The 144,179-nt window shown below is 45.7% G+C and overlaps 3 protein-coding genes across 3 annotated transcripts; 2 read left to right on the top strand and 1 right to left on the bottom strand.

Annotated features, from left to right (window-relative positions):
- Positions 1-15,867: 15,867 nt before the first annotated feature.
- Positions 15,868-52,454, bottom strand: LOC137524280 (interferon-induced very large GTPase 1-like). Its single transcript, XM_068243959.1, is given in 6 exon segments — positions 15,868-16,629; positions 16,632-19,381; positions 19,383-20,649; positions 28,683-28,999; positions 38,285-38,402; positions 52,418-52,454. Coding segments are annotated over 4 exon segments (4,986 nt in total). The 5' UTR covers positions 28,981-28,999; positions 38,285-38,402; positions 52,418-52,454; the 3' UTR covers positions 15,868-15,958.
- An 18,188-nt stretch (positions 52,455-70,642) lies between these two features.
- On the top strand, positions 70,643-124,983 carry LOC137524279 (uncharacterized). The gene is made up of 4 exons (XM_068243958.1): positions 70,643-71,283; positions 71,694-71,863; positions 90,642-90,916; positions 123,748-124,983. The coding sequence occupies exons 2-4, from the start codon at positions 71,823-71,825 to the stop codon at positions 124,275-124,277; spliced, it is 846 nt and encodes a 281-aa protein (XP_068100059.1). The 5' UTR covers positions 70,643-71,283; positions 71,694-71,822; the 3' UTR covers positions 124,278-124,983.
- A 1,721-nt stretch (positions 124,984-126,704) lies between these two features.
- On the top strand, positions 126,705-128,033 carry LOC137525988 (uncharacterized protein F54H12.2-like). Its single transcript, XM_068247197.1, has one exon. It carries the CDS (start codon positions 126,705-126,707, stop codon positions 128,031-128,033), a length of 1,329 nt encoding a protein of 442 aa, XP_068103298.1.
- The last annotated feature ends 16,146 nt before the right edge of the window (positions 128,034-144,179 follow it).

Below are 144,179 nucleotides of genomic sequence, written 5' to 3'. Positions count from 1 at the left end.
TGTACCGCTAACCTCTTCTGGGGTGATTGGTGCATTTAATTCCATTAAATCAGTGTCAGACAAAGTAGGTAATGAGACCCGGTCTAGCCATGAAGTGTTTGGCTGAGACACATCGTGATATTGTGATTTTGTATATAGTTTTTTATAATAGGCCTGGAATATTGAGTTAATACTCTTAGGGTCGTTTTGAAGCTGACCTGATTCTGAGCGAAGGCTAGTTATTACCGTTGCCATATGTGGTGGTTTAGCCATTCTTGATAATAATGAGCCCATCTTGTTCCCATATTAATAGTAATAGAGATCTCTGTAGGATCGTAGGTATCTCTCTCTCAGTTTGAAGTTAGAGTCAGCTAACTTTTTTGCTGCTAACCATTTCAATCGTGCTTCTGAAGTGGGGTTATTAAGAAAGCTTTTATGGGCATTACGTAGTCCTTCCATTGCAGTCATGTAGGCATCATGTGTTTTTTTCTTTTTGCTCACTATATAGCCAATAATTCTCCCCCGCAAAGTCGGTTTGGCTGCTTCCCAAAACAAGAAAATGTCTTGTATATGATACTTATTGTCATCCTTGTATTCCCACCACCACTGTGTGAGGATTTGTACAAAACCTTCATCTTCGTATAGGTAGGATGGGAAGCGCCAGATTATATCTTGGCCTCTAGGTATTTGCGGAGAGAACATCAGCTGCATAGGAGCATGATCAGAAATGACCAGGTCCAGAATTTCTGCCGAATGTATCTGTGACATAAGCAAGGGTGTTATCATGAAATAGTCGAGACGTGACCAAATATTGTGGGGGGATGAATAGAACGTAAACTCCTCTCCATCTGGATGTAGTGTTCTTCAGCTATCGCATAGAGATGTAGAGAAGATATATTCATTAAAGATTTGTGATTTAGTAAATGTCAAGTTGCTAACTGGTGTTTTATTGGACCTATCTTCATGGATATTACTAATGGCATTAAAATCTCCTCCCTGGCCTGAATTATCTTGGCGCTGCCCATCATTAAAATTTCAGACATCAGTGCTGTGAAAAAAGATTTATCAGCTTCATTTGGTGCATAATCATTAAAAATTATCACTTCCTCACCGGCTAGACGTAACTTGATCCATTGCCAGCGTCCTTCCTTATCAGATTTATTTTCAATAACCTCGCCCTGTAAAGATTTATGTAGTAATATCAACACTCCAGACTTGCGCCCCTGAGATTCTGACCCATAAACCTTACCCACCCAAGATTTACAAATAAATTTGAACTGGTCCTCCATCAGGTGGCTCTCCTGTAGAAGAGCTATATCTGTTTTAATTTTTTTAAGGTGACGCAACACTATTGACCGTTTTCCTGGTGGCCGTAGACCTTTGACATTCCACGAAGTGACTCGTAGAGTCATGTCAGTGCCCGGCTATGGATCAAGTTATATTGTGGTATACTTAACACATGCATTTTGGAGATAACAAATACCCAGAGATGACAGAACCCTCCCAACTCCCTCCCCCTTAACACTAACCCCGGTGTTACAAAGGAACAAAAAGTGGGAGCTAATCTGCCCCCCGCTCATCCTGTTTGATGCCAATTATGCGTAACAACATTGGGGGGAAAAAAACGAATTAATAAAAAATAAACAAAAACACAGTTACTTGACTTCTCCTCTTCCCTGGATGATTTCTTCATCCGTGTGACTCCATAACCGAGTCACCATCCAGTTGTGATAGTTAACTATAACCGTATAGAAATTTCTTTATGTTGGCAGATATAGCTTCAAAAGAAAAAAGCAAAATGTTAAACTTAACTCTCCTCACCAAGTGGCGGGAGAGCATCATAACCTGTTAATCTGCCATTGTGAGTTTCATAAATTGTAATGGCAGCGCCCCCTGCCAGATTATGCCTTTGGATAAAGTGCTTTCATCGATTCAGGCTGGGTCAGTATTGTCAGTGCGAAGAAATGACAGGGCCTCTTTGACTGTATGAAAAGTATGAGTGGTGTCGTTGTCATCAGTGACTCTTAATATTGCTGGATATTGCAGTGCGAACTTCCACTTTTTTTGAATGCAGAATGCGCTGGCTAGGTTAAAAGCTTGGTGCATCTTGGACACCTCCACCGAGTAATCATTAAAGATGCGGATCTGCATGCCTTGGTGTTCTAGGGGATGATCAAGTTCCCTATAGGCTCGTAGTAGTTCATTGTTCTCAGCGAAATCCAGATATCTGGCTAGGACTAGGCGAGGGGGGCGTTTATCTGCTGCATCCCTCGGGGGGCCTACCTTATGTGCTCGCTCCACTTTGCATCCTTGCTTGAAGCCCAGCATTTTGGGGAGAGTGGATGCGCAAAAATCACGCAGGGTCTGTGCAGTCATTGATTCAGGAAGTCCCACCACTCGGAGGTTGTTGCGCCGTGATCGGTTTTCTAAATCCTGCAATTTCTTTCGCATCTGTTTATGCTCTTCTCTGAGCTGTTTATTCCCCTTCTCTTCCCCTGCTCTTTCATCCTCTATTTTTTGTATGCGGGACTCGGCGTGATCCAGGCGCTGACAATGGGCCTGCAGTGTGCCGTGTACAGCTTTAAGGGAGTGATCTATGGCGACTTGTATGGAGGCATTGAGCTCTGGAGCCAGTTTTTCTACTAACGCTGCTGCTAGCTTCTGGTAATTTATGCCCCCGCTTTCCATCTCACCTTGAATCCCCGAATGTGGCTCATCCTCTGAGTCCCATACGGATGGTTGTTGTGTGTCCCGAGCAGGGGATAGCTGTGCGGGCAGCGTGGGTGATGGATCGGCGGCCATCTTGGGAGTGGCTTCCTCCTCCGTGCTCGGCTGCTGTTTGCGGGTTGATCGCGTTAAATAGCGATCCATGGAGTGGATCTCCGTCGGTTGGTGGATCTTGTCTGCCTTCCGAGGTAGCGGCAAGTAGTGCAGGGGCACTTTAGCTGCTGCGAAGGGCACTGGAAGGCGGTTCGGTCAGCGGAGCTCCGCTCTCAGCCTCTTACCATCCAGGCGCCGGAACCGGAAGTCGTTTTTCTGATTTCTAATTTCTATTTGTCATTTTTGGCATCAAAGAAGTTAAAAAAAAAGACAAACAAATTAGGAAATCAGAAAACTGGAGAAACAGAATCTTGTAATTAGTCTAAAACGATCCCGGTAATCCGATTTTTGTGGAAAAATGCAGCATTCTCTGATTGGTCCAATGCTTCCGAGTTCTGTGATTGGGCTAAAATTACTGAGTTGCAGGAAATCGGATTTCTGTGGAATTCTAATTTCCAATCGGAAATGCCGATATCTAACCGGAAATTTCAATCAAGCGGCATACAAATGAGCATGCCTAATCTATAGCAGCAAATAAGAAAACACTTTTTTGTACTTTTTCAATTGCAGAATACTGAAAAGTGGTTTTAACCACCTTATGACTGCCTAATGCCGATTGGCGGTCGCAAGGTGGCAGCCCCAGGACCACCTAATGCCGATAGCCATCAAGTCCTGGAGGTGGTAATTAGCAGAGAATGATCGCGTGCATGCCAAGTCATGGAATTCAGCTTGCTAGCCATGATCTCGGCAGACGAAAGGGGGAGGGGAAACCCTTTGTTTACATTTATACAGCGCTGTGATCTAGAGCAGCACTGTATAGGGGACACTCGATTGTCCCTCAGAGCAGCTCTGCTTGAAAGCCCTCTCGTAGGGTGATGCCTATTGAGAGGCGGGGAAGAGGATGGATCGTCATCCTATGTCAATTTAGTATGGGGAAGGGGGGGGGGGAGAGAGAGGGAAAATGTTTTTTTATTTTTTTATAAAAAAAAAAAAAAACAATTGCAGCAGCGATCAGAGACCTCCAAAAGAATGTCCTGTTAAGGACAAGAACAAGAGGTAAGACTCCTTTGTGTGCTAAGTTGTATGGCTGTGCAGCAATAATTTCAAAGCTGCACAACACTAGTTTGTGAAAAATGGCTTGATTACTAGGGGGGTGTATGCCTGTGGCCCTGAAGTGGTTAAAGAGAACCAGAGATGAAGCACCCTCTTGTATTTTACTATATATATCAATGGAAACATGACAGTAAACACCTACTCTGCTCTTTGTTTCATCCTTCTCTGCTCAGTCTCCTTGTTATCATCTCTGATAAGAATCCCCGACTGAGCACTCAGTCTAGCTTTGCCCTGGAATAATTATAGCTGAGTCAGTCTTCTGTGATGTCTTTTCAAGCCCAAGCCCGCCCCCTCCTGGCTCTGCCATCCTGTTATGAGGATACAAAGCAGGAAAGCAGAGCCACAAAGGGACAGGTTTGCGCTTGAAAAGACATCACAGAAGACTGACTCAGCTATAAACATTCCGGGGCAAAGCTAGACTGAGTGCTCAGTCTGAGATTTTATCAGAGCTATCAGAGCTGATAACAAGAAGAGTGAGCAGAGAAGGATGAAACAAAGAACAGAGTAGGTGTTTACTGTCATGTTCCCATTGATATATTTGGTAAAATACATGAGGGTGCTTCGTCTCTGGTTCTCTTTAAACATAAAATGAAAAATTAACTCCTAGGAGAAAAAAGTGAATTGAATAAGGGCCATTCATTATTTTGATTATTTGTTTGCTTGCTGGTGGTTTAAAAGGCATTTTATTGACTAGTCTAAAAATATCACCTACAGAAAACTCAGGAGAAAAAGTGATTTGCATATAGCCCATTGCCCCATATGCAAATTACTTTTTTGCCTGACTTTTCTCCAAGGAGATAATTTTTCATCCTTTGTTTAAAGGATACCTGAAGTGACATGTGACATGATGAGATAGACATGTGTATGTACAGTGCCTAGCACACAGATAACTACAATGTGTTCCTTTTTTTCTCTCTCTGCCTGAAAGAGTTAAACATCACATATGTAAGTGGCACTTCCTGTCTGAGTCAGGACTGGGCCAGACTACAGTGTGACCCTCACTGATAAGACATTACATCTATTAAACACTTTCCTAGCAGAAAATGGCTTCTGAGAACAGGAACAGGAAAGAGATAAAAATGGTCAATAGTTCATAGACTTTAGCTCTGGCATAGTTTAATGAATGTGTCATTGAGCAAAAACAGTAAAAGCTTAAAAAGTAGATTTCAACATAAAATAAAACTGTGGAATATCTTAAAAAAAAGCAATTTTTAGGAGAAGGAGGATAGATACAATTGTTTATTTCATTAGTTTATTTTCACCTTGGGTGTCCTTTAAAATAACTTTTCAGCTCTCTGCAATGAAAAAGTGCCAATAAATAGGTGAGCAAATACTATCAAAATTATTTTGAGTAGGACCATCTTGCTTGCTGGTGGTTTAAAAGGCATTTCATTGACACGATGAGAAAATATCACCCAGGAGAAAACTCAGGAGAAAAAGTAAATTACATATGGACTATTGTGTCTTGACCTCTTAATTCGAATAATATAAGCTGATACTGTATTATGACTTCTCAATTATAAAAACATTTCACTCAATCTATATTCCATGATAGCTTGCTTATGATAACTGACGTCCTCCAGGCATCAGACGTCCTCCAGGCTGTACTGCGCAGGCGCAGAACTACTGCGCCTGTGCAGTACAGCCTTGAGGACGTCCGATGATGTCAGCGCGCCCGCGTGACACATACGTTGGAGTGCACAAGAGCCCAACCTGGAAGCCGGCCTGGCCAGGTCGGGTGTGCCACCGGAGAAGACCGGGAGCCTCCGGAGCGGCGTTGAGGTCACATCCTTCCTGCCACGGGTTGGAGGAAGCCCAGGTAAGTGGATTTGTATTTTTTGTTTCAATCATTTTTATTGGATTTTAGAAAGCAAGAAGCAAACAGAAACTACATGAACATCGAATATCATTAACAAAATACAATAGAAATTATTGTCGTACATAAAACAAGACAATAATCAAAAGAATGTAGAGGAAGTAATAATTACAAGGATTTTCATGGAGCAGAAGTATCGTAAACAGGTACACTTAGTCTAACAGATAGACTGAAATAATCGAAGACAAAACCAGTGTAGTTTCATAGAGGAGGAAGCTATAGTAGATATAAATACTACAAAATATCTCTCGCCCATTCAACAGACCACATTTTTGGCTGGGCAAGAGCCTACTTCGTTGAGATATAATATGTAGCTAGTAGTACCTATCTCCCAGCGGAGACAGGAGTAGGCTGCGGGATAATCCGCCTTGTGGGCATATAGGGGGAGGGTAATTATAATTAATCAATGCTTGCAAGGCAAAAAATGTAAAGAAAGAATAGAACAGGTAGAGAAAACAGAGAAGAGAGAAAGGAAGAAAAAAGAAAGGTGTAGGGAAAGCAGAAAAGTAAGGGTCGAGGAGGACTGACAGCGTCTAGACCAGCGGATACGGTAGAAGCTTAGACTATACGGGAGAACTAAAGATTACCAACTCTAGTGCTACAGTTAGCGCCCAAAAGATATTCTATAAAAGGAGACCAAATTTTGTTAAATTTAGCCATGCTGTCTTCTAGTCTGGCGCGCAATTTTTCAAAGAAGAGGATGCGACTTAATCTGTTTCTTACTAGATCAAAGGAGAGGATTCTAGAATTCCATGCAGCCGCAATCGTCAGTTTGGTAGAAGAGAAAATATAAGTAACTAGTTTGTTCTGTGCTTTTGTGAGATTAGGATATGGGAGGCCTAATAAGGTATGGACAGGGTTCCTGGGTATTGGTTGGCAGGGCCGGATTACTGACCAGGCAACAAAAGCAGTCGCTTGGGGCCCCATTCAGAGTCAAGGGGGCCCTATCAGCACATAAACCAGCCCTCGCCGTCCTGTCAGTGGTGGCTGGATGATATAATGGTTAAAGGGACTCTGAGCAGTGCAGTAACTATGGAAAGATGCATATCATTTTAAAGCTCTCTTTCTCCTCTTTCCAATGATATATAAACCGCCGCCCTATGCCTTTTCGTTTTCGTTATTTTCGCGATCAAAATCACAGCCACGGCAAGTTCGATCGCGAAAATGGTGAAAACTAAAAGGCGTAGGGTGGCAGTTTATCTATCATTGGAAAGAGGAGAAAGAGAGCTTCAAAATGATATGCATCTTTCCATAGTTATATTGTATTACACAGGACGACTTTTCTCCAAAGTCGGCAGCTCGATTCAGCACAATGCAATGAAATATAAGGAACAAAGGGGGATATAATTACAAACATCATGCTGGTAGGTGTGAGGATGTAATTAATTAGTTGTGGGTATGCTTAAAGGCATACCCACAGGCACTGCTCGGAGTCCCTTTAAGGGTTCTGCCTCTGACACAGCAGACCAGGGTTCGAATCTCGGCTCTGCCTGTTCAGTAAGCCAGCACCTATTCAGTAGAAGACCTTAGGCAAGTCTCTCTAAGGGCTCGTTTCCACTGTTGCGACGCGATTTCGCCGGCATTCCGACGCTTGTAAAAACGCATGCGTTTTTACCCGCGATTTCGCGTGCGATTTCGCATGGCAGGGTGCCATGCGAAATTAACCATGACACTGCCAGGGCAAAATAACATTGAAAAAGGTGCGAAATCGCACGCGAAACGCGGGTAAAAACACATGTAAAAAACGCATGCGTTTTTACTATTAAATACATTAGCGGCGATTCGCACGGATTCCCGACGCAGGCGAATTCGGTGGGTCCCGTCGTGCAGATTTGGCCTGCCGCCAAATCGCTCCCGCACGCCGCACATGTGGAAACAGCCCCGGCCACTTCAGTGTACCAAGCGAATCCGCATCTCGTCGCCGCATGCGGATTCGCTATGGTGGAAACGAGCCCAAACACTGCTACTGCCTATAGGGCGCGTCCTAGTGGCTGCAGCTTTGGCGCTTTGAGTCCGCCAGGAGAAAAGCGCGATATAAATGTTATTTGTCTTGTCTTGTCAAATGATGCCGTGCGCTTCTGATTGTCTTCAGAGCCAGGCTCTCCTCCTAGGTCCCAGGCTCTCCTCCTAGGTCCCCCCACTGTGCGCTCTGCCACTGCCCACTCCTCCCTCCCTTCCCACAGAGAACCACAGCTGCAGCAAGAATGATAGCAGCAGATGGCAAACGCTCACTCACCTATCCATGATCCAAGCGATAGAGATCCCGTCATCTGAAACCCATCTGTCTCTTCTACAGTGCAGCTGCTCGCTCTGAACTACCTGATTCTCAGATCAGACAGGAAAGAGGAAGTAGTAATAGTAGTAGTAACAGAGCGGCAGCACTCTAGAGGAGACAGATGGGCTCCAGATGACGGGACCTCTATTGCTTGGATCGCAATAGGTTAATGTGAGTCATCTGGTGCTGTCATTCTCTCGCGCTGCGCTGCCTTCACTGCTGGACTATCGTATTCAGGGGCGTAGCAATAGGGGGTGCAGAGGTAGCGACCGCATCGGGGCCCTTGAGTCAGAGGGGCCCCGGGGGGCCCACCTCTCAAAAACAGTATTAGCTCTCTATTGGTCCTGAGCTCATAATATTCACTTCTATAGATACTTTGAATAGTGGTACTCATTAACAAACTGTTCCCCATCCCCTTCTTGCACCTCTGACAATGTAGTTGCCATTGGCAGGTTTTGGTGCACCGTATCAATTGTTATGTATAGAGTGCTTGGGGGGCCCCAATGCTAAACTTGCATCGGGGCCCACAGCTCCTTAGCTACGCCACTGATCGTATTCACTGGGATGGAGGCTGCATGGTGACTGTCTAGTTTGGGAGGAAATCGGTTGTTCGGTGGTGGGGGTGGTTATGTAATTCTGTCTGGGGAACCGCTTCCGGTTTGGCGGTGTCCAGAGCTTTCTGCTATTGCCAGGCTGGAGATGCAGGGGGAAAGTGCTGCTGCTGTGATATCTGGCGCCCTCTTCACAGGGGTGCCCCAGCCCCTGAGTGCAAATGTCCCAGCCATTCATCTCTCACTCTGCATTTTGCCGCTGATATTCCCTGCATTGTGCACCCACAGATGAAAGTGGGCTGTTGCCCATAGCAACCAGTAGCTCGGCTGCCCCGGTGTGTGTGGCATGTTGCTGTGCAGCTGCCTCTTCTGATTCTATCACGACATGATGGGGGGGCCCAAATCAGTTACTTTGCTTAGGGACCCATTTAGCCTTAATCTGGCTCTGTTGGTTGGTTAACTAAGGAGGAGGCCCAGGTGCACACTCTTAGCCAGAGTGAACGAACTTTGGTGCGTTTCCACCAGACATGATCATGCGAGACAGGAGAACTACAGCCCCTGAAGCAGTTTGGGGAAATATCAGTATGAAATTTAGCCAAACGGGAGGGGACCATGTACCACCTAAAGAGTAGCTTATAGTTAATTCAACTAATTCAGCATTAATAGAGATTTTGGGAATGTTAGCCCAGATGTCTGATAGATCTTGAGGATCTATAGAGATACCGAGATCCTTCTCCCAATCAGTAATATATTTTGGTTTGTGTTTAGATTGTTCGTGAGATAATGCCTTGTATATAGTTGAGATGGTGCCAGGGGAGTGCGGATCTGAAGCACAAATGTGTTCAAATGGAGTCCTAGTAAGTGGGGATTCTGTATAGGCAAGGTGGGTTTTGACAAAGTGTGAAATTTGTAGATAGCGAAAAGTTTCGGCAGGGGGAGCTTTTTGTGCTCACGTAGGGAGGCTAAAGACTTTATTCCAGTGTCAGTAGATAGATCAAAAACTGTAATGAGATGAGAGCTCACCCACCAGTGGAAACTGATGGGAGACTCCAATGCTGCAGGGAAAGGATTTGTATTTTTATTTTACCGTGAACCCTCCCTTTAAAGTGACTCTGTAACAAAAATTACAACGTTTTTTCTACCATCCTACAAGTTCCTAAACCTATTCTAATGTGTTGTGGCTTACTGCAGCACTTTCTACTATCACTGTCTCTGTAATAAATCAATGTATCTTTCCCCTGTCAGACTTGCCGCCCTGTGTCTGGAAGGCTGCCAACTCTTCCGTGCTGGTCTGTTCCTCTATGCACACTCCAGTGTGTGTGTTATTTACATAAGCCAGCAGCTTCTCTGCTATCTTATCAGTGATAGAAGAGAGCTGGATAAAAATCCTCCTCTATTAGGCTGTGAAAGGAGCTGGGCTGTCACATACTGAGGAATTAATGACATAGGCAGAGCTGTCTGCAGGAAGCCTGTCACTTCAGTGGGTGAGAGCTGAAGGGGTCAGAAGGTAAACACACACAAGTGATCTCTTGAGATTAAAAAGTAAGGCTGTATACAGCCTGCTTGTGTATGGATGTATTTTCTATGTGTGGACATGCTGTACATCAACCTACTTCCTGTATTGGTGGCCATTTTGTTTGTTTATAAACAAACTTTTTAAAACTGTTTTTGACTACTTTTAATGTGGCGGGGAGCGGCGAAATTGTGACAGAGGGTAATAGGAGATGTCCCCTAACACACTGGTATGTTTACTTTTGTGCGATTTTAACAATACAGATTCTCTTTAAGATATGCATGACTCATTCTAAAATGCCATCAACTTTACAGCAATTTAAAACCTATTTAAGCTCAGTAGCTATGCCTATATAACTAAATATAATATGCAAACATAAAATCAATCATTTATAACCATTTTCTAATACATTAATAATTTTTCTATTATAATTTACTGCTTATATTTTACCAACAAAATTGTAGCATGTTAAAAATGTCAGGTGTTGCAGTTGTACTAATCTCTTAAACTCTGTATTGATTTCTCATAATAAGCTGGCAGTCAATGATGTGTGACTTTATCTTGCAAGACTCAACAACTGAACACTCTCACAATAACAAAAAGACATAACAAAACTAGTTCTGGTGGGAATAATTTTTGGTGACAATATTTTCTTTTTCTGGCGAGAACACAACCTTTTACTAAAATAAACAATTTCTTTTCCAGCTTCTCCTTCTAATTTTCATTTCAAATGTATTGTGAAGATTTAACTATTTGTACTTGTTCAAGGAATAACTCTAACTAGCTTTTAAAGTGGAGCTGAACTCTTGCACTGGACAGAAGGAAAACCTAGAGAAATGCACCCTGTATGTATTTAGAGAGTAAAGACGGTCTAATTCCCCCTCCTCTGTGACTAATCACATGGTGTAATTTGATCCCTCAGCTGTTTCAGCTGACTGTCATGGCAAAGAAGCTAATTTGAAGGCACAGGATGTTAACAATATGTCTTTAAAAATGTTTTTCTTTAAAGGTTATTATGCTGTTGCGTATCGTTTAGAGCAGGGAGGAAGTTCAGGTCCACTTTAACTGACACAATGGCCTCAATTCACTAAGCTTATCTCCTGTCTTTAATAACGTTTCTAGAGTTATCACCATGATGATAAAGCATGTAATATTCAGGAAACATTTTACCTCAGGTAAACCTACAGTTAACTCTTCTGTCTTTAAGTTAACTCTTCAATCCTTAAAATAACTCCACAGTTAAAGACAGGGTCCCATATGCAATTCACTTTTTCTCCTGAGTTTTCACCTAGGTGACATTTTCCCAACTTGTCATAAAATGACTTTTCAGCCTTCGACAAGCAAGAAAATACCCAAAATAACATTTATAGTACTTTTCCATCAACCTTTGGGTCCTTTTTCAATTGTAAAATGTTGAAAATGTATTTTAAAGAGTAAATGAAAATTATCTCCTCGGAGATAACTCAGGTGGAAAAATGAATTGCATATGGGCCAGGCTGTTTATTAACTGCGTGTGAAAATAACTACAGAGGAGGTAAATTAACTACAGGGGAGGTAACTTAAAGTGACTCTGTAACAAAAATTACAACGTTTTTTCTACCATGCTACAAGTTCCTAAACCTATTCTAATCTGTTCTGGCTCACTGCAGCACTTTGTACTATCACTGTCTCTGTAATAAATCAATGTATCTTTCCCCTGTCAGACTTGTCGGCCTGTGTCTGGAAGGCTGCCAACTCTTCCGTGCTGGTCTGTTCCTCTATGCACACTCCAGTGTGTGTTTTATTTACATAAGCCAGCAGCTTCTCTGCTATCTTATCAGTGATAGAAGAGAGCTGGATAAAAATCCTCCTCTGTTAGGCTGTGAAAGTAGCTGGCTGACACATACTGAGGAATTACAAACACAGGCACAGGCAGAGCTGTCTGCAGGAAGCCTGTAATGTTCAGTGCATGAGAGAAGAAGGGGACAGAAGGTGAACACACAAATGATCTTTTGAGATTCAAAAGTAAAGCTGTATACAGCCTGCTTGTGTATGGATGTATTTTCTATGTGTGGACATATTGTACATCAATCTACTTCCTGTTTTGGTGGCCATTTTGTTTGTTTATAAACAAACTTTTTAAAACTGTTTTTGACTACTTTTAATGCGGCGGGGAGCGGTGAAATTGTGACAGAGGGTAATAGGAGATGTCCCCTAACACACTGGTATGTTTACTTTTGTGCGATTTTAACAATACAGATTCTCTTTAAGGAATGGAGAAATAAGATAACTCTATTACTGTGTGGAGGTAAGTTTTCTCTTGCCTTATTATCTCCAGCATGATCTTAGTGAATTGAGGCCATTATCTTGAAATGCATATCTTTTGCTAAGCATATTTAAAACAGTATAGTTAACTAAAACGTCTAATTTGTTCTGCACAAATTGAAACACTTTCTTCTATAGACTTTTTAGTTAACTATACTGTTTTAGATACTTTTTCTGACAGTTCAGCTGAGTTGGAAAAGGGCAGCCACCATCTGAGAATCGAGTAAGCTTCTAGGGCACAATGGTTTAGGGATTCAAATAAAATATTTGGCTGTTGTAGACTATTAGCCCTTGTTCACATTGCGTTCCATTTGCGTGGTCGTCCGTGTTCGGTGCTTTTTGAAGCGGTTTTTACGCACTGTTTTTTTTTCGGGGGGAACGACTTTTCTAAGCAGTTTTGCTGATTGATGGCGTTTTTTTCACTTCCTGACGTCCGTCAGGAAGTGATCTCTTTGATTCCGGAAAAAAATAATTACAAGGGGTATCATTCATAAAGCATTACCGCATGCGGTAATCCTGAAAACAGTAGAATTTCCTGAGCTCCTAATAAAGTGTCCATTCATAAAAGCTACCGCATGAAAAGCTACAATTACCGAGCAGGGAGATAAATTACCGTCTTGTGCGGCGAACACCTCCAGCACATGTCATAAAATGTAATTAAATGTCAATTCATAAAGATTAGAGCAGGCGGGTATTGACAAGGAGAATACCGCCTGCTGTGAGTTAAGGCCCATACACACGTCCGTTTTTTACGAACGACAGGTCGTTTGAACGTCCCGTCGTTCACCCGCTAAATCGGGCGTGTGTACAGACTGTCGTTCGCGTGATAAGAGTGAGTTTGAGCGATCCACCGGGCGGATCGCTCAAACTCACTCTTATCACGCGAACGACAGTCTGTACACACGCTCGAATTAGCGGGCGAACGACGGGACGTTCAAACGACCCGTCGTAAAAAACGGACGTGTGTATGGGCCTTAAGCGATAACACTGATAACAGTGCAATAAGAGAGCTGGACTGTGTAAAAAGCCAGCAGCAGAGTAATCTGAACAAACAAGGCTTCCCCTGAATACCCGAAGCTGAGTTTTTAACCTCTTGGGTACCTGTTTCAGATGTAATTTCACATTAGAAAGCCTGCATGTGTAAATTTTCTTAAAGTTCTTCTAAGCTGTAGTAATTAAATATATTGTTTACAAAGACTAATAGATTCATCGCAGATTCAGGGCAAGGAGAGGCAGTATAACCATACATGCACATCTAAAGGGAAATTGGGTTGGGGATACCTCCTTTATTGCTGTCTCTGCAGAACAGGAATGTAACAAATCAGCCAGCCGCTTTAACTCAGACAGCTTACATTCCTCATACCAACAGCTCAGATCGGGAAAATACCGCATTTCTACCGCTGCTTTGAAAATGTTTATGAATTAACACACAGAGGTCTAAAATACCGAATGCTGTATTTTCCCTCCCAGATTTTTTTTATCGCACTACTTTTATGAATGATAGCCAATGTATTTATTCTTAAAAATGCGAACGCAATCGCTGCACAAATCGATTTTGTGAGCATTTGCGTTTTTCCTATACCTTCCATTGAGGCAAAATTGCCTCAAAAATGGCTCATGCAGCAGAAACGAACCTCTCAGATGTGAACTGTCTCATAGAGATTAATGGTGTAAGCGCTTTCAGGGTGACTTTCAAAAAACGCCCATGCTTAAAATTTGCCAAAAACGCCTCTAGTGTGAACGAGCCCTAAAAGAGTCAATAGAGTAGGTTCTAAAGGACTGAAATATTACAGTACATGATTTTGAAGAACCCCTTTAAGTTTATGTTGTTATAGATACTTTTTTCCCTGCTGTAGGTTACAAACTTATGCTGTCAGGAGCTTGATCTTTGGTGATCTTTTTCCTTTATATTGATAATAGTCTAATAGTCAATGGTGTGACACTATTCCTAGAATTGAGATTTGTGTTTTTTATCCCCCTCTTGAAATAAATTATGAAATATGCCTAAATATAGGTTGTAGTATTTGCAGAAGAGCTGTTGGATCATTTTGTCTGATGAAAGCATCATGCATCTTCTGGAACAACTGAGTCGCCTTTTCAAAAATTATGTTTAATATCAAGAGTAAATTCTCTTGAGATGCAAAGATTGGTGGCACTTTCAAGTTGTTTGTTGATCATATGATTTGCATCTGATTTGAATGCGAAGTGTGCAGATACTTTATTAGAGGTGCTGCCATGTGAGCTCTTGGTCATTTCAGATGCAGCCTTTGTGGTATGCGCTGGCCTTCTCCTCACTGTCCATGAAATGTAAGTTACACATTTTTGCCTAGCTGCTCCCAGGTAGTGTTGGGCGAACAGTGTTCGCCACTGTTCGGGTTCTGCAGAACATCACCCTGTTCGGGTGATGTTCGCGTTCGGCCGAACACCTGATGGTGTTCGGCCTTTTAAGTTCGGGTTCGCCCCGAACTTCTAATGGCCGCCGAACAGGGCCGAACAGGGCCCCTGTTCGGCCGAACAGGGCCCTGTTCGGCCGAATACTGCCCCCCTATGGGGTCGCAGGCATAAGGGGGGAGCATGCCCCGATCGCGGGGGGGGGGTCGGAAATTCCCCCCACCCCCTCCGCTAGCGCTCCCCCCTCTGCCCGCTTCTCCATTCAAAAGTTTAAGCAAAGTACCTGTAGTGGATGGCCTGGCAGTGGGCGGCACTGTGGAGTGAGGAGGAGGAGTCCGGAGAGTGACGAGTTGAGGGAGGCCGGGCAGCGGGCGTGAGGTCAGAGAAAGGGCGGAAGTACCACAAGGGTACTTCCGCTGAACCGCCCGCTGCCCGGCCTCCCTCAACTCGTCACTCTCCGGACTCCTCCTCCTCACTCCACAGTGCCTCCCACTGCCAGGCCATCCACTACAGGTACTTTGCTTAAACTTTTGAATGGGGAAGCGGGCAGAGGGGGGAGCGCTAGCGGAGGGGGTGGGGGGAATTTCCGACCCCCCCCCGCGATCGGGGCATGCTCCCCCCTTATGCCTGCGACCCCATATGGCCCCCAAAAGCTGGATGTTCGGAAAGTTCGGGGTTCGGCCCGAACATGCCGAACATCTCGGCCATGTTCGGCGAACTTTCCCGAACCCGAACATCCAGGTGTTCGCCCATCACTACTCCCAGGGTTATACATATGTTGTTTTAACTTGGGCTAGGTCTCTTGCCTGGAGCTTTACCTCTTCGTGGTGCAAGAGTCCAGTATATTATACTTTGTATGAAACTATAGTGAAGCTAAAGTTCATGCCTGAGCAATTAACCAGTCAATTGCAGCATATTTTTAGGGCTGTGCAACGCCCCTTCCTTTTCTTTTTTTTGATCATAAATAGTAGTTCTTGGAAGTAGGTATTATCATAATTGAGACTTTTTGAACAATAAAAGAGTATATAGAATTTAATCTAATGGACTTAAAGATTACATCATTTTGAATAACCAGCTTTAGCATTTATAAAATACAGATCACTTTTCCCTGCTTTCAAAGAACAATTCTAAAAATTCTAGTTCATGTTGAATACTTTCTTTATGCTGTCACGAGCTTGATCTTTGGTGATCTTTTTCCATTCTTCTGGAAGATTAGCTGGTTTTGCATCATATTGTTTTGCAAACTGTTGATTGAACTGTACAAATATGTATTTCCAGTAGTCCGAGGACTCGATGCTGGGGTCGGGCTGAATGGCCCAATCTGGATAATATGTGCGATACTCTTTGTGTGGATGCCACTTTCCTTCTGTATCCACATTTTTGAATCTGCCATTGGAAATAACAAGAGTGGAACATATGTCAATAGTTAAAGTTCCATCACCATCCCATCTATATTCTCCCAAACCTCGGGATCTATGGATAGATGAAAAGTGCTCTTTGTGGTCACCACCTCCAGCTTCACAAGGGACTTTGCAGAATGGACACTGCTTTCCACATCCAACGACCTTCCTGAGCAGTTCATCCTGAGGCTTCAGTGTCACTTTAGAAAGAAAGGAGTCAGTTTTCAAAGATCTCAGATTTGTTATGATTTCTTGTTCAACCTGTGTAAGGAAGTGTTGAATATCAGATGAAAACTGCTCAACTGCAGCTCTATTTTGGAAAGTGATCACTTTCATTTCATTCTGAGAAATCACTAATTTTGTTTGCAACCTTTCACAAACTTTTTCTAAAAATGACTTTTTAAACAGTTTTTATCTTTAAGTACAGCTTGGATTTCCATTTTTATGGAGGAGAGAATATCTTTCCATAATTGTTCTAAAGATGCTGAATTGTCATACTTTTCAGAGATATATCCTAATATCCATGTCTCTGAAAAATCTCTGTGTGAGCCAATATAGTTTAAATAGTCCTGGAATGACATTTTTTCCAGTAACTTTTCTAGCATATGACACTGGAAAAAGCTTCGACTACTGGATATGATACTCTCAGAACCGTTTAAAATGTCATCCATAATCTTCTCGCCAAGATGTTTGAAGATATAATCAGTAATCGCTGGTGTGAGACATTGTTCACAGAATTGTCTGGCTCTGTTCCGACTTTCATCTTTCTTTTGAAACACATTCAGAAATATTGCTAAATATTGAGGTTTTAGTCTTTCCAGACAAGCTGTTGGATCATTATTTTTGATAAAAGCATCATGCATCTTCTCGAACATTTGAGTTGCCTTACCAAGAATAAAAAGTTTAATATCAAGCTCAAATTCTCTTGAAATGTGAAGGTTGGTGGCACTTTTGAGTTGTTTATTAATCATGAATAGTAGTTCTCGGCAATGAGTATTATCATAATCCTCCCCAGAATCAACTTTTTCCTTTATATACTTATCACATTCATTTATTAGTGAACCAGCAAAGTTTTCTATCAGTTCATATGTTTGTTTACGTTGGAATACAGTTTTAAACAATTGTTTCCACCAACTGCAATCAATATATTTGTCATTCACCGTAAAATCAAACTGTCCATGGGTTGCTAGATTGTATATACTTGTAAGTGTTTCATTTACATAAGATCCTCTACTGGTCAGATCATTACTCAATTGGTGTAAAATTGCTTGATTAATATCTCGTCTATCTAGTTTCTTTATCTTGAAATGTTTTAGTGTGTTATCCCACATGATCTCAAATTCCTGCTGTAATTTCTCGTCACTAAGTTTAGATTTCTTCTTTCTATTGGTTTTCAGAAGATCACTAATTTTTCCTTCTATCAGCTCTTGATATTGATTCTGGATGCTCTTGATCTCCATCTTCCCTCTCTGGATGGAAATTGCTTTGCTACATTTGTATAGTGCGTTTCTCTCAAGTTCTTTTCTTAAGAAGTGTACGCTCCTTCTGAAATCTTCTCGATATTTTTCTACAAGATGAACATTATCAGACTTGCTGTCGTAATATTTTTCTAGCAAATCCAACATTTTATTTTCCTCCTCACACATTAGCTGTTGAAGGCCTATGGTGTATTGTTCAGTAGTTTCTGCATCCCGACTCTCGGCTGGCTGATTTTTTATGTTATTTTCTGTGCTGATGACAAAGTTGTAGACTTTTTTTGAAAATTCCCATTCCCACATAGAAAACCGCATTGACAGCTTATTATAAGCATCAGCTACAAGACTGTTTCGGAAGCTGAAAATGAATTTTTCATGTTTCACAGCTCTCCACAAGCTTTCTATCCATTTAATAAAATCAACTATTGGGGATGGATTGCTCTGTGTTTTCAGAAATTCAAATAAATACTGTTTTAGCTTATGGACACTTTCGCTGTAACCAGAGCTTACTGGTGCCATTGGTGGGACTCCCTGCCATAGGCCAGGAATGTACCAACTGTGTTTCTCCACATCGTAATCCATCATGTCATTAAAGGATGTGATTCCACCTTTCTTCTCCATTTCTGCAGCCACTTTAGTCATTTCATCCAGTTGTTCCAGAAGTTTCTTCCTGTCTCTCATATTCTTTTCATGAGCAGAAACATCGCTCACATTCTGATGTACAAACTGACAGTTTGGCTTCTTCCCTATTTCTTTCATCCGAAGAAATGCATGGACCACAATCTGTAGGATATCCTTCATTTCTGTTGTGTTTTCCATGGAAATATTGACTATGGTTATGTCACTCAGCCCAACCACTAGCGTGGCCAGTTCATTGTCATGTTCATAACTGTCTTCCAAGGAAGCCAACTCAGGAGCTTTCAACCCCTCAGTGTCAATCACCAGGATGAATTCACAGCCCATCTCCTCTTGTAAATTATGTTTCACTTTAAGAAGAGTCATAAAAGCACCTCTTGTGCATCTTCCACTGGCCACTGGGAACTGTAAACCAAACATGGTGTTCAGAAGGGTGGATTTCCCTGTACTCTGCACTCCCAGCACTGTTATGACTCTTATTTTGCTTCCTGTTTTACCTCCACATCCAGCCTTCATGTTCAGCTGAGTGAGAACATCTGTTATCCATTTGAGAGGAATGTTGGCAGCATCTCCATCAATTAGCTCAAGAGGAAAACCATCCAGTAGAAGGTCAGCAGCAATCCCTGGGAGTTCTATAAACTGTGCTCTCTCTGATGGGATAATGTTTTCTTTAACCATAGAACATTCAGCCTCGTAAAACTGTCCCAATTCTCGTAGAAAATGTTCAATTCCCAAAGAGCTGTCAGAGATTTTTTGGTCTACCTCCTTGAGTTCCCCAGGATTATTTGAACTGCTTTTATATTTCTCTTTATATTTAATTTGTAAATCAGAAAGATTCCTCCTAGCAGTGACATCAAGTTCTAGTTTCATCCATTTCAGAAAATATTGCTTCTCCACTGGTGACAAATGAGTGATACCATTAATAAACAACATTATAGCCTCTGGCAATTCATGTTCGTGCTGTGCCTTATGTAATGAAATACGCTGTCGCTTTAACTCATCCTGATATTGCTGTGCATCTTTGTCTCCTTGTTTTGTCATTCTACAGTTCTTTTTCTACTTTAGCCAGTTGCTTCCACAGGTCCCCCTGCAGTTTCATCACTCCTTTCTTATATTCTTCCACATCAGTTATTGGGGCAGTAATGTTACAAGCACATGCTCTCGCTTTCTGGCATTCGGGGAAGTTCTCATCTACATCAATCGGGAGCCCATGTGTTTGATTTTTCGCCATTTGCAATGATGATTGTTGAGATTTTTTGCTTATAAAACATTTGAGGATGTCCTGTAACCGTTTCACAAATTCAGCATCATTCAATGTTCCTTTGATCACGATGTGTTTTATATCAATCGTCAGTGTTTCCACTAGCTGCTTTAGAAAGGTCTGTGTCTCTGTGTTAATGTTTTTGCCTGGTTCTAGAGTAACTATGAAATAAAACTGGGTATCAGTGTTACTGCAAGTTAATAGCATTGTGAATTCCTTCTCAGAAATGCTGTCAAGAAATATAAACACGGCTGATGATACTCGAGTCAGAAACATGAACTGCTCCCAGTTGGTCTCCAGGTCTCCACGTAGGTTGGCCACTGTGATGGGTTCTGGGAAAACATCAGAACTACCAGAGGGAAAATACCAGGAAATTTCTACAAGTCCGTCAGATATTTTCCTACTGATGTTTCCTCCCTCCATGTCATGATGAATAAAGAAGTTGTGGTATTGCTGAGCTGGATTAAGAATCTGGTTCAGGATTTTAGATTTGGATAATTTAGTTTTCCCTAATCTGACAAAAGAGAATATTGGCATGGGAATATTTACCACATTATCTTCTCTGAATCCTTTACTGTCCACTAATGACTGAGGTCTCCACTTCTTCACAATGTCCCTCATTGCCCACAGCATGAAGGTGCATTTTGACCTGTCTCCAGCAGGCAGCAGCAGAGGGATGGCAAACTGACACATGGCCATTTTTGTTACAATCTCTTGCTGTAGGAAACTGTCTGAACAATGCAGGAGGACACACAGGACATCCAGGGGGTGAAAGGCAGTTGGTGTGTCTTGTTCAGGTTTGAACATTGCAAGAATATCATCAACATTTGATTCTTGAGTAATGGGAGGTTTCGTGAGTTGAGTATTTAGTGCAGTCCTGTTCAAAGCCATTAAGTTTCTCAAGAAGTGCCAAGGAATATCTTTGAAATTGTTAAGCTCCACATCTTTCATGTTTTCTGACCCGATACATAGGAGGTCACTCAAGGTCACTTTTGAAGCCAAATGATTTTTCATATCCATCTGTTCTAAAAGTTCTTGAAAATTCTTTTCTTTATCTATGAACAGAAAATAAAGATATAGTTAAGTATATATAAAATTACTATTGTTACACAAATTACATAATACAAAGTAGAGATGAGATGGGCAGTCAAGGTCTACAGGATTTAAAAGTTTAAAGCAAACCTGTGAGGTTTGCAAATGCCATATTGAGATGTTCTGCTTCTTAAGGGAACCTGAACTGATGTTAAAATTGTATTTCTGAACCTGTGAGGTCCCTTGGTATCCTCTGGGTTCCCTCCATTCTCCCGCTGGTGGCTCCATTAACTGTGCCACCCACCCAGGAGTCGTGCACGTGTGAGCATGCATGGCCCATCAATGCGCCTGTCTCAAGTACTCGAGTACTGTGCATACATGGTTCACCTGATGGGTTGGCTGTGTCACGTGACATGCGCCAGCCCGTCAGCTGAAATCCCTGCGTTAATAATCCAGCCACGCTAAGCCTGGAGCCGATCTGTTCGGCGTGCGCTGAACCGAGGGACTTTCCTGCACTCTATGCCCGCACTGGGACCCTGTATATGCGCAGCAACTACACAGCCCACACAGCAACCTAGGACGACGCAGTGAGCAGCGAAGCCCAGCGGTGGTGAGAGCCCGCTGGGGCACCTGGTGGTGTTCTAATACAAGCCTTGTATGGTCAAATTACACTTACCTTGAAGCTGAACTGTTGTCCTTAGTAAGCACTGGTGTGGAAACGAATGCAGATAAGACATTATGGTGGCATTGTGAATCTGCGCTATTCGGGGTTGTTAAGACAGCGGATGGTGTATACAGCAGTGTTTTTTGGAGACTGCACAGATCCCTGAATTGATTGAGCACATTCCGGTGTTGTGTCTGATTACGCTGCCTGTTAATTTGCACTGCCCCGCATGCGCAGTAGGAGACTGTGCGGCCACAGTTCCTATTTAATTATGCTGCTGGTGGTAAAATACTAAATATCTCCGCTTCCTCACATCCTACACTCCAGAAATTTTCAGGGTAGGGAGGGAACCCCCAGAACTACCTCTATGCCAAATTGCAGCCCCCGAGCCCCACTGGTTCCCGAGATTGGTTTCTCTAATCTATCTCCTGAACCAGCGGGGCTCGGGGGCTGCAATTTGGCATAGAGGTCGTTTGGGGGGTCCTCTCCCTACCCTGAAAATTTGGGGAGTGTAGGATGTGAGGAAGCAGAGATATTTAGTATTTTACCACCAGCAGCATAATTAACTTCACACTGAGCATGCGTGCTACTCAGTGTGGAAGAGAGCTTCCGGGCAGCGCAATCAGGCATTACACCGGCAACAGTGCAGTGCTGTGACAGTGGTTTCACATGGAAGACAGTCAATAATCCTCTTTGATTCCTGAACTGTGGTGAACTATTTAGCGAACTTAACTCTTCATATAGTTGGAGTGTGGAGATCCACATACAGTAGTTTGCTAAGACATAGTTCTGAGAATGTGTGATCTGACTGCATGTGTGAGTTAGGATGGATGGTCAGCTGACAATATAAGCATACATGGCTGTTTATTTTGGGGGGGGGGGGGATTTTTCTATGCAACTGCAATCTGGTTCCATTCAAAAAAACTTTTTATGATACTGTAAGCAGACGGTTCCCCTAGTCAATCTTTTTCAGACAACGTTGTAAGGGAAACGGCTCCCCTTTACAGGGTTACAGACCATATATCACTTCTAGCGCTCCCCAATCTTCTATTTTTCCAGTGAAAATAGCCAAGCTCAATCAGGTTGGTTCTACTTCACAGGTGCAGACAAAACTTTTTTTCCTAAGAAAGCCAAAGCAGGTCCATGGTACTGTGCTTGCATCAACAAGCTCTCTTTTGGGAGTCCCAGTGCTGGAATGAGCCGAGGAGGACGAGGGAAGCATCTTTAGAATCCAGAGTCTTCCCTCTCCCAAGGTGAGTACCATCTAGGGGCACTTTTTGTCACTTCAGGGCCCCTTTCTACTCAGCATACAGCTTTTCCAAGTTAAAATTAGGAATTTGGAAATAACTTATGAGTTTTAACAATTTTGAGCAGTTCGCATTGAAGATTATGGTGTCAGATTTCTAAAGTGATTGCAAAACTCTCAGTCAGTGAATAGGAGCCTTTCCCAGATGTATACTACTCTGATGGATATACAGTATCTACTCAACAAAACTTATAACTCATGGAAGTTTGATATCCCTAATTTGGAGGAGGAAGGATGTTCTACCAAATTGGAAGATATCAGAGAAATACTGATCCCAGCTAAAGATAGGCTGTTATTGTTAAAGTTTATATTTAGGGTCTGCTATACCTCCCTTAGAGTAAGTTGAATGTTTCCAGACAGGAATGACCACTGTCCTATGTGTCCAGCTATTGTAGGTAACGATATTCCATTTTTGGACATGTCACAAACAGAACTGTAATTGGGCCCAGTTGGGTGAGGTTCTGAGCAAGGCATTTCACTGATCAATTGACTTATCCTTTAAAGACAAACACTTATATCACACTTTTCTCCTGGTGGACTCAAAGCACCAGAGCTGCAGCCACTAGGTCGCGCTGTATAGGCAGTAGCAGTGTTAGGGAGTCTTGCCTAAGGTCTCCTACTGAATGGCTTACTGAACAGGCAGAGCCGAGATTTGAACCCTGGTTGCCTGTGTCAGAGGCAGAGACCTTAACCATTACACTATCCAGCCATTCCCAGGTAATTAACGGTACAATCTGAATAAGCGGTAATCGATTGGAAACAATCTGTTGTACCCATTAATGGCTGAATTCCCACTAAGCAATCCAATTAGATTGATGGGATCAATCTAAAAAATGGATCAATTCCATTAATCTGATTGAACTGGGTTGCACAAATTGTCAGTTAATGGGCACGACAGATCATTTCTGATTGATTACTAAAAACGATTGATCGGCCATGGGATTGTACTCTTAATGGCCACCTTAGGACCAATCTGTTAAGAATTGTTGGTGAAGTTCTTTCTACCACTTGTAAATACTTCTGTGGATATATATTATGTTTCTGTGCAAGGGAAATATTGATTTTACAGTGGATTGATTCACAGCCACCTACTGTGGCACCCTGGAAGAAGTATGTTAATGACTCCTTACAATTGTACAAAGCTTTTTTGGAAAGCTTATTTGGAACTGCCAACAAACTTTGATAAATTGTGGAACCCCTAGTGTACATATTTTGAAGAAAGTGGTATAATGCTTGCCTCTACCTGAGTAGTCAATTGATGTAAGTCATGATATGGGGTTGGGTCTTGTGGGCAGCATGGTGACATAGTGGTTAGCGCTCTTGCCTTGCAACGTTGGGTCCCCGGTTTGAATCCCAGCCAGGTCAACATCTGCAAGGAGTTTGTATGTTCTCCCTGTGTCTGAGTGGGTTTTCTCCGGGCACTCTGGTTTCCTCCCACATCCCCAAAACATACAGATAAGTTAATTGGCTTCTCCTAAGCAGTTGCCATAGACTATGATACATACACTACATGATACAGACATATGACTATGGTAGGGACTAGATTGTGAGCTCCTCTGAGGGACAGTTAGTGACAAAACAATAAACTCTGTACAGCACTGTGTAATATGGCAGTGCTATATAAATACTTGAATAAATAAATAAAGTGGACCAGGTGCAAGAGGGGACGATTGGATGTGTTATGGACAGGATCTGTGTTGGGTTGTTGTTGTTTTTTTCTGTGTACTATATATGTTATCATTATACAAAAGCCAATAAACAGATTCTGTGGAAATTCAAGACTAGGGCCATCAGTGTAGTGTAGTGATACTGGTGGGGGAAGCAGTGGTTAGTTTAACGTGGTGTTACTGGTGGGGAAAGCAAGGGTTAGTGTACTGTGCAGTGTAGTTACTGGTGGGGGCACCAGGGGTTAGTGTAATGTAGCACAATGTTACTGGCGAGGTATTGGGGGTTAGTGTAGGGTACTTAGTCTAGCTAGGGAAGCAGCAGGGGTTAGTATAGCTGGGCAGTGTAGCTTGGACAGAGACAGCTTGGGGGGAAAATGTCTACAAGACGCCCCTGCACTATAGACACACCAGGTTTAGTATATATTTTATTTCCTGGTTTTGTCTTTTAAACCTAGGTATGTCTTATAGTCCAGAGCGTCTTATATTCCGAAAAAAACATATGTGAAAAAGATAGTTTAGTTGCCCATGATTTACATTTTTTAATTGATCACAGGTGCTGGAATCTTTACCCTCTCCCCCAACACACACAATTTAACAGTGATCCAATTCTGAGTTTAGTTAGAAATGAGAGCATTGTCATGGTTATGTAGCAAGCTACTTAATAGACACATGGACACATGGACCAAAACCTGAAGTTCAACTCCCTGCAGTGGCGGCTCCAGCTTCAGATTTTTTGGGGGGGCTCAAAGGGGGCACGAGGGCTGGCAGGCCGGGCTTGGGGGGGGGGGAATTTGCGCGGCAAAAAATTGGGCGTGGTCATGATGTCATGTGGGCGGGGCTAACTGTAATGTAGTTGTACCAGCTAACGTAGTTACATGGAAAAAAAATGAAGTAAACGCACATAATGACAGGTAGCCTTTCACCAGTAAATGCACATAAGAATCAGCTTTTCACCAGTTAATGCACATAATGACAGACTGTTTCTGCAGTAAATGCACATAAGAGCCTGCTTTTCACCAGTTAATGCATGTAATGACAGACAGTTTCCCCATTAAATGCACATAAGAGACAGCTTTTCACCAGTTAATTCACATAATGATAGACTGCGTTTCCGCAGTAAATGCACATAAGGGACAGCTTTTCACCAGTTAATGCACATAATGACAGACAGCATTTCCCCAGTAAATGCACATAAGAGACAGCTTTTCACCAGTTAATGCACATGACAGACAGCCTTTCACCAGTTAATGCCCATAAGAGACAGCTTTTCACCAGTAAATGCACATAAGAGACAGCTTTTCACCAGCTAACGCACGTAATGACAGACAGCTTTTCACCAGTAAATGCACGTAATGACAGACAGCTTTTCACCAGTAAATGCACGTAATGACAGACAGCTTTTCACCAGTAAATGCATGTAATAACAGACAGCGTTTCCCCATTAAATGCACATAAGAGACAGCTTTTCACCAGTAAATGCACGTAATGATAGACAGCGTTTCTGCAGTAAATGCACATAAAGAGACAGCTTTTCGCCAGTTAATGTACGTAATGACAGACAGAGTTTCCCCATTAAATGCACATAAGAGACAGCTTTTCACCAGTTAATGCACATAATGACAGACAGCGTTTCCCCAGTAAATGCATGTAATGAGAGACAGCGTTTCACCAGGTAAAGCACATAATGACAGACAGCCAGTGTCCCCAGTATATGTAGCCAGGCGTATAGCTGTCCCCAGTATATGTAGTCAGGCTAGTGATGGTGGGCTGGGGGCCCCAGGGCACCTCAGGCCTGGCCGGTGGTGGGCTGGAGGCCTGAGACCTGGCTGGTGGTGGTGGGCTGGGGGCCCCAGGGCAGCTAAGGCCTGGCTGGTGGTGGGAGGCTGGGGGCCCCAGGGCAGCTAAGGCCTGGCTGGTGGTGGGAGGCTGGGGGCCCCAGGGCAGCTAAGGCCTGGCTGGTGGTGGGTGGCTGGGGGCCCCAGGGCAGCTAAGGCCTGGCTGGTGGTGGTCAGATGGGGGGCCCCAGGGCAGCTCAGGCCTGGCTGGTGGTGGTGGGATGGAGGGCCCCAGGGCAGCTCAGGCCTGGTGGGAAGGCCTCAGGCCTGGCTGGTGGGATGGGGGGCCCCAGCCCCCAAGGCAGCTCAGGCCTGGCTGGTGGTGGTGGGATGGGGGGCCCCAGGGCAGCTGAGGCCTGGCTGGTGATGGTGGGAGGGGGGGGCCCAAGGGCAGCTCAGGCCTGGCTGGTGGACTGGTAGGTGGGCTGGGGCCCCAGAGTCAGGCCTGGGGCCTGGGGGTTGTTGGTGGTGGTGGTGCTGCTGGTGCTAGGCTAAGTCAGGAGGCCTGGGGGGGCTGCGGCAGAAAGACAATTTTGGCAGTTGACTGGGAGAGGACAGCCACCGCCCACCGCACCCACCTTGTCGCGGAGTTCCGACTTCAAGTCCTGCTCCTGCTGCCTGGCTAGCCTGGCTGTGTCAGTGTGTCAGGTCCAGACGTCCAGCCCTGCCGCTGTCGGTGCCTGGGTGTCTGTGTGACACAGGCAGCGTGACTAGCCCGCCCCGGCCCCGCAGAGAGAGTCTGACGACTGTGACGCAGTCACACTTTTATAACGCTATACGCGGCGCCGGCGAGTCGCCACCACCACGTTACCCCTGGCTGGGGCGGGCCGCTCTGCGTGACTGAGTGACGGAAGCCGAAGCGGACATGTCGGCCGGCCAGCCCAGGGGGTGGGTGGGTCCGTGGGATCGCTGCTGGGGTGGGTGCCAGCCCAAGCCCTTGCCCAGTCGCCCTCCTCCCAGAGTCCCAGTCTCCCAGACTTGAGGCAGCCCTGCCCTCGGCTCCACTCACTGGCAGTGCAGCCAGAGAGTGACGACGAGCCAGGTCGGGTCGTCGGACACAGCCGGCGGCGGCGGGGGGGCTCAGAGGGGGGCTAATGAGTTGCCAGCTGGGGCTTAAGCCTGGGTAAGCCCCAGCGTGGCGCCGCCACTGACTCCCTGGGCCATATGCAATTCACTTCTTCTACTGAGTTTTCTCCCTAGAGATATTTTTTGTGTTGTATTTGAATAGATTTTTCAGCATGTTGCATTTGAAAAAGTACCAAAAGTAGATAAAAAGGTACTATCAAAATTATTTTGAGTATTTTCTTGCTTACTAGGGTTTATAAGGCATTTTATTGTCAAGTCAAGGAGAATCTCAGGAGAAAAAGTTCATTGCTTATGGTCCCTTCATTAAAATGTTGCAAACTGTTGTAATTCCTACACCGTTCACCCGATTTGGATGTAAATACCCTCAAATTAAGCTGACAGTCTACAGTTAAAGCACATTGTGTTTGTTTCATTTCAAATCCATTATGGTTGTGTACAGAGCCAAAAATGTTAGAAGTGTGTTGATGTCCCAATATTTATGGATATGGCTCTTAGGTTGTTATAATATTCACCCCTTCTAGCTGATATCCTTAAAAGAAATCCTTGGTAACTATAATTAAGCCATATCCATATATCCATACCCCACCCCCCCAAGTGTCGTCGGTCCCCACTCCCCACCACCTCCTAGTGCACCAGAGGTGGGGAAGAGCCCCTCGTCCATGGATTGGACAAGGGTTCCAGGGGGGAGGGGAAGGCTTGGCAGCCCCTCTCCCCCAGAGCCCCCCCAATACCATGGACCATGTGGGCTGTTATAGCTCAGGGTGCGAAGCCCCAAGTGGCTGGGGGAGGACTCTGGCTATCCTCAGCCTGCATGGGGGACAAGGGGTTAAAGAGCCTTGGTAGGGGGACCCCACATCATTTTTTTTTATATTTCCCACACTCTGAACATATTTAAAAAAATACATTTATATACATATTAATACATTATCTGTCATTTTACCGCATTTAAATTTCGACTTTTTTCCTTTAAATTTAACATCGTCTGTTTGGAAAAATCCTCTTGTTCCCACTGTCCTCCTTAACATATCCTGCAAATTTGGTGTTTCTGGCATGTACATGGGCTTTGCTATTAACTGCTAAAGTCAGCAGCCATTAAACTTTAAAAATAACCATTAAAAAAGCGTTTGCACAAAATACGTATTTTTTGGCGACTATTTCACAGTTGATCCTCTTTTTCCATGCCACTGTCCAGGTTTTAGCACACTTTTTACACCTTTTTTTTTTAAAGAAATTGTGGCTGCGGAAATGCCTTGAAAGTTTTAATGAAAGCCTGCCCATTACAGTCTATGGAGCCCGACGCAAAAGGCCACTTCGCAAACTTTTGGAGAAAATTCAGGTTCATGTTCGCAAACCGAAAATGTGATATTTGCTACTTCACTACTCAGCAATTGTTTTTGAGGACTAGTCATTCTTCTCTTAACACCCTTTTTGTGTTCTGATTACCTGGGATATCTCTCTTTTATAATATATTTTCCGTAAACAGACTTAGTTTACTCACCATCCAGGACAAGGCAAGGAGGCAATGTGGACAATGCAGGAAACCGAAGAACCATATTCTCCAGATGATCTAGGAACTTCTCTGATGCGGGCTCTCCACTCTGCAGTATTATGTTTATCATGTATTCCACTCTTACAAAGGGATCTTCATCATACTGGAGATAAATGTAGTCATTAAAGGACAGGAGATGGAGGGAGTTCAGCTCATCACACAAACCTTCCACGTCAAGTTCAAATATTTCCACTAATTTCTTTCTCACTCGTCTTACGGTCTGTGATGCTTCTTCAACGGAAGCCATGTTGTCTGGATATCACTCTCTGTAAAGTAAAGCCACAGGAACACATCTATAAAAAGCAATAAATACTTTGTGTACCCCTGATGATCTGACAAAACGCGCAGGGAGGAGCTACATCTCATATGACCGGTGATTGTCACGTCCAGGCGGCTGCTGTTGCACTGCTGCGCGCTCCTGTGCGCGATCACGCACGTGCCTTCATGCTCTCGTGTTGCCCCCCCCCCCTGTTAGCCCGGAGATCAATGAATGTGAACATAGTTCCCATTCATTGATCTAAGTCCCCGGTAGAAAGACCGATGGCTTCTCATCAGAAGCCAGCAAGCAATCGGCAGCGCTCACAGGCTGCAAGTGAAGTGATAGCTCCAGAGATGTGCACAGCCCCTCTAAGGCTAAGTACACACCTTGAATACAAATCAAATGCAAATTATGTGCTGAACACTAATCTAAATTCTAAAATTTTAATGCAAGCTGACGCCCATGGAGGCAGCTAGCCTAAAGTATACTTAAAGGGGAACTGAAGAGAGAGGTATATGGAGGCTGCCATGTTTATTTCCTTTTAAGCAATACCAGTTGAATGGCAGCCCTGCTGATCCTCTGCCTCTAATACTATTAGCCATAGCCCCTGAACAAGCATGCAGCAGATCAGGGCCCATATGCAATTCACATACGCTGCCGATTGTTTGCTGTCTTTTTGAAAAAATGTGTATACCATTTATGGTTAGCTGCACCAGGTAAGGATAATGTTTTTAACTTTATATTAGCTATGGTTCACTGTCGAATATGCTTCACTGTTAGACTAGTTTTTGGTTTTAACCTTTGATTAACTATGGTTCACTGTTTGAACATGCTTCACTATTATATATGCTTCACTGTTAGATTAGTGGTTAGGTCTCTCCCGTGGGGGCCCGTCATCGCCATGGGAGAGTCTATTAGGGATAATTTGTGCACAACTTATGCTGAAGCTAACGTCCTTCTTTTACTGTACCTATTTTGAATGCAAGGTGTGTAATCTGCCTGTTATTCAAGCTCTGCATACTTGTGCAGGTAGTCAATTCAGGTGCAGCGTCTGTTTGGAAGCGCTGCCATTCCCTTCTGCTGTACAAAAATTTCCTATCAAAAAAAAGTTTTCTGTCCTCCTTATGCTATTTGGAAGCGAGAATGCTCGCTTCCAGGACTAAAAAATTTTTGGGACTGTGGCCAAACAGTAAAACTACAACTACATACATTTTTTAATGAAATAAACACACATTATTACATTTAAAATTAACCGTTTACCTCCCTCACACAAAAATTACCCAAATAAAATTTTAAATGAAAAAAATATGACAATTAAAAAAAAAAAACATAGTTACTTAAGGGTCTGAACTTTTTTAATATGCATGTGAAGAGGATATATTGTGAACATTTTTTAAATTATAAGCTTGTAATTAGTGATGGACGCAAAACTGAAAAAATTCACCTTTATTTCCAAATAAAATATTGGTGCCATACATTGTGATAGGGACACAAATTAAATGATTGAACCGGGACAAATGGGCAAATAAAATACATAGCTTTTAATCATGGTAGCATGTATTATTTTAACGCTATAATGGCCAAAAACTGAGAAATAATGAATTTTTTCCATTTTTTTTCTTACTGTTCCTTTTAAAATGCATTTAGAAAAAATAATTCTTAGCAAAATGTACCACCCAAATAAAGCCTAATTGGTGGCGGAAAAAAACAAGATATAGATCAATTCATTGTGATAATTAGTGATAAAGTTATTGGCGAATGAATGGGAGGTGAAAATTGCTCTGATGCATAAGGTGAAAAATACCCGCGGGCTGAAATGGATAACCTTCCTGGTGGTAACCCCGAGTCAGGCTCGGGGTTAAAAATCTGCAGCTGAGAGCGGTAACCCTGAGCTAGACCCGTGGTGACTGCCACAAGGTCTATGCTGAGCAGGGGCGTAACAATAGACCCTGCAAGGGATGCAGTCGCAGGGGGGCCCAGAAGCCACAGTGGGCCCTGTCCTGAGAGACTGACAACTAAGGGCAAGGAGAGAAAAACACTTTCTGCACAGTTGTTATAATAACTGCATCTGCTTAGCCACTGATAAGGAATCGTACAAAGTTTTGCAGACAAAGATTTGTAGACAGTCCCTATTCAGTGTTCAGCAGGGTCTTGTGTACAGCGCTTCTACCCCCAGCCTTGTTACCCCTCCTCAAGTGCTGTGTTCTGTAGCAATGTTTGAGGAGTCTGGGCACGGAGAGAAAAAGCTTTCTATTTTTTGCACATTTGTTCTAATGACTTCATCTGCTCAGCCACTGATAAGGAATCATGCAAAGCTTTGCAGACCCAGATTTGTAGACAGTCCCTATTCAGCGCTCAGCAGGGTCTTGTGTACAATGCCCAGCCCCCAACCTCTCTACCCCTCCCCAAGTGCTGTGAATTGTAGTGATGCTGGAGAAGGCTGCAGAGCCGGTTCTGTGTAATGAGTTGAGGCTGGGAGCACACTCGTCTGCCAGATTTCAGTATGTGTTTTCTGCACACCATGGGCCTGATTCACAAAGCCGTGATAGCTCTTATCACAGTCGCGGTAGCATTTTGCGCGCGCTACAACGCGCGTAACGACAGATGGCAATCTCACTACAGGGTTACAGCGCCACCTGGAGTACGGAGGGAGAACTGCATCGCTACATCCCAGGGAGGCGAGCAGGCGCAGGGGCTGCCGCAGGCTTTCTGATGGCATGATTGTTTTGTGGTTTTAGGGTCTAAAAGCATGCAAAAAATGCACTGCTTTTAGACCCTAAAATCTGGAAATAATCATATCACCAGGGAGGTTAAAAAACGATTTTACACTATTGGAGCTTTTCAGTTTTAGTGTCAGCGCATCACGTGTTCAGTTGCCAGTCCCCCCATATTCCATTTTATCCTACCTCTGGACTGATTGGAGGACTTTAGGGTGAGTGGGGGCACATTGGGGGGGGGGTCCCCGGCACAGATGGTGATCATGGTTGAAAGGTGGGGGGCATCAGTGTTTAGTTTGATTACGCTATGTGATCTTCTCTCCTTTCCTATGACGTGTTGGTCTGAAGGTCGATCTGATCATGGAGCTTGACCCTCCCCTCCCCTGTTACAGTAGTTTGGACTTTGGAGGAGCCTGAAAGGGTGATATTTTGAACTGTACCCTGAAATCTTAGACTGTGAGTGCAATCTAGATAACGATTGGTTCAACTATGCATTGTCTACAGTTTTGCATAGATCAGCACACCACATATTTATCTGTTTAAAATTCTCATAGCGCATACCTGTGTGTTCTTTTTTGCTGGCTTCAACTCAGAGGCACAACTAGAGGGGAGCATCCCCTGCGATCACAGAAGGGCCCAGAGCTGTGGGGGCCACAACTATTAATCTTCCCTTCCTCCCATACAGGGGGATGCTTCACATCATGTGGTTTTGTGGCTACACCTGTTATGGGTGTGAAGATTATGATGGCCACACTTGTTTTATGACCCCTGTGAGATGGGCCCAAGGTCGTGATGGGCACCATGGGGAGGCAAGGGAAGGGGTGAGAATATCAGGGGGGGTCAGCAGGGCCGGATTTGTACTTCCAAGTGCCCTAGGCCAGCTGACACCAACCGCCCCCCCCCCCCCCCATCAAATTCTCTCCAACCCTCTGAGTAGCAATAACTGGTTTGAATGGGCTCCCCTCCATTTTGCTGCTCTGCCCCTCATTTGGCAAAGAAGCAGTGCATGCCCAAAGCATTCCCGGCCTCGGCTGCTGTGCACATGAGTGCTAAATTGCAAGGAGCACGAGTAACCAGAGCATGTGCTGCTTCTTTGTCCTCTGTGCGACTGGCTACAGACAGTCAGAGCCACAAACAGGTGACAGGGCAGCTCTATTGAAAGAAGCTCATCCAAAACAGAGAACATGTGAGTAGAAGATCTAAAACCACACATGCTGACATAGATGTGCTTTAAACAGTGACAATATAGTGCTTAGGGCAAGGCAAGGAAGGACAGATGAGTCAGTAGGAAGTTTTGAAGTTATTAAAACAGAATGATACATTTATTAGCTAACTGTAAATAAAAAAGTGAGCCTTTGGCTTCTTCAGACTTTGTATATGTTTGTAGACTTTATACTAACAAGATGTTAAAGCACACAAGTATATATACATTCAGCATCAGAAGGAGATGTATAGTTTGTTTTGCAAATATAAATAAATGTAATATAATTGCCATCCTGTTTCACTGATAGCTAGCAAAGTACAATGCTCTTCTAAAATGAGTCAGGAAAGAGTTAAGCTGTAGCAAAGAGAATGCTGTGGTCATTCCCTAGGAAAAAACAAACAAACCATAAATTCAACAGGTCACAGGTCTTTAAGAGCTGACCAGACCAGTAATAAATCTAACAGCGCAGAGGGAGAAGATTCCTGTTTGTGATTCTGAATTTGTGCATGAAAAAACTTACAGAACTCAAGAGTTCTGCTACTAAACCCAGGCTGGCACTTCTCACAGCAGCTTGTATGTCCCCACCATCATACATAAACCATAATCATCCGGTGACAACACATACTGACTGTCCTCAAACACACTCTGCAGGGATCTCCGGAATTCAGGCAGACCAGAGCAAAGCATGGGAGATGATTTACTTTGACATGTGACCTCTTATCTCTCAAAGTCCAGCGCCCTGCTGATTTTTATCGCCCTAGGCCTTGACCTTGGTGGCCTTCCCAGAAATCAGGCCCTGGGGGTCAGAGTTTTGCTGGGGGGTGCTCATGAATTGCAGTTAAGCCACTGCTTCAACTGTTTGCTGTTGCTGTCCTACAGTGGTGTGCTCCCTGGTACTGTAGCTCCCTGCCAGACCCGCCAGTTTATCCAACGCCACACTTGCAAAGCGCAGGATCATCCACAAGGCAATCTTGGGAGGGGCCTGGTACTTAGTGGGTGTCAAATGGTCCACCTGGCAACTTCTCTGACCCTTCTCCACCTCAGATTACCAAAAGGACCATGAAGAGGGAATATATACCTTGCCTAGGGCCCCACTCCACCTTAGTCCATCTCTGCACCTGCCTCTGGGCCTACTTTCCATCTCTCATGTTAACATTCAGGCTGTAGGCTTTAGTCACAAAGACAATCTGCTAAGTATGCACTAGGCCTGCGTGTGTGTGTATATATATATATATATATATATATATATATATATATATATATATATATATATATATATACTGTGTATATATTACGTATTTATTTGGCTGCTATTGCTCTCCCCACTTTTTCTAACCCTAACACACTCAATGACCAAGTTTGTGAGCTTTGGTGTCCTTGGCATCAATCATTGGTATTTTACCAGCAGTAATTACATCCAACACAACACAAAGACTGTGTAACAGACTTAAAGAGAGTCTGAAGCGAGAATAAATCTCGCTTCAGACCTCATAGATAGCAGGGGCATGTGTGCCCCTGCTTAACCGCCGCTATTGCGCCGCTAAACGGGGGTCCCTTCACCCCCAAATCCCCTTGGTGCAGCGGGGGAGCGCTTCCTGGTTGGGCCAGGGCTAACACCTGCAGCCCTGCCCCACGCGCGTCTGTCAGCGCGTATCTCCGCCTCTCCCCCGCCCCTCTCAGTCTTCCTTCACTGAGAGGGGCGGGGGAAAGGCGGCGATGCGCCGCTGATAGACGTGACTGGAGGCAGGGCTGCAGCCGTTAGCCCTGCCTCCAGGAACGACCAAGTCTGCGACCAAGTGTTGCAGGGAGGGGTTTGGGGGTGAAGGGACCCCCGTTTAGCGGCGCGATAGCGGCGGTTTAGCAGGGGCACACATACCCCTGCTAACTATGAGCTCTGAAGCGAGATTTATTCTCGCTTCAGAGTCTCTTTAAGCCGAGCGGGGCCAAAGCATAGAAGGTGGTGAGAGCCCTCAGCGGCAACCCATGCTTTACGCTATGTGTGCTAATGTGCTAACATGCTTAAGCCACTAACCACAAGCGCTGTTAACATATGCTCTGTGTGAAATCTGCCTGCATAACGGACATTGCTGACAAGTGTGTAACAAGCGCACAGCCATCATACAAGGCAAGCACTGAAAACTGGAGACTCAGTGTGCATAGAATGCTGGTTGCAGACAGCTAATTGATACTCCCGGGAGCAAAAAGACTGCCATGTATGTGTGTGAACGCATGCGGTGGGAACCTATATGGGTGGCACAGCCGGCTGTGATTCAGCTTAGGTGGGGCATCGCAGATCTGCTATTTCTAATGGGTTTGAGGGGCATTTTGTACTAGCATTTGGAATAAAGTATACAGTGGGTTGCAAAAGTATTCTGCCCCCTTGAAGTTTTCCACATTTTGTCATATTACTGCCACAAACATGAATCAATTTTATTGGAATTCCACATGAAAGACCAACACAAAGTGGTGTACACGTGAGAAGTGGAACGAAAATCATACATGATTCCAAACAATTTTTTTTACAAATAAATAACTGCAAAGTGGTGTGTGCATAATTATTTGGCCCCCTTTGATCTGAGTGCAGTCAGTTGCCTATAGACATTGCCTGATGAGTGCTAATGACTAAATAGAGTGCACCTGTGTGTAATCTAATGTCAGTACAAATACAGCTGCTCTGTGAGGGCCTCAGAGGTTGTCTAAGAGAATATTGGGAGCAACAACACCGTGAAGTCCAAAGAACACACAAGACAGGTCAGGGATCAAGTTATTGAGAAATTTAAAGCAGGCTTAGGCTACAAAAAGATTTCCAAAGCCTTGAACATCCCACGGAGCACTGTTCAAGCGATCATTCAGAAATGGAAGGAGTATGACACAACTGTAAACCTACCAAGACAAGGCCATCCACCTAAAGTCACAGGCCGAACAAGGAGAGCGCTGATCAGAAATGAAGTCAAGAGGCCCATGGTGACTCTGGACGAGCTGCAGAGATCTACAGCTCAGGTGGGAGACTCTGTCCATAGGACAACTATTAGTCATGCACTGTACAAAGTTGGCCTTAATGGAAGAGTGGCAAGAAGAAAGGCATTGTTAACAGAAAGCATAAGAAGTCCCGTTTGCAGTTTGCCACAAGCCATGTGGGGGACACAGCAACCATGTGGAAGAAGGTGCTCAGGTCAGATGAGACCAAAATGGAACTTTTTGGCCAAAATGCAAAACGCTATGTGTGGCGGAAAACTAACACTGCACATCACTCTGAACACACCATCCCCACTGTCAAATATGATGGTGGCAGCATCATGCTCGGGGGGTGCATCTCTTCAGCAGGGACAGGGAAGCTGGTCAGAGTTGATGGGAAGATGGATGGAGCCAAATACAGGGCAATCTTGGAAGAAAACCTCTTGGAGACTGCAAAAGACTTGAGACTGGGGTGGAGGTTCACCTTCCAGCAGGACAATGACCCTAAACATAAATCCAGGGCAACAATGGAATGGTTTAAAACAAAACATATCTATGTGTTAGAATGGCCCAGTCAAAGTCCAGATCTAAATCCAATCGAGAATCTGTGGCAAGATCTGAAAACTGCTGTCCACAAACGCTGTCTATCTAATCTGGCTGAGCTGGAGCTGTTTTGCAAAGAAGAATGGGCAAGGATTTCAGTCTCTAGATGTGCAAAGCTGATAGAGACATACCCTAAAAGACTGGCAGCTGTAATTGCAGCAAAAGGTGGTTCTGCAAAGTATTGACTCAGGGGGCCGAATAATTACGCACACCCCATTTTGCAGTTATTTATTTGTAAAAAATGTTTGGAATGATGTAGGATTTTCGATCCACTTCTCACATGTACACCACTTTGTATTGGTCTTGCACGTGGAATTCCAATAAAATTGATGCATGTTTGTGGCAGTAATGTGACAAAATGTGGAAAACTTCAAGGGGGCCGAATGCTACTAAGATTTTTGTATGGTATTTTACAAGTGAAATGAAAAAGTTTGAGAACCCTGCCATTAACGGTGAAGAAGGGCTTCAGTTTACATTTTCACATTTTCCCAGGGAAATCTGTTTTTGACTCCACCCACTTTTTGTAACCTTGACACAGAGTCACTCAATGAAGTTTCTAAGCCTTCAGGTTCCTGGCATCAAAATTGTGTGAATGGAAGCAGTTTATCCAGCAAATAAATCTGATTGGCTGTTTTTGGCTCTGCCCCTTTAGTGAATTTGAACCCCAGTCACTTAATGACCGACTATACCACGTTTGAGACCTCTGCCATTAACAATGTAAGAATGGCAGCAGTTTCAATATCCCCCTTAAAAAACAAAAGGTGATTTTTTTATTGGCTGTTGTAGGCTTCACCCATTTTTCTGTATATTAATTCTATTCACCCAGTAACCAATTGTTTCAAGTTTGAGAACCCTGCCATTTAGGGCCCGTTTCCACTAGTGCGGTGCGAATCGCCGGGATTCCACCGCTGACGAAATCGCATGCGGATGCGATTCCACGTGCGTTTTTGTCGCGATTTCGCATAGGCAGAGTATATGCGAATTTAACCATGTCACTGCCTGGTTCAATTTACATTACTTTTCATGCGAATTCGCATGCGAAATCGCGGCAAAAAACGCATGTGCGTTTTCCCTATTAAATACATAGCCTGCGAATCGCCTGCATTCCTCACGCAGGCGAATTCTGCAGGCTCTACCGTGCAGAAAAATCCTGCACAGAAAAACGCAGGAAAAAACTGACAAGTGGAAACAGGGCCATCCACTTGTATTGGTTATGCGAATCCGCATGCAGAGAACGCATGCGGATTCGCTCTAGTGGAAACGGCCCTAATTGTGTAAGAATGGCTGCAGTTAATATTTTCCCATGTAAAAAGTTAGTTGTTTTTTGCTCTGCCTACTGTTTCTAACTTTACTTAAGTGTATGAGCTTTGGGGTCCTTGGCATCAATAAGTTGCATTTACCCACTGAAATTAAACAAATCTGATTGGCTGCTTGTGGCCCGCCCCCTTTTCAGAATTTAAACCCCAGTCTCCCAGTGACTGACTGTACCAGATTTGAGGCCTCTTTCATTAAGAGTGTAAGAATGACAGCAATGTAAATATTCCCCTTGAAACACAATAGGTGAATTTTGATTGGCGGTTGTAGGCTCCGCCCATTATCTTGAATATTACTTTTCTTCACTCATGGTTAATGGTTGGGTGGAGCCATTTATTGTCAAACGACTATGTTTACCCTTTTTAAGTCAAGCTCACTACACAAACAGCCCAAATTACCCTGATCAAAAGTTGACATACCCTGGTGATATTGCCTAATAAACATGCACACAACTTCACACAATTGGGTTTTAATGGCTATTAAAGGTAACGATCTTCACCTGTGAACTGTTTTCTAGTAATTAGTTGGGGTGTGTTGAGGTCAATTAGTTTCTAGGCTCCTGGCAAATTCTTCTGTCCTTCATCCAGTGCTGTACTGATGTTTACTGGATTCTAAGTCTGAGGAGTGCAAAAAGAAATAGCAAAGGATTTGTGGTAAAAGGTAGTTGAACTCTATAAAACAAGAAAGAGATATAAGAAAATATCCAAGGCATTGAGCATGGCAATCAGCAGTGTTTAAACTCTAATTAGAAACAATTAAGTCAAGAGTTCTTTCTTCCTGGGGTGTTGTGGGGAGGGGGGGAAGGTGCGGATGGGCTTACCCAGCGGTGGCAGGGTCTGGGGGGCTTGACTGCGCCTCAAACCCCCCCCCCCCCCCCCCCTCACCCCACCATCAGTGTGATTGCTCCCAGGACATGCAATTTGCACCACAGTTAAGTAAATTCACAAAGGTAGGGTATCTATCCTTTGGGGGGGAGGCAGCATGGGTGGTCTCCCCCTGGGCACCGGCCATGTCCGGGGGGTTTGCCGGCCATGTTCTCTCGTCCCCCCCTCCCTGAGGGGCAGTTACAGCACTCCTGGGCAGTGGATGCCTTGTGGGGGTGTCTGCACTGCCCTTCATTTCTTGTGGGTACAAGGAGGCCAACACACAGCACCCCTGTTGAGATGCAAAATATTGCATAAAACAAGGGTGGCCATCGGGATCTTCACACCCATAACAAGTGTAGCCACAAAACACATGATCTGGAGTATCAGAGAAAGGGAAGGTTAGTAGTTTGGGCCCTCCACACCTCTGGGCCCTCCTGCAGTTGCAGGGACTTTTCCCCTCTAGTTACGCCCCTGCTTTCACCTCTAAGCAACACAAATGTCAGTCCAAAACGCAGTAACCTGAAATAGCTTCTCAGCAGAGCTGCTTACTGGAAACAAATTCCCTTTCCATGCAAACTGACAGAACCTGCTGGACAGACCTCTCCTCCAACTCTTCCTCCCCAGAGACTTTTCTTAGCTCTGTGTTTAACCCTTTGGGCTCGATTTACTAAGCGGTGCAAAGTGTTAGCACCGTGGTGAAAAGGCCCTCTTCACGCCTAAAGTCACTTTAGGCATGATAAGAAGGGCTTCGCGCGAAGTTTCCGCGCGTAAAGTTTTGCGCGCGCTCCCGCGTGCGTGCGCGCGAAGCGCCCCGCACTTCGCGCGATGCGCCCATTAAACCCTATGGGACTTTGCGCGCGCGCCTGTGCGGGTGCGCGCGCAAAACTTTACGCGCGATAACTTCGCGCGAAGTGCAGGCAAAAACGGTGCTAACTCAGTGGTGAAGAGGTCATCACGCCTAAAGTCCTTTAGGCGTGATAACTGGGTTAGCACCGCTTGGTGAATCGAGCCCTTTGTGAGTTAGATAGGCAGAAGCCCACAGAATCTTGGAAAATTGATCCACCCAGGACCTGGCGACCAGACGCACCCACCCTGCTCTACATCTGGTCAGCTCAATACCCAAAACCAAAGATTTAAAGAGGAACTTTAATCCAGGATTGAACCTTATCCCAGTCAGTAGCTGATACTCCCTTTCCCATTGGAAGTCTTTACCTTTTTTCAAATAGATAATCAGTCTGTGTGGCTGATATTAAGGTGAAACCCCTCCCACAGTGTGATGTCATGACCATGGCCAGTTTCTGTCTGTGAACCTCATTGCATTGTAGGAAATAACTGCTGTTTCCAACTGCCAAGCAAACAGTATCTCTCTCTGTGTATAGGGGCCTGATTCACAAAGCGGTGCTAACAGTTAGCACGCTGGTGAAAAGCCCTTTATCATGCCTAAACTCAGTTTAGGCATGATAAGTTTAGGTGTGATAAGTTTAGGTGTGATAAGTTTAGGCATGATAAGTTTAGGTGTGATAAGTTTTTAGGCGTGATACGTTTAGGCGTGATAAGTTTAAGCACCAACTGGGTTAGCACCGCAGTGCACAGCTGATCAAAAGTTTTGCGCTAGCAAAGTCTGGTGCACTTTGCATAGAGTTTAATGGCGCTGCTTTGCGTGCAGGACTTTGCATGCAATCTAAACTTATCTAAACTTAGCATGCCTAAACTTAGCATGCCTAAACTTAGCATGCCTAAACTGAGTTTAGGCATGATAAAAATGGTTATCACGTCTAAAGTCTCTAACTGGGTTAGCACCGCTTTGTGAATCGAGCCCATGGACTCTCACTAAGGCCTAGATCCCACTAGAAAGCACAAAACGCTATCGCAATCGCTAGTGATTTGTGATAGAGTTTTTCAAGAAATTTTGGGAGGGATTTTGCTCCTATACACTCCATTAGAATGGAAATGCTCCCAAAATGGTGCATGTTCTGCAATTGCGATTTCCTTAACCTCCCTGGCGTTCTATTAAAATCGCCAGGGAGGCTGCGGGAGGGTTTTTTTTAAATTAAAAAAAAACTATTTCATGCAGCCAACTGAAAGTTGGCTGCATGAAAGCCCACTAGAGGGCGCTCCGGAAGCGTACTTTCGATCGCCTCCGGCAATCGAAAGTAACAAGATAGGCCGCAATGAGCGGCCTATCTTGTTTTGCTTTCCTCGTCGCCATGGCGACGAGCGGAGTGACGTCATGGACGTCAGTCGACGTCCTGACGTCAGAGCCGCCCGATCCAGCCCCTAGCGCCGGCCGGAACTGTTTGTTCCGGCTGCACTGGGCTCGGGCGGCTGGGGGGACCCTCTTTCGCCGCTGCACGCGGCGGATCGCCGCGGAGCGGCGGCGATCGGGCAGCACACGCGGCTGGCAAAGTGCCGGCTGCGTGTGCTGCTCTTTTCAGAATGAAAATCGGCCCAGCAGGGCCTGAGCGGCGACCTCCGGCGGCATACCCCGAGCTCAGCTCGGGATTACCGCCAAGGGGGTTAATCCCAATCGCTCTACTGGAATCAGTACCATCCATTTACATTGGCAGAGCGTTTAGGGAAATCGCTAGCGATTCAAAGCACTCTCTAAACACTCAAGAGGGTTCCAGGCCTTGCGAACATTCCGCACAGATCACCTGGCAGAACTAAAGATGTCACCACCAGTGATACATTTCAGGATGTAAGAAAGAGAAAGTTCCCTATTTTTGAATGGAGTCCTGTATATAATTAAATATATACTCGGCACGATTACCCCCACGCCAGGACCACTCTATCCACATGTAAGCCATTCCAGCCATTGACTGTAACGCACTTTATTGTATGGTTTGCACAATATTTTGTATTATATCATTAGATAGGTATTGGAGTTGCACAGATTGTGGACTGGGACGCATATCCGGATTTCTGGGTGTGGATCGCAGTCCGCAATCCTTATCATTGTTTTTTACACAGATTTATTGTCAGTTTCTTTTGCACTGAGCACTTTATTATTGTTGTTGGCTGGCCATGTCTGCATGGTGGTTTATGGATTAATATATGTGACTACTTGATTATTAGAAATTCCTTGGCGGTCCCTTTATTGTGGGACATATGGGGGCATTTTTATTGATTTTATTTGTATGTGATTGTGTTATAATAAAGATTTTTCAATTTTGACACATGGTTTTTGGAGTATATATTTAATTATATACAGGACTCCATTCAAAAATAGGGAACTTTCTCTTTCATGGAAAAATGTGTACGTTTGTCCCTAGAGTGGAGAACCGTGAATAATAATGTGATAGTGCTCGTTCCATAGATTCAGTTTACATTTCAGGATGTAAATCAGGGAGAGGGAAGATTTTACAATGGGCAAAAACACTGACTAAATAATCTATAAATGAATATTGTAAAAGAAATCTAAGCAATTTTATTAATGATGTTATTTTCACTACAGGTTCTCTTTAGCTTCTGCCACACCTGACAATCAGCAAAAGCCTTTCTTTTTACATTTTTCATTATAGTGGTTCTTTAAAATATAAGCCCTACTTCAAAAATAAGCTATAGTTACAGTTCATAAAAAAGTAAATGAAATTAAGTGTCCAGGCAGCTACATAACATTGAAATCAACTGTCAATATGGTAGACTGCAGCAGAGGAAAGCAGACACCCCCAAAAGAATCACACTCAACCCCCTTCCCAGTCATTGACTGCAGTTATGATTCTACTCACCTCAGTGCCACACCGATATTACACTGAATGACACATTTTAGTGCAGTTGCTGAGAAACCTTGAATGAGATGGAGGAGGAGGAGGCAGGATAATGCAAAGTGCTTCCAAAGAAACAAAACTAAAACGTAACATTCTCTTTCTAGGAAACTGAAACTTAACATTTTCTTTCCATGATTTTAGTGTTCTTGAATTGATGTGGGAGCAGCACCAGCTTTTATTTAGTTTTCTTACTGATGGCAGAGATTTAGGGCTTGATTCACTAACCGGTGATAGATCAGTTATCAGGTGTTAAAGGGGAACTGAAGTAAGAGGTATACAGAGGCTGCCATATTTATTTCCTTTAATCACTACCAGTTTCCTGGCAGCCCTGCTGGTCTATTTCTCTGCAGTAGTATCTGAATCACACCTGGAACAAGCATGCAGCTAGTCTTGTCAGATCTGACTTTAATTTCAGAAACACCTGTTCTGCTGCATGCTTGTTCAGGGGCTATGGCTAATAGTATTAGAGGCAGACGATCAGCAGGAGGGTCTGGCAACTGGCATTGCTTAGATGGAAATAAATATGGCAGCCTCCATATCCCTCTCACTTCAGTTGACCTTTAAGGCTTTACACGTGCAAAATTGGGTGCTAAGTAGTTTGCATGTGCAAAGCAGCTTTTCACTGCCGTGCTAACACTTAGCACCCTTTAGTGAATCGAGCCCTTAGTGTCCACCCCAGTGGTATTTATTTTTTCAAGTATTTATATAACGCCGACAAATTACGCAGCGTTGTACAGCGTTTATTGTCTTGTCACTAACTGTCCCTCAGATGGGCTCACAATTTAGTCCCTACCATAGTCATATGTCTATATCATGTAGTGTATGTATCATAGTCTAGGGCCAATTTAGGGGGAAGCCAATTAACTTATCTGTATGTTTTTGGGATGCGGGAGAAAACCGGAGTGCCCAGAGAAAACCCACGCAGACACGGGGAGAACATACAAATTCCTTGGAAATGTTGACATGGCTGGGATTCGAACTGGGAATACAGCATTGCAAGGCAAGAGTGCTAACCACTATGCCACCGTGCTGTCCAAAGATTGTCCAAAGATTGTCCAAAGATTGTCCAAAGATTGTCCAAAGATAGTCCAAAGATAGTCCAAAGTGGACCTGAACTCTGAACATCCTCTCTGCTCTAAAAGATAAGCAACAGCATAATAACCTTTAAAGAAAAACATTTCTTTGTTACCGCTGATACAAATCCTGCAATAAATATGCAGTGTGACTACTTCCTGCTTTCATGGAAGCAGGCATAGGTTTAACATACTGTGTTTACAAATTAGCTGCTCTGCTGTGGCAGTCAGCTGACACCGCTGAGAGATCAAATTACAGTAGTGATTAGTCACAGACGAGGGGGGAAATAGACAGGCGCCAGCAAATTAGAAGTGCCAACATATTCCATGGTGCTGTACAGAGTAAGAAACAAATATGGGGTACATAATGATACAGACAATGGTATACAACAATAAACAAAATTGGTAACAAAATACAGAATCTGTAATTACAGATAGAAAATTTAAAGCGGATCCGAGATGAAAAACCAACTATAACAAGTAACTTGTCTATATATCCTATCTAACGTTTAGATAGTTTACACAGCAAATCTAGCTGCAAACAGCTTCAATAGAATATGATTACTTCTTCCTGTGATACAATGACAGCAGCCATGTTGTTTGTAAACACAGCAAGCTTATTTGCATCTTCAGCACACAAAACCTAATCCCCCCTCCTCCTCCCTCCTCCCCTCTGCCTCTGAAATCTCTGGCTAGTAATACCTCCCCCTCCTCCTGCCCAGACTGAGCTCCCATGAGCCCTCGCTACAGTGCCAAGGCTCCCTGAAATCCTGTGGGCGAGGCTTGTTTAGTTTATAGGGAATTAGAGTATTAAAACAAAAAAAAAAGTATTTGGCTTGAGGAATGCCCTATAAACTATATGAAAGGAACACAATTATGCAATGAGTAAAAGTTCATCTAAGATCCACTTTAAAGTACACCTGACCTGAGGCAAAGCTTCCTAATGCTGGGTATACACAATACTTTTTCCAGTTGATAGATATATTCGATAGATAATTCCCGTCATGTCCAATATTCCTTGCGATCGATTTTCCGCTCGATTTCTCATAGAAGTGAATGGAAAAAGATAAGAAAAATGATCGGAAGATAAGAGCATCGAGCGCAGAATTGAGTGCAGAATCGAGCGGAAAAAACGATCATGTGGAAAATCTAGCGGAGAAACGTACCGCGTGTACCCAGCATTAGGTAAGCAAGATGCAGACAAGACAAGACACAGAACATTTATATTGCACTTTTCTCCTGACGGACTCAAAGCGCCAGTGCCACAGCCACCAAAGGGAAATCAGGATCATTTGGGAGTCTTGCCCAAAGACACCTAACTGTCTTAAAGGGAACCAGAGAGGAAGCACCCTTGTGTATTTTACCATGTATATCAGTAAGAACATTAGAGAAAACACTTACCATGCTCTCTGTTTCCTCCTCACTGCTAAAAGTGTCTGTTAACAGCAGTCACAAGAATCCCAGACTGAGCAATTAAATCTGGCTTTGCTGGGAATGATTATTGCTGAGTCATTATAGCAAAGCCACAAGGGGGCAGGCTTGGGCTTGAAATAACACCACAGAAGACAGACTTAACTATAATCTTTCTGTAGCAAAGCTAGACGGAGCAGCCTGACTTCTCAGTCGGGGATTCTTATCAGACGTGATAACAGTCGGATTACACAGAGAACAATGAAACAAAGAGCAGATTAGGTGTTTACTGTCATGTTCCCACTGATTTATAAGGTAAAATACAAGAGGGTGCTTCATCTCTGGTTCTCTTTAACTGGCTTGAGACTCGATTCAAACCCTTGTCAAAGGGCAAAAATTCCACATCAAAGGCAACAGTTTTGCCAGCAGTTGCATCCTGATGGGGTAGCGGCCTGTGTGGGCCGCCCCGGGTGTCAGGGATAGAGGGATGCCACCTGTGCCGCCCTTAGTATGGCGATATGGAGAGCTGAGCGCTTGGACAAAAGCCACTAATCATTAATCATTAAAATCATTAAAAATGATGTAATGATGAAAATATGGAATAATGCACATAAGTTTTAGCCATGTGTCTTCTGACTTTTCTTCCCAGTTTCTCCATATACTGCCTGATGAAGCGGGACTGTGCCCACGAAACGCGTTGCAAAGTGGAGTCTTTTAATAAATGTTATTTTTGATATAAAATAACGATTTTCTGTCTGTATTTCCTTGAGGGAGGCACCTTTGTTCAAAATGTACAACATTGTCTAGTCCGCCCTGGGTGGAGGGGTGTTACCCTGTTCTTCCTATCTACAGAGAGCGACTTCTTAAACCTGAGTTGGGTCAGATAATCATTCTCCCCACCTGCGATTATAGTGGTTGCCTATATGGTAACCCTTGTTTGTGAGTATTATTTCACATTCTTATTGATACATTGTTAATACCTAAATTACTACACAATATTGGGCTCTCGGTTCTCATACTTCTCTCCTTACAAGACCTAATATAAGGGGTGTCTGTAATAAATCATCACTGGGTGTCAAATACCCTAGGTACCCCACTGCTTACCAGTGTGCTATCCAGCTGACCCTAAGCACAGAGGTATGTTCCTGCTGGACCCACATATGGCTTTCCATTCCTCTCCGGGTTTCCCCCGATCCCTGCATGCACTCCTTGAAAAATTTTCAGACAAGAATAGGCAGGCATGCTGTTCCCTTCTTTCACCCTTCCTTACTTAAATAGACTCTGTAACAGAATGTTGAGCCTTATTACTTCTATCCTATAAGTTCCTATACCTTTTCTAATGTGCTCTGGCACACTGCAGCTTTTTCTAGTCGCACTGTCTCTGTAATAAATCTTATCTTTTTTCCTCTGTCGGCTCTGTCGGGCTCAGGCTGGAATGTGTGGAATGTGCAGCACTGCTTGTGATAGGCAGAAGCTTTACACACCGTCTCCAAGCTCTGCGTGAGTCACAGACCTAGTTGTTCTCAGCCTATCACTTGCCATGTCTTTTGTTTGTGAACACTGCCTAAAACTGGCAATTACAAGCCAGGATTGCAGCAGGGAGTGGCAGAAACAGCACAGCGGGGCCCAGGAAAACATAAGGAATAGAATGGTATGCTTTTTATTGTAATAATTTTAGAGTACAGATTCTCTTTAAGGCAAGTGAACGGGGCGAGGGAGAGGAGGGAATGGGATGGTGATAGGAGGTAAAATTACTGCAAGCCTGCCTCTTCCTGTTTGAAAATTTGACTTTAGCCAACAGTCACATTTTTCCTGGAGTGATTATGGTCGGAAACCAAGGGGAATGAAGAGAGGAACAGACAATGAACAGAGGTAGGTACAGTTGTGTCAGGGAGCAGCAGTGCTTGGGGAGCCTGGCGTAGACTTCATGAGAGTCTGGGGGTGCTGGTGGCAAGTAGCGGACATCAGTAGTGTGTTGCCGGTGCTCAGCACTGAAGTGGGGGACAATCAGCGGATGTCGGTGGGTGAGCATTTGGCTTGGAAGAGGTACAGCAGTGGTCGGGAGAGTGCCAGGGGCTTGGCAGATTACACAGCAGGTAGCAGAGCTGTGCTGGTGATTGGTGATAGTCAGTTCCACAGCACAACATCTCACTCCTCCATCACCCCACAGGGAGGAGCAAATGTTCAGGCGAATGACTGTTATTCACCTGACCAAGGCACTAGGGACGATCGCAGAAATTCCTCCAATAATGCTTCTGGGTTGACTTCTGAAGTATTGGATCAATCAGAGAATACAGAATTTTACTGTGGTAATCGGAATACCATGGGAATTTTAGGCCAATCACAAGACTGAGGAACACTCGCTAGTATCTGAGTTTTGCGATTGGTCTAAAAGGACTGCGGTAATCTGATTTTCGCAGAAAGTATCTGCATTTTCTGATTGGTCCAATGCTTCCATAATCTGTGATTGGGCTAAGAACACCACATTGCATTAAATTGGTATTCTGCGAAAATCTTATTTCCATTTTACAGGTTGTAAATGCATAAATGTAAATTCCACAGAACCCGAACGAGTATCCCTTCTTATCACCACGAATGACATATGGGCCCGTGGAGAGACGGAGTTGTGAGAAAAGAAGGAAGCTGCAGAGAAAGAAAGCTGAATTTTACAGGGGGTTGAGTCACAAAACTTTAATCTCTAAATGATCTTGTTACTTTGCCACCTCAACTATAAAGGTGCGTACATACGCCGTATTTTTACAAGCGACGGGTCCGTCAGACCCTCCCGCGGAGCTGTCGTTCTGCCGACAGAATCACGTAAGTACAGGCTGTCGGCAGACTGATAAGACTGTTTTTGACTAATCCACATGGCAGATCAGTCAAAAACATTCTCATCTGTCTGCTGACAGCTTGTGCACACGTGCTACTGTCGGCAGAACGACAGCTCCGCGGGAGGGTCTGACGGACCCGTCGCTTGTAAAAATACGGCGTGTGTAGGCGCCTTAAGCAGACATAATTCATGAAATGAAAAGATAAGGTGACAAAAGACTGGTAAGAGGGATAATACATGGGATAGACAAATAAGGGGAGATAAATAATCCATGAGCTAAGGGAGTTGATTCACAACACCTATCTAAAGCATTATCTCCCCTTATCTATACTAATTTATGAATTATCTCCCCATGTCTATACTATCGCATGAATTATCACTCCTGTGGGCCAATTAAAAAAGCAGAGATTTGCGGTAATACATGGATTTATACAAAGTTCTGCAAGTAAAGGTTCATACACATTAAAGTGTACCCAGGGCCAGTTCTAGACTTTTTTCTGCCTGATGCAAACATGTGAGGATGTGCCCCCCCCCTCCCATTTTCTCCTAGGATTTGAAATGGTCGCATAGAACTTGACAATTTACCCTGCTTCATTAAATGTTCTCACATGACATGCTGCAGCTCAACACAATAGCACACTGGCTGGCTGTGAGTCTGGGACAAACAAACTGCTCACCCCCAGCCACTCCATTCCTCCTCAGTCAGGACAGCAGTGCCACCTCCTCCCTACTGCTGTGCAAGTCAAATGAAACGCTGCGGCTCTCCTGCCTTCCCCCTCCTCACTCACTGCCAGACTCCTCACACAGCACAACAAGCTGCTTTTCCCCAATGATGACCTCTTCACTTTGCTCTCCTACTCTGACTGCATGCTGTTGTGTAAACATAGTACAAACATGCTTCCCCTGTAATCTCTGCTGCCTGATGCAAATGTTTCACCTTGCTTCATGAGAGAACCGGCCCTGAGTGTGCCTGAGATGGTACACTGGCCCTTATTCATACTTACCTGGGGTTTCCTCCAGCCCCATGAGCACCAGGGCTTTCCTCACCGTCTTCTCTTCAGCCCCTCCATTCTGCCGCTACGACTCTCGGTAATCTGGTCAGTCGCCGCCAGTTGTGGGCTTTTGCACGTGTGAACACCCGCTGCACACACACCAACCACGATCCCATCCCCTGGAGCGTTCTGCGCCTGCACAGTACTACTACGCAGGCATAGAATACTCCAGGCCCTGGGAATGTGACGAAAGGTGCCGCGCATGTGCAGAAGCCCGCGACTGTCCGGATTACCAAGAGTCATAGCGGCAGAATGGAGGGGGCGGCGAAGGAGGCCACGGTGCTCATGGCGCTTGAGGAAGCCCCAGGTAAGTATAAATAGGGGCTAGTGGACCATCAGAGAAGCAGATAACACAGGGGCAGACACAACATTGCTTCTGCTATCTGCTCACTACATCCTATATATCCCTGAGGCTACATTGCAGAGACAACACTGTACAGATGCATCCGTGTTCTTGTGCTATGCAGGGAAAAGGGCACAGAAGTGACATCATGTGCCAGGGTGAGTGTAGAGAACAATGCTCTCGGGCAGGGGCGTAACTAGGCCCCACCGGGCCCCCCTGCAGAATTTCTGAGCGGGCCCCCCCCCCGGGCCGTTTTGTGGAGGTTGGAGGGGACGCAGCATGAGGGAAAAGCCATGCAGCAATTCGGCGGGGAGGGGGGAAGGTCCCCCCCCTCCCTCACTTTGGGGCTCTCCCCTCCGCCTTAAATCTAAGTCCGGGCAGTGTCTGGGCAGCGGCGGGCAATCTTCGGGTGATCCGGATAGTAGTTATCCGGATGACACCCTGTACTGCTGTGCTGTGCGGGCTGGGAGGAGGATCAAGCTTACCCTCCCACGATGCGTTCCTTAAGGGAGGAAGTGTTTGAAGTCACGTGAGCGCCGAGTGGAACGCATCGTGGGAGGCGCCGAGGGACGGCCGGAGAAGACGTCAGAAGGGTAAGCTTGATCCTCCGCCCAGCCCGCACAGCACAGCAGTACAGGGTGTCATCCGGATAACTACTATCCGGATCACCCGAAGAATGCCCGCCGCTGCCCAGACACTGCCCGGACTTAGATTTAAGGCGGAGGGGAGCGCAGAGGGGAGAGCCCCGAGGTGAGGGAGGGGGGGGACCTTCCCCCCTCCCCGCCGAATTGCTGCATGGCTTTCCTCTCATGCTGCGTCCCCTCCAACCCCCACAAAACGGCCCCGAGCGGGCCCCAGGGGGGGGCCGGGCCCCCCCGCGGGTGCAGGGGCTGCAGACCCTATTGTTACGCCAGTAAGCTTGATCCTCCACCCAGCCCGCACAGCACAGCAGTACAGGGTGTCAACCGGATAACTACTATCCGGATCACCCGAAGATTGCCCGCCGCTGCCCAGACACTGCCCGGACTTAGATTTAAGGCGGAGGGGAGAGCCCCGAGGTGAGGGAGGGGGGGGACCTTCCCCCCTCCCCGCCGAATTGCTGCATGGCTTTCCTCTCATGCTGCGTCCCCTCCAACCCCCACAAAACGGCCCCGAGCGGGCCCCAGGGGGGGGCCGGGCCCCCCCGCGGGTGCAGGGGCTGCAGGCCCTATTGTTACGCCAGTGCTCTCGGGTGACCATCATCAGCCGAATAGACCATCCTCCAAAAATGAAAAAGAGGCGACACTCAACTGGCTGCAAAATAAGTTTTTTGCAATTATGGAACAAACACTTGGGGAGATTTATCAACACATTACCGACAGTTTTTTCTTCTTAATCTGTTCCTACCAGCAGGGAGAACAGTTCTGCATGATAAGAACCTTCTTAAATCCTAGGTAATAATGACAATTTAGCATGAATTTCTAGAGCTGCACTACAGTTAAGAAAAGTGCAAATCCATCCCTAAACTGGTGCAGAATAAGAAGTGCTTGATAACAGTTCTACAGATGTAGAACTGCAGGCTATACATGATTGCAGAGTGTAGGCCAGACATGATTTGTGATGTGCTCCTCCCCCCTGTTGAATTCCTCCTCAGAGCTTGCTGCTAAAATACAGCAGGTGTGTTGGTTACCGCAGCAACAGCAATTCCCCTCACACACTGCACTGTCTGAGAGACCTTCCCAACTCCTCCTATTTTACAACAGTCTTAGAAGGAATCTGCACTATCTAATGATTTCTTAAAATGTCTGAGACAATGCTGCACGGATTTCTAAAAACCTGCCAATATTTTGTCTCAGACTCTCTTGATAAATCTGGCCCACTGTTTGTTCCGTAATACAGCATCTTTTGCAGCCAGTTGAGTGCTGTCTCTTTCTCATGTTTGGAATATACCTGAACCGTAGAGCAATCCGGTGTAGGCCAGGCACCGGCAGACACCCAGTACAGGCGTATCTGGGCGCTGTTTTCTGTTGAATTTTTCTACACGGAATAGACCAGCCTGGCTGAGGCCAAGGCATTGGACAGCTAGATTCTTGACAAAGGTGGTCGTTATCGGCTGCCTTAGTCAAGTTCCATGTAGCGTGTGTAGGAGGCTTAAGGCTTTACATGTGTCAGGGCCCTTCCACACTGAAGCGGTACGGTAAATTAAAGCACCCCACCGCTGCCTAAGGAAAGTCTATGGGGGAGTTTACACTCCTCACGTTGCGGTACGCTGCGCTGGAAGTGCCCTACCTAGTGCGTTTCCAAACCGCGCGGCTGCTGCGACAATCTGCATTGGACCGGAAGTCATGTAAATCTATCTGTACTCAAAAAACCTGCTGCAGTTTTCAGTGTTGCACATGCACAGAAGCGTATTTTAGCAATACGCTTCCGTGCACATCGATTACCCAACAGGAAGTGAGTGTCGCTTCTTGCTTGGCCGGATGCCAGACGGGGACTACCTCATACTAACGTGGTAATCCCCGGAGGTGTATTTTTGGTTGCACCGCCAGTCTATAGTGTGAAGGTTCAACCCTCCTGGCGGTCTATTAAAAACCACCAGGGGGAAGCGCAGCAGTTTTTGTTTTTGTTTTTTAAATCATGTAGCGAGCCTAGGGCTCGCTACATGATAGCCGCTGTGCAGCGGCATCCCCCCACCCGCTTCGATCGCGTCCGGCGATCTGCGCTCAGGAAATCCCGTTCAAAGAACGGGATTTCCTGGAGTTCTTCCCCCGTCGCTATGGCGACGGGCGGGATGATGTCATCGACGTTGTGACGTCATCGGGAGGCCCGATCCACCCCTCAGCGCTGCCTGGCGCTGATAGGCCAAGCTGCGCAAGGGGTCTAGGGGGGGGCTTCACTGCGGATAGCAGCGAATCGGCGCGGAGCGGCGGCGATCGGTGTGCTCACGCAGCTAGCAAAGTGCCAGCTGTGTGCAGCAAAAAAAGATTATGCAAATCGGCCCAAAAGGTCCTGAGAAATCCTCCTGCACGGCTTACCCCGAACTACGTTCGGGGTTACCGCCAGGAAGGTTAAGGTGAGATAATTCATGAGATAAATTGTGTTAATCAATTCCATAGGAAGGTGGCTGAGGAAAGAAGCAGATAGAAAGAAGCTGCAAAAAGAAAGGAACAGGAGACAAGTACAAAGAAAGTGAGAGGCTGAGCAATGACGATATCACACGAAAAACACAGGATGTGTCCCTTGATTGATGCTGTGAATGAAAATGCTGTTGTGACCCAGATTAGTCCTGACCACAGTATAGATCCTGCTTACCTTCTAGTCACAGTCCTGGTCTAGTGATCAGAGGTCCTGCCAACTGACAAGCTGCAAAACAATCCTTTAATATTAAACAGAAAACAGGAAATCCACCGAGATTCAGAGAAACGAAACTAGCTTTACCTTTGCTGTTTGCCAAGTGATGCAAGGATGCCAAAGCCCGCCCCACGGCATAACTAAAAGGGGCACTCTTCAATGACTATACTGTAAATCTAATTACTGCATACACTGAAAACCTTGGTCTATGTTAGACAAGGGAAGGCTGAAAAACAAAAATAAAATGGTAAAAATGCTACATTTCACTGACCTAGGCCTCTTTCACGCTACTAAGGACATTGCTGTACGATTTTCACATCGCATTGTGCTGTGTGCTTTGCAAGGTACAGCTTTTTCCATCTATGCTCATGTATCATGTTCACATGTATGCGCTTTGCTACTGACCGTTTTGAGAAACGTGGTGTTGCATGCATTTTTGTACCTTGCGCTGTGAAGACCACAGCAATGCAAGTGAAAGGGAGCGCCTTTTCTTTAGAAAATAGAAGCGCATAGCAATGCGGTTTTTAGATGCGGTTTTTTACCCTTTATTAAAAAAAAAAAAAAAAAACATTTTCACATGAAAAGAAATCTTTGTTGACAACTGCTACATCAAATAAACAAAACATGCTGAACAAAAGTGTGTTTAAAGGGACACTTAAGCCAGGAATAAAAAATCAGTTTTACTTTCCTGGGGCTTCTACCAGCTCCCTGCAGCCGTCCCGTGCCCTCGCAGCCACTCACGGAGCCTCCGGTTCCCTGCCGCCAGCTAGTTTAGTTTTTGCTGACAGGCCTGGCCACACGTATTTTTCTTTGCGTTTCCGTCTGCAATAGCATCCTGCGCCTGTGCAGGGCGTTATTGAGGGCGGAAACATGAAGAAGGATACGTGTGGTGAGGCCTGCACAGCTGCAGAAAGCCCGCCGACTCCCTGTCAGCGAAAATGAAACTAGCTGGCGGCGGGAGACTGGAGGCTCCGCGAGTGACTGCGAGGGCACAGGATGGCTGCAGGGGGCTGGTAGAAGCCCCAGGAAAGTAAACCTGATTTTTTTATTCCCTTTAAGCGCATAGGTCCGCCTAAAAAACGCACTGAAAGGTGCATCAAAGCATGCGTCTTTTATCAAGTACTTAAATACGTTTCTAAACGCACCCAATGTGAATGAGGCCTAGGGCTTGTTCACACCTAGGGCATTTTCTGGATTTTTTAATGCACCGGCGATGTAGAAAATCGCCCTAAAATTGCTATGTGCAATGATCCCCTATGAGAGTGTTCACATGTGCATGTATTGATTGCTTTACATTGACCAAAGCGCTGCCTGTACCATTTTTTTAAGCATTTTGGCTCAATGGAAGGTATAGGGAAATTGCTAAGCGCTTGAAAAAGCGCTTTGTATAGCGATTTCCTGAACGCTTGTAAGAATAAATACATTGGGCTTGATTCACAAAGCGGTGATAACTCAGTTATCACGCCTAAAAGACTTTAGGCGTGATAAGCGGTGCAAAGCTGAGTTATCACCGATTTGTGCTGCTCTTCGCGCGAAGCTCCCGCGCGCAAAGTTTTGCGCGCGTAGCGCACCGCGCTGCGCGCGCAAAGTCCCATAGGGCTCAATGGACGCTGCGCGCGAAGCACGGCACACTGCACGCGCAGCGCGGTGCGCTACGCGCGCAAAACTTAGCGCGCGGGAGATCGCGCGAGTTTCTTCTTATCACGCCTAAACTGAGTTTAGACGTGATAAAGGGCTTTTCACAGGCGTGCAAACACTTTGCACCGCTTTGTGAATCAGGCCCATTGTATTCAGGGCTGGATTTAGGCCAAGGCCACCTAGGCCAAGGCCTAGGGCACCACAGGAGCAAGGGCACCAAAGCAGCAGGCTAAACTGGTGCAGGATTTGCAAGCTTGCAGGCGCGCATCTGACCGCGGTACTCTGCTGCTAGCTGCCTGTGCAGCAGCCATCTTGCTCTCTGTGCACGTTTGCATTGTGGCTGGTGGCTATGGACTTGGGCAGCATTGGAGATGGAAAGGAAGAGGAAGCGAGACGAGTGGAGAAATGAGTGACACTGATGGCTACTGCGGTGTGATGGAGAGCTGGCTACCTATACTGAAGGGGGGGGGGGGTGGGAAAAGGAGGGATTAAGGAAGTCATCTGGCTACCTATACTGGAGGGAAAAGGGGGAGGGGTCATCTGGCTACCTATACTGGGGGGTCATCAAGCTACCTGTACTAGAGGGAAGGGGAGGGGCATCCGGCTACCTATACTGGAGGGAAAGAAGAGGGGTCATCTCACTACCTATATGGAAGGGTGACAGTGGCTTTGGGCGGTAAGAGGATAAATCCGGCCCTGATTGTATTTATTCTTTTTCCCGGGTCAAAGAGTTCACTTCCTGACTAACGTCAGGAAGTGAAAAAAACGAATCGCTCTGATAAGCGCTTAGAAAAGCGCTTTCCAAAAAATCGCTGACGCACAGGTAAGCTCCTGGGAAGCGCTTGTGATTTATGATGTGAACAAGACATTAGGGCCTGTCCACACTCGTCGATTTTTTTTGTGCCTTTTCTGAAGAAGGAAAACTGAGAACCAATGTTAATCAATGGGATAGTTCACACTTGAATGCGTGTCTCACATGCAGAAATACAATTGACAGCAATGCAGCACTGTCAGACACCTCATGCAGAAAAACTGACACAGAAAGTGTGGATCCAGCCTAACAACATTTAAAGAAAAAAAAGAGGTTTCAGAGAAAAAAAAATTATTTCAGAGAGAAATTCATAAACTCTGTGAATACAGCTTCCATTTCGAAATAATAAGACTGCAACGGATATTTGTAAGGGAAATCTAAAATACTAATGGAAGGTTATAAGTATGCACAGACGGACAGCTGCATGAGCACACCACAACCTCTGTACTAAGCATCGCCCACACTGAGGCGCCATACACACTAAGCCACCGCCCACACTAAGGCGCCATCCACACTATGCCACCGCCCACACTAAGGCGCCATCCACACTATGCCACCGCCCACACTAAGGCGCCATTCACACTATGCCACCGCCCACACTAAGGCGCCATCCACACTATGCCACCGCCCACACTAAGGCGCCATTCACACTATGCCACCGCCCACACTAAGGCGCTACCCACAACTGCATGGAGGCACTGGGGTGAGGATTGGGGGTTTAACACACCGGAGAGGCATCGGGGTGACACACAGTAGGGCATCGGGCCTTTACAATTCTTTTGAGAATCAGGGGTTTCCTGGTTGTATGTAAACTGGGGTGTAGCAGAGGTTGGATTGTGAGAGAGGGTGAGGCAGGCAGACACTGAGCAGTGGAAGAGTGCAATGCTGTCACTGCTGAGGAAGCACCATCGAAAGTCCTTCTTTACTTTCCTCCTTCAATAAGCAGAATTTACACTCACCTGTGTGCCAGCATGCCTACTCAAATGCCCCTTGATGACTTCCCTCTATCGCCACCAAACTGCTCATCATCAATCGGTCTTCTGTCCACCAGGGCATCTGTGCAAGACAAACACTTGAGTTGAGGCCAGACACTAGGGTTGCAGGCAGCCACTCCAGTGCCCCAGATGCTCCAGATTCCCTTAGCAGCACTTGTTCTAAGATGGCTTCCATAATTAGCAAGATATATGAGCATTAGTCGCAATGTTTGCCTGGAAAAACTGAGGGTGCCCTAACAACACACAATCATTATAACACTTCTCCCCAACTCCACCCCATTCAAGTCCTCCATCTAGAATTCTGCTGAATAGGCTCAGTTGGGATCAGTCTGGGCTACTGCGCAACAAAAACCAGTGTTCATTTCAGCCCAGACCTCTGCAACACAGGAAAGGGTTCTAGCATCTTCCTACACCAAGTTGCAGTGTGCTCGGAAATTAAATATTGCAATATATCTGTTTTTAGAGTCTAATTAAAACAGATAACACCAAGAATAAGCCTGTATCATTCTCTGTGGGTTCTGATCAACTGACGCCGATATATGACCATTTCAGGTATTTCATATTCTTTCCTGCCTAACATGACAAAGGGATGGAGAAAGGGTCATGAAGCAGACACAGCCCATCTCCCCTTACAATATCCACCCTCCAGCGGTCCTTCTTTTGCCATCCATATACCATCACGGATTGGCTGATTTAACCATGGACCTACAGAACTTTCCATAATTGGACTAATGGACTATAATATCTTTCGTTTGGACCTATTATCACAAAGGGCACGCTAATCTGACACAACCTGCTCAAGACATTATACCCAGTTATTTTCACTTTTAATCCTTATTATTTTTACTGTATCAATTTGTTTCAATTACGATATTTAGTTTATGCATTATTTTTTTTAAATAAATGATTAAAAAATAGTTTGTCTAAGTGTTTGTTCTGAAAGCTCTGCAAGGGTTCCCGTCTCCTGAGAATAATGTTACAATAACCATTTTGATATTAATGTTGTTATTTTTGCTATCTCTAGAAAAGTTGTCGAAATAACCTTTTTTACTACAGGAATTAGCTAGAGTTAGACTTGGCGTAATCGCACACTAAATTGCAAATTCGTGGCAGTGACCTATATATATATATATATATATCTCTATATGAGATCACGATTGTATCGATTGTACATACAATCGAAATTGGACTGTGTGTGTGTACTCACCAACCAATCCAAAAGGATAATTTGCCTGCGGTGCTAAATGCCTTCAGGATTCCCTCAGGGTCTGAGGCTGAATGGTAAACTACGGCAAAGGGTACAGAAATTGGAGGGTGACCGCATTCCATCACAGGAACGGGTCGCAATGATGGAGGTCAGCTAAATAATTGGGGGGGAGGGGGAGAGGACAGACCTCTGCAAAGGGTGGGGTGACTTAATGTTACCCCTACACACTGGGTCTTGTAGTGTTGAGATCATAGCATGTCAACAGGGCAAATTTTCTGTCTTCTACCTGCTAGGCTTACTAGGTATGTGACATCATTCAGATGTTTAATTGTGGTCGCCCAAGACCCGCCCATGCAGCCTTCAGATTGGTCAGCCTGATAGGAAGTAACACATAGACCTGGTGACCCAGGATCGATTTCCTTAATCTAATTCACATGTGTCGAACTCCAGGCCTGGAGGGCCAGATCCATGCCAGGATGGACTGATAAAGAAAGGAATGTGTTCTACCTGATGGACCACACCTTTCCTGATTCAGACCCATCAATTCATTTGAGCTGTATCAAAAATGTGTAACGATCTCGGCCCTCGTAGGACCAGTTTGACATACCTGATCTAATTGGATTTTTTAGAAAATTTTATATTTCATTAGTGGTCACAAATGGTCATTTCTGATCATTGATACAAAGAACCAATTCGTCAATAATCGTTGAGCAAGTTGTTTCGTTAGCGGTAGAATGGAAAGAGATCCGCAACGGTGTCTTCACCAAATGCTTTATTTAGGACATATCCTCAGTATAGTCAAAAAGCCTCTTAGCTGACATGTTTCGGACCAGAGTCCTTAATCATAGCTACCATACAGCTCTCACTGTCAGATTTAAAAAAGAGGACAGAGTAATTGGGGGTGGGGTGGGTACCACCCAAAAGGGTGGAATACCTGAACTCAAGCCCAACCCCCAGGCTCAGTCCCTCTCGTAATTTTACAAATAAATAAAATCAAACAGAAAGATAAAATACACATAGAGCAGCAAAAATACAAAAATATGTATAGTAATACAAACGCAGGAACACAATTGCATTTACAAAAGGCCCTTATTAAACTCAGCAGGTAACTGCAAAAGGGAGGGGGGGTTTGCAAATCTAACCTGTGACTAAAGCCACATCCCATCTGGCATTCAGGCCATGAGGCATTCTTGTTCCTAAACGAAAAATTCAGAAATCCTCCCGTTTGCGGATTATGGCCTGTAGATTCCCTCCTCTTTTCGGCAGAAAGATCCTCTCTATTCCCTGAAAAGAGAAACCAGACATGTCACCTTGATGTATTTGGCGATAATGTCTAGCAACATTAGATATATTCGTCGTAGCCCACCCCGCTCCTAGAAAATGTTCTGAAATCCCAGCTTTTAAGGGCCTGGTAGTACACCCCACGTATTGTGAGGCACAAACCTCACACATCACCAAGTATATAACGTTCTTGGTATTGCAATTAATGAATTGCTTCATCGGAGACTTGTAACCATTTTTCAACGATTGTACAAATTTGGTTCTCCTATGAAACAAACAATAATTGCAAGAGGGCACCGCACATCTATATGATCCTTTGGTGGATAACCACGTAGGAGAAGTGGCACTTGAACTTAAAAGGCTTGGCGAAAGGATGCTACCCAAAGTGGGAGCCCTTCTACTAACAAATCTTACACCGTTCTGTAAATATGGGCGTAGGTTCTCATCCCCTTCCAAAATGGGAAGGTACTTGGCAACAACCTGTTTTATACTCTGAAATTCAGAGCAGAAGGTAGTGACAAAAACAGGCTTTTAATCCTGCTCTGAATCAGGATTACCGCCATGTAATAAACGTTCCCTAGGGACCGCCATAGCCCGTTTTTTTACCTCCATAATGGTCCACCTAGGATATCCGCTCTCAAGGAGACGCTGCTCAACCACGTGGAACTCTAAGTCCAAGACCATATCATCCGAGCAATTCTGGCGGGCCCTAATGAATTCGCCCACCGGAATTGCCCGGACCGTATGGGGGGGATGACAACTCCTGGCCTGAAAAGTGGAGTTACCTGAACATTCCTTTCTGTATGTCTTTGTCTGTATTATACCCAATGTGGGATTTCCTGTCAGGGTGACATCCAAGTAGCTGATACTAGTGGGGTGCCAGGTATGCGTAAACTGTAAATTACATGTATTGGTATTAAGGTGGGCCATGAACGATGTTATAAGAGCTGGATCACCTCTCCAAACAACCAGGATGTCGTCAATAAATCTGCCGTACCATCCAATGTTGTCCGAAAGGCGCCCTCCACCCCCAAAGATGTGGTACTCCTCCCACCACCCCATATACAGGTTGGCCAGAGAGGGGGAGAATTTAGCCCCCATGGAGGCACCACACCTCTGGAGGTAGAAGGCGCCATCGAACATAAAGTAGTTCCGAGTCAAAAGAAACTCGACAGCGGCAGAGATAAAAATGCACAAGTCCGGCGAGAAATCTGAATATTTCTTCAAATGATAATGCAAGGCAGTAAGGGCTAGATTGTGTGGAATGCAAAAGTACAGTGCCCTGACATCTATGGTGAGCCAACTGCACTCAGCACTCCACTCCAAATCTGCCAGACTAGACAACAAATGCTTGGTATCTTTAAGATACCCAGGCAACCTCCTCACCAAAGGCTGTAATAGGGAATCTACCCAATCGCTAAGGCGCTCCCCCAGAGAGCCAATGCCGGCCACAATAGGCCTGCCCTCCGGGGGAGCACCCTGCTTATGGATTTTAGGAAGGTGGTGGAAAACTGGAATTGTGGGATGCTGAATGTTCAAATACCTCACCAACCTATTATCATCCAATACCCCCAAACTTTCTCCATAGCTGAGAAGGTCCTGAAGTTGTCTGTGGAATCCCTGTGTGGGGTTTCCTGAAAGCTGAACATATGTTTGGGGATCCTCCACTTGTCTAAGTGCTTCCGCTTTGTAATCCTGTGCTTCCGCTTTGTTATCCCATTCATAAACTTAGCCCCCTGTGGCGGCTTCTGCGGTTGTTGTTCTTCTGCCACCGCCTCTTCTTCCTCCACAGAAACACCTTTCTCATCATTTCCTCTTCTTCCCCACACGACTTCTCTTCTACCTCCTCCTCCCTCCTCTGTGCTGCCGCAGGTGTTGAGGAAACATCTGGTTCAGATGAAAATTGCTACCACAACTCTTCCTGCCATAACTGTTCCTGTTCACGCTCCTCCACAGCTTGATCCACCACTCTACGCATGGCACGCTCCAGGAAGTAAGTGTAGGGGATCAAGTCTCTGATGGTGCCTTCAGTGCGACTCACCAGGTTGGTCACCTCCTCAAACGGCCGCATGAGTTGGCATGCATTTCGCATCAGTGCCTAGTTCGGTGGCCAGAACATCCCCATCTACCCAGATTGCGTTCTTCTACTGTAATTTTATAGGTACTGGGTGATGGCTTTCTCCTGTTCTAGCAGGCGGGAGAACATGAGCAGGTTCGAATTCCAGTGAGTCGGGCTATCGCATATCAAGCGTCTCACCGGCAAGTTGTTTCTCCGCTGAATGTCCGCAAAGCGTGCCATGGCCGTGTAAGACCGCCTGAAATGCCCACACAACTTCCTCACCTGCTTCAGGACGCCCTCTAAGCCTGGGTACTTTGACACAAATCTTTGAATGACCAGATTCAACACGTGTCATGCAGGGTACATGTGTCAGCATTCCCAAATTCAAAGCGGAAAGGAGATTGCTGCCATTGTCACACACCACGTTGCCGATCTCCAGCTGGTGTGGGGTCAGCCAGTGCTCCACCTGTTTGTTAAGAGCAGCCAGGAGAGCTGGTCCAGTGTGACTCTCCGCTTAAAGGCAAGACATGTCTAAGATGGTGTGACACCGTCGTACCTGGCATGCAGCATAGGCTCTGGGGAGATGGGGCTGTGTAGCGGGAGAGGAGATGGCAGCACCACTAGAGTTGAACTGCCACTCAGCCAAGGAGGAGGAGGATGACGACAGCGAAGAGGATGTAGCAGGAGGAGTAGGAGAGTAGGTGGCAAGAGGCCTGCCTGCAAGCCGTGGAGGTGTCACTAGTTGGTCCGCTGCGCAGCCACGTACTCCCTTCTTGGAATCGTTCACCAGGTTGACCCAATGGGCTGTGTAAGTAATGTAGCGGCCCTGACCGAGCTTGGCAGACCAGGCATCCGTGGTCAGGTGGACCCTTGACCCACCGCTGTTCGCCAGAGATGACACCACTTGCCTCTCAACTTCATGGTACAGTTTGGGTATCGCCTTTCTAGAAAAATAAGTGTGGCCTGGTATCTTCCACTGCGGTGTCCCAATGGCCACAAATTTACGGAAAGCCTCAGACTCCACCAGCTTGTATGGTAATAGCTGGCGAGCTGATAGTTCCGCCACGCCAGCTGTCAGACGCCGGGCAAGGGGGTGAATGGCAGAAATTGGCTTCTTCCGCTCAAACATTTCCTTCACGGACACCCGGCTGCTGTGGGCAGAGGAGCAGGAACCGCTCAAGGGCAGAGGCGGAGTGGAGGAGGGTGGCTGTGAAGGTGCAAGGGAGAAATCTGCTGAAGATACTGCACCTGAAGGAGGAAGAGGAGAAGGACAGTGGCTTTTCTTTTGTATGGTTTTGCTCAGGTGTTCTTCCCATTGCTGTTTGTGCCTTTTCTCCAGGTGCCTTCGTAAGGCACTTGTCCCTACGTGAGTGTTGGCCTTTCCACGGCTCAATTTTTGGAGACAGAGAGAACAGATGGCTTTACTCCGATCTGAGGCAGCAGACACATGAAAAAATTTCCACACCGTTGAGACCCCCTGAGGTGATGGCACTATGGTGGCCTCAGAGTCAGCAGCTGACGTTGAAGGGTATGTTGGCTGGCTGTCCATAGCTGGCGATACATGGCGCCAGACACTGCCACCAGCTGTTTCTGAGGACGAGCTCCCCCTGCTTCTTTCAGGAACTCTTCTCCTCCTACTCCTCTCTGACTCCCCCTCCGAACTGTCCCCCTGTTCATCTCTTCTATTGGGAACATACGTGGCATCCGTATAATCGGTAATATAATCATTCTGCCCAGCTTTGCTTTCCTCAGACACCTCCAAAACTGCACCAACAGCAGGTACTTCCTCCATTACGTCCATATTGTCGCCTAACTCACACATATGAGGTGGTGTAACTTGCTTAGAGCCTTCATATTGTTGTAGCAGTAGTGGCTGTGAATCAGTTATTTTACCACCAAATAACTCCTGCGAAGTGTCAAATGCAGTGGATGTGGTGCTTGTAGTAGCGCTGGTGGCTGTGGAAGATGAGGTGTTCTGTGTTAAATAGTCAACCACGTCCTGAAAATTTTGGGAGGTGATGGGACGTGCCTTCTTCTGAGCACTGTACTTTGGACCAGGGGCGCACGAAATCACATCAACACGACCACGCACACACCTGCCAGGTGGCCTTCCTCTGGGTCTGCCGCTACCTCTTCTGCCACCTGGTTTGTCCGTTTTGTCCATATCGGGAGGGGGGGATGAAGTGAAAGTTATGCACTGATTTGACTGATACAATGTGCAGTCACACAGGTGCAGCAGTTAACAGGTATGCACGGAGTGGTATATCACACTGTGTGCACTCACGTAGGTAGGTGGGTTCACTGAACCCAACAGCTAGGTAGGTATATGCAGTAATGGGTATTACAATGTGCAGCTGCCTATCACACACACAGGTACAGTAGTCACTGAATGTGCTGGGCCTGGGCTGGCAGTGGCACTGCACATAGTATGAATTACAAAAGCTGTTGATGCAAAACAAGTGCAGTAATAATGGGTATTACACAATGTGCAGCTGATACAGTTAGTCACTGAATGTGCTGGGCCTGGCTGGCAGTGGCGCTGCACACAGTATGAATTTCAAAAGCTGTCGCCGCAACACAAGTGCAGTAATAATGGGTATTACACAATGTGCAGCTGATACAGTTAGTCACTGAATGTGGTGGGCCTGCCTGGCAGTGACACTGCACACAGTATGAATTACAAAAGCTGTCACCGCAACACAAGTGCAGTAATAATGGGTATTACACTATGTTCAGCTGATACAGTTAGTCACTGAATGTGCTGGGCCTGGCTGGCAGTGGCACTGCACACAGTATAAATTACAAAAGCTGTCGCCGCACCACAAGTGCAGTAATAATGGGTATTACACAATGTGCAGCTGATACAGTTAGTCACTGAATGTGCTGGCCTGGCTGGCAGTGGCACTGCACACAGTATAAATTACAAAAGCTGTCGCCGCAACACAAGTGCAGTAATAATGGGTATTACACAATGTGCAGCTGATTGACACAGGTTGTCAGTGTCACTAGTCACAGTATGAATTATCAAGGCTCTCTATAATGCAACACAAGTGTCAGTGACACACAGAAAAAAAAATCACAAGAACAGGATTAGCTCTCAAAAGAGCTGTTGTGGGGTGCTATTATAGCAATAAGAATCAGCCAGGAGCAAGCTAACAAGCCAAGAGCCTAACTAATCTTTCCCTAGGAGAAACAGTCTGCAGCAGCTCACCCTACTCTCACTATAGCAGGCACACGAGTGAGCAGGGACGGTTCAAGTAACAATTGGGCCTTAGGGCAAAATTAGCCTGGGGGCCCCCCACAGATACCCCCACCCAAAAAGTGTCATTAGAGGCCCTTTGTTGCAGCCAAATTTCCCTCCTGGGCCCCTGAGCTGGCTGCTGACCCTCCCCCAATCACCTCCCAACTTAACAGACTCTGCAGAGTCCCTGGAGAGCAACAGTTAAGATTGGGAGGGACACCTAGGGGGCCCCTACAGGCTCTGGGGCCCTGGGGCAATTGCCTATTGCGAAGGCGAACCACCCAAAGTTTGCCTGGAACCATTCGCGTGCAAACTGTTCGGCCCATCTCTATTTGTGCGGGGGGGGGGGGGGGTTACGGTTAGGCACCACCGGGGGGGGGGGGGGGGTCTTATGGTTAGAAAAAAACAGGGAGGTCTTAGAGTTAGACAAAACCAGGGTCAGGGGGGCTTAGGGTTAGGCACCACCACGGGGTGGGTAGGGTTAGGCACCACCAGGGGGGTCTTAGGATTAGGCATCACCAGGGGGTTCTTAGAGTTAGGCACCACCACAAGGGGGGTCTTAGGGTTAGGCACCACCGGGGGGGGGGGTCTTAGGATGAGGCACCAAGAGGGGAGGGTTAGGTTAAGTTGTATTTTTTAATAATGAAATGGCTTTTAAAGTAAATATCTTTTCGTTTTCATTTTCCATCTGTTTTACAATGACACTTACCATTTACATGTTTTCGGCTTCACTTCACACTGTACAGGACTCCAGGGATGGGTCCTGGACGGAAGATACATTTCCCCTATTTTTGGTTTTGGCTCCCTTTAGACAGGCAGTTGGGGAAGGAGTCCGGGGTAGTTTGCAACCCAGGGTTGCATGTTCTTTCATTTGTTAGGGCCCGGACTCTGGAATGGAAGGGAAATGGTTGGGCGGGCTCTTCCATTCCACCCCAGGGCTTGTCTGGAGATAGCCTTGATAAAATTAATGCCAGTACAGCCAGGGCCGGATTTGTAATTCTTACCGCCCAAGGCTGACTATTACCAGCCGCCCCAACCGAAACCGTATCCTACCACCTCTCTCCACACACACCCATCCAAAAAATTTTGGGCCGATGGTGTCCACTATTGGGGCTAGTGCCGAGGTCTCCATGGCAACGTGAAGTGAATCAATCATGTCACACGGGGGAACTGGTCAATCAAGCGATCTACAGGTGATGGGCGTGGTAGGAGCCTTCCACCATACACGCATAGTCAAAAGTGGCTCACAATTGGACATTGGGTGGGGTCAGCAACACGTAAAAGTGAGTCCTGTACCCACTGCTTTCTCCAGGGTAACAGCGCTGGCCAATCAATAATTAAGAAATGGGTACTGTGAGACGCTGCCTTCTGTATTCTGTACTATTTGCTGGTGCTGCCCCTGGTCCTTTCATCCCCAGGGCCGGCCCGCCCATGAGGCGGGGTGAAACGTTTGCCTCAGGCGGCACTTCTGGGAGGGCGGCACCCGACCGTCCGTGGGTGTGGAGGGCCGCCCGAGCTGGAGGGGATAGTGGGCAGGAAGGGGATATTGGGCCTAGCGTCCCCCGTCCTCCGCTCCCCTCAAGCTTGTTACGTCGCTGGCTGCAGCTATAAGAGGCAACGGGCGGGGATCACTCACCTCTTCCTCGTTCCAGGGTGCGCTCCACTGACGTCACTTCCTGCGGCGTAGCTGGAAGTGACGTCAGTGGAGAGCAGGCTGGAACGAGGAAGAGGTGAGTGATCCCCGCCCGTTGCCTCTTATATCTGCAGCCAGCCAGCGACGTAACAAGCTGGAGGGGAGCGGAGGACGGGGGACCCAGGCAAGGGAGGGGGGGGCCTGACCCCCTTCCCCACCACTAGGCCCAATACCCCCTTCCTGCCCGCTATCAACCCCAGCTCGGGCGGCTTCCCCACACCCACGGCTTGGGGGGGCGGCGGCGGCGATTTCTTTAAAGTTTGCCTCAGGCGGCAAATGGTCTAGGACCGGGCCTGTTCATCCCCCACACCAAGTGTGTGAGACCTGACCTTCTGTAACTGCCTGGAGCTGCTGCTATGTTATTGGACAAGATCTGGCTTTTTGCTAGTCACACACTGTTCACAAACGTTTGGTTAACGGACTGCAGCTGCCTGTAGCACAGCACAGGCAGATGCCAGCTGGTACTAATAGTGCAGTTATCCTGACCACTTTCATTTGTTTGGACACTTGCAAATAATGCCCTGCAAATAATGCCCACTGTGTGCAGGCCGCCCCTTGTTTATCTGGTGCCCTAGGCCATGGCCTATGTGGCCTTGCCAGAAATCCGGCCATGAGTACAGCAGGGGTTAACCTATTGCAGGAAGCAATATCTGCAAGGAGCTCTGGGAAAGGAGTGTGTGATTTTCCTGAGCAGGTGTGCATTGCTGATGAGCTGTGCAGGCTGCAGACAGTGTGTGTGTGGATCAGAGCTCCTGGCTGGACTTCCCAGTGTTACAAGGAAGGTAACCCTCTTGCTAAAAAGAAAAGAAATACTGAGGTGTGTCAGAAATTGAACTGTGTTTCTTGCAAAGACTTTTAAGTTTGGGTTGCTGAAGAAAGATGGACTTTTCCCTTATGTTGAAATTGAACAATGAACTGCATAGTTTTGTTGGCTGAGTGAAGCTGCACTTTATTTTCTGTTTTTCTGGCGGATGCCTAACTTGTGTTGCAAGAATAAACAAAACTGTTGTTTTTTTTCAACTTTATGGCTGCCTAAACTATGTGAAACTTGATCCCAGATCCCCTGAATATCACAATTGGTGTTTCGATGCGGGCAGCAGCCATCACAGAGAAGTACATGTACTGTTTTCTAATTTAACATTTAAAGGCCTAGTGTGGTGCACACAATGGAGGAATTAGTGCGCCAATTAGCTCTGGCTACAGTGCAGATGCAGCAGAGTATGGCAGTGCAACAGCAAGCCACTGAGGCCCAACTGACAGCCCTGCGTGAATCTACCGCAGCGCAAGCGAATGCCTTGCGAGAGTCTACAGAGGCACAGTCTAAAATGTTGTCCGAGGCAGTGCAGCAGCTCGCTCAGGGGCGTGAAACAGCTGCTGTTACCCCTAGCAACCAGGCAACCATTCGGGCCAGTCATTTTTTGCAAAAACTGACACCCTCAGATGACACTGAAGCATTTCTTACCACGTTTGAGAGAACTGCAGAGCGAGAGGGATGGCCAAGAGAGCAATGGGCTGGCCTTATTGCACCTTTCTTAACAGGAGATCCACAAAAAGCATATTTTGATCTGCCTTCAGAGAAAGCTAAACGTTATGATGACTTAAAAGCAGAGATATTAGCCCGCCTTGGTGTTACTACAGCTGTCAGAGCGCAGAGAGTGCATAGCTGGAGGTACCAACCTGATCTACCCCCTAGGTCACAGATGCATGACCTTATACAGCTGGTGAGGAAGTGGTTGCAGCCGGAGACCTTGACAGGACCACAGATAGTGGAACGCATCGTCCTGGACCGGTATTTACGGGCCCTTCCTGGACCGTTACAGCGCTGGGTGAGCCATGGGGACCCCAAGACTGCGGACCAGCTTGTAGATATGGTGGAAAGGTTCACTGTTGTAGAGGATCTGCTAGGACCTTCAAGGCCTAGGAACTACCCGGCTAACAGAGTGACAAAGACCTCCTCAGTGTCGGAAGGAGGAGCTACACGTTTTCCTGGCTCAAGCAGGGGATCTAGCAATAACAGCCCCCCTAAAGAGGGTGTTGTGTCCCGGAAGGCTGGCTTAACACAGTGCTGGAAGTGCCAAGCCTGGGGGCATGTGAGGGCACAATGCCCATTGCAAGAAGAGCCAATGGAATGTGGAACTGTCCGTCGAGTATCATTTCATGCTCAAATAAATTGCACCGCACGCCCTGAGAATAAGGGGCAATTTGAATGCAGGGTTAATGTAAATGGTTTTCCTGCCCATGCTTTACTAGATTCAGGAAGCATGGTGACTCTGGTGCATACCCGGGTGGTGGGACAGGTCGATCCAATGGTACCCACCTTGCGGGTTATTTGTGTACATGGGGACACTAGGGCATATCCCTTGGTGGCTGTCTCCATTTCTACCATGTGTGGAACTATGACACATAATGTGGGGGTGGTACCCTCCCTAATGTATGATGTTATAATAGGATGTGACTTCCCATTGTTTTCAGAGTTATGGAGCTTGATGCAGCATGATTCAACTATGGTGTTAAAAGAAGTAGAAATGAATGGTGATCCACTTGTACCTATGTCAGAAGGAGATCAAGTGGAATTACCCCTGCTAGAGTTGACAAACGAGTCTGAGTTAACCTCTAAGGGGGGGGAAATATCCCCATTACAAGTTATGCTTGGGGAGGATGAAGGAGACCCCTCCACTGATACTGTTTATCCAGATTTGGAAGTGGGGAAAGGAGCTTTTGGTACATCTCAAGTACAAGACCCCACTTTAGTACATGCCCGTTAGCAGGTAACTGTAATAAATGGGGTGCCTCAAGAACCTGGGGCTGAGAACAGATATCTCTATTTTTCAATGAATGATAATTTGCTGTATCGGGTAGCCAAGGTACGCTCTGATGTAATAGAGCAGCTTTTGGTTCCCCAACCTTACAGGCGAATGGTGTTGGATATGGCCCACAATGAGGTTTTGGGAGGACACCTGGGTGCTGAAAAAACGGAGGCGCGGATTATGGACCGGTTTTACTGGCCAGGGCTTAAGGCAGATGTAAAAAAATACTGTAGTTCCTGCCCCATATGTCAGTTAACCGCTCCGGCTCCACACTTCCGAAGTCCCTTGGTGCCTCTACCCATAATCGAAGTTCCCTTTGAGCGGATTGCCATGGACTTAGTAGGCCCTCTAGTGAAATCAGCCAGGGGACACCAATACATACTAGTAGTACTAGATTATGCTACCAGATACCCAGAGGCCATCCCTTTAAGAAACCCTACTTTGAAAATCATTGCACGGGAACTGTTTCAGATGTTCTCAAGAACTGGTTTTCCTAAGGAGATCCTTACCGACCAGGGCACCCCATTTATGTCGAGGGTGATGGCAGACCTCTGCAAACTGTTTCAGATTAAGCAGTTGCGGACCTCTGTCTATCACCCCCAGACAGATGGGCTGGTCGAAAGGTTCAATAAAACCCTGAAGTCCATGCTAAAGAGGGTAGTACAACAGGACGGTAAAGATTGGGACTGTCTGCTACCTGCATTGATGTTTGCTATCAGGGAGGTTCCTCAGGCATCCACGGGCTTCTCACCATTTGAGTTAGTGTATGGTCGGAGGCCACGTGGGTTGCTTGATCTTGTCAAAGAAACCTGGGAAAGTGAGGCCACGCCTCATAAAACAGTGGTTGAACATATCGCCCAAATGAGAGACAGAATCGATAAGGTGATGCCCTTGGTCCGGGAACATCTCCAGAGTGCTCAGGAAGCACAGAGAAAAGTGTACAATCGGTCAGCAAAGGTTAGACAGTTTCAAGTGGGTGATCGAGTGGCAGTCTTAATACCTACCATGGAAAGCAAGTTCCTGGCTAAATGGCAAGGGCCATTTGAAGTGGTGGAAAAAGTGGGAGACGTAAATTACAAAGTGTACCAACCTGGGAAAAGGAAGCCATATCAGATCTACCATGTAAACTTGTTAAAACCCTGGAGAGACCGGGAACCAGCACTGGCATTGGTAGGCCTAAGCCCTGAACCCCACAAAGGGATTGAGCATGTGAAAATATCCCCCACGTTGTCAGGGGCACAGTCCCAACAGGTGAGAGAGTTCTTGCAGAGAAACAAAGAAGTGTTTTCAGAACTGCCAGGCCTTACCCACGTTATAGAACATGACATTATCACTGAGCCTGGAGTCAAAGTACGTGTCAGGCCATACCGCATTCCCGAGGCCCGCAGGAAAGCAGTTTCAGACGAGGTTAAAAAAATGTTGGAAATGGATATAATTGAGGAATCGCAGAGTGACTGGTCGAGTCCCATCGTGCTGGTCCCAAAGCCCAATGGAACTCTGCGGTTTTGCAATGACTTCAGAAAATTGAATGAGGTGTCAAAATTTGATGCTTACCCCATGCCTCGAGTAGATGAGTTGATAGAAAGGCTAGGCCCAGCCCGGTTTATTACCACTCTGGATCTGACAAAGGGGTACTGGCAGATACCTCTATCCAAAAGTGCCAGGGAGAAAACCGCGTTCTCCACTCCAGATGGTCAGTTCCAGTACAAAAAAATGCCCTTTGGTCTTCACACTGCTCCAGCCACCTTTCAGAGAGCTATGGACAGGTTGCTTCGGCCTCATCAACGTTACACCTCTGTGTATCTTGATGATATTGTGATTTTTAGTAGGGACTGGGATTCCCATCTTCCCCGGGTGCAAGCTGTGTTAGACTCACTAAGAGAGGGAGGCTTCACAGTGAACCCTGAAAAGTGTGCCATTGGGATGGAGGAGGCTAAGTACCTGGGGTACATTGTGGGTAGAGGTTTGGTAAAACCCCAACTCAATAAAGTAGAGGCGATAAAAGACTGGCCCCGCCCCATTACAAAAAGACAGGTAAGGGCATTCCTTGGCATAGTTGGGTATTACCGGCGGTTTATACCCAACTTTTCCACTCTAGCAGCACCACTGACTGATCTGACTAAGGGTCGGAAGTCAGTCATGGTGAGCTGGAACACAGATGCAGAAAAGGCCTTTCTGGAGCTAAAGGCCACTTTGTGTCAGCACCCGATATTGGTTGCTCCAGATTTTTCAAGAGAATTTGTGGTACAGACTGATGCATCAGATGTTGGGCTGGGGGCTGTCCTGTCACAAATAGTGGGTGGTGAGGAGCATCCTGTGCTGTTTCTGAGTAGGAAGTTAACAGCAGCTGAAAGAAGGTATGCTGTGGTCGAACGGGAATGTTTGGCTATCAAGTGGGCCCTTGACTCGTTACGCTACTTTTTATTAGATAGGAAATTCCGGTTAGTTTCAGACCATGCTCCTTTGACTTGGATGATGAGAAACAAGGAAACCAATGCCAGGGTGACAAGGTGGTTCCTGTCCCTACAGGAATTTTCGTTTGTGGTAGAGCACAGACCCGGGAGACTGCATCAAAATGCTGATGCCCTCTCCCGAGTCCACTGTATGGTGTCTAGTGATGCCTCCACCTCCTCCGGGTTGAGGCAAAGGGGGGGGATATGTACAGGACTCCAGGGATGGGTCCTGGACGGAAGATACATTTCCCCTATTTTTGGTTTTGGCTCCCTTTAGACAGGCAGTTGGGGAAGGAGTCCGGGGTAGTTTGCAACCCAGGGTTGCATGTTCTTTCATTTGTTAGGGCCCGGACTCTGGAATGGAAGGGAAATGGTTGGGCGGGCTCTTCCATTCCACCCCAGGGCTTGTCTGGAGATAGCCTTGATAAAATTAATGCCAGTACAGCAGGGGTTAACCTATTGCAGGAAGCAATATCTGCAAGGAGCTCTGGGAAAGGAGTGTGTGATTTTCCTGAGCAGGTGTGCATTGCTGATGAGCTGTGCAGGCTGCAGACAGTGTGTGTGTGGATCAGAGCTCCTGGCTGGACTTCCCAGTGTTACAAGGAAGGTAACCCTCTTGCTAAAAAGAAAAGAAATACTGAGGTGTGTCAGAAATTGAACTGTGTTTCTTGCAAAGACTTTTAAGTTTGGGTTGCTGAAGAAAGATGGACTTTTCCCTTATGTTGAAATTGAACAATGAACTGCATAGTTTTGTTGGCTGAGTGAAGCTGCACTTTATTTTCTGTTTTTCTGGCGGATGCCTAACTTGTGTTGCAAGAATAAACAAAACTGTTGTTTTTTTCAACTTTATGGCTGCCTAAACTATGTGAAACTTGATCCCAGATCCCCTGAATATCACAACACCCAGTTGAAAACGATCTTTATCATTTACTACGATTTCGTTATCCACTCAAGCCCATTTTTCCTCACACCTGTATTTCATGTATGCATTTATACAGTAATATTGTAAAAAAAAAAAAAGTAAGCAATTTTATAAATCATGTTATTTTCAGTAAAACTCCTCTTTAAGAGTGACATCATCCGTTTCTTCCTTGGCTATTGTGTGTTAAGGGAGGGGTCATGAAAAAAGCACGTAGATGTCGTGAAGCGAAAGTACAGAACAGTACTTCACCAGTTCAACAATGGAGCCTGAGAATACAGCACACGTGTCTGCAGCACAAAGGTACACTCTATTAATTATTGAGCATATTCACTCAGTTAATGTAAGACAGGTGAGAAGATAACAATATTTATTTGAAGCTGTCTAATTTATGAAGTTTCTCTCGGGGTTTTGTAGGGCGAGGGGTTAAACATCTGCTGGTTTTAGAGGACGTTTGATAGTGCAGAAGGAATGAATGAATTGGTAGAAAACAGGTAAAGTTTTCCATGAATGCATTTTTGTGAATAAATCTCCTTAGGCAAAGTTGATCTAAAGTGTATGATTGCAGAGCCCCCATACATACTTTTGTGAACAAATCTAGTACGTATTTCAGATATAATAGTGTGATACCACTAGGGACGACTTGTGTCTTCATTGTTTCCCTTTGTTCCATCGTGCCCCCCTCTGTGCAATCTTTATCTCTACTGTCCCATTCTCTTCCCCCATTTCCCCCCTGTGCCCTCCAGAGTCCTCCAACTGTCCTCCTGTGACCCCCCCCCCCCCCCCCCCCGCCCTCTCCTGTCACCCTGTCCTCCCTCTGTGCCTTCTTCTGTCTTTCTGTGACCTCTCTGTGCCTCCCTATCTCCCCTTGTGCCTCTTCCTGTCTACCTGTGTCCCCTCCTCTCCCCGTGCCCCCTCCTATCCTTATATGCCTTATCATGTCCTTCTGTACCCCCTCTGTGCCTCCTGTGCATCCATTGTGTTTCCGCTGTCCCTCTTTGTACCACCTGTTATCCTTTTCTGTCTCCTCTGCCCCCTTTCTGTCACCCCTGACCCCCTCTGTGTCTCCACTCCCTCAAATGTGCCACCTGTGTCCCCCTGCCTCACTTGGTGCCACCTGTGGTGCCAACTTTGCCACATTTGTGTCTTCCCTGCCTTGCTCTTCTGTCTCCTCTGTCTCCCTCTCTGTCTTTACTGCTTTTCCACATTTGTTTGAAAAACAGGAAAAGGTAAAACCAAGAGCCCAATAAAGTGTAGTATGCTCTGCAATAGGAGCTCGTTTTGCAATGCAAAGAGAAAGGTTATACTCAGACATGTGGGTTACCTCAAAGGCAACCATTGTGTAATCTCACTCATGTTTAGAAGTCGCTCTCTGTAGTACAATAAAGGGGGCGGGGGGGTAACACCTTTCCATCCAGTATAGACAAAGTACAATGAAATCATGGGTAAACAGATGTGCCAACAAATATAAAATAGATTAAAACTAGTTTAAGAGAGGTACGGGTGGAGATGCAAACATTACATTTTGGGTTTGCGAACAGCGAACACGAAATTCTGCAAATGTTCACGAACAGGCGAATCTGGCCAACCACCATAGACGTCAATGGGCAGGCGTATTATAAAATCTACAGGGACTGTTTCTGGCCACAAAAGTGATGGAAAAGTTGTTTCAAGGGGTCTAACACCTGGACTGTGGCATGCCAGAGGGGGATCCGTGCCAAAAGTCCGACCACAAATTACGGAGTTGACGCAGAGTCAGGTTTTAATCTCTAAAGGTCAGAAATCACATTATGCACAGCTCTGGGTGTCAGTGGGCTGTGGAGTGTCACACACAGAGAAACGCAATAGTACTATCAGAATACAGTGAAATAATAATGCATGCTACTATGCCTGCAACTTAATGTGGTAACAGCAACAGTGTGCACAGCTCTGGGTGTCAGTGGGCTGTGGGGTGTCACACACAAAAAACACAGGAGACCAATGTACTAGCCCTCAAAAGGGCTGTGGGGTGCTTTCTCAGCAAGTGAGGAACAAAAACACAGGCCTAGCTAATGCTTTCCCTACCTATCTGCAGCAAGTCTGACTCTGCTCTCACTAACAGTCAGCAGCCAGCAGAGAATGAATCCAATGTGGCCACTGCAACTGCTTTTTAATAGGGGGTGGGGAGTCTGGGAGGGGGTGCTAGCTGATTAGCTGACTGTCATGGAAGGGGTCAAAGTTTAGCTTTATGATGATGTATAGGGGGTGGGTCGAACACGCCAAATGTTTGCAGTTCGCCAAGAACGCGAACAGCGGAAATTCGCTGGGAACTGTGCGCCAGCGCACAGTTCGGGCCATCTCTAGTGGTCTTACCTCTCACAGATGACACTAAACGTATGCTAAATATTTTTATTGACGTAAAATCCAAATGCGACACTTCACAAAAAAAACACTTCCTCATGCAAAATATCATGGTGTCAGAAAACTCATTGCAATAATAAAAAGTTTTAGCAAAAACACTTATAGTGTCGTCACTGTTTTCCTCTAATTTTTACTTGTTGGGGTCTCTCTTTACCCATTGTTTCCTATATTTTATTACCCACCTCCAAGACTGTCCCACGTCGCACCGAATACACGGTGGTCTCTGTCTTGATTGGAAAAAAAATTCTTTTTACACCTCGTGCACCATCAATTTGCATTGGTCAGCCCCTGCAGTATAACAGCAGAGTTGGGAGGAGACATCTTGTCTGTAAAGTCGGTAGTAGGCATAAGCTCATTTTTTTTCTTCAAAGTCATTTTCACATTAAAATTTAAATCTTCACCTAATGTAAATTTTCCACAAAATATGATGGATTTTCACTAAAATAAAAACTTGTTCACACCGTGTTTTTTTTTATCCTGCCTATTGATTTCAAACACATTTTTTTTTCAAATAAGCATTTTTGCATGCCCATATTTTTTTGTGAATATTGTCATTTGTGTGAAAAAAACTTCTCATGTTTATTTACAATACATTTGGTGAACATTTGTTTTTGCATGTTGTGAAGTTTAGAGGGGGTCGCAGCCAGCACGCAGTACACAGATGTATAAAACCAAGTCCGTTTATTGTGCAGTAGAAATAAACAGCTTCAGTTCAGCAGTAATAAGTGGAAAATAACAGTTCAGCTTACTTCAGCTTGGTAAGATAAAGTCCAGCAGGTTCAAACAAAGTTCAGTTTTCATCAGGCCAACACCATACAAACAACAGAGCAGGGTATGGTTTGGCTTCCATCAAATACTCCAATACTCCTTGTCAGGAGATTTGCATAGCATACATGCTACTCCTTCAACACCTCACCCCACACTGCTTGTGAGGCTGCTTCTTAAGCATAAATTTGCATCTCATCAATACCATAATTAGTGAGACTCAGCCCCACTGACAACCATGTGTACCTAGATGGGATGGGAAGTCCCGCCCTTCCTTCCCTCCCATCCCAGGAGTCCGGCCCTGAAAAGAAAAAACCAAGCAGCAACTGCTTGCTGCTAAAATCCGGACTCCCTTCCTAGGACCACACGGGGTTTTAAAGTGACCACAGTCCAAATACCGGAGAAATATACCTCCCATCTATTACCCAGCCCCGATGGCCCCTACATATCCCCCCCCCTCTGCCTCCACCCCGAGGCGGTGGAGGCACATAGACCCACTAAACAGTGGACTCGGGAAAGGGCATCCGCGTTCTGGTGCACTTTACCCGGCCTATGTTCCACCACATAGTTGAATTCCTGGAGAGAGAGAAACCACCAGGACACTCTTGCATTCGTTCCTCTGTTTCTTTTCATCCACGCTAGCGGGGCATGGTCAGAGATCAACCTAAATTTCCTACCCAATAAATAATAGCGCAGGGGGTCTAGGGCCCATTTTATGGCCAAGCATTCCCTCTCCACTACCGCATAGTTTCTCTAAGCGGCCGTCAGTTTCCGACTGAGAAAAACTATGGGATGTTCTTCTCCATCAATTACCTGTGACAGAACCACCCCCAACCCAACATCTGAGGCATCTGACTGCACTACGAATTCTCGAGTGAAATCGGGGGCTACCAGGACAGGGTGACTACATAATGCCGATTTCAGCTCCAAAAACGCTTTTTTTAGCCATGGGCTCAGTAACAATGTTGTGCTCCACCATACCCGTGAGTCCAGGCAAATCCGAAAATATCCCCTTGTTTCTCTGAAGAAACTCTTTTACTTGTTGGACCTGGGATTTGGACAGAGTGGGGGCTATTTTCACATCCTCAATGCTTATTTGGGGTACAACACTCACACCCACCCTAACCGGAGCGGTCTCTCTCTCTTTCCAGGGTTTTAACGGATTGACGTGATACAGTTGATAGGGTTTCCGTCTCCCTGGCTGATGTACCTTATAATACTGACAAATAAAAAGTAGTAATATGGTTCCACCCCTATCAATTATGTTAAACATTTCAATATACACACAAGGCGGGGTTTTTTGTGAACCCAAAAGTTCTCTTTTATTCTCCAATTTTCTCTTCAGAACGCAAGTGATAAATGTAGATACGACATCAGACCTTCACATACAAATGCCTGACACGTGTTTCGCAGCCATAAGCCGCTTCCTCAGAGGCACATTGCAACAACACATCTGTCAAGAGATACATAGATATGTACATACCATTAGAAGCCCATGTGCAGATCAGGACAAACGGCCATACTGTAAAGTAGTATTATAACTGTCTTACCCAAAGTCTAGGTCATAGAACACACCGGATCGATCTGGAACCACAACAATAGGTATATGGCATAAATAAATATGGTCCTACAACCTTAGTAATTCATATAAACCCCTCTAATCTACATACAATACTGTGAGATAGCCAGAAGATCCACAACATGCAAACCAAGAAAATCTCCGATAGAGGAGATAATATATCTACCTCATCTAAACCACCATACCAAAAGCAAACCATATCAGAACAGATCACCACCAGTGCATCTATATAGCTAACCACGTGCCTAGCTACCACCTACATAAGTGTGCATGCCATTTGGAAATATCACAGTGTGTCAGTATGTTTTTGCACCGGGCATACCAACCCTGCGCTTTATATCATCCATCATTACACTGGACATCACCTTATCTCCATAACGGTGCATCTCTATATTATACAAGTAATCCTAGGATCCTTTAGAATCATACCACAGGGACCTAGATCCCATTCCCCATTAGTGCAGTGAGATAGACAATCCATCACCATATCTACACTGTCCATACATGTGAAGTTCATAATATACCAGTCTGGTCCCTAAGTTATATAATGCAGCCCAATATGGTGTGTAGAAAAAAATATCTATGTGATACAACAAAACCATCATTCCCATAGGAAATAGTAATACCTGAAGGTGGGTGCAGAGAAATATCCTCCAAGACGTCTCCCCAGGTGAACAGGCTATGGAGATCAACTTACACCGTGCTGTAGCAGGCTTAAAGTGAACCAGAGACGAAGCACCCTTGTGTATTTTACCATAGAAATCAGTGGGAACATTAGAGAAAACATTTACCATGCTCTCTGTTCCATCCTCACTGCTAAAAGTGTCTGTTATCTAGCTGAGATAAGAATCCCGGACTGAGCATTGATTCTGGCTTTGCTATAATGACTCAGCTATAATGATTCCTGAGCAAAGCCAGCAGGGGGCAGGCTTGGACTTGAAGACAGCAAAGAACACAGTCTCAGCTATAATTATTCTGTAGCAAAGCCAGACCGACTGCTTAGTCGGGATTCTTATCTTAGAGGTGATAACAGGCAAATTAAACAGAGAACAATGTAACAAAGAGCAGATTAGGTGTTTACTGTCATGTTCCCACTGATTTATAAGGTAAAATACATGAGGTTGCTTCATCTCTGGTTCTCTTTAAGAACCTCCGTACGCCAATAGCAATCAGTGGGGGGCGGGCCATGCAAGAATAGTGCCAATAGATTGGAGGTAAACCTATTCCTTCCGTCTCCCTGGTACGCACGCTAATATAGCGTGGTATATTGGAGCGCATATCTATCCGGATATTACTTCCGCATATGCGCATAGAGCTGAAACCTCCTTGTCGTATTAGAGCCCTCCCCGAGAGGTCATAGCCTCTGTAGTCCCACTACTACAAGTCTCGCGAGATTATGCTGCAAGACTCCTGTTGCCATGGTTACCACTCGTGCAACACGGAAGACCCTCCATCTCCTAAAAACAGACTGTGGTCATCTCTTACCGGTATTAAAGCTATTAGAGGGACCCACAAAGGGAAATGGGAGTAGGTTCCATATGTATACCTAAGGTTCTGCTATACAGGAAAAATCAACCTTATACAATTCTATGTTTCCCCACTATAATGCATAGAAAGTATTACGACATGTGTAAACAGTGCCACCTACTGTCCAGATCCCAGAACGAGCCAAATGTTACAATAGAAGTAGTCCCTATATATATGGAACTAGCCCACCTTAGTTAAAAAATACCAAATAGGCCAATTACCCGGGATGCGCATGGTCTGTACATAATCAGTTTATTATTCATAAAAACATTTTATAGCTCACATAATCATTTAGCCCTGGTTTTTGATCAGCAGAAAATTTCCATATCCATTTGGTTTCTAACTGGTATAATTTTTTATCGATGTCCCCTCCTCTCAGATTCAAATGTATTCTATCTAAAACTGCAAATCTCACAAAGTTAACATTACCCCCATGTGATTCTATCACATGTTTGGCTATAGCCGATTTTTCACCCTTTTTGCCCGCGTCATATATGTGCTCATATATCCTCTCTCTAAATTCTCTTTTTGTTTTGCCTATGTAGAAGGCATCACATCTACATATTGCAATATATATTACCGCCACAGTACCGCAATTGGCATAATGCCTCAGATTTACTACAGTGTCTCTTGAGTTTATTGCCACTTTTGGCCCTTTGTATATATACTGGCAATATGAACATCCCCCACATCCATAAGTCCCCCTGGTTTTACATAGTTCACCCCGATTGCTACCTTGATAGTGGCTCTGCATTATATGGGTCCCTATGGTTTTTGCCCTTCTGAAAACTATCCGTGGATGCCTGGGTACCACTTTCCCCAGGATCTTGTCTTGTCTCAAAATGGGCCAGTATTTGTTAAGGGCTTGTTTGATGATGGTATGTTCTCCACAATAAGTAGTAATCAGAGACAAAGAGAAATCATCTGCACATTCCCCTGGTTTTCTTTTCTTTTTTCCATACAGCAGTTTACCCCTATCCAGACTCACTGCTCGATTGTATGCTCGTTTGAGGCTTTTTTTGGGGTATCCTCTTTGTAAAAGTCTATATTGAAGCTTTTTAGCTTCTACCTTGAAATTTTCAAAGTCAGTGCAATTTCTCTTTAGTCTTACATATTGGGAGTATGGGATGCTTTTGATGGTGTTGTAGGGATGGGCGCTGTCTGCTCTCAGAATAGAATTTGTGGCAGTCGGTTTGCGGTATAGGGTAGTGGCTAGAGTACCATCTGCTTGCTTGATAATTTTTAAATCTAAAAACTCAAGTATATTGCGACTATATGTGTATGTAAATTTTAAGTTCCATTCATTAATGTTGAGCCAGTTTACAAAGTCATGTAGATCATCTTCACTACCCTCCCAGACAAGGAAGATGTCGTCTATAAATCTATGCCATGTGGCTATTAGATGTATAAGATCGTAACCCTCTTCCGAAAATATCTCTTCCTCCCATCCCCCCAGGTACAGGTTTGCATAAGAAGGGGCACACGTGATGCCCATAGCTGCTCCCTGCACCTGGAGGTAATGGGCCCCCCCAAAAACGAATGCATTGTGGGTCAGAAGGAAATATAGTAGCTCCACGGTAAGTTGGTTGATTTCTTTGTGTTCAGTACCCATTTTATTTAAAAATCTCTGTACTACTGCCACTCCCCGATCATGGGGTATGCTACTGTACAGAGCTTCCACGTCCAATGATACAAGTAGACTGCCTTCAGATATATGCATTTCGTCCAAGATGGTCAACAAGTGGGAGCTATCTTTTACATAGGAGGGTAGGCTAATGACATGGGGCATAAGATGGACATCAACAAACTTGCTAACATTTTCCGTCAAGGAGCCGTGGCCAGATACAATAGGTCGTCCTGGCGGGTCAGTGAGTGACTTGTGTACTTTGGGTGTGCAATAAAAGGTCGGGGTGCATGGAAAATCTACACTCAGGAACTTCCAAATTTTTTCGTTAATAAGGCCATCATACTTAGCTTTACATAGAATGTCATCTAGTTCCCTTTTATATTTTTGAATCATGTCCCCATTGATCTTTCGGTAATTGTCCCGATTATGCAATAATTTTGTACACATCCTTTCGTAATCGTCGTTATTCACCTGTTATGTACCTTATAATTCACTTCCCCCACTTTTTCAACGATCTCGAAGGGACCGTGCCACCTGGCCAAGAATTTACTCTCCACGGTTGGGATCAATACTGCCACTCTATCCCCCACCTGGAACTGCCTGATTTTCGCGGAGCGGTTGTATACCCGACTCTGCGCTTCTTGGGCTGCCAGTAAGTGTTTCTTGACAAGGGGCATAACCTTAGCAATGCGTTCTTGCAGCTGGGAAACGTGTTCCACCACACTCTTGTGAGGACTGGACTCACTTTCCCAGGTTTCTTTGACCACGTCAAGCAACCCTCGAGGTCTGCGCCCATATACCAGTTCAAATGGTGAAAAACCTGTGGAGGCTTGAGGTACCTCCCGAACAGCAAACATCACTGCCGGCAATAAACAGTCCCAATCTTTTCCGTCCCTTTGAACCACTCTTTTTAACATCATTTTTAAAGTCTTATTAAACCGTTCAACCAGGCCATCGGTCTGAGGGTGATAAACCGAGGTTCTCATCTGTTTAATCTGGAACAGTTTACATACATCAGCCATCACTTTAGACATAAACGGGGTTCCTTGATCCGTAAGTATTTCCCTAGGAAAACCCGTCCGAGTGAACATATTAAACAATTCTCGGGCGATAGCTTTGGACGTGGGTTTTCTTAACGGAAAGGCTTCCGGGTAGCGAGTGGCATAGTCGAGGATGACAAGGATATATTGGTGCCCCCTGGCAGACTTTACCAGTGGCCCCACTATATCCATGGCAATGCGCTCAAATGGCACCTTGATTATTGGCAAGGGCACCAAAGGGCTTCAAAAATGGGACACTGGCGCGGTTAACTGACAGGTGGGGCAAGAAGCGCAGTAATTCTTTACTTCGGCCTTTAACCCAGGCCAGTAAAACCTGTCAGTTATCCGCGCCTCCGTTTTCTCGGCACCCAGGTGACCTCCCAATACTTCATTGTGAGCCAAGTCTAGTACCATCCTCCGAAACTCCTGAGGCACTAGCAGCTGCTCAACAACCTCTTCTCTGACCTTTGCAACCCGATATAACACATCCCCATGAACTGAAAAACGAGGGAATCTCTCCTCTGCCCCAGGTTCCTGGGGAACTCCATTTACAACAGATACCTGTTGTCTCGCATGGGATAACGTTGGATCCCGCATCTGCGCAGTGATAAACAACCCTTTTGACACATCCAGGTCAGGGAGCATAGATGCTGGGGAAGATTCCTCATCATCCTCGCCCAACATAACTTGTAATGGGGAATCATCCCCCCCCTTAGTAACCTGCTCAGGGTCCCGACAAGGATGGTCAGTTCCAATTTCATCAATTTGCAACATTACATCATCATTTTGCAATAATACAGGATCATTTTGCAATACATTTTCTGCAACATTTGTATCCAGACTTGGTGCATCAAGTTCTTTGGTAGGGGGAGGAGGGGCTAAGTTATTATCAGAGTCTTTAAATAACTTCCCTTTTACACTCTCCCACAGTACCCAAAACAGTGGAAAGTCTCGACCCAATATAGCTTGACACATTAGGTTTCTTACCATTCCGACGTCGTGAGTAATTGTCCCACATTCCGTTGAAATCGACACAGGCACCACAGGATAAGTCTTTGTGTCTCCGTGGATACACACTACCTTAAGCGGCTTTAGCACAGTGTCAATTGTTCCAATCAGATCAGCGTGCACCATGGTTACCATACTGCCTGAGTCCAGCAAGGCTTTGGCAGGTACCTGGTTCACACTGACGGGACACACAAAACTCTCCTGGCACTCTGCCAGGCATACCTCCTGGGCAAAAAAGGACACTCTCCGTAGTACGTCGCACTGCATGGGTTCCTCCTGCAGTGGACACTGGGCTCTGGTATGGCCCCAGGCAGAACATCTCCAACACTGGATCGCCCCTCCCTTCCGAGGTGTAGCCATAGCAGGTGGCAACCCCTGAGCGGCTTTTGGGAATACTTCCCTATTTCTGGTGATGCTGGTTGCGGGGTTCCATGAAGCACCCTTTCCGGAGTCCGGGAACCTTGCAACACGGGGTAAGTTGGGGCCCGCCTGGCCCTTTGGAGAGAGTAGATTTTCCACTACGTTATATCTCTCCACCAACTCCACCAGCTGCTCCGCTTTTTTGGGGTCTGCATGACTGACCCAGCGCTGTAGACCCACTGGCAAGGGACGCAGAAAACGATCCAGCACGAATCGCTCCACCATCTCAGGCCCGGTAAGTACCTCTGGTTGCAGCCACTTTGTCGCCAGTTGGATGAGGTCATACATCTGTGATCTGGCTGGATGATCCATCCGGTATTTCCAGCTGTACACCCTCTGTGCCCGGACCGCTGTTGTTACACCTAGTCGGGCCAGGATCTCTGCCTGTAGTCGATCATAGTCGAGGGCGTCTGCAGCGTTGAGATCGTAGTAGGCCTTCTGGGGTTCTCCCGTCAGGAACGGTGCAAGGATACCAGCCCATTTGTCTTTCGGCCATCCTTCCCGCTCTGCTGTCCTTTCGAACGTTTTCAGAAAGGCTTCCACATCATCTGTGGCGGTTAGTTTCTGCAGAAAGTGACTGGCTCTCACCATCGCCTGGTTGCTAGGGGCAGCTCCTGCTGTCTCTCTCCCCTGGGCCAGCTTCTGCACCGCCTCAAGCAGTATTTTGGCTTGCGCTTCTGAGGCGACTCGCAGGGCTTCCGTGGCTTGCTGTTGAGTCACCATACACGCCTGCTGAGACACCATGCTCTGCTGTAGCTGCACAGTTGCTAAGGCCATTTGTTTCAGCACTTCCTCCATCATGCATACAAGGAGACTGGCCCTTTAAATGTCACTTTTTAAACGGAACTTTTTCTTTTCCTGCCGTGCTGCGCTGCCCGCATCCGAGCACCAGTTGTGAAGTTTAGAGGGGGTCGCAGCCAGCACGCAGTACACAGATGTATAAAACAAAGTCCGTTTATTGTGCAGTAGAAATAAACAGCTTCAGTTCAGCAGTAATAAGTGGAAAATAACAGTTCAGCTTACTTCAGCTTGGTAAGATAAAGTCCAGCAGGTTCAAACAAAGTTCAGTTTTCATCAGGCCAACACCATACAAACAACAGAGCAGGGTATGGTTTGGCTTCCATCAAATACTCCAATACTCCTTGTCAGGAGATTTCCATAGCATACATGCTACTCCTTCAACACCTCACCCCACACTGCTTGTGAGGCTGCTTCTTAAGCATAAATTTGCATCTCATAATTAGTGAGACTCAGCCCCACTGACAACCAGGTGTGTACCTAGGTGGGATGGGAAGGCCCGCCCTTCCTTCCCTCCCATCCCAGGAGTCCGGCCCTGAAAAGAAAAAACCAAGCAGCAACTGCTTGCTGCTAAAATCCGGACTCCCTTCCTAGGACCACACGGGTTTTAAAGTGACCACAGTCCAAATACCGGGGAAATATACCTCCCATCTATTACCCAGCCCCGATGGCCCCTACAATGCTCATATATTTTTGTGCAAAGTCTCAATCATGTGAAAAGGTGTTTTCCATGGCTGTATGTTTTCTCATATATGTGAAAATATGAACTTTCTGTGAAAAGAAAATAGTCATATTTGCTCTTCACTAGTAGGGAAAGCTGAGCTGACAGGCAGGGACAGATAAGAGATTGTGGACTAGTGAAGCTGATATAGTGCTGTATTTGTATTATAGGTAGAACTGCAGTGTGGTGGGCAGCATGGTCTTGTATACCTTCCCCCTGTGTGCACTCTGCTTAGCCGAAACAGCCATTGCTATGTTATTGAGTGTTTCCACATTAACAAAGCTTACTGCAGGACCTGATATAACTACAATGGGGTCCACTCCTGGGCAAAAATAACAAGATAGTATTGCGTTTTCCCCTGCGTGCCAGTGCCAGCTAGCGGACCACTCAGGTCTCTACCTAAGGTAAGTAATAAGTGGTCACTGACAAGAGGTGATAAGCAGGGAGAAAGACTGTAAGAGTGATTAAGATGTGGAATGCATTGCCACAGGAAGTCGTTATGGCAAACTCTATACCTGCATTTAAAGGGAACCTGTACTGAGTAAAATTATTTAAAATAAACACATGAGGTAACTTCAAATGAACATTAAGTGGGTCCACGATCTCAAACGACTTAAAATGGGACAACAACACTGCCACTATTGTCAAGAAAGCACAACAGAGAATGTACCATCTGCGGCAGCTGAAAAAGTTTGGCCTACCTCAAAAGCTAATGGTGCAGTTCTACACTGCAATCATCGAATCCACCATAACATCATCCATGACTGTATGGTTCAGCTCCTGCTCAGCATTAGAAAAGGGGAGGCTGCAGCGCATCATCCGATCAGCGGAAAGGATAATTGGCTGTAGCTTACCTTCCCTGCAGGATCTTTACACTAGCAGGTGCAGAAAGAGAGCGACCAAAATTGCCTCTGACCCCTCTCACCCAGCTCACTCCATCTTCCAGCGCATGCCTTCAGGAGTAAGATTCCGGTCAATCGCTACTAAAACCTCCAGACACAGGAACAGTTTTTTTCCTCAAGCGGTAGCCATACTTAATGCTGAACCACGTTAGAGCTGCTAGGACTGAAAGTAATCAGCACAGAACTAAACATGAACAATTCTCACATTGCTTACTGCCACTATACTTATAATGTCCTTAACTTGTAATATTCACACTGTCTGTCCTTGTATTGTTTTTTGTTTGTGTTTGTTAAGCAACTGCCAAGACAAATTCCTTGTAGGTGCAAACTTACTTGGCGAAAATAAATTGATTCTGATTCTGAAATAGTTTCCTTGCCATCAGTTCCTCTCAGAAGCTCACCATTTTCTTCTGACAATGATCTCTTCCTGTTCTGACAACATTTTGTCAGAACTGAAGTATATCAGTTGCTGTCAGTTATATATCAGTTGCTGTCAGTTATAGCTGAGTGGACAATTGATGTGCCCGGTAATGTCAATGTTTCCCTATGGCTCAAGTGGGCGATGTTACAGTTTAACTGTGTGCTGACCAGAAAGCTATTATGGGGTAAAGGCCATTTTAAAAATGGAGGACAGAGAATTCCCTTGATCACAGTGGACAAACAGGACGCGGGAGAGGAGAAAGAGATTGAGGAGTAGACTACACGGGAGGTAAGTATGACTTGTGTATGCTTATTTTGACTTTTAATTTTCAGTTCAGGTTTTCTTTAAAGGGGGCTTAGATGCTTTCCTTGCGTTGAAAGACATCCATGGCTACAATTACTAGGTAATGCCTAATGATGTTGATCCAGGGATTTTATCTGATTGCCATCTGGAGTCGGGAAGGAATTTTTCCCTTTTGGGCTAATTGGACAATGCCTTGTAAGGGTTTTTTCGCCTTCCTCTGGATCAACAGGGATATGTGAGGGAGCAGGCTGGAGTTGTACTTTGTACTGGTTGAACTCGATGGACGTATGTCTTTTTTCAACCAATATAACTGTAACTATGTAACTGGAACACACAGAATCATGGAGGAGCACACTGGCTGGATAGGTGAATTTGCTCCATTGCCGAATACTCTGTTGAAGCCGTGGAAACCACTATTCATTTGGGGGATGACCTGGCACCGACACTTGCTATACTTAAAGGACAACTGAAGCAAGAAGGATATGGAGGCTGACAATATTTATATCCTTTTAAGCAAGTAAGGAAATACCAGTTGCCTGGCAGCCCTGCTGATCCTCTGCCTCTAATACTTTTAGCCATAGCCCCCGAACAAGCATGCAGCAGATCAGGTGTTTCTGACATTATTGCCAGATGTGACAAGATTAGCTGCATGCTTGTTTCTGGTGTTATTCAGACACTACTACAGCCAAACAGATCAGCAGGGCTGCCAGGCAATTGGTATTGTTTAACAGGAAATAAATATGGCAGCCTCCATATTCTTCTCACTTCACTTGTCCTTTAAAGGATATCTCCCGGCAGCCTCTAAAGTATCGCTGACCCCCTATAGGTCAGGATCTTCTGTGCATGCTCAGGCGTGCTCCCATGCCACACACGAATGTGTCCATGTCACCAGGAGCGTACTGCTCCCAATGACATGGGCACGTTCACGTAAATCATGGGCGCATGCCCATGCATGCGCAGAAGATGCTGACCAATCAGGGGTCAGTGATAGGTCAGAGGCTGCCAGTGGGACCAGAGAGAAGACAAGGGCTAGGTTGAGAGACACATGTGACCTCTAGGGGCTGAAAGAGGCCCCAGGTAAGTAAAGCTAGATTGTTATACTCACCTTGGATATCCTTTAAGTCACAGTTTCCCAACTCTGTCCTCAAGGCCCACCAACAGTTCATGTTTTGCAGGAAACCGCAAACATTCACAGGTGAGGTAATTAGTGTCTCAGCAGAGCTGATTAACCTGTCCCAGACCGACGCAGTACGAATCTATGTCCAGCAGGTGGTGCTGTGGCCCTAACTGGACGTAGATTCTATGTCACAGTAAATTGCGCGTCCCCGTCGTTACCGCTGATCTCACCGCTCTGCCCCGCCACAATTCACTGGCTCTGCCATCTATAAGATGGCAGAGCTCTGTGAGCCGGTCAGGAGCCGTTTTCATTGGCTCCTGGCCCTGTCATCACTTTAAGCCAATCTCATTGACTTACATTGATTGACAGGGTCAGGAGCCAATGAAAGCGGCTCCTGACCAGCGCACAACGCTCTGCCCTCATAGAGACGGCAGAGAGAGGAGCCTACAGCGAGGACAGAACGACGTGACCGGCAAGTGCGACGGATTATTGCGGCAATTCGTCGGTAAGCGCTGTTGTACAGTGCCAGCAGTGTCTGGTCCTCAAAGGGAACCTGAAGCGAGTAAAATTATTTAAAATAAACACATGAAGTAGCTGCAAATGAATATTACATACTTACCTCGCCCTCAGTCCTTCTCAGAAGCTCACCGGTTTCTTCTTACAGTGATCCCTCCCAGTTCTGACACTATTTTGTCAGAACTGAAATATACCAGTTGCTGTCAGTTATATATCAGCTGCTGTCGGTTACAACTGAATGCGTAAGGTAATGTCCATGTTTCCCTATGGCTCAAGTGGGTGATATTAAAGTTTAACAGTGTGCTGGCCAGGAAGCTGCTATGGGGTAATGGCTATTTTCAAAATGGAGGACAAAGAATTCCTTTGATCACAGTGGACAAACAGGACGCAGGAGAGGAAAAAGAGATTGAGGAGTAGACTACACAGGAGCAGGGGCGTAGGAATAGACCCTGCAGCCTCTGCAGTTGCAGGGGGGCCCCTAGCAAGTCAGGGGCCTGGAGGAGGAAAGGCTGTCACCACCGGCGTACCTACCGGGGATGCGACTCTCTCAGCCGCAGGGGGGCCCGGCCGCCCGGGGCTGCTCTGGGGCCCACTCACTGTGCGTGGGGGGAGCGCTGCTCTGGACCCCCCAGCAAAGTGCTCAACTGGCTGCAGCGTCTAATAGACGCTGCGCCAGTTCATTCCTTGCAGCCCCGCTCCACCAGCAGCCTGCATAGTCTCCGGCAGGCAGAGCAGGGCTACGGCAAGATGGCCGCCGAAGAAGCCCTACACTGGAGACTATTTGTGTCTCTAGTACAGGGCTTCGGCAGCCATCTTGCCGTAGCCCTGCACTCTGCCTGTCAGCGCGGGAGATGTGCTGCAGGAGGACTCGGGGAGCTGCGAGCCAGATGCCGGGAGAGGAGAAGACTTCTGTCAGGTAAGTGAATTGTTTTTTTTTCACAGGTGCATTTTTTTTTCTAGTGTCTGCTGCCTACATTGTGATTTTCTGGTCACTGCTGCCCACATTGTGATTTTCAGGTGTCTGCTGCCCAGTGCCCACATTGCGATTTTCTGGTGTCTGCTGCCCACATTATGATTTTCTGGTCACTGCTGCCCACATTGTGATTTTCTGGTGACTGCTGCCCACATTGCGATTTTCTGGTGTCTGCTGCCCACATTATGATTTTCTGGTGTCTGCTGCCCACATTAAGATTTTCTGGTCACTGCTGCCCACATTGCGATTTTCTGGTGTCTGCTGCCCACATTGCGATTTTCTGGTGTCTGCTGCCCACATTACGATTTTCTGGTCACTGCTGCCCACATTGCGATTTTCTGGTCACTGCTGCCCACATTGTGATTTTCAGGTGTCTGCAGCCCACATTATGATTTTCTGGTCACTGCTGCCCACATTGTGATTTTCAGGTGTCTGCAGCCCACATTATGATTTTCTGGTCACTGCTGCCCACATTGTGATTTTCAGGTGTCTGCTGCCCAGTGCCCACATTGCGATTTTCTGGTGTCTGCTGCCCACATTATGATTTTCTGGTGTCTGCTGCCCACATTACGATTTTCTGGTCACTGCTGCCCACATTGCGATTTTCTGGTGTCTGCTGCTGCCCACATTGCGATTTTCTGGTGTCTGCTGCCCACATTACGATTTTCTGGTCACTGCTGCCCACATTGCGATTTTCTGGTCACTGCTGCCCACATTGCGATTTTCTGGTGTCTGCTGCCCACATTGCGATTTTCTGGTGTCTGCTGCCCACGTTACGATTTTCTGGTCACTGCTGCCCACATTGCGATTTTCTGGTCACTGCTGCCCACATTGCGATTTTCTGGTGTCTGCTGCCCACATTATGATTTTCTGGTGTCTGCTGCCCACATTACGATTTTCAGGTGTCTGCTGCCCACATTACGATTTTCAGGTGTCTGCTGCCCACATTACGATTTTCAGGTGTCTGCTGTCCACATTAGGATTTTCTGGTGTCTGCTGCCCACATTGCGATTTTCTGGTGTCTGCTGCCCACATTGTGATTTTCTGGTGTCTGCTGCCCACATTACGATTTTCAGGTGTCTGCTGCCCACATTGTGATTTTCAGGTGTCTGCTGCCCACATTACGATTTTCTGGTCACTGCTGCCCACATTGCGATTTTCTGGTCACTGCTGCCCACATTGCGATTTTCAGGTGTCTGCTGCCCTCATTACGATTTTCAGGTGTCTGCTGCCCACATTACGATTTTCAGGTGTCTGCTGCCCACATTACGATTTTCAGGTGTCTGCTGCCCACATTACGATTTTCAGGTGTCTGCTGCCCACATTGCGATTTTCAGGTGTCTGCTGCCCACATTGCGATTTTCTGGTGTCTGCTGCCCACATTGCGATTTTCTGGTGTCTGCTGCCCACATTGCGATTTTCTGGTGTCTGCTGCTCACATTACGATTTTCTGGTGTATGCTGCCCACATTAGGATTTTCTGGTGACTGCTGCCCACATTGCGATTTTCTGGTGACTGCTGCCCACATTGCGATTTTCTGGTGACTGCTGCCCACATTGCGATTTTTCTGGTGACTGCTGCCCACATAAGGATTTTCTGGTGACTGCTGCCCACATTAGGATTTTCTGGTGTCTGCTGCCCACATTACGACATTCTGGTGACTGACTGCTGCCCACATTAGGATTTTCTGGTGACTGCTGCCCACATTACGATATTCTGGTGACTGCTGCCCACATGGCGATTTTCTGGTGACTGCTGCCCACATTGCGATTTTCTGGTGAACTCTGCCCACATTACGATTTTCTGGCCCACATTACGATTTTCTGGTGAACACTGCCCACGTTACGATTGTCTGGTGAATGCTGTCCACGTTACGATTTTCTGGTGAACGCTGCCCACATTACGATTTTCTGGCCCACATTACGATTTTCTGGTGAACACTGCCCAAGTTACGATTGTCTGGTGAATGCTGTCCATGTTACAATTTTCTGGTGAACTCTGCCCACATTACGATTTTCTGTCCCACATTACGATATTCTGGTGAACGCTGCCCACATTACGATTGTCTGGTGAATGCTGCCCACGTTACAATTTTCTGGTGACTGCTGCTCATGTTACTATTTTCTGGTGACTGGTGCCCACATTACGATTTTCTGGTGAACTCTGCCCACATTATGATTTTCTAAAGGCCCACATTACGATTTTCTGGTGAACTCTGCCCACATTACGATTTTCTGGCCCACATTACGATTGTCTGGTAAAATGCTGCCCACTTTACAATTAATTTACAGTGAAACGCTGCCCCATTACGATTATTTGGCACCTATGGGGGGGGGGGGGCCCATCCAAATATTCGCAGGGGGGCCCAGTGATTTCTAGTTACGCCCCTGCACAGGAGGTAACTATGACTTGTGTATGTTTATTTTGACTTTTAATTTTCAGTTCAGGTTCTCTTTAAGGGGGCAGATACTGCTGGTACGGAAGTGGTTAAGTACATCTATGGATTTCCATAAAACATGAACTGTTGGTGGGCCTTGAGGACAGGGTTGGGGAACACTGCTTTAAGTATAGCATGTCCCAACAAACCATCTTTGAAAGTCCCGCCGGAGCTCTCATTAGTACATTAACAGATCAATGGGGATCTTCCTGTGTATGTATTAGTATGCTGCCGGTGAGTTGGGCGCAGAGTGAGCCGAATGGTGGGTCACCCTGCTGCTGCTCACATTCCCTCAGAGACGTAACAACTCAGAGAGAGAAGTAACATTTGGGGTCCGTCCAGTGATTGCCAGGACGGTCAGTCTGCATTTGGAAGTACAAGTCAACAGTAACTCTAACATTTGTAACTCTGTATTTGTTTTATGTAAATGGATAAATATTGCATACAGTATTTCCTACTCAAAACAAAAACAGTTAAGTTATAAAAATCTTTCTTTATTTTTCTTCTCTTCCTCTTTAAAATCTCAGCCGTTCTTCTGCCGTGGATGGAAAGAAAAAAGATCTTCTGCGAAATGCATTAAAAGACATTTCAGAAGATTCTCTAAAGTCATTCAAGAGGAAACTTTGTGAACAGGATAAATGCGAAAAGATTCCTCTGAGCAAAGTGGAAGATAAAGATGCAGAAGCAGTGGTGGATGTCATCATCCGCCATTATACCATCCGTGACGGGCCTGGGATAGTAGTGAAAGTGCTGGAAGATATTAAAGAGTGCCAAGTTAGTCTGGATCTTCGTAAGGATTTAGGTAAAGAAAAGTACAATGAGACCATTGATGCAGTCAAAGTAAATCTATATAGAATCTTTATTCATGTATTTATTTTTTTATTTCCCATTGTATTTGTAGGTCATTTATTCAGTAATTTGTGAATCTGAAAATCTTGTTGCCATTCATCTTGGTTCAGAGATTCATTTCATAACAAGATGTTATTGTGATGGATATGAAAAATTGGGTGCTGCTGATATTAAGTTACGTCAAGCGTAAAAATGCAAGCGAGGCAAGAAAACACTTTTAGGCCCCCTTCACATATGGAGCGGCACATCACATCGCGGTACTCTCCCCCACCGCCGCTTGTCGCAGTGGCCATCACTCTCTATGAGACTGGCCAGAGTACCTGTGGTGGTGGTGGATGCCTGCGATGGAAGTGCTTTGATTGATTCGGAGTAGAGATGAACGATTTTCGGTTTTAAACCGAAGAAGATCTTCAGATCGTCAAAGCGGCAGTTTTCCCCGCTGCTATCTGTTCTCCTCCCGGCCCCCTTAACTAGTAAAGTTTAAATTCCACATGCCTCACTGCATTGCAATGCCGCGTGGTGAGCCACGGTGGAGGCAGCGAGCGTTTCCTAGTAACGCTGGCCGGCAGGAAGTGATGTCACACTTCGTGGTACAGGCCTCGCGTTACTATGTGTACACTGTACACTCATTCCCTCTTCACCGCGGCTCACCGCGCGGCATTGCAAAGCAGTGAGGCCGAATGAAATTGCAACTTTACTGAAGGAGGGGGCCGAGAGCAGAGGAAGAGACTGGGAGGAGAAGAGGTAGCAGTGGCCAGCAGCGGCAAGGGGGAAGGGAATTGGCTATATACACTAAGGGGGGGGGACTGGCTATATACACTGGGGGGGACTGGCTACATACACTAAGGAGTGGGATCTGACTATATAAACTAAGGGGGGGGGGGGGGTCTGGCTAAATACACTAAGGGGTGGGATCTGGCTATATATACTAAGGGGGAGGGGAACTGGCTATATACACCAAGGGGGTGGGATCTGGCTATATACACTAAGGGGTGGGATCTGGCTATATACACTAAGGGGGGAGATCTGGCTATATAAACTTGGGTGGGGGATCTGGCTTTATACACTAAGGGGTGGGATCTGGCTATAAACATTAAGGGGGTGGGATCTGGCTATATAGACTATGGGGGCGGGGACAGAGCCGGGACAAGGTCCTCCAGCACCCAAGGCTGAGACACCAAAGTGCGCCCCTACATCCCTCCCTCCCACCCCAGCCATCACACACTGATTGCTATTAGACTAAGAGGGTCACAGGGCCCACAACCTCCCCAACACCTTAATATCTAGTTATCTGGCTTGCAGTCACTGCCATGTATCCCCTTTTCTTATTTATTTCTGCTTCAAACACAATTAGGAATGACAGCTGAATGATTTGTGCGCCCCCTCCTACACTGCGCCCTGAGGCTGGAGCCTCTCCAGCCTATGCCTCGGCCCGGCCCTGGCTGTATACACTAAGGGGGGCAGATCTGGCTATATACACTAAGGGGTGGGATCTGGTTATATACACTAAGGGGTGGGATCGGGCTATATACAGTAAGGGGTGGGATCTGGCTCTATACACTAAGGGGTGAGGGGTCTGGCTATATACACTAAAGAGTGGTCTGCCTATATACACAGGGGGGGGGGGGGGGGTTGGATGGCTAACCTGTACTCCCACAGCTATACTGGCTAACCTGTACTGCGGCACCTATGCTGGCTAACCTGTACTGTGGCACCTATACACTGGCTAACCTGTACTATGGCACCTATACACTGGCTAACCTGTACTGTGGCACCCATACATTGCAGCGGCAAGGGGGAGGGGATCTCGCTATATACACTAAGGGGTGGGATCTGGCTATATATACTAAGGGGATGGGGGAAGGATATAGCTATATACAATAAGGGGTGGGAACTGGCTATATACACTAAGGGGGATCTGGCTTTATACACTTACAGGGGGGGATCTGGCTATATACACTAAGGGGGGGGGGGGGGTCTGGCTATATACACTAAGGGGGGGATCTGGCTATATACATTAAGGGGGGGGTGGGATCTCGCTATATACACTAAGGGGGGCTGGGGAATCTGGCTATATACACTAAGGCAGGGCTGCCCAATAGGTCAATCGCGATCTACCGGTAGATTGTGACCGCCTGATTGGTAGATCGCGGCCTCTAGGCCGCGTCCCATTGAATTTTGCAGCCAGCAGCTTACGCGTCCTGTCAGACTATGCTGCTGGCCGCTATTATCTTGCGGGGAGGAGAGGGGCGCGGCTGAGAGGCCAGAGGCGGCGACGCAGTGTCATGGCTGAGGGGCGGTGACGCAGTGTCATGGCAGATGGGCAGCGCTGGAGACAATACTTCCGCCTCCATTCACGCTGCCCGCCGGAGCTTCCCTCAGCCGCCGAACTGCATATCTGCCCTCCAGGCAGCCGCAGCTGAGGGAGTGAAGCCAGATCGCCACCGCTGGAGCTGGAGGGAGGTAAGTTCCGTGCACCCGGGCTCCTATACCTAACCTACACTAAGGGCACCCAGCTAACCTACACTAAGGGCACCCAGCTTACCTACACTATGGGCACCCGGCTAACCTACACTAAGGGCACCCAGCTAACCTACACTAAGGGCATCCAGCTAACCTACACTGAGGCACCCAGCTAACCTACACTGAGGCACCCAGCTAACCTACACTGAGGCACCCAGCTAACCTACACTGAGGCACCCAGCTAACCTACACTGAGGCACCCAGCTAACCTACACTGGAGGCACCCAGCTAACCTACACTGAGGCACCCAGCTAACCTACACTGAGGCACCCAGCTAACCTACACTGAGGCACCCAGCTAACCTACCTACACTAAGGGCACCCAGCTAACCTACACTAAGGGCACCCAGCTAACCTACACTAAGGGCACCCAGCTAACCTACACTAAGGGCACCCAGCTTACCTACACTAAGGGCACCCAGCTAACCTACACTGGAGGCACCCAGCTAACCTACACTGGAGGCACCCAGCTAACCTACACTGGAGGCACCCAGCTAACCTACACTGGAGGCACCCAGCTAACCTACACTGGAGGCACCCAGCTAACCTACACTGGAGGCACAGACACCTAGCTAACCTACACTGGAGGCACAGACACCTAGCTAACCTACACTGGAGGCACAGACACCTAGCTAACCTACACTGAAGGCACAGACACCTAGCTAACCTACACTGAAGGCACAGACACCTAGCTAACCTACACTGAAGGCACAGACACCTAGCTAACCTACACTGAAGGCACAGACACCTAGCTAACCTACACTGAAGGCACAGACACCAGCTAACCTACACTGAAGGCACAGACACCTAGCTAACCTACACTGAAGGCACAGACACCTAGCTAACCAATACTGAAGGAACCTATACCTAAGTATCTTTGCAGGGGAGTTCCAGGGAGGGGGGGGGCGGTTGCCCTTGAAACGTCGGTAGATCTCCTGGCCTCAGCGAATTTAAAAGTAGCTCACGAGCCGAAAAAGTGTGGGCACCCCTGCACTAAGGGTTGGGATCTGGCCATATAAACTAAGGGGTTGGATCTGGCTATAAACATTAAGGGGGTGGGATCTTGCTATATTGACTAAGGTGGCGGGGATCTGGCTATATACACTAAGGGGGGCAGATCTGGCTATATACACTAAGGGGTGAAGGATCTGGCTATATACACTAAAGAGTGATCTGCCTATATACACGGGGGGGGGGGAGAATTTTGATGGCTAACATGTACTGTGGCACCTATACACTGGCTAACCTGTAGTGTGGCACCCATACATTGCAGCGGCAAGGGGGAGGGGATCTCGCTATATACACTAAGGGGCAGGGCCGCCATCAGGGAGGACAACAATGAGTCCCGTGACGGGTCCGGGGCTTGCAGGGGGCCCGGGCCCCTGCCTGAACACCCCCCTTCCCCCCACTAGCTACAACCTGGGCCCTTTGTTTGGGCCTCTCTAAGCTGGACTGGCAGTCAGGCTGCCATCACCCTTGTGCTCCTTGTCCCCGCTCGAATCCCCCCTCCCTCCCTGTGCCTGGTGGCCCCCTTCTCCATTAACTTACATCATAGCCCCCGATCCAAGCGCCGGAACTCGCCGCTCTCCTGCATAGCATCCTGGCCATCACAATGGTTACTTCCGGCACGCGCATCTGGCACCATGAGATGCGCTTGCCGGAAGTAACCATAGTGATGGTCGGGACGCCAGGCAGTGAGCAGGAGAGCGGCAAGGCTCGGCACGTGGATCGGGGCCATGTGAGTTCATGGAGAAGGGGGCCACGGAGCATAGGGAGGGAGGGGAGAGTCAGGGAAACAGTGCACAAGGGTGGAGGAAGCCGGCGCACAAAAGGTGACATGGCTGGGGCCTAGGAGGACAAGAGATGACACGGGGGAGTGGAGGGAGACATTGATGCCACAGGGGGAAGCTGGTGGAACTTGAGATGACAAAGGGGGAAGCTGGGGTGGACGAGAGATGACATGAGGGAGTGGGGGGGACAAGATGACAAAGGGAAGCCAGGGGCTTCAAGAGATGATATGGGGAGCTGGGGGGACATTGATGACAGGGGGGGAAGCTGGGGGGACAAGGTGACAAATGGAAGCCGTGTGTCAAGAGATGATATGGGGAGCTGGGAGGTCATTGATAAAACTGGGGGACAAGAGAGGTGATTACGTAGGGGCTTAAGGGGAAGGGAAGGGGACAGACAATTGTTTTTATTTCCCAAATTCCACCAGGTATTTCTAACCCAACCACAACAATTGTATAACAATCAATATGTGATCCGGTTGCCGTGAAAAAGGTAATACATTTATTGTTTGTGACTTATTAAAACATAAAATGGTGTACAAGACACATTAAAACCAACAGCGCTGTTGTACACACCTACGTCAGGGCGCCCACCAGACTCACCACATCGTATGTCACACACACACACACACTGGCCAACCTAGAGGGGCATAGAGAAAAAGGGGCCATCAAATATAGTTATTCTCCCAAATAGGATTATGATGATAGTCAGTCAATTGATGATGGGTTGTCGTCAGCAATATACATTGCAGCAAGTCCAGCAACATGCAAAAAGGCTTTTAGGTAGCAAAGCGATGATGTGGCAATTGGCAAAGCACATACAAAGCAGTCCCTGTTGCCTATACTGCAGTTATAGGACTTTTGATATACTTACGACTCCAATGTTTTAATCCTCATCAAAGTTCCTGGAGATGATGGGTTTCTTCCCTATATATGCTCACAACAGGGGCCCCTGTGCGGCTCACGCATTTAGACTCTTCTCTCTAAACAAACCTCCCACATGGCTAGGGATTACGGTTCCCGATCTACTAACGATCCCACTCCACCGGCTGCATTGGCTGTTCCGATCCAGATCTCCGCGTGCAGAAGCACTGTTCACCCTGCACGCCTGCCATCTACAGAGATCGTGCACCTGCACTGCAGCTTCCAGCTAGGGCTTGTGGGTTGTGCGCTTGGGTGGGCTTACTCTCCCTTATCACCCAGCCAGACCCCAACCCGGTCATTGGGAGGCATGGAGGAGGACTGGTGGCAAGTCCGGTAGGCGGCAAGACGCAGACAAGCCGACTAGTTTCGACCGGTACTTCCGGTCTTCATCGGGGCGCGGCTTACTTGCGGGGGGCAGGAACTAAATAGCAAAACTCTGGCTCCTCCCACTGCACGCTAGTTGGAAAGGTGTTGCAGCCATATCCGCCCGGGTGGGAAACCCCAATACAACTTCCTGTTCCGCTGCAGCATCAATAGCAATACATCAGAGGGCAATGAAGATAAGTGTAAGTGGAGCAGCAGAGCAATGAAGCCCTCAAAAACACTGGACACCCAGCTGTAAATGTCCCCATCTAAAAAAGGGGTCTCCACAAGGTATAGTTCATTATTGATTTTATATATATATATATATCTCTCTCTCTCTCTCTCTCTCTCTCTCTCTCTCTCTCTCTCTCTCTCTCTCTATATCTATATCTATATATCTATATCTATATCTATATCTATATCTATATCTATATCTATATCTATATCTATATATCTATATCTATATCTATATCTATATCTATATATATATATCTATATCTATATCTATATATATATATCTATATATATATCTATATATATATCTATATATATATATCTATATATATATCTATATATATATATATATATATATATATATATATATATATATATCGCTATTAAAGAGGCCCTCCGCTTGATTCAATGGCCGATCGAAACCCCACTTCCAAAAGGTTGAGATAGGTTATTTGGATCAGGGATATGATAGTAATAATAATACATCAAATTCATTCACCCAGACTCAGCCTCATTACCCACTTCAGAGAGCATACACTCAGACTCATTTCCAATTATTAATAATTTAGAATTAAAGAGGGGAAACCAGGGGTCTAGTCCTGGGAAAAGGAGTGAGTGGACTCACTTGGAGGAGAAATGGCGCGCCAAAAAATGGGCGTGGTCAAGCAAACCGTGGGCGTGGTCATGGGTGGGGCCAAATATACATGACCTTAGCAGTGATGTAAAAGGTCTGCCGAGGAAGTTTGAGCTCTGCCGTAGTGTATCCCCCAAAAATAGATGTAATCTGACAGCATTTCACCAAAAAGACACATAATCTGGTAGAAGTTCCTCCAAAATACAGATAATATTGAAGTGGTTCCCCCAAAATAGACAATGTGGCAGCAGCAGTAACACCAACATACACATAATTTGGAAGCAGTTCCCCAAAATACGCGAAACCTGGCAGCAGATCACCCAAAATACACGTAACACCCAAAGGACATATAATCTGGCAGTAGTGGTCCCCCAAACATAAACAATCTGGCAGCAGTTCCCCAAAATACACGTAATCTGGCAGCAGCCGTTCCCCTAACATACACATAATCTGGCAGCTGTTCCCCAAAATACATAACAGCGGTTCCACAAAAATGCAGATAATCTGACAGCAGTTCCCCCAAAATAGGTACCCCCGGGTAGCCAGGTCTATAGGTGTCCCCAGTATAAGTAGCCATGAATATTGTAGTCCCCAGTATATGTAGCCAGAGGTATAGTTGCCTAGTATATGTAGCCAGGGGTATATGTAGCCAGGGGTATATGTGCCCAGTATATGTAGCCAGGGGTATATGTGCCCAGTATATGTAGCCAGGGGTATATGTGCCCAGTATACGTAGCCAGGGGTATATGTGCCCAGTATACGTAGTCAGGGGTATATGTGCCCAGTATATGTAGCCAGGGGTATATGTGCCCAGTATATGTAGGCAGGGGTATATGTGCCGAGTATATGTAGTCAGGGGTATATGTGCCGAGTATATGTAGTCAGGGGTATATGTGCCTAGTATATGTAGTCAGGGGTATATGTGCCCAGTATATGTAGCCAGGGGTATATGTGCCCAGTATATGTAGCCAGGGGTATATGTGCCCAGAATATGTAGTCAGGGGTATAGTAGTCCTCAGTATATGTAGCCAGGGGTATATGTGCCCAGTATATGTAGGCAGGTGTATGTGCCCAGTATATGTAGCCAGGGGTATAGTAGTCCCCAGTATATGTAGGCAGGGGTATAGTAGTCCCCAGTATATGTAGCCAGGGGGTATATGTCCCCAGTATATGTAGCCAGGGGGTATATGTGCCCAGTATATGTAGTCAGGGGGTATATGTCCCCAGTATATGTAGCCAGTGGGTATATGTCCCCGGTATATGTAGCCAGGGGTATATCTGCCCAGTATATGTAGGCAGGAGTATATGTGCCCAGGTAGCCAGGTGTGCCCCCAGCAGGAGGGGAGCAGCGCAGAGAAGGAGAGCTATGGGGACAGTGGGGATGGGCGGACATCTCTCCCCCCCCCCCCCTTCCCTCACCTTTGTGCTTCCCTTCCTGCCTCTCCCCTCCGGTGTTTTGAAAAGTCGGGCCGGCGGCTAAAGTGGGCGGAGACTTACCGCGTTCCAGCCGCAAGGGACGCTCCGCTCTGTGTGCGGCTAGTCTGGTCTTCTAGCCGCACATAGAGCGGAGCGTCTCTTGCGGTTGGAAGAAGGCGGAAAGTCTCCGCCCACTTTAGCCGCCGGCCCGACATTTCAAAACACCGGAGGGGAGAGGCAGGAAGGGGAGCACAATGGTGAGGGAAGGAGGGGGAGATGTCCGCCCATCCCCATAGCTCTCCTTCTCTGCGCTGCTCCCCTCCACACAAGCCAGGGTGAACGGCGTCCACGCTGTAGAAAAAGTGGGTGGACGCCGTTCACCCACGTCCACGCAGGACTCGACCCCTGGGGGAGACTATAGGAAACTCTTAGGGGAAAAATCCACATTTAGGCCATGCGGATGCCTCGACCTCAGTCGGTACATCCACATCGCCTCCCGTTGCAAAAGCATAGCTTCCATTCGCTCTTTTCGTGTCGAGACCTCCAGGTTGTCAATACACATTGCCCATAGTCCAACAATTGAGCTATTCTGTACTTCCTGGAAGTGTTCAGCAATTGGTGACTGTTTCTCCCCACTAGTAATATTCCCAAGATGCTCAAGGATTCTGGCTTTAAACGCTCGTGTTGTCATGCCTACGTAATATTTGTTACATGGACATATAATTAAATATATGATCCATGTTGAATTACAATTAAGGAAATTCTTCAATTTGTATTCTCTGGATTGATCCTGGGATCTGAATTTATCAGTCCTCATGACAAAAGGGCAGGCCATTCCAGCAGGAGGGGGAACACGGTCGAGCCATGTACCTACCTCCTTCCTAGGTAATTCAGATTGAACCAGAATGTCTCGTAAATTTCTGGCCCGATGGGCAGTAATAAGAGGCCTTGGACCCACAATCTCACTTATTTTGGGATCTAACTGTAACACCCTCTAGCATCCTTTCAGGGCCTCATTCAGAGCACCCCAGTGTGAATTGAATTGAGTAACAACTCTAGTATACCCCCTACTACTATCACCACCAGTTGTAGAACGAGCACGGGGGCAGAGCAAAGATTCACGATCAGTATGGAGAGCACGATTATAGCTCCGACGTAATGTTCTCTCTGAGTATCCTCTTTCACGGAACCGTTTGTGCATTTCCTTTGCCTCACGCTTAAACTGCTCTATATCTGAGCAGTCGTGCCGAATTCTTAAAAACTGTCCCGTGGGGATCCCCCCGATCATGGACACCGGATGATGGCTCACAGTGTGGAGTAACGATTTACCTGCCATGGGCTTCCGAAAAGTTCTCGTTGTAAGCCTATTGTCCACCTTTACAATCTCGAGATCCAAGAAAGTAATTCTCTCTGGATCTGTTGCAAAGGTCAGGCGTATATTTCACCTATTGCAATTTAAGGCAGACACAAAATTCGTGAAGCCCTCCGCGGTACCCCTCCACACAACGAGCAGATCATCGATGTACCGCAACCAGAGGGACACACCCCCACGCAACAGCTCACTCGGATAGACATCCTGCTCTTCCCATACGCCAGGATGTAATCAGGCGTACGCCGGAGCACACGCCGCCCCCATGCTTGTTCCCCTCAGCTGGTGGTAATATTTTCCCTCAAACAAAAAGAAGTTGTTATGTAAAACAAAGGACATAAGATCCACTATATAGGAATTGTGTTCATCGTGAAGGGGAAAAGTCTCAAACAGCATATACTCAAGGGCTTCCAGTCCAACAGTATGGGGGATGGAAGTATACAATCCCTCAACATCGATTGATGTTCTCACCCTGACTAGAATTTTGACCAGCAAATTCCAACCTAAGCTGCACCCTTCTCAGGAACATTGAGACATCCTTAAAAATGGTGAATTCATCTGTGCCCCCTGTAGGCGAGAAGGACAACCCTCTCTCCAAAAGCGAGAGATGGGCGTCAGTGAGGGCAACACTGGACAGGTTGATTACCGACTTGGATTGGACACCCCATCCACTCCTCCAGTCTTTCCACTCCTCAACTCCATCTTGGACTGAATCTCTGTCTGTTTTACAATTCTCTTTTCCTCTTCTCCTACTTTCCCACTTGTCCCCACATTTTTTCCTTCCTTTTGTCTTACCAGGCACCAACACTTCCCCCTGAGTCCTTTCTTTCTCCTTGGGATTTTCCTCCCCAACCACCCCCTTCAGGATGCCTTTGGGACAAGAGAGGTGACACGGGAAAGCTGGGGGGACAAGGTGACAAAGGGAAGCTGGGGGGGGGGGGGCAAGAGGACACAGGGTGATGGGGGGACATTAATGACACAAGAGGAAGCTGGCGGAACAAGAGATGACACAGGGAAGCTAGGGTGACAAGCGGTGTCATGGGGGAAGCTGGGGGCACAAGAGGTGACAGGGGAAGCTAAGGAGCACGGGGGAAGCCGGGGGGCAGGAGGTGACACGGGGAAGCCAAGGGCACAAGAGGCGACACTGGGGAACAAGAGTCAGTGACATGGGGAACAAGAGGTGACACAGAGGGGGAAAAGAACTGACACGGTGACAAAAGAGGCACAGCAGCAGAAGAGGTGACACAGAGGGGGACAATAGGCAGGGCCGGCCCGCCCATGAGGCGGGGTGAAACTTTTGCCTCAGGCGGCACTTCTAGGGGGGCGGCACCCGCCCGTCCGTGGGTGTGGGGGGCCGCCCGAGCTGGAGGGGATAGCGGGCAGGAAGGGGGTATTGGGCCTAGCGGCGGGGAGGGGGGTCGAACTCCACCCTCCCTCGCCTGGGTCCCCCGTCCTCCGCTCCCCTCCAGCTTTAAAAAGTTACGTCGCTGGCTGCAGCTATAAGAGGCAACGGGCGGGGATCACTCACCTCTTCCTCGTTCCAGCGTGCGCTCCACTCATGTCACTTCCTGCGGCATAGAGGGGAAAAAGTGACACGGGAACAGAGTTAAAACAGGCAGAGAAGAGACAGAGGTAACACAGGGTGAAAGAAGTGATACAGGACAAGCGGACAAAAGAGATAAGAGATATTTGGTCCCTGTTGTCATGATAGCATCATGGAAGTAGCCAGGCTTGGTCTCCACGGATTAATCACGAGTACCCACGGTGGTTACTTGTGGTTCAAATTAGCTCTAATTGCCGCAGCTGAGCGGCTAGATGCGGCGGGGTTAATTACCCAGAACGCCGCTCTCCGCCCAACGTTTCAACGACGTGCAAGCATCTGAATGGACACTTTGCAAGCCTCGCTATGGAGCACTTCCTCCTTCTGGCTTGAAGGAGGAAGTGTTCCATAGCGAGGCTTGCAACGCTTCCATTCGGACGCTTACACCTCATTGAAATGCTGGGCGGAGAGCAGCGATCTGGGCAATTAACTCCGCTGCATCTAGCCGCTCAGCTGCGGCAATTAGAGCTAATTGGAATCATGAGTATCCACCGTGGTTATTCGTGGTTAAAGGACAACTGACGTGAGAGGTATATGGAGGCTGCCATATTTATTTCCATTTAAGCAATGCCAGTTGCCAGGCCCGCCTGCTGATCCTCTGCCTCTAATACTATTAGCCATAGACCCTAAACAAGCATGCAGCAGATCAGGTGTTTCTGACATTAATGTCAGATCTGACAAGACTAGCTGCATGCTTGTTTCTGGTGTTATTCAGATACTACTGCAGAGAAATAGACCAGCAGGGCTGCCAGGCAACTGGTATTGATTAAAAGGAAATAAATATGGCAGCCTCCGTATACCTCTTACTTCAGTTCCCCTTTAATCTGTGGAGTGCAACCCTTCAAGTAGCTCTGCCAACATGTAATGGCTACACACATTTCTCACTTTGTGTGGGGGGGGGGGGGGCAGGACTGATGATGTGTGAGGGGCCCCAAAATTTCTGACGGTAGCCCTGCTAAGGGGTGGGAATCTGGCTATATAGACTAAGGGGGGTGGGGGGAAGGATCTGGCTATATACAATAAGGGGTGGGATCGGGCTATATACACTAATGGGTGGGATCTGGCTATATACACTAAGGGGGTGGGATTTGGCTTTATACACTAAGGGGGGATGTGGCTATATGCACTAAGGGGTGGGATCTGGCTATATACACTAAGGGGAGGGGGATGGGGTCTGGCTATATACACAAAGGGGGGGGGGGGAATCTGGCTATATACACTAATGGGTGGGATCAGGCTATATACATTAAGGGGGTGGGATCTGGCTATATAAACTAAGGGGGCGGGAATCTGGCTATATACACTAAGGGGTGGGATCTGCCTATATACACTAAGGGGTGGGATCTGGCTATATACATTAAGGGGGTGGGATCTGGCTATATAAACTAAGGGGGCGGGGATCTGGCTATATACACTAAGGGGTGGGATCTGGCTATATACACTAAGGGGTGGGATCTGGCTATATACACTAAGGGGTGGGATCTGGCTATATACACTAAGAGGTGGGATCTGGCTATATACACTAATGGGTGGGATCTGGCTATATACACTAAGGGGGGGATCTGGCTATATACACTAAGGGGTGGGATCTGGCTATATACACTAAGGGGAGGGGGGTGGGGTCTGGCTATATACACAAAGGGGGGGGGGAATCTGGCTATATACACTAATGGGTGGGATCCGGCTATATACATTAAGGGGGTGGGATCTGGCTATATAAACTAAAGGGGCGGGGATCTGGCTATATACACTAAGGGGTGGGATCTGCCTATATACACTAAGGGGTGGGATCTGGCTATATACATTAAGGGGGTGGGATCTGGCTATATAGACTAAGAGGGCGGGGATCTGGCTATATACACTAAGGGGTGGGATCTGGCTATATACACTAAGGGGTGGGATCTGGCTATATACACTAAGGGGTGGGATCTGGCTATATACACTAAGGGGGGGATCTGGCTATATACACTAAGGGGTGGGATCTGGCTATATACACTAAGGGTTGGGATCTGGCTATATACACTAAGGGGTGGGATCTGGCTATATACACTAAGGGGTGGGATCTGGCTATATACACTAAGGGGTGGGATCTGGCTATATACACTAAGGAGTGGGATCTGGCTATATACACTAAGGGGTGAGGGATCTGGCTATATACACTAAGGGGTGGGATCTGGCTATATACACTAAGGGGTGGGATCTGGCTATATACATGTAACGAAAATTGCATAAAAAAAGTGGGATCAGCGCATCACCAGGCCGCCACCGATTGGCCTCAACTCAGAGATGCGCTGAGCCCCCCCAGAGACTGCAAACGCACCTTGAACCAAACAGAAGCTCTGCATATACACCAAAAGCAAAACTGTTAAGTGGGAGCAGCTGGCCGGAAATAAATTAAAACATAGTAAAGAGCTGAGCAGCGCTACTTAAAAACAGATGAATGCTTACCTGCAAAAGTGTGCAAGCCCCACTAATGGGATAAAATACACACTGAGCACACACATGACCTGTCTACCGCTTGGAGGATGTTGGTTTCCTCTAACAGCTTGCATGCAACTTGTTAGGTACTCGTCCCTCCCACTGTCGTAGAAGTCTTTCCTCCATGGGAGGGGACCTAACACTAACTAAATTATACCTATGCATATGCATAGCCTGGGCGCGCTACCAAGTAAAATTGAAAATTGCGTAAAAAAAGTGGGATCAGCGCATCACCAGGCCGCCACCGATTGGCCTCAACTCAGAGATGCGCTGAGCCCCCCCCAGAGACTGCAAACGCACCTTGAACAAAACAGAAGCTCTGCATATACACCAAAAGCAAAACTGTTAAGTGGGAGCAGCTGGCCGGAAATAAATTAAAACATAGTAAAGAGACGCCCTGGCCCCAGTGGAGGCAGAGGGGGCAATGGCCCTAGGCAGCCGGGGCCTGAGTGGGTCCACAGAGGGGGGAGAGGGGGAGCATATATACCACGAAATTCAGGATACCATGTGCCACTACAGAACCGATATGATCCGCTTAATAATTACCAGCAATATGAACCTTTTTTGGAGGGGGCCCCGAGATACAAGAGGAGCGACTGGGGGGAGGAGCGGGACCCCATCAGATACACCCCAGGAAAAAGAGGTGCAGAAGGGGTAAGAGGGGAGGAAGGAGGCAACGTCAAAAAGAGAAGAGAATAGAGGGACAAGGGATATTTAATATAAGTGGAATACCCCTCAATAATAAAGAGATCAACGTTTTGAATGAGGGTTTGAAGTTTGCCCCTAAGAAAGGTCTAAATAAATTCCAAACATATATAGATGTAGAGAAATGTACTCGTAAATTGAATTTAAAAAAATATTTTTTGAAGAGAGAAGGCCCCAATGGGAGAACTATGCCAGTTGGTGGGGGGACCCAGACCCAACAGTATGTACATACAGATTTAAAGAATCAATCCACGTTTAACCCCCAGGAAACAGGGTTTCATGCTATAGGGGTGTTTAAGAAATTGGTGATGGATGAGGTCAATGCATTACCGGAAGTTAGACACCCGGGAGTCAAAGATGTGGCCCGTAGCATGTTGGAGGATAAACAGCTGGTTGTCCGTCCAGCGGATAAGGGAGGGGGAGTAGTTGTGTTAAATAAAATGCAATATAAAGAAGAATTAGAAAGACTCGTGGGCGATACAGACACTTACGAAAAATTGCGAGGTGATCCCACGAATAAGTATCTTGTGGAGTTGAGGTCTCTGTTGAGGGAGGGCATGGATGGGGGGATGCTGGGGGATGCAGAGTTTCGGTTCCTGGTCCCCTCCGCTCCCCGCATTCCTGTCATCTACCAGATACCAAAAATCCACAAAGATGCTGAGAATCCACCTGGGAGACCCATAATCAGTGGGCTGGAGTCCATTACACATAGGTTGGGACAATATCTGGATAGGTTCCTACAACCGCTGGTGGCCAAATTGCCTCATGTCTTGAGGGATACAAAACACACTATTTCCACTCTGGAGGGCACATCGGTAGGGGATAATTGCATTCTTGTCACTGCCGATGTGTCCTCACTATATACAAATATTCCTCAGGACCTGGGGCTGGAGGCAGTTGAATACTTTATGAAGAAGGATGGGACGATACCCGAGGCACAAATCACGTTCTTGGTGAAGGTTTTGAGGTTTGCTATGGAAAGGAATTATTTTTGGCACGCAGGGGAGTTTTTTAGACAGCATAGGGGCTGTGCTATGGGGGCGGGATTTGCCCCCAGCCTGGCCAATTTGTTTATGGGGAAATGGGAGGAAGAGATACTAATGAGCACAGAAGCACGACCAGTAATAATATGGAAAAGGTATATAGATGACCTATTCTGCATATGGGAGGGCACGCAGGAAACATTAGACACGTTTTTTCAATTTTTAAATACTAACACTCATAACATTAAGCTCACATTTGAAGCAAGTAGTATCACTGTGAATTTTTTGGATTTGAAATTACAAGTGGTTGATAGGGTAGTACAGTGTAAGAATCACTTTAAAAGCACAGATCGTAACGGATACATTTCGGTTAAAAGTGGACACCATCCTAACTGGATTAAAAATGTCCCAAAAGGACAATATATGCGTCTTAGACGCAATTGCACACGTATTGAGGATTTTGAAGCACAGACAGGGGTATTAACTGATAGATTTACAGAAAAAGGGTATAGTCCCGATTTTTTGAGACATGAGTTGGATCAAGTTGGGAGTTTGGAGAGACAGCAATTGATTAGTGGGTCAAGGAAACGAGGGGAGGAACAACAATTTGACATGGCCTTTATTTCGGAATTCAGTACCCAGTACAAATCGTTACAGGGTATTGTGGGTAAGTATTGGCACATACTGATGTCTGATGTGGAACTAAAGAAAGTGTTGCCCTCTAGGCCTAAATTTATATATAGGAAAAGCCCCAACCTGAGACACTACCTGGCCCCAAGTTGTGTTGACATGGGGGGACGGGGCCAGCGCTCCAAGGGTGGCAACAACCAGGGTTTTTCCCTTGCAGAAAGTGCAAGGGATGTCGGGAAGCCAAAACCTCTAGGATAACTGAAGTGGTTAGCCATGCAAATGGCAAAACCACAAAGATCAGGCAATTCATTTCGTGCAATGAGAGGAATGTGGTGTACCTCATATGGTGCCCATGTGGGTACCAATATGTGGGGCGCACCACAAGGCCTCTTAAGGAGCGCATTGGGGAACACCTGAGGAATGTAGCAAAAGGGTTGGTGGGTCATACAGTATCGGCACATTTTAGGGATTTTCACCAATCAGATCCATCATTGCTATCTTATTGTGGGTTAGAAAAGGTTAAAAAACACTGGCGGGGTGGTAACATAGTGAGAGAGGTATCCAAAAGGGAAACATGGTGGATCTACCACATGGGGTCACTCAGACCGGGTGGATTAAATGCAGATATTGATCTGGTATGTTTTCTGAGTAATGATTGAGGAAAGGTATATCTAAGGGGGTACGAAGGCCCCACAGTAAAGAGGGGAAAACCCTGTATTTATACACTGTAATAATAACAATATTCCTCGTGTTATAATGATAACAGTGGTGAAATATTCTCTCTGTATAGACCCCAGTGTCTAAAAGGTATATCAAATTTGTATAAGACTGGCCTTTGTACAATGCTTCAGATTAATAATAAAAAGTAGGGATTTGTTTGCTGGGGGAAATGTGTAAGACCCATTGGCAGCCAGCCAGCTCTAAGGCATATTATGAGGGAAGGGGTTATGCAGGTCACTAAGGGAATATATATATGTTTCTTTCTTACAATTTTTGCATTGGCACTTGGCACTTATGTTATGAGCTTTGAACCACTATACAGATAGGTATTATTGACACATGTTATGGGCACTTTGCCGAGAGCGGAGGCAGGTTGCCATGGGTTAATTCTTATGTATGTTATGATGGGGGGGGTGGGTTTAACCCATCTGAGGTAGCTGGGAAATGGCGATTTTGCAGTTGTCAGAGGCGGCAATGCTATCCAGGCCGGCTTTGGGAGTAATCAGACAGCGGCGCCACAGCGATCTCTCAGTGGGTGGGGGGTGGGGTTATTTGCGGCGACCTCCCGAGTTGCTTAATCTGAAGCGTCTACGCGTAGCACCATCTGCAGCGTTCCGCGTCCGGCGGTTAAAGCGCGGCTGTATGGAGGCATAGCGGCGGTGGTGCTGACGGCATGACGCAGGCGTCCTTTATTGACGATGCGTGTTTTCTTCCGCATTGGTCTGAGTCCGGTGAGTCACAAGGTGGCTGATTGGATGGAGGACGGGTGTGGGCGTACACTATATGACGCATAGCGTCTATTTAACTGCAGCTTCTATCCTCATTGGTGCAGCCCCTGATGAGTCGACAAGACGAAACTAGTCGGGCGGGGACACCAATGAGGAAGTAGTACACAGCGTGGAGGCCGTGGCGTGCTGAGACGTGGGAAGCAAGTACCAGCAGAGGCAAAAGCCAGCCCGGATGGCCACCGCATGGGGGAGAGCCCAATAAAACTCTATGCTGTTTATATGCTGTGGAACATGTGAGTGTGCATTTTTAACTTTTTAATAAATTTTCCGTATGGTTTTACGCTATGGGAGCCTTGTGCTTTTACTTTGAGGTGCAATTCTTGTGAGGAGTATACAGTGACAGCGAGCAGAGGATCGTTAAAGGCTGGGGATCGCCTTAGAGTATCCCGCAGGCACTGTGTGACCCACTTGATTGAGGGTCATTTACTAAGGGTGAGTGCCCACTCTGCAGGGTGTGGTGAAGGTGTAGGATCGTTAAAGCACCTGTTGAAACTGTGAAGCTTGTGAACAACCAGGGACTGTGCTGATTATTTTGTATGGACTCTAAGGGTTGCCTATCACTGTAGGACTGTAATCATAAGTGTAGCGCGATTCTAGCTAATATATATACATGTAACGATTGTGGAATTCTCTCCGTGATCAGTGCACAAGGCGTGCGCTGACACGGCGGAAATCCTCCACAAGCGTATAATTTGAGGGAACCCAGCAAAAGGTGCAACGCACCTGTAGAGGGAAATTCCTGTCGGCAGGTGGAGCTGTGGAGTGCAGAGGAACAGCTCCTCTGCCCTGCCACAGACGCCAGACAGGAATTGCACGAAGGGAAGAAACGCAGGGCAAGATAGCCCTGAAAGAGAGAGATCAAAGCGACAGAGGGTATGTGTATCCACCAATCTAGTCGCCACCCTGCGACGATGAACACACAACCATGAAGATCAGGTGAGAAGGCAATCGCCAGAGAAATGTTGCATAACCTAATCTGATCAGCATCATGCACTGCAGGAAAAAACTCATAGAAATAACTTGACATGCAAGTTCCAAGCTTACGAGAAAATACATGAGCCAGAAATCTGCGAGGGTTATGTCTCAGATTCTTGTGTCTGCACTGTCAGGCATACTCATCAGCCCACACGAACAGATCCCCTTGGAAAAGATTGTAAGCAATCTGACCACTCCAAGTGGAAATATTGGTGGCCTGAAATTCAGGATTTGCCAAGAATCTGGAACATTCTGATATGAACTCATCTCTGGTTTTTGAGTCCAGTATCTTAAACTCTGATACAGGACCCATATTTGACCAAATCATACAAATCGGAAATTCCCTCTACACTGGGAATTTCGGTTTGGCTGGTCATACTGTAACGATTGTGGAATTCTCTCCGTGATCAGCGCACAAGGCGTGCGCTGACACGGCGGAAATCCTCCACAAGCGTATAATTTGCGGGAACCCAGCAAAAGATGCAACGCACCTGTAGAGGGAAATTCCTGTCGGCAGGTGGAGCTGTGGAGTGCAGAGGAACAGCTCTTCTGCCCTGCCACAGACGCAAGACAGGAATTGCACGAAGGGAAGAAACGCAGGGCAAGATAGCCCTGAAAGAGAGAGATCAAAGCGACAGAGGGTATGTGTGTTCACCAATCCAGTCGCCACCCTGCAACGATGAACACACAACCAGGAAGATAAAGTGAGAAGGCAATCGCCAGAGATGGCGATTGCTAACAGCGACACAAGACCGAATAAGCACAGATGAGGAATGTATGTATGTCCACCAATCTAGCCGCCAACCTGCGACGGCGGACACACAACAGAGGAAACCAAGAGAGAACGCAATCGCAAGAGAAGCGATTGCGAAAGAGAATGAGCACAGGGACAGATTGTATGTGTGTGCACCAAACTAGTCGCCAACCCGCGATGGTGCATACACAACAGCAGATATGAAGTAGGAACGCAATCGCGAGAGAGGCGATTGCCAGAGGTGACACAAGGCTACAGCAAGGCAGAGCACGAGAGTAGCAAAGGCACAGCAAATCAAACAATGAGAAGATAAGGAAAATAACAAACGCTAACTAAACGCGAACACCGCACTCATTCGCAACAGTGCACGCGTTTGCGCGGTCTCCGCATGATAAGCACAACAGAGACAAGCGCGCCTAACTAACCACCGACAGACAAACATGAAACAGAGGACACGAGTGCTTGCTTAACTGTTACCTCACCGAGCCTCCAGCAAGCGTTCGTAGCAGACAAGACAGATACACGAAAACAAGAATAAGTGAGAGAGACGGATCCACAGCACTAGCGCAAGGCGAGTGCGATCCAGGCAAGACAGATCAGATGAGATAGCTGGTAGCAACCGCTGCCCCAGCTATACTCCAAGAACAAAGATCAGAACGACTTCCTGTCGACCACCGCTGGGACAGGACAATCGCAACAGACAAACAAAACAGATATGCAATCCTAACTGCACTAGGGAACCTGCCTAGTGCAGTCCCAGGACTTACTCTGAGCTAATCTTCAAACAATGAGCAAGGCTGACACTCCAGGAGTGTTTCACAGGACTAACCCTTCTGACCAGCCCAGGTCTGTGATATCACATGGTATATATAGAGCAAGCCTACAAAGGATGTGGCTAGGCAATTTGCATGACAAACGTATGCAAATTCCTCAGCAGCAGCAAGCTGCAAAACTGACAAAAGGTCTCTCTTCCAGAGACCTGCAGAATGCAGACCTGAACAGTGGTCAAAAAACTGCCTGCCTGCGCAGGCAGCTGAGCGGATCATTACAGTACCCCCTCCTCTAGGGTCGGATTCCAGACGAGCCTCTAAACCGATACTTGCAAAAGACTCTAACTGAAGACTCATAAAGGTCGGGACAGCCCGACAAAGCCCAATTCCAGAGTCAGCCCCCCCGAAACCGACCTCGTCGGATGGAGAAGCCACCGAAACATGCCCATCAGTACCACAAGTCTCAGTGTAACCCCCCTCAGGACTGTGAATGCCAGAGAAGAAGCCATCGACACCCACCGAGCCATGCCCACCACCTTCCAGGGACCGTCCAAAAATACCAAACCTGCCACAATACCCATTTAAAGTTTCCCTTTCCAAAAAGCACCCACTGCTGATCTCATCCAAGGTACCAGGAAATATTTCTCCCAGGATCTCCCAGAACACTTTGGAGCTCCTCAGAGATCCCAGGAGGGCAGAACGATCACCAGGCTCACATGGAGAACTATCAAGAACCCCTATGGAACCAATGACCATTCCGGATTCAGAATTACCAGGACAAGCATCAAGATCAGGGCCTTCAGGGACCACCTCTGGGCATGCAGGCAGGCAGGCAACATCAGAACAGGTTTCCACCAAGGAAGCATCTGAGCAGGCTGGCAACCGAGACACACTTGGGCTTTCTGGGTCACAGAACACATCGGGGTACACTAGCCCAAGGGGAACCTCAGGACACGTCGAGGAACTGCCAACCTCAGAGTCCGTTACGACAAGACCAAAACCAGAACCGGGCAGAGAATCATCACGAGTAGTGGTCTCAAGCACTGGACTCTCAAAAGAAGACTCAGACTCAGGCTTAGAAGTCTCAGTGACTGTAATGGTGTCTGACAAAAACTCCTCATTGACTACGCATAACTGAAGCTCCACAAGAGCTACAGAAGTAGTCAGTACGGCAGGAATGCCTACTGAAGTGGGCAACACCTCAGAAGGACTTGGGGGGGCAGGAGACATCTCCTACAAGTTCTGCACCCTTTGGGAGGAACTCGGAGGTCTCCAGGACATCAGACAAGACCTCAGCAACATCATTTTTCAAGTTTTCTAAGAAGGATTCTGAACTATCCATGTTACAGGGCAAAACTGGAACTTTATTTTGTGGACAGGGCAAATGTCCCAGGGAAGGTTCCACCATAAACTGAGACTGAATTTCATCATCATGAGCGGAATGTACAGGAATATTTACTGGAACACACACTGACTCCCTAACTTTAATCTCACTGCACCCAGAATTCTCTGTAGCAGTCAAACTAGCTTGCAACTCCAAAACTGCAGAAAAACAGGTGAGTATAGCAGCAATACCTAGACGAGCCTCTAGGGACACTGCAGGAGACTCTAAACAAGGCCATATTAACTCATCCAGAGTACAGGGTGCAGAATCAGCATTTTCCTCAGAACAAGAAAGGGACTCACAAATGTCAGTGCGAGTGGAGATCATGTTTTCATTCATGGTACAGGGCAGGTTCAGAGAAAGCTTCTCTGGGCAAAGCAAAGAAGCTTCAGCATCAGATTCGCAAAACCGAAGCGCTGTCTCACTCTTAGATTCGGCTAACAATGTCAAATCTGCGGAGTCAGAATGCAAAACTTGCGAATCAAAAATCGCTTTAGGTTGTGAAACTGACACTTCCATAGCGCAAACCTCCGCGATCTGCGGGGCAGACTGTAAGGTGTTCAGGACAGAAACACTGGAGCAACTGTCACCAGGCAACGGGATCTTACGGGTGTGAACAGGGTGAGACAAAGACTCATTTGCAGAAGAAATAGCGACAACATCAGGAAAAACTTTATTAGACATATTCATTTTACTTTTGATGCTGCATAATTTAGGAATTTTCCCCATAGCAGGATCACAGATGGAAGATCTTAAAGATCTGTCTCTAAATGACAAGGGGTCCCACACATCCTTAAAAAAACTGGCACATTCATGTTGATCACAATCTGCAGGAACATTCAAGAAACAGGCATTAGATCGCATAGATTCAAACTGCACACAGTCAGGAGAGAATCTTTCAGGATTCGCACAGGACTCAACCACAGTGGTACACCCATTCATTTCAGATCGCACAATGTCAAGACTCACATGCTTTACCCCAGAAAGGCAGGAACAATCATCCGACAACGATGTCTCTTTATTGGAATCAATTGATTGGTGTGTGTGCAACTGATCCAAAATCGTCTGCCACACATACAGCACCGGATCCACAAAACACCTGTCACACTCATCAGAATCTATCAGAAGGTACATAGAAACGAGACAATCATTCAAGACATCTTCGCTTTTTGCGATGTAAAAATCGCAAAAAGCTTTCCAATCAAAATCAAATTCCTCCATCAAGGCCCCAATGTCCCATGAGGCAAATGGAGGCTCAAACAGTATTAGCTAGAACCGCGCTACACTTGTGATTACAGTCCCACAGTAATAAGCAACCCATAGAGTTCATACAAAATAATCAGCACAGTCCCTGGTTGTTCACAAGCTTCACAGTTTCAACAGGTGCTTTAGCGATCCTACACCTTCACCACACCCTGCAGAGTGGGCACTCACCCTTGGTAAATGACCCTCAACCAAGTGGGTCATATAGTGCCTGCGGGATACTCTAAGGCGATCCCCAGCCTTTCACGATCCTCTGCTCGCTGTCACTGTGTACGCCTCACAAGAATTGCACCTCAAAGTAAAAGCACAAGGCTCCCATAGCGTAAAACCATACAGAAAATTTATTAAAAAGTTAAAAATGCACACTCACATGTTCCACAGCATATAAACAGCATAGAGTTTTATTGGGCTCTCCCCCATGCGGTGGCCATCCGGACTGGCTTATCCCTCTACGGGTACTTGCTTCCCACGTCTCTGCACGCCGCGGCCTCCACGCTGTGTATTACTTCCTCATTGGTATCCCCGCCCGACTAGTTTCGTCTTGTCGACTCATCAGGGGCTGCACCAATGAGGATAGATGTTACAGTTAAATAGACGCATTGCGGGTAGTACGGGTGTCTAACTTCCGGTAATGCATTGACCTCATCCATCACCAATTTCTTAAACACCCCTATAGCATGAAACCCTGTTTCCTGGGGGTTAAACGTGGATTGATTCTTTAAATCTGTATGTACATACTGTTGGGTCTGGGTTCCCACACCAACTGGCATGGTTCTCCCATTAGGGCCTTCTCTCTTCAAAAAATATTTCTTTAAATTCAATTTGCGAGTAAATTTCTCTACATCTATATATGTTTGGAATTTGTTTAGACCTTTCTTAGGGGCAAACTTCAAACCCTCATTCAGAACGTTGATCTCTTTATTGTTGAGGGGTATCCCACTAATATTAAATATCCCTTGTCCCTCTATTCTCTTCTCTTTTTGACGTTGCCTCCTTCCTCCCCTCTTACCCCTTCTGCACCTCTTTTTCCTGGGGTATATCTGATGGGGTCCCGCTCCTCCCCTCAATCGCTCCTCTTGTATCTCGGGGCCCCCTCCAAAAAAAGGTTCATATTGCTGGTAGTTATTAAGTGGGTCATAACGGTTCTGTAATGGTACATGGTACCCTGGATTTCGTGGTATATATCCTCCCCCTCTCCCCCCTCTATGGACCCACTCAGGCCCTTGCGGCCTAGGGCCATTGCCCCCTCTACCTCCACTGGGGCCAGGGCGTCCTCCCCTTGGGGCTCCTCCTATTGGGCCCCCTCTTGGTAACCCACCATCTGGTGCATTTGGTCTAATGACAGGGACCTGGGATTTTGCCTCATTTTGTGTCTGTGTGGTTTCAGTGGCAGATTTTTCACTTTTTTTCTTAATTTGCCATTAAATGATATGGGCACTTTGCTGAGAGTGGAGGCAGGTTGCCATGGGTTACTTCTTATGTATGTTATGACGGGGGGTCGGGTTAACCCACTTGAGGTAGCTGGGAAAGGGTGATTTGCTGTTGTCAGAGGCAGCGATGCTATCCAGGCCGGCTTGGGGAGTAAATAGACAGCGGCGCCACAGCGACCTCTTTGAGGGTAGGGGGTGGGGCTATTGCGGCCACCTTCTCCATCTGTTGAATTTAATGCGTTCACGCGAAGCACCTTCCGTATTGGTTCGCTTCCAGCGGTTAAGGCGCGGCTGACTGGAGGCATAGCGGCGGTGATGCTGACGGCATGACGCAGGTGTCTTTCATTGACGATGCGTGTTTTCTTCTGCATTATTTTGAGTCCGGTGAGTCACAAGGTGGCTGATTGGATGTAGAAGGGGTGGGCGTACATTACATGACGCAATGCGTCTATTTAACTGTAACATCTATCCTCATTGGTGCAGCCCCTGATGAGTCGACAAGACGAAACTAGTCGGGCGGGGACACCAATGAGGAAGTAATACACAGCGTGGAGGCCGCGGCGTGCAGAGACGTGGGAAGCAAGTACCCGTAGAGGCATAAGCCAGTCCGGATGGCCACCGCATGGGGGAGAGCCCAATAAAACTCTATGCTGTTTATATGCTGTGGAACATGTGAGTGTGCATTTTTAACTTTTTAATAAATTTTCTGTATGGTTTTACGCTATGGGAGCCTTGTGCTTTTACTTTGAGGTGCAATTCTTGTGAGGAGTACACAGTGACAGCGAGCAGAGGATCGTGAAAGGCTGGGGATCGCCTTAGAGTATCCCGCAGGCGCTATATGACCCTCTTGGTTGAGGGTCATTTACCAAGGGTGAGTGCCCACTCTGCAGGGTGTGGTGAAGGTGTAGGATCGCTAAAGCACCTGTTGAAACTGTGAAGCTTGTGAACAACCAGGGACTGTGCTGATTATTTTGTATGGACTCTATGGGTTGCTCATTACTGTGGGACTGTAATCACAAGTGTAGCGCGGTTCTAGCTAATATAGTTTGCCAATTTTATTATTGAACGCGCACCACCTGACTTTGTATTTTGCACATTCAGTATATCATTTAGTATACTAGCGCGGTGTATTGTGTAATAATTTGGAGGTTCAAACAGGCCAGTATGTAGATAATCTCCATACGGGTGGAGATCAGGAACCAGAACAGATTTTTTAACTGCTTTAATATAGTGTGCGATCCTACCTATAATAGGATCCACATACGCTTTGGATTGGGGCAAAAAACCCGGAGACTGAGCCACATCATTATACACATCATTAGGGAGTGTTTTATTCAGATCCTTGCGATTTTTAATTTTTCCCTTTTTAGCCACTTTGCATGTCTGTTTAAATGCAAGAAACGTGTCCAGGCAGTTCTCTTGCATCTGCTTAGAGGCTAAAGTGGCAAGAGAAACATTGAACTGATTATCATACGGAATAGTTTTGCACATTTCAGACTTGACAGAAATAACTTCTTTATTTGTGATTGCCATGGGCAACGAATCTTTTGGCTGACAAGCCGTATCAGCAGATTGGCCTGCAAGCACCAATTCATTAACATATGGTAATGACACAGAAATGTTGCATAACCTAATCTGATCAGCATCATGCACTGCAGGAAAAAACTCATAGAAATAACTTGGCATGCAAGTTCCAAGCTTACGAGAAAATACATGAGCCAGAAATCTGCGAGGGTTATGTCTCAGATTCTTGTGTCTGCACTGTCAGGCATACTCATCAGCCCACACGAACAGATCCCCTTGGAAAAGATTGTAAGCAATCTGACCACTCCAAGTGGAAATATTGGTGGCCTGAAATTCAGGATTTGCCAAGAATCTGGAACATTCTGATATGAACTCATCTCTGGTTTCAGAGTCCAGTATCTTAAACTCTGATACAGGACCCATATTTGACCAAATCATACAAATCGGAAATTCCCTCTACACTGGGAATTTCGGTTTGGCTGGTCATACTGTAACGATTGTGGAATTCTCTCCGTGATCAGCGCACAAGGCGTGCGCTGACACGGCGGAAATCCTCCACAAGCGTATAATTTGCGGGAACCCAGCAAAAGATGCAACGCACCTGTAGAGGGAAATTCCTGTCGGCAGGTGGAGCTGTGGAGTGCAGAGGAACAGCTCTTCTGCCCTGCCACAGACGCAAGACAGGAATTGCACGAAGGGAAGAAACGCAGGGCAAGATAGCCCTGAAAGAGAGAGATCAAAGCGACAGAGGGTATGTGTGTTCACCAATCCAGTCGCCACCCTGCAACGATGAACACACAACCAGGAAGATAAAGTGAGAAGGCAATCGCCAGAGATGGCGATTGCTAACAGCGACACAAGACCGAATAAGCACAGATGAGGAATGTATGTATGTCCACCAATCTAGCCGCCAACCTGCGACGGCGGACACACAACAGAGGAAACCAAGAGAGAACGCAATCGCAAGAGAAGCGATTGCGAAAGAGAATGAGCACAGGGACAGATTGTATGTGTGTGCACCAAACTAGTCGCCAACCTGCGATGGTGCATACACAACAGCAGATATGAAGTAGGAACGCAATCGCGAGAGAGGCGATTGCCAGAGGTGACACAAGGCTACAGCAAGGCAGAGCACGAGAGTAGCAAAGGCACAGCAAATCAAACAACGAGAAGATAAGGAAAATAACAAACGCTAACTAAACGCGAACACCGCACTCATTCACAACAGTGCACGCATTTATGCGCGGTCTCCGCATAATAAGCACAACAGAGACAAGCACGCATAACTAACCACCGACAGACAAACATGAAACAGAGGACGCGAGCGCTTGCTTAACGGTTACCTCACCGTGCCTCCAGCAAGCGTTCGTAGCAGACAAGACAGATACACGAAAACAGGAATAAGTGAGAGAGACGGATCCACAGCACTAGCGCAAGGCGAGTGCGATCCAGGCAAAACAGAACAGAAGGATCCACAGCACTAGCGCAAGGCGAGTGCGATCCAGGCAAGAAAGATCAGATGAGATAGCTGGTAGCAACCGCTGCTCCAGCTATACTCCAAGAACAAAGATCAGAACGACTTCCTGTCGACCACCGCTGGGACAGGACAATCGCAACAGACAAACAAAACAGATATGCAATCCTAACTGCACTAGGGAACCTGCCTAGTGCAGTCCCAGGACTTACTCTGAGCTAATCTTCAAACAATGAGCAAGGCTGACACTCCAGGAGTGTTTCACAGGACTAACCCTTATGACCAGCCCAGGTCTGTGATATCACATGGTATATATAGAGCAAGCCTACAAAGGATGTGGCTAGGCAATTTGCATGACAAACGTATGCAAATTCCTCAGCAGCAGCAAGCTGCAAAACTGACAAAAGGTCTCTCTTCCAGAGACCTGCAGAATGCAGACCTGAACAGTGGTCAAAAAACTGCCTGCCTGCGCAGGCAGCTGAGCGGATCATTACAATACACCAAGGGGTGAGGGATTTGACTATATACACTAAGGCCCCTACACTGGCTAACCTGTACTGCGGCACCCATACATTGCAGTGCCAACGGGGAGGGAAGCTCAATGTTATATACACTAAGGGGTGGTATCTGGCTATATACACTAAGGGGGGATGTGGCTATATACACTAAGGGGGGATGTGGCTATATACACTAAGGGGTGGGATCTGGTTATAAATACTAAGGGGGGGGGGATTTGGCTATATAGACTAAGGGGAGGGGGGAAGGATCTGGCTATATACAATAAGGGGGGGGGGACTGGCTATATACACTAAGGGGGGATCTGGCTATATACACTTAGGGTGGGGGTCTGGCTATATACACTAAGGGGGGGGATCTGGCTATATACACTAAGGCAGTGTTCCCCAACCCTGTCATCAAGGCCCACCAACAGTGCAGGTTTTGTATAAATCCACAGAGGTAGTTAATCAGCTCTGCTGAGACACTAATTACCCCACCTGTATATGTGTGTGGTTTTCTGCAAAACATGCACTGTTGGTGGGCCTTGAGGACAGGGTTACGGAACTCTGCACTAAGGGGTGGGATCTGGCTATATACACCAAGGGGTGAGGGATCTGGCTATATACACTGAGGGGTGGGATCTGGCTATATACACTAATGGGTGGGATCTGGCTATATACATTAAGGGGGTGGGATCTGGCTATATAGACTAAGAGGGCGGGGATCTGGCTATATACACTAAGGGGTGGGATCTGGCTATATACACCAAGGGGTGAGGGATCTGGCTATATACACTAAGGGGTGGGATCTGGCTATATACACCAAGGGGTGAAGGATCTGGCTATATACACTAAGGGGTGGGATCTGACTATATACACTAAGGGTTGGGATCTGGCTATATACACTAAGGGGTGGGATCTGGCTATATACACTAATGGGTGGGATCTGGCTAAATACATTAACTACTTTGGCCTCCTGGATGTACTAGCTACGCCCAGGAGGCCATGTGCACGTCCCACTTCCCATAATATTAATCTCAGTCACCCAGTGACCATCTGGGCAAAGTTTGAGAACCCTTGCCATTAACAGTGTAAGAATGGCTGCAGTCTATATTTTCCTAGTGGAATTTGGTTTTGGCTCCGCCCACTTTTTGTAACATTGACACACAGTCACTCAATGACCAAGTTTGTGAGCTCTGGGGTCCTTGGCATCGATAATTTGTAATTTACCAGCGAGAGGAAACACATTTGATTGGCTGTTTGTAGCTCCACCCCTTTTCTGAATTTGAACCCCAGTGAGCCAATGACCAACTGTACCAGGTTTGAGGCTTGTGCCATTAACAGTGCAAGAATGGGAGCATGGGAGGAATTTAAATATTCCCCTTGAAAATCAACAGGTGAATTTTGATTTTCTTTTTAGGCTCCACCCACTTTTCTGAACATTAATCCCAGTCACCCAGTGACCAAGTTTTAAGCTTTTGGGTTTCTGCCATCAAAATTGTGTGAATGGAAGCAGTTTATCCAGTAAAGTAATCTGATTGGATGTTTGTGGGTCCACCCCTTTAGTGGATTTGAACCCCAGCCACTTCATGACCGACTGTAGCCGGTTTAAGGCTTCTGCCATTATTAGTGTAAGAGTGGCAGCAGTTTAAATATTTCCCTTAAAAATCAATAGGTGAATTTTGATTGGCTGTTGTAGGTTCCACCCACTTTCTTGAATATTAATCCCAGTCATCCATTGACCAACTGTGTCACGTTTGAGAACCCTGCCAATAATGGCTGAAATCAATCTAACAAATCTGATTGGCTGTTTGTGGCTCCACCCCCTTTAGTGAATTTGGACCCCAGTCACCTATCAGGTAAGAGACCTCTGCCATTAACAGTGTAAGAATGGTAGAAATGTAAATATTCCCCTTGAAAATCAATAGGTGAAATTTGATTGGCTGTTGTTGGCTCCACCAATATTAATCCCAGTCACCCAGTGGCCCACTGTGTCAAGTTTGGGAACCCTGCCATTAACAGTGTAAGAATGGCTGCAGTTTATATTTTCCCCTGGAAAAAATGTAGTTGGCTCCGCCCACTTTTTCTAACCTTGACATACAGTCACTCAATGACCAAGTTTATGAACTTTGGGCATTTGGTATCAATAATTTGTATATTCCCATTAAAATTAAACAAATCTGATTGGCTGTTTGTGGCTCCGCCCCCTTTCCAAATTTGAACCCCAGTCACCCAGTGACTTACAGTACCAGGTTTGAAGCATCTGCTATTAACAGTGTAAGACTGACAGCAATGTAAATATTCCCTTTGAAAATCAACAGGTGAATTTTAATTGGCAGTTGTAGACTCCACCCACTCTCTTGAATATTCATCCCATTCATCCAGTGACCAACTGTGCAAAGTTTGAGAACCCTGCCAGTAACAGTGTAAGAATGGCTGCAGTTTATATTTTCCTAGTGAACTTTATTTTTGGCTCCGCTCACTTTTTGTAACCTTGACATACAGTCACTCAATGACCAAGTTTGTGAGCTTTCAGGTTCCTGGCATCAAAAATGTGTGAATGGAAGCAGTTTATCCACCAAGAAAGTCTGATTGGCTGTTTGTGGCCCCTTTAGTGAATTTGGACCCCAGTCCCCCAATGACCAACTGTAGCAAGTTTGAAGCCTCTGCCATTAACAGTGTAAGAATGGCAGCAGTTTTAATATTCCCCTTGAAAATCAATAGGTGACTTTTGATTGGCTGTTGTAGGCTCCACCCACTTTCCTAAATATTAATCTTATTCCCCCAGTGACCAAGTGTGCCAAGTTTGAAAACCCTGCGATTAACAGTGTAAGAATGGCTGCAGTTTACATTTTTCCATTTAAAATGAATGTCTGATATTTCATTGGCTGTTTTATGCTCCGCCCACCTTCCCTGGATTTGTAACCTCGGTCACCAAGTTACCAACTGTGCCAAGTGTGGGGACTCTGGCTTGATTACTGTGAGAATGGCAGCCTTTTACATTTTTTCCATTCACTTGAATGGGTAGAATCTGATTGGCTGTTTGTAGCTCCGCCCAGGTGTGCAGGGGGGACGCGAGACCCCCAGAACATATCATCCCAGGTAGTAAGGGATCTGCATACCAAGTTTCGTTCAAATCGGTCAAGGCGTTTTCGCGTGATCGTGGCACATACACACACACACACATATACACACACATACTGTACATACATCCAATTTTATATATATAGATGATATCTCTGCAGCTCTTTACAGAGTACGTAGTCATGTCACTGACTGTTCTCAGTCAATTTAATCACCCTAATCTTGTGATCAGTAACCTTAGCTTGATAATGTTATCCCTTTTTCCATAATCCTATTATCAAATTCTTAGTCTCACCTTAAATTGCCAAAAAGCAGAGCTTTTAAAGGGGTTCTGTGGGGGTTTCTGAGGAGAAAAACTGCCACTTACCTGGGGCTTCTATCAGCCCCCTTCAGCGGTAATGTCCCATGCCGTCCTGCTCCCATCCGCCGTTCCCCGCAGCCGGCACCGGGCTAATGCGCGCTACCGCGCCTCCGCTCGCGTCATCTGAGGCTTACTGCGCAGGCGCAGTACAACGGTTTCTTGTACTGCGCTTGTGCAGTAAGCTTCCGATGACGCAGGCGGAAAGCGAGCGGGTGCGCGGCCACTGTAGCGCAGCCGCAGTTGGATCCCATGCCGCGCTAGACCCGGGCTGGCGGCGGAGAACGGCAGATGGGAGGAGGACGGTGTGGGACATTACCGCTGCATGGGGCTGATAGAAGCCCAAGGTAAGTGTCTGTTTTTCTCCTCCGCAACCCCCCACAGAACTCCTTTAATCTCTCCTAACCACTTTTTTTTTTTTTTGTAAATACCTAATACAGTACCCTGATCCATCAATATCTCTAACCTTCCTCCTTTTCCTATGTCCGATAACCCAATCGTGGCCATTCTGTTTTCATGAGGCGGCTGGAGGTACTGGGCCGTGGGTGGTAAAATGTACAAATCCGCCCCTGCCAACGCGCTGGTATTAAAGGATACCTTATTGGAAAATAAAATTAAAAATAGGGGGAGCAGGCATGTTTAGTGGGCTCTCCTCATGTCCACCACTCCCTCCATTAGTCAGTAGCGACCCCCTGAACATGTGTGGTCGCCCTTACTGCCTAGGCGCTGCCCGGAAAGAGTATCCTTGTATGCATTCACGCCGCCGGTAGGGAGCGCTATGCGCATGCGCACTACATAGTTGTGACATCACAACTACGTAGTGTGCCTGTGCAGAGCGCTCCTGACCACATGAATACTCTTCACAAGGCAGCACCTGCACAGTAGGCTGTGACCACCCCGACCTGAAAGTAAGTTTGGGGTGGTCGCTTTTTTATTTTATTTTCCACTAAGGTATCCTTAATCCTATCCACTAAGGTATCCTTAATCCCGTGGCGGGCACGGGGTGGGGTGGCTCAGTGGGTGGGCCTGGGGGGGAAGGGGGGGCCCGCCTGATGATGTGTGAGGGGCCCCAAAATTTCTGATGGCGGCCCTGCTCAAGGTGACTGGAAAGTGTAATGGTTAAGGGCTCTGCCTCTGACACAGGAGACCTGGGTTCGAGTCTTGGCCCTGCCTGTTCAGTAAGCCTGCACCTATTCAGTAGGAGATCTTGGGCAAGTCTCCCTAACACTGCTACTGCCTATAAAGTGTGTCCTAGTGGCTGCAGCTCTGGCGCTTTGAGTCCGCCAGGAGAAAAGCGTGATATAAATGTTCGTTGTTTGTTTGCTCAAGGGACAATGTCCTCACACATTTTTGACACAGCTCAATGTAATTGATGGGACTGAATCAGGAGAGGTGCGGTTCATCAAGTAGAACCCATTATTCCAATTCTCTGTCCACCCTAAACACTGGCATGGATATGGCCCTTGACTGGAGTTCTGGAGTTCGACACCACACCTTGCCTTACTGTGATATTGCTGCTATTCTAGGATGCCTGGCAAAACCATCTTTGAATTAGCTGCCGGGGTTTTCTACTGTTCCATGTACTGACCAATGACATAGCCTTTTGCTGAAGAACCACATTGGTCTGTACACAGACCAATGTTTGCCTGGCAGTGCAGAGACAATTGAATTAGGGAATTCATTAGAAATTGCCTGAGTTTTCTGTTTCACAGTTCTTAAGATTGGTGAGTTTGGCAATTGCATAGGGCCCAAGCAGATACAGCCTGAAACAGTTGCTGTCTGTAGGTTGATTACTATGGGTCTGGAAAATTAAAGGCAATAGGCACAGTGCACACTTGCATCTCCCTATACATGTCTGGCTTTCTAAGGACGTAGAAATGTTCATACTCAAAAGTGAAGCATCAAATTAGATCTTTTTTTTCTCACGTAAAGCTGAACAAATTACAAATATATATTTAGGTATGACTATGTGATATGGTTTGTAGCCTGCTTGAACTGTATAAATATTATTACATTATGACTTTTTTTTTTTTTTTTCTTAGAAAATTTGGACATTTACATTGAAGATGAAACATTAATAGATATAACAAATAATATAATCTATATTTCTTCTTTTAGAAAGAATTGCTGTAAATGAAGGAACAGAAAATAGCTTGGCTTTCCCAAACATTACATCACCTCAGATTGCATCGAAAGAGGAAAATGATACTTCAATACCCATTAAAAAGCCTAAACTAGAAAAAAACGACCTAAAATTGAACACAGCAAAGGAGGGCGCATCTAAAAGTCAACCAACTGCCAGAGAACCAACACTAGGGAAGCCTTGGCCTAAAATGAAACTGAAAGAAGTCACACCAGAAGCTATTCGTAGTATGTTAGAAGACAGCGAAAACATTCCACAAAAATATGCCACTCTTTTATTTAACTATTTTGTACCACTTAAGACTATTCAAAAATGGTCAAAGGATACTAATTTTGATGGATATAACGTTGAACATGCCATTCCACGAAACTTGGTTAAAAATATAATGGCAGAGGTCCGAAAAGAATTTCCTGTTTTGGACAAAAAAACAAAGAAAAAAATTAAAGTTTCAATTAATCGCCGAATTAAAAATCCATCAAAAACTAGTTATCGAAATCCGATTTAATTCTTTGAAAATATGTCCTTATCTATATGGGCAGCATGGTGGCATAGTATATAGCACTTGCAGCGCTGAGTCCCTGGATTAAATACCAGCCAGGGCATTATCTACACAGAGTTTGTATATTCTCCCCTTGTCAGCGTGAGTTTCCTTTGGCCACTCAGTTCCCTCCTTATTCATCTCAAAAAACATACAGAAAAGTTAATTGGCTTCCCCCTAAATTGACTCTAGAATATGACGGGCATATAACTATGCTAGGATAAGATTGTGAGCCCCTATGAGGGACAGTCAGTGACATGACTATGTACTCTGTAAAACTTTGCAGAAGATGTCAGTGCTATATAAATACTAATATTAATAATCATACCTTATTATTTGCTACAAATGGCATATTGTAGATTTTCATGTTATTTTCCATGAATGAAAGTGGTTGAAAGCAAGATCTTATCTATACTTCAGGGAATTAGGGATATATGTTAAAGTAGCATGTGGATAGGATGAGGTTTGATTAGCATATCGTAGCCACCAAAATGCTTAAGTACAAATTATTAAATGCTGAATTTACAGTATATAACTGTTCAGTTGCATAGCATGTGTGTTGATTTCAGTTGTGTTGGTTAGTCAAAAGATTCTTTAACTTCATCCTTGCATTTCTAATTTTTTTGTGTGTGGTGGTGTATTCTATTCAATAAATCTTGGTGAAACAAATAAATGTGTTTTCTATTTATTGTTTTTTACCATTTCTTTTATCAGAGAGTTTTCAGCTGTAATATTCATAAGTTTTTGAGTAGCATGTTCCAGTCATAGCTACTGAAAACATTGATTTTACCTGTATAGGTTTGATTGAGGCAATGCAATGAAGTCTAATTTCTGTATTGGAATGATGGAAATTGCTAATACCAATTTGTTTGAATAATGGAAATAGCAAATACCATTACCAAAAAGCTGTTTAAAAAAAAACAGATGCCCTCATTCTATTGACTTTGGCCCATATGCAATTCACTTTTTTTCCTGTTTTCTCTTAGGTGATATTTTCACAACTTGTAAATAAAATGTTTTTAAAACCACCAGTAAGCAAGAAAATATTTATAATAGTAGAGTACTTAGACATGTCACATCAAACTCAAAGTGACAGGTGCCCCGCCCCTTTTTCACACCCTTTCCCGCCCCTTTTTCACACCCTTTCCCCGCCCCTTTTTCACACCCTTTCCCCGCCCCTTTTTCACGCCCTTTCCCCGCCCCTTTTTCACACCCTTTCCCCGCCCCTTTTTCACACCCTTCCCCCGCCCCTTTTTCACATTCTTTCCCCGCCCCTTTGTCACACTCTTGCCCCAGCCCACACAGTGAAACACCGCCCCACCATATATTAAGCATGACTGACAGGCAAAGCACAAGCAGGCAAATGCCTTCTACCAAAGAAATTTTGAGAAAGCATTAAAAGGTTTATGTGTTTATTGAATATAAGACTTAATAGTAATTGTGGTCATAGCATACAATTGTAAAATATAATTTTAAACACTTTTTCACACCCTTTCCCCACCCCTTTTTCACACTCTTGCCCCGCCCCTCTTTCACACTCTTGTCCCGCCCCCAATGACTAATGACCCCTTTACAGAGATCTCCACCTCCAGGTTACCCCAAAACGTGTTATTTGACATTATTTGATCTGTAGTTTTATTATGTTCGTATTAACACCTTAGCACCCCCACCTTGGATAGTTTTCATGAGACATGAACTGTTAATTAATAAAATAAGACACGGTAAAAGGTTTATGTGTTTATTGAATATAAGGCTTAATAGTAATTGTGGTCATAGCATACGATTGTAAAATATAATTTTCAACATTTTTATACACACACCACTCAAAATATTCTTTATATACATTGAACAAAATATAATTTTATTTCCGTACATGTTTTATAAATGCGTTGTTCAAATTTAAAAGATAACTTCTAGTATTCGTTATACACAATAAGCAAAATATGCAAAGCAACATTTTATCCCAGTACATATATCGCTCAAAGTATCTCATTTCTGTACGGGGCAATCCTTTTAATTTAAGTCCGTTCATCAAAAGAATTAGAGCGTTAGCCATTGTGTTTGCAGCATTGGAAGTACTCTTTTTTTAGGTAACAAAATCCCCTGTGTTAGTCCTGGTGATGGAATAAGCATCCTGCGACTGACAGGTGTATGAGGCGTTGCGGGTGATTCGCCGTGCAGCTGTTTTTTGAGGCAACAAACACAGTCTTCTCTTTAGGGGTTTGGTCAGTATGATAATACTGCCACTTTCCACGGTCGTGATACAGTACTTTAATCGTGGCATCAAAATAGTTTTCAAACATTGTTATCTGACTGAACGACACCATTTGACCGTCTGGTATGCTCAAATCCTTATGGGTCTGACAAGCTTTTGCCAACAAAACATGGTCGTCTATGTCTTTACCTGCCAAAAGAGCATGCAGACTAGCTGCTAGCTCGACCGAGTATGCCAAATCAGAATTGGATATCTTTCAAATACCACCGACACAAACAAGTATTGAAAAATCTATTTATGTAGAAATACAACCTATCACCGCAATAGCTGACGGCACCCCCTTGGAATTCTTTATATCCGGAAGCGGCGAATATTATTACGACTTAAATAATACCTTGCTACATATCACCTGCCGAATACTTAAAGCGGACAACACGCTCCTGCAAGATGGCGCTCGTGTAGCATTGGTTAATTACCCTATAGCCAGTCTTTTCAGTCAGCTAGATATATCACTCGGCGATCGATTAATATCTACAAGCGATAATCTGTATACCTACAGAGCCTATATAGAAACACTTCTAAACTATAACGCACAGACTTTGGCGACACAGTTTACAGCCGGTTTATTCTATAAGGATACAGCGGGACATTTTGATGACCGTGCGTTGGACGGTAACAATGCAGGCTTCATCAAAAGAGCGCAATTTACAACACGGTCCAGAAGCGTCGAACTAGTGGGTCCAATTTACGCCGATGTCTTTAATCAGCCAAAGCTGGTCCTGAATGGATTAGACCTGAAGATTAAACTCACCAGGAATAAAGACTCTTTTTGCCTTATGAGTGCCGAAGCTGAGGCGTTTAAAGTGCAGATACAAACAGCGTCGTTATATATTAAAAGGGTTCAAGTCTCACCAGCCGTGAGGATCGGTCACAGCCAGGCGCTGTTAACCGCTAACGCAAAGTACGCCATTGACCGGGCGTGTCTCAAAGTATACAGCATACCGGCCGGGACACGAATTTCCAACCATGAAAATCTATTTCTCGGCAATATACCAAAAATCGTGATACTCGCTCTGGTAGGAAATGAAGAATTTTCTGGAAGTTACCAGAGGAATCCGTTGCGGTTCGGTCACTATAATGTAAATTATGCCTGCCTGTATTTAGACGGTCAACAGATACCTGCAAAACCTTTCCAGCCTAACTTTCAGGCAGAAGCCGCCATCCGAGAATACATGTCTTTGGTGCACATCACAGGCAAACAAAAAGCTGACAACGCGCTATCGTTTGACAGGTCGGAATACATGAATGGTTACACCCTGTTCGCGTTTGACACAACACCGGATCAAGAAGCGGGGTCAGGGCATTTTTCTCTAGTAAAAACGGGTAACCTGAGGGCAGAACTACGTTTTTCCGACCCCACCCCAACAACCCTGAACATGATTGTGTACTCTTTAAACGATAACGTTATTGAAATTAACCATAAAAGAGAAGTTCTATATGATTATTAACAATAATGAATAATTTTGAAATCGAGAACGCTGTGAAAGCCGATTCTTGCGCAAGACGAATCTTTAGAGGTGTAATACCGTGTGATTTTTTACCGACATATAAGATCGTTCAGAGACCCGCTGCGTATATTGTGAATACAGATCCTTCTTCGCGTCGGGGGCAGCACTGGATTTTAATAATGTTATTGAACGAGGATACATCACTTTTTTTTGACAGTTATGGACTGTCGCCAGATAATATCATCTTTCCTAAGGACTTCATACAGTTCTTAAACAGGAATTCTGACTGTATCACCTATAACAATAAACAGCTGCAGTCTACAGATAGCGCTGTGTGCGGGCATTACTGCGTTTATATGCTCCATCACCTAGCCAGAGGATATAAGCTAGAAGGGTTATTGAAAAAATTTGACAATTTTAAAACTAATGACGTTTTTGTACAAGCATTTGTGGGTCGTAGATTAAAAAGTAAAATGAACTGTTGTTACTACAATCAATCATGTGTTTGTTATGTTGACAACGTACAATAAATGTGTTTAAATGAACAGAATGCTATTTTGACAATGTACAATAAACTTGGTTAATAAAAAAAAAAAAAAAAAAAAAATGTAATTTCATCACATCTGAGGGTCTGTCTTTTGTTCTGTCATCAGCATCCCTCTACACATTGCAAAATGCAAGATCAGGATTTTTAGATAACACCTCTTATCTACTCTGAGCTTATGGTTGGGAGTTGTTTTAAGTTATTAGAACACACACACAGGGTGTCGCTGTGAAAAAACACAATCCACAGCAAAATAGGCTATCCATATACAGGTTGTGCAATACCCCACACGCAGCAAAAAGAAAGCACAAGGCTTGTATTACACTCAGCAAAATATCACATGGGCAAAAAAAAAAAAGTGCACAATCTTTAAATTATATGTGATTACTAATAGAGAATAGCCTTTATTTCTTCAAAATTATATAACACTAAGATCGTCTGTGGGTATATTTAATATTTTAAATAAAAGGCGTGTTTAGGGTTACCTGGCAGGTTTTTAAATGATCTGAAAGCTAGTCAATGAAATTATTAATAGAGAATCAATCTTTAAATTAAATGGGATTACTAATAGCCAATAAAATAGCATTTATTTATCCACAATTACATACAACATGTAAAGTTAAGATGCTCTGTGGGTATATTTAATATTTTTAATAAAAGGTGTGTGTGTAGGTTTGCACTGTAAGTTTTTAAATAATCTGAAAAGTAGTCAATACAATTATTAATAGAGAAATAAAATATCTCTATACAGTTTGTGTGGTTATCACAAATTCAGCAAAGAGAATACCCCTTTGAATATAACATATTTTATTTATGTAGTGTGTTTGACCATTCAGCAATTACGCAACAAAAAGCACCCCCGCGTGGATTCTAGGCTACTCAGCAATCACTCAGCAAAAAAAAGCATGCACGTCTTCTAGACCACTCAGCAATCACTCAGCAAAAAAAAGCATGCACGTCTTCTAGACCACTCAGCAAAAAGCATGCAGAGGGGTTGTAGCTTACGCAACAAAATAAAAGGGCACTTTTTATTGGCTGCCGAATTCAGATAAGATGATAGACCTAGCATAAATAAGACGGACCAAGAAAGCTAAAGTTACAGCTTGGAGCAAACACTCAAAGCCGTCGCAACCTTGAATACCAAAGGTCCCATCGACATCGTTTACCGCTGACTACCAAAACGCGTGCTTTAGAACTTTCTACAGCTAAGGAAAGAAGGTTAGTTTTTTTTTTCTTTTTCCTCAATATACTTTATAATTTATAGCTATGTTTTTATGTAGTTGGTAAATATGCGCGCACAAAACAATTATAGACCTATATATGTTTTTTTTTTTTGTTTTTTTTTTTTGTTTTTTGTTTTTCCCCCAAGCACAAATATATATATCTATTGATTTCAAATATTTTTGCAACATAATTATATGTGTGTATATACTTTATAATTTATAGCTATATTTTATGTAGTTGGTAGATATGTGCGTATAAAACGGTAATATATGTGCACAAAACAATTATAGACCTATATATGCTGTGTGGTTAATTTTTTTCTAGGGATGTAGTATTTTTTATGTTTTTTTATGTTTTTTTTTTTTTTTATGTTTTTTATGGTTGTTGTGTTTTTTTCTACGCACATAGCAACGATAAATAGCCTGGCTTTTGATATTGTTGGAAAATTTGTGTGTACAGAATACTTATAGGTTTCTATAAGCTTTTGTATTTTTTTTCTATGGCTGTAGTACCCAATATTAGTAATTTGCTATAATATGTTGGACAATTACAGCATCCATTGTTATATTTATAGATGGCGCAATACTTTCCTGACAGCTCATGGAACGGTTATTATGATGACATTCCAGATTCGCAGATGTGTAAGTTTACATATGAATGCTGTTTTTGGTAGTACAGTGTTGTTTTTAATTTCGAATAGCCACCTACAATTATCAAAAAAAAAAAAAATGTTTGTTTTCTTTCTACTATAGTGTTCGATGAAGAGAGTGTGCTTGAGAGTTTTCATGAATCTGCCAATCATGCGCCAGAGAGAGAAATAAACAGTAAGCGCGTGCTATGATTTTTTAAAATAGCTAAATGTGTTTTAAATATGTATATCTCGCAGTAAATAGCCTTATGGTTTGCGTATAATGACCTATTTATATTTATTTTATTAATTATTATTTTTTTCATTTTAGTTCCAGACCCTTTTAGGGTTGTAACAACTAATGCCGAACCAGCTGTAATATCCTCGGGCACAACAACCACTACAACGCCATCCTGCAGGATTGTGGTGAAATCCGACCTAATTGACTTAACAGATACACAGGATGAGGACGGATCGGTGACACAAACACTCACACAGGAAGAGGTCGCACCAGTGACAGAAACTAAGAAACGTAAGTATCATTTTATGCAGGCTGTAATATTTAATGTGAAATATCGTTTGGAGTAAATGTGTTGTCTATAGAGCTTTATATTTTGTTAATTTGCACTTGCAGAAGGAAAAAGTGGGTTACCGAAATCATGCGCAGAAAAAAGACGTAGTAAACCGAATTCATGTCCAAAAGGAAGAGGGCAGGGGAAGAAAACTGGCGGAGCCGCTCCTAATGCACGTAAGTGTATGTTTTATCTAAGCTGAAATATGTAATGTGATTCTTTTTATGAGATCTAAAAGCTTTAATGCATTGTGTCTGGTTGGGCAATTGGCGGTGTAATTAATTCTTATATTTTGTTTATTTTTACTTGTAGCAAAAAAATTAAAAGAGAACCACAAAAGAATTAATGCGTCGCTGTCCGCCTTCAGACAGACGCCCCCATCAATGGTCAATCAACCCACAACATCAACTGTCATGAGAGAGCCAACTACGCAACAGAGGAATAATGGACCGATAAGGACAACGCCGCTATCACCGATTTGTGAAAACACAACTAACCCACCGCATCTCAAATATGGGGGGTGGGCCAATAAACAAAAGACTAAACACCGCTTTTTGCGTCGTTCAGGACACGCCCACAGCAGCTGCTGAGACAGACAATTTAAAGAGACGAATCTTTGCGACACCTGATGCCAAACGTCAAAGAATAGACGGTGATGCCTCAGAAATGGCCGCTACAGCCCCAACCCCTACAACAAGTGCATTTAGCCCTACATACACACCGCCGCTTATAACCCAAGGCCTATGGGAAAGATCTTCACCAAATGCAACAGGAAATACAAGCGCACCAACACAGCTCCCGCAACTTATAACCTATGCCCTATGGGGGCGACAAGCGCAGGAGGACTTGGAGTATTTGGGAAGTAACAATCATCGCGTGAGTGCTATGGCAAATGATTTATTATGTAGTGTTTGGAACAGTTATATTTTACAAACAGCCATACCATCACCCTCAAATGCCGCCGCTTTAAGAGAGGTACGTGAAAAGCACGACAAATTGATGAGATATGTGGTATTATATGAAAAAGATAGCTGTGACAATGCATGACTATGTATGTTGGGTAGTGGTATTACTGGCAATCTCCTGAAAAAAACAAATAAAACACGTCTGAACAAAAGGTCTAGAGCTTTAAAACGGGCTATAAAGATGTTACATACAGCCAGGCGTTCTCTACACGCTAGAAAAAAGAGGCTTTCTAACAAACATGTTATACCTCCTGGGCCCCCCGAACAATCAAACAAGCCCCAATCAAAGAGACAGACCACTGCGAAGACAAACACAAAAAGTTGTTACTGTCGACATTCATCAGCCTAACGCACAAACGCTACATACACCTGGTAATTCTGCACCGTGTGTCGGTAGTGAGCAGATTGACAGGCCCATAGCAGACAGTACCGCACAAGGTCCAGACAATGACACGTGTGAACAGACCGACAGCTCCATAGCGGACAGTTCCTCACAAGATCCAGACAATGACACGGGTGTTGCTTCTGGGCCGGGTGGCTCTGCCCCTGTATTTTTAGACCATGTTTTCCATCACCGGCGGGAGCTAGTACATTTTAATGGTTTGGAATATGTTGATCACTTTCGGTTTGTAAATCTTGACAGAATACAGAGCTTTGTTGAGGCGCTACGTGTTATCCATTCTGCTATTCAGGAACTGCTGTCCCAGATAGTTACTGACATAGAACCGGGTGATTTTGTTCAGCTTAGACTCGATGGCGGGGGCGCGTTTCACCCAGTTGTGTCAGCTAAGCAATCTAGAGAGGAGTTTAATGCTGAAACATTTCTGAACAACATTGCAAATGCTTTACAAAGCAACGCCGAATGTGTGGCCTGCAATTCTCTCAAACTTGCTGTCATTGTAATCAAAAATAGGCGTGGTGGTGCTAGAAGGATTTTGAAGTCTATTACATACAGCCAGATTATTAAACGTAAGAAACAATGGCTCTATGATTTTAACAATTATAGCACTAATGCTTGTCTAGCAGCTAGTCTGCATGCTCTTTTGGCAGGTAAAGACATAGACGACCATGTTTTGTTGGCAAAAGCTTGTCAGACCCATAAGGATTTGAGCATACCAGACGGTCAAATGGTGTCGTTCAGTCAGATAACAATGTTTGAAAACTATTTTGATGCCACGATTAAAGTACTGTATCACGACCGTGGAAAGTGGCAGTATTATCATACTGACCAAACCCCTAAAGAGAAGACTGTGTTTGTTTTACACCATGAAAACCATTATTATGGTATTAAGAACGTGAAAGCCTTTATTGGTACTACTTACTTTTGTGAGAGATGTTGTTCAGTCTATACCCACAAGTTTAATCACGGTTGTGTACAGTTTTGCAAAAGTTGTCAAAGAGCAGATTGCGGAGAGGTGGTTGGTGAACAGCCTAGGTGCCCCCGTTGTCGTGTGTTTTGCCGATCATTTGTTTGTTTTGAAGAACATAAACGTTTAGCGATTGATAATACAGCTTTCTGCAGGGTGAAATCTTTTTGTGACTCTTGTTACCGTTTTGTCAACAATGGTGAGGAGCATAAGTGCAGTGGTCTGAAGTGTAGCATTTGTGGGGGCTGTGTCTCCAGATTTGACAGTCATATTTGTTATATGCAGCCCTACAGTGTTAAACAAATGACAGAAAAGTACATTTTTTATGACTTTGAATGCATGCAGGAGACCGGCACACACATACCCAATTACATTTATGCAACAATGTTATACGGTCCAACATCCTGGGAGTTCAGTGGTAAAAACTGCACACGCGATTTTGTACTGTTTTTCACCAGCGGTAAATTTACCGGCTATACCTTCATAGCGCATAATGCCGGTAGGTATGATACCTATTTTGTTGTTCAGGAACTGATCAGAGAAAAGCTGGAAATGCGTATTGTGAATCAAGGGGGACGTTTGCTGTGTGTGACCCTGGTGGGTTTAAAAATGAGATTCATAGATTCTTTAAATTTCATACCTATGAAACTCAGTAAAATGCCCGCCGCCATGGGCTTTTCAGGGTCTAAAGGCCATTTTCCACATTTTTTTAACACAGAAACAAATCAGAGCTATGTAGGCCCCATGCCCGACATAGAGTTTTATGGTGTGGAATACATGATGGCTGGTGAGAAAAAAGAAGTCTTGGCCTGGTATGAAGAGCACAAGCATGATACGTTTAATTTTCAGGACCAGTTAAAAACTTATTGCAAACAGGATGTGGAGATTTTGAGAAAAGCTTGTGAGTGTTACAGAGAGCGGGTTATGCAAATGACTAGAAAAGAAGTGAGACAATATTGCCAACGTAAGAAGGAGCACGTTATAGTGACTAAATGCATTGACCCCTTTCAACTCATCACGTTGGCCTCTGTCTGCATGGCTATGTACAGATTTAAATTTCTACCAACCGACACAATAGCCATTCTGCCTGTTGATAACTATCATAAAACACAGAAACGTTATTCCACACCGGCTATACAATGGCTTATGTATGTTCAGCATTCAGATGAGCTGTTTGCCCCATACATAAAACTACACCTCAGGGATAAGCAAGAGGCTTCTGGTTATCCCAGCTGGTGTAAAAACGATGCTGACAAAAAGCAATACATTGACTCGTTTTATGAAAAAGAGGGTGTTTGCCTACGAGCTGATGAAATAGCGGTGAACCCCGCTAAAAGACAGATATCCAAACTTTTCCTGAATTCTTTGTGGGGTAAATTCGGTCAAAGGTCAAACCTGCCGCGCACCAGCATCGTTTCAGATCCTGATGAACTTTTCAAGCTGGCATTTTTACCGTGCCATGAGCTGTCTGAGGTAAATTTTATCACTGATGAGACAGCTGTGGCCAATTGGAAATATACCAAAGACCGCTATACCGCCAACAAAAACACTAACATCTTTATAGCCTGTTTTACCACAGCTTATGCCAGATTGGAACTGTATCAATTACTGGACAGACTGCAAGAACGTGTTCTTTACCACGACACAGACTCTGTCATTTTTGTAAGTAAAGAGGGTGAGTGGAACCCTCCGTTGGGTGATTTTCTTGGGGAATTGACTAGCGAAGTGGATGATGATACATACATTACAGAGTTTGTCTCTGCGGGCCCCAAGACCTACGGCTACAAATTAAATACTGGGAAAACGGTCTTGAAAGTTAAGGGTATAACGCTCAATGTGGCTAACGCACAGGTTATTAATTTTGACAGCTTGAAAGATCTTGTGTTGGATTACCCGGGCAATTCAGACTCTAAGACGCAGAAAAGAATAGGCATAGAACAGCCTGGTATTGTCAGAAATAAGAAGCTTTGGCGCATAGAGACAAGGCCTCTACGCAAAACACAGAAGTGCGTTTACACAAAAAGACAACTGGTAAATGACTATACCACACTGCCTTTTGGCTACTGAAACACATAGTTATGGACCCACGGATTCAACACCCTTTCTCATGCATTTTGGCCGGCCCCTCCAATTCTGGAAAGAGTTATTTTGTAAAACAGCTCTTATTACACTCCGACACACTTATGTCGCACAAACCTGAAAATGTTGTTTGGTTTTATGCATGTTGGCAAAAACTGTATGATGACCTCTCTCGTTTGTTTTTACACATCAAATTTGTTGAAGGGTTACCGCCTACTTTTACAGATGAGGAGCTGTTCCCACCTGACAAGGTAAATTTGGCAGTTGTTGATGATCTCATGGAAGCGGCTTGTGAAAACCTTGAAATACAGCAGGCATTTACCAAGTATGTTCATCACAGAAACCTGAGCATAATGTATCTTGTCCAAAATGTTTTTTGCCAGGGTAAAAAAAGCAGGACCATAAATCTGAACACTAAATATATGGTTCTTTTTAAAAACCCGCGTGATAAATTACAAATCACCACGCTAGCTAGACAAATGTACCCTGGTAAAATACGTTTCTTTTTAGAGGCTTTTGAAGATGCCACACACCCGCCTTACGGCTACTTATTGGTAGATTTACGGTCGGATACTCCGGAGGAACTCCGCTTAAGATCTGGTCTGTTCCCACCGGACCTACCGGCTGTATATTTGTACAAAAAGCAGGGCTCTAAAAAGTAATTTTTCCATCATCCTTGTCATTCTTGGCCGGGCATACACAGCTGTAAGATGTCTAACAGATTACGCAGAAACTGGACCATTTTAAAAGCTCTGGTGAAAGCAAAACCAGCGGTCCGAAAATCAATTTTACGTAATGCCAGTAACGATTTGATTTCAGCTATTGGTGAAATCGCGCTCAACATTTTAAAAGGAAAGATACCCCTGAAAGAGCGTCAAAAAAATATACTTAAAAAGTGGCGCCGCGCTATAAAGAAGTTGAGCGATAAAACATTCCCCATTAAAACCAAGAAACGTCTTGTGAACCAGTCTGGTGGGTTTATAGGACCGCTCCTCGGCTTTGCAATTCCCTTAATAACAGGGCTGATTGCTAACAGCGTTGGTGGTTAGTGATGGAGCAGGCTGAGAAAATGTTCTTGGTGTCCAAACAAGAGCTAGATAAAATAAAGAGACCTTCTCCAAACACCACCGACATTCGCCAGTCTGTTACGCACCGTTTAGATGCAGAAATTAGTGAAATTTTGCGCAGGAATGACATACCTGATGATGAAAAAATTAAGAGATACACAGCTGTGCTACAGAGGTACTTGGTATTTGCCAGACAGGATGGTAAAGAAGCAGCTTCTTTAACATTGATAATGCCGCCCACATCTGATCAGAAGCAAATGACAAATATTTATGATAACAGAGACAAAGATATTGTTGAAATTCTTAATCTTGTTAATGACCGCTTTAAGAAAAATGCTGAGCTATTGTTAAACAATCAGATGATTTGGCTATGTGGAATGCGAGGGGTGAATTTGTTTACAAAGGCCAAACTGTACCTGGATCAAACATGGTAGATCTAGTCCGCAGTGCGACCCAGAGTCATGCTATGGCCGCAAGTAAAACACCTCCTGGTTGGAAAATATTTATGGATGCTATGGCTGAATTAAATTTCCCCTCTACCGTGGTTGGTAACACAAGGACAAGAGACCTGCTCGACAGCCTCAAAAAACAGCTGCACGGCGAATCACCCGCAACGCCTCATACACCTGTCAGTCGCAGGATGCTTATTCCATCACCAGGACTAACACAGGGGATTTTGTTACCTAAAAAAAGAGTACTTCCAATGCTGCAAACACAATGGCTAACGCTCTAATTCTTTTGATGAACGGACTTAAATTAAAAGGATTGCCCCGTACAGAAATGAGATACTTTGAGCGATATATGTACTGGGATAAAATGTTGCTTTGCATATTTTGCTTATTGTGTATAACGAATACTAGAAGTTATCTTTTAAATTTGAACAACGCATTTATAAAACATGTACGGAAATAAAATTATATTTTGTTCAATGTATATAAAGAATATTTTGAGTGGTGTGTGTATAAAAATGTTGAAAATTATATTTTACAATCGTATGCTATGACCACAATTACTATTAAGCCTTATATTCAATAAACACATAAACCTTTTACCGTGTCTTATTTTATTAATTAACAGTTCATGTCTCATGAAAACTATCCAAGGTGGGGGTGCTAAGGTGTTAATACGAACATAATAAAACTACAGATCAAATAATGTCAAATAACACGTTTTGGGGTAACCTGGAGGTGGAGATCTCTGTAAAGGGGTCATTAGTCATTGGGGGCGGGACAAGAGTGTGAAAGAGGGGCGGGGCAAGAGTGTGAAAAAGGGGTGGGGAAAGGGTGTGAAAAAGTGTTTAAAATTATATTTTACAATTGTATGCTATGACCACAATTACTATTAAGTCTTATATTCAATAAACACATAAACCTTTTAATGCTTTCTCAAAATTTCTTTGGTAGAAGGCATTTGCCTGCTTGTGCTTTGCCTGTCAGTCATGCTTAATATATGGTGGGGCGGTGTTTCACTGTGTGGGCTGGGGCAAGAGTGTGACAAAGGGGCGGGGAAAGAATGTGAAAAAGGGGCGGGGGAAGGGTGTGAAAAAGGGGCGGGGAAAGGGTGTGAAAAAGGGGCGGGGAAAGGGCGTGAAAAAGGGGCTGGGAAAGGGTGTGAAAAAGGGGCGGGGCACCTGTCACTTTGAGTTTGATGTGACATGTCTAAGTACTCTACTTATAATAATTTTGCTGCTTTTTCAACTTCTTTTTGGTACTTTTTTTTTAATTGCAGAGTAAAATTTATTTTAAATACAAGTTGAAAAATTATCTCCTAGGAGAAAACTCAGGAGAAAAATTAAATTGCAAATGGGCCATTGGCGCATATGCAATTAACTTCTTCTCCTGACTTTTCTCCTAGGTGATATTTTAAAATCTGTCAATAAAACGACTTTTAAACCACTAGCAAGCAAGCAAATGCTCAAAATAATTTTGATCGTACTTTTTCACCAACGTTTTGGTACTTTTCCAATTGCAAAGTGCTGCAAGGTTATTCTAAATCAAAGATTATAAATTGTCTCCTAGGAGAAAACTCATGAGAAAAAGTTATTGAATATGGTGCCCCCCCATCATGGACTATGTATGCTGGTATAGCTCAGGGTGTGGAGCCCCACGCAGTCCAGGCTCTGAATTCTGGCTAGACCAACCTGCATGGGTGACAAGGGGTGTATACGTCCCAGATGTTGTAGTCCTCCGATGTATCTGGTACTGGAAGGCTATCAGTCCATAAAATGCAGCCAACCAACCTGAGGAAACATCTGTCAAGAGCGCCTTGCTGCTACCAGATGAAAACAGCACATTTTCCTGTGGAACAAAGAAGTGTAAGACCTGCTGCCACATTTTATGCACTGATAGACTGCCAGTACCAGATAGTCTCTACTGCAAAATGATGCAACTGAGTAATTTCCATAGTGTCTGCTTACAGGGCCGGGCCGAGGCCAAGGCGAGAGAGGCTCCAGCCTCAGGGTGCAATGTAGGAGGGGCGCAAAACTCACTCATGTATCATTCCCCTATTGTGTTTGAAGCAGAGAGAAATAAGAAAAGGGGATACATGGCAGTGACTGCAAGCCAGATAACTAGATATTAAGGTGTTGGGGGTGTGCGGGGAGGGTTAGGGGCCCTGGGGCACCTCTTAGTCTAATAGCAATCAGTGTGTGACGGCTGAGGTGGGAGGGATGGATAGGCGCACTTTGGTGTCTCAGCCTTAGATGCTAGAGGACCTTGTTCTGGCTCTGTCTGCTTAGTTTCCCTAATATGCAGAATCTTATTAGGGCATTTCATGCACATGATTGCATATACAACATGCAATGATGCACATGTATATACATCCGGGACGTGGTAGTCCTCAGCTACCAAACCGCTCATCTTCTGTCCAGCGCAACCAGGGTTTCTGTGTATGAAAAATATCCACAAGGCAATACTAGACAGCTGTCTAGGGCCTGGAGAGAGTTTAGGGTTCTGGTGGATGCTAGACCTCTCTTACGAAAAAAAAAGCCAGGTGGCCATTAGCAGTGGGCAAAAACTGCTATCTTGCCTAGGGCTACATTTCCTGAGGCTGAACACTAGGGTTGCAGCCACTGCAGTGCCCCAGATGCTCTGGCCTTCAGTAGTGTGCTCAGATACCCCTTTTCAAAATCCGGGTTGACCCGGATCCGGATACCCAGATATCCAATCCGGGTCGGATATCCGTTTTCAAAATTTTCCAATCCAAATCTGAATCGGATATCCGACCCTAGTATCCGGGATATCCGGGCAAATTCAGATATTCAGATAGAAAAACCGGAAGTGGCCTTTAAATTGCTTTAAAAATGTTTTTTAGGGTATATGAGGCATGTAGCATCATTATTTTGTAAAGGGGAACACTAATTGATGATGTGGGGACTTAAAATCCCCCCCCCCCAAAAAAAATGTCTGTCAATTAACATTAGGCCTAGGTTCCAGACAGCGGTCGTGCAGCCCACATTGAGCCTGATTCACTAACCAGCGCTAATGCAGTTATCCCGCGCTAGGTGTTAGCGCGCGCAGATCTGCGTGATCGTACTGCGCGCAAAGTTTGTCGCGCGCAAAACGCTTTGCGACGCGCCCGCGAACACTGGTCTTCGCGTGCACCGCGCCCACGGCGATACGCTTCGCGCGCAATGCGCGCGTCGCGCGTTAAATACGGCGTTTCGCGCATTAAGTAGATAGAATGTGACAGTTAACTTTCTGTGTCCCTAGTTTGCGCACGCAAATCATTACGCGCGCAGGTGTAGTGAATTTAGCTGCTGTTTCCAATTGTTTTGTTTAATGTGAGTATAAAAGGTTAGTTTAGAGGGGGGGGGGGTTGTGGGTAGAGATGGAGAGAGACAGGAGAGGAGGAGTGGGAGAGTGCTTGCCACTCGGTCAGTGACCCCGAGTCCCCCTGCACATGGGCATGGTGGCCGCACTCAGAGTGCTGCCCAGGATCAGAGTGGTGGCCGCACTCAGAGCGCTGGCCAGGCTCAGAGTGGTGGCCGCACTCAGAGCGATGGCCAGGCTCAGAGTGGTGGCCGCACTCAGAGCGCTGGCCAGGCTCAGAGTGGTGGCCGCACTCAGCGTGCTGGCCAGCCTCAGAGTGTTGTCCGCACTCAGCCCGCTGGCCAGGCTCAGAGTGGTGGCCGCACTCAGCGTGCTGGCCAGGCTCAGAGTGTTGGCCGCACTCAGCCCGCTGGCCAGGCTCGTGGCGGTGTCCGTAGTCGGAGTCCCCTACGCCGCAGCCCCACCTGGAATCCTCCACCTGCCACTCACCGCCAGCACAGTCCCAGCCCTCAGCCTCATACTTCAGGCAGCCACAGGACGTCGCAGCGGCCAAGCACCAGACAATCTCGGGTAAGGGCCGTAAGGTTCTCAGAGGGGGAGAATCTGGTGCTTGTGCAGAAGGTGCTCCCCCATTATGCAGAGCTGTATGGTGAGCGGTCTGGGAAGACGGATATGAAGACCAAGAAAGCGTTTTGGGGAATCATTTGCGATTCTGTGCGGGATGTGGCACATGAGCAGCGATCAGCAGAGCAATGCCGTAAGCGCTTTGCTGACATCAAAAGAAAGCTGCGGCAGCAGCTCAGCCGGTTGCGACAATATGCGTAAGTGTGTATATTTATATTACATAATGTAATTGTATTCACATATGCATGACCAAATGTATTATAATGCACAACTGAAGTTGGAGTGATGTGGCTACTCATATTAGGCAACAACTGTCTCTGCAATCACATTTGTTTTGTAGGTTTTGGATTTTTAAGTTATTACTTAATGCTAGTTGCCAGCCAGTCCTTGTGATCCTATGGCTTGTATGCTTGTTGCTTTAAACCCTGAACAAGCATAATTTTTTTTATTTTTTCCTTTTTTAATGCTTTCCTGTGTTGAGTGGCTGCATGCTTACTCCTGGTGTGATTCATTTAGTACTGCAGGCCCAACGTTCTGAAGAATACCCACTCCACTTGCATTTTTGCCAAATATATAAATATGTCAGCCACAATATCACTCTCACTTCAGTTCACTTTTACATGGATTGCAAACATACACTGACAGTGATATAGATGTTACCTTTTAAAGGGCAAACGAAGCAAGAGGGTTATGCATGTGGCCATATTTTTTGGTGTTAAAACAATAGCAATTGCTTGCCTATCATGGTGTAATGTGTGTAATGCCTTTACCCATAGTCCAACATCAAAAATGCATGACCAACATGTTTCCAAAATGATTGTTGCATCAGCCAAGTGGACACACATAAACATGCTTGTTTCTGTTGTAAAGGAAGCACAACTGTATTTCAACAATACCATTTCGATGACTTCTGCCGAACTTTAAGACTGCAGTATTGTCTGAATCACACACAAAAATTCAGCATGCACTTAATATTGTGTCTTCAGTCCAAACACCTGATTTTTCAAGTGTGCTCTTGCCCAGTGGATTTAAAGGTGTAATGCCTAGTACACAACATACAAATTGCCCTGACATTGTTGTTACATGCTCTGTTATGTTGGCCATACACGGCACATTTTATGTGGTGAATTGAGGGCGCCGCTCGATGCTGCCGCATCCCCACTACTCAGTGTTGCCAACTCATCCCTTTAAATACGGACACTTATGAATTATACATGTCTTGAGGCTAGTTAGATGCAGTTTAGGCACTGATTATGTGTGAGAAGCCCCAGAACCTGTATAACTTAGATGTGTCAGTATTTAAAGGGATGAGTTGGCAACCCTGCCACTAGTGTGTCCGGATCAATTGGCGCTTTTCCCCGTGGGAGTGGCTAATGAGCCACTTGTGTCTCCCCATTGTCCTCCTTGCTGGTATTGAGAGCAGTATCAATCCGGCAGGGTATGCCACATGTCGCAGATTATCAATTGAGCCATCATGCTCAATTGATGATCCTCCCTCGACACCGTGTATGGCCGGCATTAGATGTGTGTTCATAATATTATTGTCTGTAAAGTACTGGTAGAGAGTGTTCATTATCTGTGGTGCATTGTCTTCTGGATCTCTTGTGGTTAGTTCAACAATGCTGAATTGATCGGCAGATAAATGGGTAGCTACATAATTCCCACCATGTTGCCAAAGATCAATTTGCCACTGAAGTTGCAATGAAAATGAAGCCGCAATTTTCCTTGTGTGTAGTAGGTTTGAGATTGGATGAGTATGACAGTGAGACAACGCACAACGGGGTTTTTTAATTTTTTTTTTTTTTTTTTTTTTTGACTTGCAATAAACCTTTTTTGTGTGGTAATGTTAGAATGTATGTGTAATTGTATGTTGCATTATTTTTCCTAGCACTGGTACAGGTGGTGGGCCACCTGCATCTCTCAATTTGACCGATTATGAGGAGTTGCTGGAGCCCTTCCTTAGGACCTGCGCCCTTCATGGCATTCGTGGGGGCTATGATGCGGACAGGCCTCAAACCTCATCAGCTTCGGAAGGCGGTAATTGATGAAGCTGTTGTAGTTGTAATGTCCAAAGAACTGTAACATGCCTTTTACTATGGTTCTTATGTGAAGACTGGTTTTCAATTAATAATTTCCACTCTTCTTGTATATTTCTGTAGGTGAGGGTGCGTCTGGGTCCACGGGGGCCTTTGTGGGACACAGGCATGCCACCACCCCGTTAGCGGAGGCTGCTTCTGACGTCACGGCAACTACAGGTTTGTTTGTAAATTTTTATTTTAATTTTTTTTTTTTTATGTTGGTGGAAATGAGGACACTTCTTTCACATTATACATTCTTGTAGGTGAGAGTGCAGGGGATTCAATGGCCGAAGACCTTGAAGGCCAAGATGACATCCATGAATCCATAGAGGGGTCATCAGGTGCTGCACAATATACTGGTGAGTGTTGTACTTGAGGTTCATCTGTACCCTGACCAGACATCCCATTTTACCTGGGACACGTCCCAGGTTCAGGGTCCCATGTCCCAGGCTGTAATGTGTCCCATGTTATGTACCACTTTTTGCCGCTGGGTGTCCCAGGTGTGAGACTCTGTGGCCGCATGAGGGAATGTTTTCCTCATTTGCCGTTTGCAGAGTTTGAGTAATTGTTTTCTGCTGCATTTCATGTGTCAGAGAGAACGGCTGCTGCAGTTATTATTTGAGGAGAGTGCATTTTAAACTTTGGGGTTATTATTGCAGCATTTGACATTTTGGGGGTTCATGATTATGAAATGGTATGCTAATACTGTAGCATCAGCAGCTTTTGCAGATTTTGCAGTCAATGTAATCCCACCATAGTCAGTCTATGGCCTACAATATAATTATGTATTTAAATAGCACTGGCATCTAAGGCAGCACTTCACACAGAATGTAGTCAAGTCCTTGGCGGAGCTCACATTCGAATCCTGGCCCTAGTCAAAATCTAATGTCCCGCCATATCATTATTATGGATTTATGTAAGACTTGCATCTTCTGCTGCGCTTGTACAGAGTACATTGTCATGTCATGGACTGACATCCATGATGCAAATCGCCCTTTTCACCACATCTTTTTGGGAACACTGCTTTGTTATGTGTTTGATGAACATTGCCTACTTACCTTTAGGGTCACTTTGCCTATCTATGTTTTGTAAGGAAACTCTGTCCCACTGCCTCAAAATTACATTAGTTAGCTCCACCCACACCATGTCATGGACATGCTCACTTTCCCACCGTGGTCATGGACACTCCCATTTTTTGGTGCGGCACTAGCACACCACGTCCGTGCCA

Source organism: Hyperolius riggenbachi, chromosome 7 (genome assembly GCF_040937935.1).
Source record: "Hyperolius riggenbachi isolate aHypRig1 chromosome 7, aHypRig1.pri, whole genome shotgun sequence".
Lineage (NCBI taxonomy): Eukaryota > Metazoa > Chordata > Amphibia > Anura > Hyperoliidae > Hyperolius > Hyperolius riggenbachi.
Note: the sequence above shows the minus strand (reverse complement) of the source record. Positions and strands in the feature narration are given on the sequence as shown.

Excerpts from the sequence above, each read along its gene's own strand:
- LOC137525988 (XM_068247197.1), top strand. The coding sequence starts at position 126,705 with ATGTCTTTACCTGCCAAAAGAGCATGCAGACTAGCTGCTAGCTCGACC.
- LOC137524279 (XM_068243958.1), top strand. The coding sequence starts at position 71,823 with ATGGAGCCTGAGAATACAGCACACGTGTCTGCAGCACAAAG. Across the intron at positions 71,864-90,641 it reads CACGTGTCTGCAGCACAAAG|CCGTTCTTCTGCCGTGGATG; the intron begins GTACACTCTATT and ends TTAAAATCTCAG. Across the intron at positions 90,917-123,747 it reads GGATCTTCGTAAGGATTTAG|AAAGAATTGCTGTAAATGAA; the intron begins GTAAAGAAAAGT and ends TTCTTCTTTTAG.